This window comes from Tinamus guttatus, unplaced genomic scaffold, assembly GCF_059628265.1.
Source record: "Tinamus guttatus ecotype Peru unplaced genomic scaffold, ASM5962826v1 Tinamus_guttatus_pri_ptg000344l, whole genome shotgun sequence".
NCBI classification, from domain to species: domain Eukaryota; kingdom Metazoa; phylum Chordata; class Aves; order Tinamiformes; family Tinamidae; genus Tinamus; species Tinamus guttatus.
In genome coordinates, this window is record NW_028288878.1 from 39,499 (window position 1) to 171,672 (window position 132,174).

Below are 132,174 nucleotides of genomic sequence, written 5' to 3' on the forward strand. Positions count from 1 at the left end.
CCTTGGAAAATCCCTACAACTGAGGCATCTCCATGGGAAAACGCTCCCATTTGAAGCACCGAGCAGGTCCCAAGAGCCACATCGGAGCCACAAGTCCCCGAGCACGAGAGGCCGGAGAATCAATCGGCTCTTCCCAAGGGGACTGGATTTGACGGGGCTGTTCAATTAGGCTGCAATTCCCTGGTGGACAAGATGGGATTTTGAGGAAGGGAAGGGACCGGGCCCACCTGTTGCGAGGCCGCTCGGCCTCCTTTAACGTCCTTCATTAACTCATTTGGTCACGTACTGTCCCCTTGCTGCCTTACAGAAGCGTAATTGCCTTTATAAGAGGCTTATGAATTTTTTATTAGCAATGTCTCTGGGATACATTTAACCAGGCAGCCTGGATGACATTCAAAATCACTTGATGCACGGGCGGAGGTGTCCTTGTTTGTGCAACCGCTCAGCAGCCGGGGGCACGTTCCCGAAGCGCCCGGCAGCGCCTTCCCGCGGGATTATCCCTGTGCGAGGCCTCCTCCGGCCTCCCTGTCCCCTCCAGAGGGGCCGGCGCGGTGCAGAATCCGCAATCCCTGCTCCCCACTCGGAGCGCTGGAAAGAGACCATCTCCCAGGGATCACTATGGAGCCGAAAGGGAATTCCTCCCCCAAAAGCTGCATTAATTTGTCCTGTGTGAAGGGTCTGACTCCGGCCAGGGAATCTGCGGTGCTGCGGACACATGAGGCGCTTCCCATCCGGCCAATCGGATGCGGAAAACATCCCTCGGGCTTCACGTCACGAGCCCTTTAACGATGCCAACTGCTCACCAGGCTCCTGCTGAGGCTGCGGAGCGTATCCTTAGCAGGGCCCGGCATTTATGTGCAATTAGCAAACATAGTTATTTGGATCCTGTTGATCTAAAGGGGCCTAAATTGAATTAAGAGCCCAAATTCTCATTTCAAGCTCGACAGGGGCTGAGCAGCCAATTCCCTTTGGCTGCATTTGGTAAATGCTGCTCGTTATTTATCGCCTTTGGCGAAATGATGCTCAGGGTCCCAAAAGAGACGGGGCCGAGGCCGGGGAGGGCTGTATCCCACTTGCCGGGCTCATCCGCAAGGCTCAGGCAGATCCCAAGGGTCTCTGCTGGGTTTTAGCCCCGTTGTTGGATTAGAGGAGGACATTTGGAGCAGCCAGCGACTCATCTCTGCTTGAGACTGGGGGTTTTTCAACCCGGCCTCCGCTTCGGAGCACATGGACACCTCGGGATGCCGGCACGCTGCTTAATTAACTATTTATTCCAGCGCAACGGAGAGCAGAGCGAGGGACGAGCGAGCGGCTTAGACGGGCACCCGGCTCCATGAAAAGTTAATGAGCTCTCCGACAGCCGGAGCGCGGCAAGGAAGGGATATGGGCACCGCCGGCGTGGGGCGGATGGAGGGAAAAAGCAGGAACGCCAGGGTGCAAACGTCCTGATGGAGGAGTGAATGAGCTAAGGAAAATCTCTCCTGTGGGAAGAGGAACTTTCCCAGTTTCTCTAGGAGCTGCCGGGTCACTGGGATGTGTTTTTAGAGCCGGCAAAACCCCCAAGACGGCAGCTGCCCGCACGGGAGCGCAGGGCTGGGATGCTCCGAACTCACTCACTGGTTGCTCCGGCTTGGAAGAGGCTCCCGGCGGGCGACGGGGTCTCCTGCTGGTCGGATGCGCCGCTCCGGCTTCCCTCCGGGAGCTGGAAGGAAAGGAAGAGCAGAGCTGCGGTGGCGCCCGGAGCGGCTCCTTCCGCTTGGGAACGTCCCCGGGCGCCACGCGGAGCCCCAGGAGCCCAGGCACAACTCCCAGGTCAAGTCCCTGCAAGTCACTTTTCCCCTTTTTTCCTATATTCCCATTCCTTAGCCACCCGGCGCTTGCTGATCCCAGGAGCCCTGCAGAGAGCCCTCATTTTCATCCATGCGAATCCATTCCCAGCGAACAACTGCCGACCTCGCTCCAAAGCCCGTGCCGGCGCGACTGGATAAGCGCGAAGCCGCAGAGGGAAAAACACGAGCACCGACGGCCGCCTCCATCTCTCCAAGAGGCCAGGATGTGCCCAGATCCCACTGGGAAAGCCACAAATTCCAGAAGGAATTCGAGAAGGAGAGCGAGGAGGATTTTCCCCCCCGGTGCCGCGCAAAGAGCCCAATTAGCGCGAGACGATCCGAGAGACGTTCCCCACGCGGCACCTTTTCATTTCGCTTCTTTGCACGTTTCTTTCCTCTTTCCTTTTTTTTTTTTTTTGCAATTAATGGGACAAATAATTTGGCCAGATGGTGGTGTTAAGTGCAACGCGACAAGACGACAGCCATTTCGCAACAGATGGTGACAAGGAAACGAAATGCGCAAAATAATAATAATATGAAAGAAAAAAGAAGAAAAAGAAGGCAAGAAAAAAGGAGAGGATAATTTCAGATGCTCCGAGTCTTACCGCGAATATAATTGCTGTGTTAATTACGAGTGTTGATGAGTCAGAGACGCAGCCACTTGCATCCCCAGTGGGGGGAAATCCAAGTTTGAACAAACTTGCCACAGGTGCGAAGCCCTAAGAGGTTCCTGGGACCGGGTCTATATAGGGGTGGCTCTGGCCGCGGTTTCAGCTTGCTAATTACTCCCTCTCGTTATCCCGGATTAATTCTCTCGGAAGGATGGCAGGCGGGGAATTCGGAATGCACCACAGGCGCTAGCGAGGCAGAGGAGCCCTCAAAGCCGGCGCTAACACACTGATTTTTCCCCAAAAACAGCGCTGGGATCAACCAGGTTTACATGTGGGGCAGTGGGAAGTGGCAGGGAAATCCCAAGCGGCTCCTGCTCCGGGTGGAGGGAGCGGCACAGCCGCAGGGCCCCATGAACAGCTATTTTTCCCCTTTTCCAGGGTTGGGGAAGAAGGTTGGAAAACTTGTTAACGCACGCGCTTCCCTCCTGCAGAAAGGTGAGACCGGGAAACTCGGCCGGGAGCGATTCCAGCTCCGGGTGCCCGGTTGCCGGACGGGGCAGCGATAACGAAGTTTATCCAATGGATCGAGCGGCCGATCCGAGCCCCGGCGCGTGCCCACGGCTGGCTCCAGGCAGGGAAAACCCCACGGCGGAGCCGACGGAGCCTCCGCGGAGGCTCTTCCCGGCCGGCCGGCCGATCCCGGCGCTGTTTTGACATGCAAAGTCCGTACGCGAGGCGGAGCTGCCTGGACCCAGGCCGCTCTGCGGCGCTTCGGTCCCGAGTCTCCCCGGAGCCACCGGGAAGAAACGGGGCGCTCCGAGAGCCGGAGTCCGAGGAAAGACCCGGGGCGCCTTCCCGGGGCTCCCGTAAAGCGGCTGCTGCTGCATCCGGACCGGGGAGCGGGAATGTGCAGGGTCCTGCAGCCACGTGCGGAGCTGTGCGGACCAACTCCGGAAAAAAAAAAATCGCTTGGAAAAAAATGGGGGAAAGAGAGCCCATTGGAGCAGGGCATTGTGCCTCCGCTTCCCGCCTTCCAGGGGCTCCCGAGCGCGAGCCCGTCCTCATCCCAAATAAAACCGGCTCCGCAGCCCCTCGGAGCGCCCCCATCTCCGTGATGGCCCCGGCCAGCGACTTCCAAGGAATCCCCTCGTTTCCCTGCAGAAAGTGGCTTTTCCTGCCGCCGCGCGGGACGGAGCGGCGGGATTGAGCTCAGCTTCCCAAGGTCACGCTGGAGGGGGCAGCGGCTCCGGGAGCAGAATTCCGACTGCGCAAAAAGCCCCCGGCCGCCCCCCCCAAACAGCGGCCGCCGCATCGGCCGCTTCCCGACGTCCCAGGACGTCCCGGGCCTCGCGCGGAGCTGGGAGCCGCGCGGCTCCTGCTGGATTTGGGATAGGGAGCCCGGGGATGGGGGGATTTAGGGAGCTGTCCGTGCTCCGCGGGTCCCATCCCTGCTCCCTTGCGGGAGCAGGGGACAAATTCGGCTCCAGGGAGGCGGTTGGGGGGGGGCTTCCCCCCCACAGCTCTATGCGGCACCCCAAAATCCCCCCCCCAGCCCAAGGCGTGAGGGAGGGGGCTCATCCCGGGGGGGGGGGCACAACCCCCCCCCCCCCCAGCTCCCAAATCCCTGCGGAGCCTCCGCCGACCCCCCAAGTCCCCGCAGCCCCCAGCGGATCCCGGACCCCCCCTCTCCCCGCACCCACTTCTGTTGCCCCCCCCCCAGAAACCCCCCGGACCTTCCATCCGCCCCCCCTTTCCCGCGTCCCCCCCAAATCCTGCTCTCCCTTGGGATCCCCCAGCTCTAACTACCCCTCGATGCCCCCTCCGTTCCCCCCCATGTCCCCCTCTTTTTTCTGGAGGGGGGGGGTCCCGCCGCTGCCCCCCCGCGCTCCTTCACCCCCCCCCCGCGCCCCGCGCCGCTCCCGCGCTCCCTCTTTATCATAAATATATAAATTATGCTAATTACGGCATTGCATATTCACCGCGCCGGGCCCCGCCGCCCCCCGCCCGGCCCGGCCGCGGCCCCGCGCACTCACCGCGGCCCCGGGGCTGCGCGCGGCGCCTCCGCGGCTCCTCCGCGCCCGCTCCCCGGCTCCGCGCGCGGCGCCCGCGGACAAAGGGGCGGGAGGCGGCGGCGGGAGCGCCCGGCCCGGCCGCGCCGGCCCCCGCCGCCGTTTTGGGGCGGTTTGGGGCTTTTTTTGGCTGCTCTTTTGGGGTTCTTTTCCCCCCTTCGTTTGCTTTTTTTTCCCCCCTGCTCTCTCCCTCTCTCCTTTTTTTCCTCCTCCCCCGACGGGATTTTTTAGCTGCTGCGTCATGAACATAATTTATGCGCAGGCCTTTGCCGCATGCCGGGGCCCGGCGCTGCGCGGAGCCGCCGCCGGGGGCGCAGCGAGAACCGGCCCCGCCGAGACCCCCCGGAGACCCCAAAAACCCCCAGCGTGGAGACCCCCCCCAGCCCCAGACTCCCCCAAACTAAAGTGCCCCCCTCTCCCTTGCAGCTCCCACTTGGGAGCATCTCCAGCCAGGAGCCTCCCAAAGCGGAGCCTGAATCCCGGCTCCTTCCCAAAGCCAGGGCGGAAAACCCGGGAACTCCCCAGATTGCAGCATCAGAGCCCAAATCTGCCCCTCAAAAAAACCAAGCGAAGGCCAGGGCTGCTCAAATCCCAGGATCCCACAGCAGTTGGATCCTCCAAATCCAGAGCAGCTCCCCAGAACCCCCCCAAACGCCCACCCTAAATGCCAACATCCCCACAACCTCCTTTCCAGCCCCCAAATCCCCCAAACGCCCCCCAATCCCAATCCGGGATGCAGATCCACCAGCGCTCCCGCCTCCCTGACCCCTAAATGCTGCATTTCATCCTTAATTAATACGTTAATCACCACATTCCCGGGCACCACCCCGGGGGCAGCTCGGACAACTCCATTCGCAGCCCCGTTCCACTTTTCTTTGGGAACGGGATAAACCCTGGAGCCGGGATAAATGCTGGGGCCAACTCGCTTCCTGCCAGCGAGGGGTCAGGGCTTTCACTCAAACTCATCAAATCTCCCCCAAAACCTCAGGGAAGCCGAGCCGGCGCCGCGGGAGGCCGGGCCGGAGAAGCCACAGTAATAATTCAAGACGCTCCATGTTCCCGGCATAGCATTAGCCGCAGATCCAGCCTCCCGCATAGAATATGCAGGAGGCTGCTCCGCATGCCCGGCTCCGCCGCGGCACCGGGAGCGGAGGATCCGGTGTCCTCCGGCCGCACGAGCCCCGGGGGCTGTGGCAGGGCCACATTTACCTTTTTGGGGGTTCCTCAGAGCCACGTTCACCTTTCTGGGGGCTCCTCAGAGCCACATTCACCTTTCAGGATGCTCTGCAGAGCCACATTCACCTTTTGGGGGGCTCTGCAGGGCCACATTTACCTTTCTGGGGGCTCTGCACAGCCACATCCACCTTTTTGGGGGCTCTGCAGAGCCACATCCACCTTTTGGGGGGCTCCTCAGAGCCACATCCACCTTTTGGGGGGCTCCTCAGAGCCACATTTACCTTTCTGGGGGCCCTGCAGAGCCACATTTACCTTTCTGGATGCTCTGCAGAGCCACATCCACCTTTTGGGGGGCTCCACAGACCCACATTTACCTTTCTGGGGGCTCTGCAGAGCCACATTTACCTTTCAGGATGCTCTGCAGAGCCACATTTACCTTTCTGGGGGCTCTGCAGAGCCACATTTACCTTTCAGGATGCTCTGCAGAGCCACATCCACCTTTTTGGGGGCTCCACAGACCCACATTTACCTTTCTGGGGGCTCTGCAGAGCCACATTTACCTTTCTGGGGGCCCTGCAGAGCTACATTTACCTTTTTGGGGCTCCACAGACCCACATTTACCTTTCTGCATGCTCTGCAGAGCCACATTTACCTTTTTGGGGGCTCTGCAGAGCCACATTTACCTTTTTGGGGGCTCTGCAGAGCCACATTTACCTTTTCGGGGCTCCACGGACCCACATTTACCTTTTCGGGGGCTTTGCAGAGGCACATTCACCTTTTGGGGGGCTCTGCAGGGCCACATTTACCTTTTTGGGAGCTCTGCAGGGCCACATTTACCTTTTTTCGGGGCTCTGCAGAGCCACACTTACCTTTCGGGATGCTCTGCAGAGCCACATTTACCCTTTTGGGGCTCCACAGACCCACATTTACCTTTTGGGGGGCTTTGCAGAGCCACATTCACCTTTTTGGGGGCTCTGCAGGGCCACATTCACCTTTTTGGGGGCTTTGCAGGGCCACATTTGCCTTCTTGGGGGCTCTGCAGAGCCACATTTGCCTTCTTGGGGGCTCTGCAGAGCCCCCCCCAAAGATGCTCAGGGGTCTCGAGGCCACACGCAGCCTCCACAAGCTGTTTTGAGAGCTGCATTTTTATTAAAAACACGACCTGACGAGCCCCCAACGGGCATACAGGGGACAGGTCCCTGATGGGCACGGAGGGGACAGGTCCCCGATGGGCACGGAGGGGACTCGGGCACGTGGCTGGAAACCCAGGAGCGAGGGGGATGCATTAGGTGCTGGCACCCACCGGACTCGCGGTGACGCCGAGTCACCGTTTCGGGCCTCAGGACCAGGGCAACTCTCGGCCGTTGTTCAGCAGCAGCGACGTTCCTGGGGTAAAAAGAAGAAAAACCGTGATCGTTCCCAAGTGGCAACTCCATTTCCTCCTGCAGAAGTTCTTTGTGGGTATCGTGCAGACCTGCAGCGCTCGCCGCTCCACAAAGGAGTCACAGCAGCAACTGTCAGCTCAGAGGAAACTTGGACTTCTCTTATTTTTTGCAGGAGTTTTGTGGATCGGGTGCAGGAGCAAGGAAATCAGCTCCATGAAGGGAATTCAGGTGCAACTTTAACCTTGTCACTCCATAATTAAAAGGAGGAAGACAACTATTTCTGTAATTGCAAAGCTCATTAGAAGCACAGGTGCAACTCTGCATCTTTTCAAGACAACTTATCAACCAATTATAGCTTGTTTGGCACCACTAAAAAGAAAGGAAGCAAAGTATATTATTATTATCTTGCATTTTGTATATTATATATATTTTTTAAAATTGCCACTTCCTTCTTATCTCTAAGCAGGGGAAAAGGAGGGAAAAAAGACAAAAACCTCAGACAAAACACCTCGGCATTGGTAAGTCTTAAAAATGAGCACAGCTTGGTAAAGCTGAATTATTTTTACTTATTTTTCACATTCATATTAGCTGAAAGGAATTACACCTTCTGTCTTTGCAGAAAGAAAAGCTAACGGACTAATTTTAAACCCTTTCCTCCTAACTGGGTTCATCCTAACATATTCATAACTTGCTTCCAAAAATGCACTGGCTATATATGAGCAAATATATACACTAGAACTCAGGCAATGTGCACTTATGTTGCAAACACCACGTTCTCCTGAGGCTAAATTCTATCCTACATCTCTTGTGTGTATAGAAAGGTTTCTTGAATTAACATAATGCAGAGGAGACCATCCTCTTATTATCAAGATAATACGATAATATTTAGTGTCGATTAGCAACAAATTAGAGGAGCTTGATGAACGGCGAGGTGATACACGGGCACGGGGCTGAAGTTCATGCTTAGATCCCCCAGTTTCCCTAGGAATTAAGCATGTGCTTAACATGTGGCAGAGGTTACTGCCGCTGCACAAATATTAACAAACCCACAACGGGCACTGGCCACATTTTCATTAATAATCAAATTCCTGTGTTCAAGCATCTTCGCCCGAGTACAGCTGTTATTTGAGACTGCGGTGCAATTCTGCTGAGAGCCTGGTTTGCATATGCTGTACTGTGATTATGAATATTTAAATACTTCCATCTAGCTGAATTTCAGGCTCATTTACATACATTGGCATACTATTTAATACAATGCATATGGGGAAAGGGTGCATGTTGCATTTTTAATTTTTCTTCAAGAGGAATTGATTTTATGAGTGCCGAAAAGCTTTTTCTTTGGGAAAATAGTTTGTTGGGGAGGGGAGGAGGGGGTTTTAATTAACTATTTGACAGAAATAGCTGGTAAAACTAAAATGCTGACTGTAAGAACGTGTCCTTTGTCCCAGCACTTGCTCTGTCAATGAGAACTCTTGGTAAGTGACCAAATTAATATTGCAGCTTTCCCATCCACACTTCTTTTGCTGACTTGCCTGCTCCAATCAGACTCATTACTGGGTCAGGGAAGGGTTTGCACCTGCCCATGTGGTTTCTGGCACAGCTAATTTCCTACAGAAAGGTTTCCAGTGCTACAAGGTACAAATATTCCATGAACCAGCTTATTCCAGATGTTCCAAGAACAACTGAGGGCACAGGGAAGAGCTAGCCAGACTTTATTTTGGCCTCCCTGCAGCAAAGCAACTCCAGTTATTCACAAACTTCGCTGAATCTGATCTTAAGCACGAGCTTCCAGTGACCGTAGACTTGGGGCCCTTGGAGTTTTTTTTCTCCCTGAAAGTTGTAAATATGCTTTAAAATTTCCATTGGATTTTCAGGCCTTGTCACGTTGTTATGTTGGGTGAAATCTGGTCCCAGTAAAGCCAGGGACAGAAGCCCCTCAACTTCACCCACAGTGGAAGGAAGAGCAGAATTTGGCCTGGGTGGAAGATCTCATAAAGTAACTATTAACTGTTTATTCTTCATTTTTTATGTCATTAATTACAGGCCTACACCTGCAGGCTGCTCACTGCCTTAAACCACCTTTCACCTCTGATTACTCACCTGAGTAAAGCTGCACCAACACGTATCTGCTTGCGGGGCCAGCAGCAGCTGCATTTTTGCACTTTCCTATAAAGCAGCAAACCAGAGAGATTATCCAAGCCAGTTCAGCTCTCAATTGGGCTTAAATAACCTCCCAACAGGCAAAGACTTCCAGCATCTTGCCCCAAAACAGGCAGCCCATGTAGGGCTTTACCTGTTTTACAAGTCATTTGCACAGCCCTTCTGAGGCCAACGCCTCCTCCTTGCCCTTTGCTCCTCCCCAAACATTTTCACTTTTCTTTTGCAAGGAAGTTTTCTGCACAGTGACACAGCAGAGCAGCAAAAGGCGTGTGTTTATAAGAATAAGGAAGGCCTGAACAGCCTCATTTTGGAGCAATTTCAGCAAGCCCTGGGGTTTTGCAGAACTGAGTTTGCAGAAGGTGCATCCGAGCTCAGAAATTACCTTCCTGGATGTGGTTTCCTTCACTGCCTGGAGGTGCTGCCCCCTTCCCTTGCTTTTGCAGCACTTAATTTCAACCCACCTCGCTTAGCATTTCCCTGGGCAGCTTTCAGGCCATCTTCTCTGCCACTTTAAAGGGTAAATATGTATTTTTTTTTTCACAGTTCCTGTACAGTTGCAAGGTGAAGAACATTTTCTGGGCATGAATGATTTATGAAGCCCTCCCAGGCACACCAGCCAACGTGCATATTCATCAGGCAGCCGGTCCATTATTCATGAGGAGTTCACTTAAGCAGGAAGAGAACAATGATATTGTTGATTGAGGTGCTTGAAAAATGAACTTGATAGAGAAGGTTCTGCCCTCTAACCCTGATCTAAATGCAGAAAGTTTACCAAAATCAGGAAAGAAGGCTGTCTGTTTTCTTCATTTCCCCCCCCTTTTTTTTTTTTTTTTGCTATTCATACGGATTTTTGAAGTTTATTTCCAAGAAGGAGGACATTACACATAGAAACTGCTAGGAAATTGCATCATACCTTCCCCACACACAGCTCCAAACCTCCAACTGCACCTTCTGCTGGTGGATCTCGGGCAGGGGATTGAGACAACAGGTTTCTGCACAGCTGATTCAAACCTCACTGAAGATCTTTACTTTTATGTCTGAAGTTCCACAACAACATCAGGATCCAAACCCCTATTGAGAAACCTGCAATGGATTTTTATATCAATATTTAGACCCTAAACTCATACCAAAGTCATTAAAGACAGGTTAACACTGGAAAAGCCTCTCAAGGTTAGATCACAAAGGCCAAATCAGCTGATAATGTTCATGGCAAACACACAACAGTTTAAGAACTGCCAACTTCTGTAAATTTGGGTCTAATTGAAGACAAGAGGGGGCCTGAATCACAGAGGTGATGTTTCCGTTCATCTACTGCTGTGCTGTTGCTGGATGAAGGGGACCAGCAGGGCCAGAGCCTGGTGCCAATGGGTCCTGCTGCAGGACCCGTTGGGGACACTGCTGTCCCAAAGGAAACTTGGGGTCTTGCTGCCACAGGGAGGCAGAACAGAGGGCCTGAGGGAGCATTTGGGGCCTCCAGCATCAGCTCCAAAGATATTGTTTAGAAGAACCAACAGGACCTGGAGCTCCAGGGGCAGCAGAGCCCTCGCTGTGCTAACGAGCGGCTCTGCCTGCTGATGCTTTACGTTGTCCTTAAGGCTTAATTAAGCTTAACAATATTTGGAGGTTACCAACCATTTCCATTGATCTTTTATGCATGAACTCGGAGGTGCCTTCTGGAGTGGTGCCTGATCCGGGAGGAAGCAGGGAGACGCCAGGGGCTCTCCCTTCCTACCGGAGCCTGCCAAGACCCTCATGAAGGAGCTCAGCTGGGTCCTGCTGTGGGGGGGACCCCTTGGCACCCCTGAGCCCTGCAAAGGACCCCCCAGACCCTGCTGGGGGACTGTCATCACCCCAGGCTCTGCTTAGAGCCCCTCCTTGCACCCAGACTCTACCTTGGGTCCTCTCCTTCCTTGCTAGGACCTTCCGTGGGGTTAGGGTCCATTGGGGTCCCCAAAACTACTCCAGGCCCCAGGGGAATCCCTATTTGGGCTTTTTTAAGGCTCCTCCACCATGGGCCCTGCCCGGGGTCCTCACCTTCCTTGCTAGGACTTCTGTGGGGTTAGGGTCCATTGGGATCCCCAAAACTACTCCAAGCCCCAGGGGGATCCCTACTGGGGCTTTTTTAAGGCTCCTCCATTCTAGGGCCTGTCTGGGGTCCCCTCCTTCCTTGCTAGGACTTCTGTGGGGTTAGGGCCCATTGGGATCCCCAAAACTACTCCAGGCCCCAGGGGGATCCCTATTGGGGCCTTTTTAAGGCTCCTCCACCCTGGAGCCTGTCTGGGGTCCCCTCCTTCCTTGCTAGGACCTTCTGTGGGGTTAGGGCCCATTGGGGTCCCCAAAACTACTCCAGGCCCCAGGGGGATCCCTATTGGGGTTTTTTTAAGGCTCCTCCACCATGGGCCCTGCCCGGGGTCCTCACCTTCCTTGCTAGGATCTTCTGTGGGATTAGGGCCCATTGGGGTCCCCAAAACTACTCCAGGTCCCAGGGGGATCCCTACTGGGGCTTTTTTAAGGCTCCTCCATCCTAGGGCCTGTCTGGGGAGCCCCCCTCTATTCCAGGCCCTACCTGGGGATCCCTCCCTCCCTGCTAGGCCTGGGGAGGGGGGTCTCACCTCACCTAGGGGGCTGTCCAGCTCCCCCCCCAGCTCCCCGGCCCTGCCAGGAGGTCCCTCTCCCCCCCAGAGAGGCCCTGGGACCCCCCATCCCACCCCAGACCAGACCCGGGGCCTCCTCTCTCCCCCGGGCCCCACCTGGAGCTCCCCATTTCCTACCTTCCCCCACCCAAGGCCCCCTCACTGCTCTTAGGCCTCATTTAGAGGCCTCTCTTCCCCTCTGGACATCCCCAGGCCTCGCTTGTGGCCACCGGACCGGACCGGACCGGACCGGACCGGACCGGACCGGACCGGACCGGACCGGACCGGACCGGACCGGACCGGACCGGACCGGACCCCTGTCTCCCGTCCCCCCGCCTCAGCAAAGCTTCGCCCTCTCGCGCGCGCGGCCCCTTTAAGGCCGCCCCACCCCCCGTACGCGATGACGTAACCCCGCTCCCGCCCCCCCCGCGCCCCGCCCTCCCGCCCCCCCGCGGGCCCTGCCCCCTCCCTCGGCGCCGCAGTGACACCGAGCAGGAAGCGCGCGGCGCGGGCAGAGCGGGAGCCGCCGCCGCCGCCGCCGCAGCGACCGCCGCCATGAACGGCAAAGGCAAGGCCCCGCCCCCGCCGCCGCGACCCCCCCCCCAACAACAACGGGCAGCCCCCCGCCCCCCCCAATACCCCGCCCCGGGGCGCGGCGCCTTTAAGGGCCGTGACGTCACGGCCGGGCCGGGGGCGCGCGGGCGCCGCTCGGCCAATGGGAGCGGGGCGGGGGGCGCGCGCGTTGCCATGGCTGCCGCGGGCGGGGGAACCCGCTCCCGCCCCCTCCCCACGTGTGACGTAGGGGGGAACCCCTCCCCTCTTGTGACGTGTGGGGGAGACCCCCGATGGGTGTCGGGGGGTGACGTCAGGGGGAGAGTGGAGCGGGGAACCCCTCTGCCGTGGGGGACCCCCTGCGTGACGTGGGGTGACCCCTGGGGGACATAAGGGGGCCCATTATGGCTAGAGGGGTCCCCGAGTGACATAAGGGACCCTCTGGATGACGTAAGGGCCCCCCCTCGTGCGTGAGGGGGCCTGGAGCATAAGGGGACCCCCTAGGTGACAGGGGGGCACTTGGAGAGGGAGGGACCCCTGAGTGACATAGGGGACCCCCCCCTCAATGACGTAGGGGGTGCCGACGTAGGGGCATCCCCTGGGTGACATCAGTGACCCCATCTGGGGTAGGGGGACCTGCAGAGGGGGAGACACCCTTGGGTGACATAGGGGCCCCCCAGTAGTGTAGGTGGGGCTGGGACCGGGGAACCCCTGGGTGACACTGGAGATGTCACCCAGAGACACCCGATGTCTCTTCCCGTTTTTTTTCCCGCAAATATTATGCTGTCTCGGCGGGGGACGGGGACGTTTGAGTGCCCAAACGGGTGTCTCGGTGGGACCCGCGACCCGAGCGCCCTCCCGCACGCAGGGGTGTCCGTCCCGGAGCAGAACCGGCGGAACCGGGATGAGGGCGCACGGAGCGGCTGGGGCCGGCACCGTCCTGCCCGTCCCCACCGTGGATTTAACTCCCCGACCGAGCTTATCCCGAGTTTATAGCGGGAACTAAAGCCCGCTAACTAATAGCGCCCGGCCGCCGCTCACGTGATTCCCCGGAAGATCGGCTTCCCGCGGCCTTCCTGCGCGCCGCGGCCGAGCGTTTCCCCCTCGGCTCAGCCCTCTGCTTCCCGCAGGACAGTATCCCGTGCAGCCCCCCTACCCGGTGCAGTCCCCGGGCAATCCGGCCGTGTTCCCGCAGACGCTGCCGCTGCCGCAGCCGCCGCCGTACACGGACGCCCCCCCGGCTTATTCCGAGGTATGCGGGAATCTTCTCCCAGCTTTGTTGCATTCCGGGCACCCTCCGAAAGAAAAAAGCTTTGATTAGGTTTCTAGCTGCTGTTTTTTTTTTCTTTTTTCCTCTTTTTAACCCATATCACTTGCTTTGTGTCACCGCGCAGCAGTCGGTCACCAAATTCACTCACTTGAGACCTGCCTTGCGCGCTCGGAGTCTCAAACACCATCCAGCGCTTCCTGAGTCGAAATGATAAATTTAGCCAATCTCCTGGTTCAAAATACACCTTGTAGAGGGGGAAAACTCTCCAGGTGGGGGAAAAAACATCCTTTTTGACCACGCAAAATTAGACACTCGGGACAGGGGAGGACTTTGTGCACGCGGAAGGGTGAAAGTCCATCTCGGGCTAGCGCTTTGCGAGCGAGCACGGAGGGCGCGGGGAGCAATAAATCCCTGACCGTGCTCCTGTTGGCTTCTCTCCCAGCTTTACCGACCCAGCTTCGTGCCTCTGGGAGCTGCCACCGTTCCCACGATGTCCGCGGCGTATCCGGGCGCTTCGGTGTTCCTGCCCGTGGCGCAGTCGGTGGCCGTGGGTCCCCTCGGCTCGTCGGTGCCCATGGCCTATTACCCGGTGGGTCCCGTCTACCCGCCGGGCTCCACGGTGCTCGTCGAAGGCGGCTTTGACCCCGGAGCCAGATTTGGGGCCGGTGGCACGGCCAGTATCCCCGTAAGTACAACCACGTCCTCGGAGCACGGCGTGTTTCCCTTCTGGAGGGTCGCTGGTGGGAATGGGGGAGAAAACGTGCGGATTTGCAAGCGAAACGCGTTTTATACCTGATTGATCGCTGGGAAGCGCAGTTGGGAATCATAGAATCATAGAATGCTTAGGGTTGGAAGGGACCTCTAGAGATCATCCAGTCCAACCCCTGCACACGCAGGGTCACCTAGAGCACGTGGCACAGGGCTGCGTCCAAGCGGGTTTGAAGATCTCCAGAGAAGGAGACTCCACAACCTCTCTGGGCAGCCTGTTCCAGTGCTCTGGCACCCTCACTGTTAAGAAATTTTTCCTTAAGTTCCTATGGAATTTTTGGAAGCCGCCGGAGGTGGAAATGTGGAATTCCATGGCCGCGGAAATGCGCTTGCCTGTTTTGTGAGTGGAAAGCGCCCCGGCGGGCTCGGGAAGCAGGGGAAGAGGAAGCGAGCGGCTTCCCCGTCCTCCCGCCGTGTCCCCTCCGTGTCTTCCAGCCCCCGCCGCCCGGCTGTCCCCCCAACGGCGCCCAGCTGGCCGTGATGCAGGGAGCCAACGTGGTGGTGACGCAGCGCAAGGGCAGCTTCTTCCTGGGCGGCTCGGACGGCGGCTACACCATCTGGTGAAGACGGAAGGGGCTGGGGTTGGGGGGGAAAAAACACACAAAAAAAAATCAAGGGGGGGCTGCATTTGTGTCAGGACAGACATCACACGCTGTCAGCACTTCTCACACCGTAACCGCTTTAGTCCATATTAACCCGAAGGCGCAGGTGAGACCCGCGGGGCGCTGCCCGCTCCGGAACCCCGCACCGGGAAGGGAGGCGGATGCGGGAGGTGAACCCCGTCCCGCCGGAGCGACGCCGGCTCCGCGCTCTATTAACCGCTCCCAAACTACGGAGAGGGGCAGCGAATCCCCTGCCCGCGCACGGCTCCATCCACGGAGCTCCCATCCGGACCCGCGAGCCTCCGGAACGTTCCTGCGCCCGGGAAGCGCTCGCAGGGCTCGCGTCTGTCCGGTGGTTCCTCCTAGCTAGCGCCGGGCGTGGGATTATTCTTATTTTTTAATACACTTCCAAGTAACCTTGGATTTCTTTGCACATTAGCTCTAATCAAAGCCATGCTTTGGTGCCAGAAACACAACGCGACTCATGTTGGAGCGGTTCATTAAATGCTAACTCGGCTTTCAGAGCGGCGCTTAATAAACAAAATTTGGGGTTTTGGTTTTTTTTTTTCCTTTTTGAAACCAACCTGGTGTCTTGTCACCAAAAACCTCCTTAAGGCTCCTGTTCAACCAGAGAGGCTGGTTCCCATCTGCACGAGGGTGTGGAGCACACGGGCGAGCTTGGCTTAGGGCTTGGTTTATGAACGCGAACTTCAAAAGCGACCGGGCGAGCATGAAGTCTTAGTCGGATAATGAAGAATATTTCAGGGATCCTCAATGTTTTGGCTTTTATTTTTTGTTTTAATGACGAGAAATACGCGATTCAAATCTATTTTATCTTGAGGTTTCAGTTTAATGGAAATCTGTGTCTTGTATATGTTGCGTTTAACCGTACGACTGACTGTTAAGGAAGATCAGCATTACGTCTCTCTCTGTATACACTGTGGTGCACTTAACTTGTGGATTTTTTTATACTAAAAAAAAAGTAGAAATAAAGACTATTTTGAAAATTTGAATAAAGCAGCAAATTTGTATTAGGCCTCAGAGAAAACCCCTTGGCTCCTTGCCCGCCACGAGCTTGGGGTTTGCTTCATTTCTTTGCTCCTTCTTCCATTTCGGCGGGGCGGCCGCGTGAGGAACCCTCATCATCGCCCTGCAATTAACCGGGCTAATTACCCTCTTCTTGAGCGGCAACACCGGGAGGATCCAGAACAGGAGCGACTCGAGGCCTGGGTTGTCTTAGGAAGCACCGGAGCAAGGAGACGCGCTGGGTCGGAGGCGACGCTGGAAGCGGCGTCAGGCACCTCGTTTCCCTTTGGGAACAGCCTCAATAAATTAAACGGAGGGGACAAATAAAAGCTTCTAGACGCCGGATCCGGCGGCTAGATGAAATATTCCTCCTTCTCCCTGCCCGCGGCGTCCTCCATGGGCACGGCGACGTCGGCCGCGGGCTGCTCGTAGGTGAGGTAGCTGCCCTGGTTCTTGTAGAGGTAGACGGCGATGACGGCGAGCGCCGCGAGCAGCGTGAGGAACACGAGCGCGATGACGACTGCGAGGGCAGAGCGCGGGGCTGAGCGCGGCCCCGCTCGGCCCCTCGGCTCTGCCCTCGCGGCCGCCGCGTCCCCTACCCGCGATGACGGCCGTGTTGGCGTCCTCGTGCAGCGGCGGCAGCGGCGGCGCGTCGCCCTTGCGCAGCAGCGGCGTGGTGGGCTCTGCGGGGACGCGGCGCGCGTGAGGGGACGCGGACGCCACCGCCGCGCGTGCGGGGCCCCGCGCCAGCCCTACCTGCTCCCTCCATGGCATCGGCGGCCTCGCCGGACGGATCCTGACGGAGAAGCAAAGAGGGACCCGTCAAGGCGCCCGCGGTGGCCGCCACCGCGCCGGTGACTCAGCGGCTCTGCGGGGAGGCGCCGCTAGATGTCACAGGAGCAGCCGCATCCCGGGAAGCGCCGAGGACCGCGTGCGAGCCAGGCGGGGAGCCCGCCGGAGCCGCGCGCTCCGAGCGCTCCGGGCGATCCGAGCGCTCCGGGCGCTCCGGCATCCGCGCGAGCGGCTCCGGGGAGCGCCGCGGAGCGGGTGGCCACGCGGAGCCACCCGGACCCGCGCTCGCTTCCCCGGCTCGCTCTACCCCGGTGGAAAAAAACGATGGAAAAGGCAACGGGAAAATGGGAAAAGATAAAGATCTTCCTTGTTTTTCTCCCCTACACAACTCAGGAAGCTGCTCCAACGCTGTCCTGCGGCGAAGGCCTCCCCCCCGCAGCGCCCGGCCCGATCCCGGCTCCTCGGAGCCGAGCGGGCGCCCGGAGCGCCGTCGAGCGGGGCGGCCCTGTCCCGACCCGCTGCCCCTTCTTGCTCCTGCTCTTCGTGTCCTGCTGATGCCGGCTCCTTTTCTGGCTTCGCCCGCGGCCGTTTCGCTTCCTGCCGCGATGCCCGTGGAAACCGGGTGCTGCCGGCTTCGCTCCTGCATTTCCGCTGGCTCCATCCATGTATTTTTTCCAGCCGTTTCCCCGCAGCTCTGGCTTTTCCACCTCCCCGCGCTGCCTTTTCCCTGAAAGCGACCCCCGGACCCGAACCCGAACGTACCTGGCTCCGCCGGCGCCGGCTCCGAGCGCTCCGGCCGGGAAGGCGGTTCCCCTTCCTGCCTCACCTTTCCAGTTTGGCCTGACCGTAAAATCCAGGCGCTTCCTCCCCGTTAACCCCTTCCTGCCGGGGGGCCCGTGGCCGCTCCGATGCTCCGCGGCCATCCCGGTGCCGATGCCACGGATAGGAGCAGCCACAGGGCGCAGGGATCCCCTCATTCCGCCTCTTTTCTCTTTTGCTTTCTGCCTTGCAACCCCCCTCCCATTTTGGGTCCCAGCCCAGGAATTTGGCGTTTTTCCGTCTGTTTTTTTTTGAGCAATGTCTGCCTTTATTTTGATGCGAGGGGGGTTGCACAGTTACACTCAAACGGGCTTCTCCGCATGCGGCTCCGTAAGCTCCCGCTTCCCGGCGGCTCCCGCTGTTCCAGAACACAGAGCTCACATAGAGCCGAGGGGCTCGGCTGTATCCGGAGGGTCCGCAGGCTCCTGGTTCCCATCCGGATCCGGCACCTCGGCAAAGTCGCACTGCTGGGAAGGGAGTGCGGGTGAGGGCAGAGCCGGCACCAGCCTCAGCTTCGGCCTCGGGCCGGCTCTTCCTCACCGTGGCTCCCACTTGGACGTCCCCTCCATCCTGCTCCCAGCTCCATCTCACCTGCGTTTCTGCCGGGTTTGCGGACGGCTCCGGCTCCTCTCCGCTCTCCCCGGAGTCGCTGCTCTCCGTGGCCTCGTCCTCTCCGTCGGGAAGCTCCGCGGACGGAGCCGGAGCCGCTTCGGCGCTTCCCGCCACCGTGGCCAGCACCTTGGACACGATTTGCGCCGCCAGGGATGCGGCGACGTCCTCGGTGCTTCCCAGCTCCTCCGGCCCGGTTCCGGTGAGCTCCGAAGCCTCCGGCTCCGACGGGCCGTTGGAGACAGCTGGGATGGAGGAGGCTGCCGGCAGCGGCTCCGCTTCCGCAGGCGGCTCCGGCGGCTCCGATTCAGGCTCAGCGGAGACAGATGAGTCCAGCACCGACTCCGGGACCGGTTCTGGCTCCGACGCTGACTCCGGCTTCGGCACCGGCTCCGGGAAGGTGCCGGCAGCCGGGGGGGGACTCACGGGCGAGGAGATGATCAGCGAGCGCCGGTTGCTGCGCGGGGAGGACGGGGCCGGGTTGGTGGCACCGCGGGGACGATTCCGCATCTCCCCGTCCCGGCCACCGGGACATCCCCGCTCCGGCCGCTCTTTACCCGGGAACACCCTTGACGATGAAGACTTTGCTGGAATGCTGCTGCTCCAGCTTGCTCATCAGCTCGTAGAGGTCACGGTTCAGCTGCAAAGTGGGAATAAAAGGCATAAAATGATAAAAAAAATCTCCTGGAGCAGCCTCCAGCGGCAGAGCTGACCCAGGGGGTGAATTTCCACCCTGCCCACGCACGTTCCTTGCTCCCAGCACGTTTTCCTTTCCCATTCCCAACCTTTAGCACAAGAGCGAGTGATGGGGCTGGGTGGGATTTGGTTAAAAATAAGCGGCTCATCCACGCCCGGAAAGCTGCCGGGCGAGGAAATCCCATCTCCCGGCTTTCCTGCCGCCGGCTTTTCCTGCCAGCGCCGGGGATGGACCCCGCGTTCTCCCGGCGGGCGCGGAGCCGTCGGCGCGGGCACCTTGCTCATCTCCTTGTAGAAGACGTCACGGAGGTTGGAGATGTTCTGGAAGACGCTCACGTAGCAGGCGACGCGGCTGCGGGACGGGCACGCGGGGCTGGGTGCCGGGCCGGTGTTCCCGGCTCATCCCGGCGGCGCTCCCGGCTCATCCCGGCCCCTCCGGCTAGGGACGCGGTGGCCGCGGCCGGTACCTGCTGTAGAGCAGGGGCAGCTCCTCGCGCAGGTCCCTGTTGAGCTCCTCGAAGATGCTCTGGGCTCTCCCGAATTCCTCCTCCGCCTGCGGGCGGCAAGGGGGTGGCATGGGGACCCCGGGGGTGACACAGGGACATCGGGGTGGCGCATCCCCCGCGCTCACCTTGGCGATTTTGGCCTCGTCCTTCTTCTTGGCGCTCTGCAGAGCTTCCAGGTGGTGCCGGGCGCTGTCGTAGTCAACCAGCTTGCGGCCGCGCTTGGCCATGCGCTCCTGGGGGGCGAGCGGCTACCGAGGGGTGGCCACCAGGGCCACCGCGGCCACTGGCCCCTGGCCAGCACAGAACCCGGCCACCCCGTGCGAAATGGCCATTGGCTGCGCTGGGATTTGTCACCAGGGAACCCGGTCCCTGGCCACCGCAGGGCCTGGCCACCCTGGCTACCATGGGGCTACCAGCCAGCGCAGGGATCCAGCCACTGCAGGACCCTGGTCACTGTAAGACCTGGCTACCGTGGGGCTACCAGCCAGCACAGGGACTCAGGGACCCGGCCACTGTTGGACCTGCTCCCTGGCCACCATGGAAATCAGGCACTGTTGGTTGTGGCCAAGGCAGGAGGAGGCTATTGGCCATAATGGGAACTGGCCATGGTGAGACCCAGCCACCATCCAGTGTGGGACCAGCTATGGGCCACCGTGGCCACCAGCTCTGCAGGACCTGGTCCCTGCAGGACCTGACTCGGCCACCGTGGGAAGGGGCCACCGTGGGACCCGATTGGCAGCCACCACGGTGGCCCTAGCCCCGCTTGCCAATGGGGCTACCTTAATTTCTCCGAACTGAGCCAGGTAGTTCTCCATGAGCCGCAGCGCCTGGTCGTCCAGCTTGGCCTCGTAGTCGTCCCACAGCAGGTCATTGCTCTGGAAAGGGAGGGAAAAAGCGGGATGGGAGGGTCCCGGCCGGATCCGCGGGCTCCTTTCCCGCTGATCCCGGAGCGGGGACCGGGCTGTCACCTCGGCGATGGCCCTGAGCTCGTCGTGCCCGGCCCAGTCGGCGCTGTAGATCTCCTGCAGCGTCTCCGCCACCTTCCTGGAGCTCTCGTGCATCACTGCGGGGTGCGAAAACAGCAGGAAAACCTGCCCATTTGTTCTGCCGAGATGGGAAAAAAACGGGAAAAGCCGGGAAAGCCCCTCCTGGGATTTTGTACGGGGTCCCTGCACCTTTCACGGCACCCAGGAAAGCCTTGAGGTCCTTGTAGAGCTTGTGGCCTTCGCTCTGCAAAGCGACACAGGGGCTCAGGGTGGCACCGGGGGGACTTGGGTGTCCCCGTCCCCTCGGGTGTCCCCGGGTGTCCCCGTCCCACCTGCTGCTGCTGGAAGTTGTAGGCGCTCTGCTCGAACTGCTCGTCTCGCGTCTCCACCGTTTTGCCCAGTTTCTGCAAAACCTGGCGGAGGCGGCAGCTGCTGCGGGTGCACCGAGCGCGCCAGGCCTCTGCGGCCCGGGAAACACCCCCAGGGCTTCATTTTTAGAGTTTCCCCCCTCTTTTGGGGGATAGAAGGGGGCGGTTTGGGAGCCAACGCAGTGCGGCTCCGCTGGCTGCATCCCTGCGCTCGGCACCGTGGGGACCGCGGCGGGTACCGAGCGGCATCACGATGCATCCGGGCACCTTATCCCAGGGAAGCAGCTGGAATGGGGCTGATACGGCCACGGAAAAGCCCAATTTAGCGCAGAGCCGCTGCGGGGCCGCCCGGCTCCCTCCTTGCCCGCCCTTCCGGCACCGGGAGCGGCAGCAAAACCCCCAAACAGCCCCAAATTGCCCCGGTTCCGACCACTTCCGCCCTCTTCCCGCAGCCCGGGCAGGCGGTTCAGCCCCTCCGCTGGTGGCAGGTGTCAGCCCGAGCCCGTTTGGGGCCAAAAAACGGCTTTTAGAGACCACCGGGCTGTGTTGCAGGGTCCTGGGGGCTTGAGGAGAATCAGGCCCCTCTTGGGTCCCGGTGCAAGGGTGGAAGCGCCCGATGTGCCGCGTGGGGACGTGGAACGGGGGGCACCATGGGGACACCAAGGGGGCCGTCACCAGCCCCACGGCCCATTTGGCAACCCCCCTTTTGCAACCTCCCAGCCTCGCAGCCGCCTGCCCCGCTCTCCGTCGAGGAAATACGGGCAAAACCCGACAAAAACGCAGGGGATTCAGGGCCGGGGGTCCTACCTTCTCCTGCGCGCGGCTGAAGCGCTTCTGCACCTGCTTGGCGAAGAGCCCCGCGCCGCCGCTCCTGCCCTCGGCCATGGCCGCGTCGGGGCCGCGTCGGCACCGCGCGCGGGGCCTCGGCTCGCGGTTTTGCCTCCGCTGCCGCAGGAAGTCGCTGCGAGGCGCCGGGTGCCGCATCCGCCGCGCGCCCCGTGCCCAGGCCACCCCCCCACCCGGTTCCTGCCGTGCTCCGAGCAGGAATTTGGCAATTCCGGGGCGTTTGGCCCAACGCGGGTTTGGCGGCACCCAAGAAGCTGCAGCCTCCGGAATCTCCAGCCTCTTCCATGTTCTCTGGAGGTGACTGAGTGTTGGAAACCCAAGGGCCAGGGACACAGGGAGTTTCCCCCTTTGCATTTCGCAAATGCACTTTGCAACCCCTGCGCGCGGCGAGGCAGAGGAGGGAGGTGGATATGAAGGCAGGAGAGGCCGGCGCATGGTGGAGGGGGAAGGCTTTGCTCCCATAAAGTGCCTATAAAAGCACCCAAAAGGCCCAGTGAGAGATCACGCGGTGACACAGGGAAGAGGTTTATTGGCACCGGAGCTGAGGCCGAAGGCTCCAACGGGACAGATGGCAACGCGGTGCCTGGTTCCTGCTGCTTCTCCATCCATCTCAGTTTGCACCAATGACCTGGAGGAGGAGGAGGAGGACGAGGAAGGCAGGTGTGAGGCCGTGCCGGGGGCAGCTCGGATGGAGCGGGACCCATAGGGACATTCCGCAGCCCGGACAGCGCTCCGGCCCGTCCTTACGCTGTTTATCCAGGAGATGTAAGCGGAGACGCGGGTGAAGACGGTGGGTTTGTTGCGCACGTTGCAGCCCAGGCTGGACACGAAGCTGGTGATGCCGTGGACCTGGTAGACGCCGTTGACGGCGCAGTGCAGGGGGCCGCCCGAGTCGCCCTGCGGGGAGCGGTGCCGTCAGCGGCGAGGCCGGCGCCGCCGCCGCGAGCGCCCGCGGGACGCGCCGGATGCGCCGGCCCTACCTGGCAGCCGGAGCGCAAGCCGTCGCCGCCGGCGCACACCATGGAGCTCTTGACCGTGGAGCCCCAGTAGCTGGAGCTGGAGCAGGTCTGGTAGCTCACGACGGGCAGGTAGGCCTGTCGCAGGACGCTCGAGAGGGCCCCGTTGGCTGCGTCCCGGAGCGGCGTCAGCGCGGGGACACGCGCGGGTCCCCCCGGCGCCCGTCCCGGTGACACGAACACCCGCGAACGCCCCTTCCCTGCCAAACACCCCCGAAAATGCTCCCAACTCCCTGCCCATCCTCACCGCCGCCACCAGCCTTCCAGCCCCTTGCAGGGCTTTAGAAGCCATCCAAGAAACTCCCGGAGTTTTCCAGCAAGAGGAAAACCGGGACAAAAAGGCCCCCGGCACCTACTCTGGGTCAAGCCCCAGCCGGAGATGTAGCAGGGGTAGTTGTTGGTCAGGACGGTCCCCGCCGTGGGCAGCACCGCCAGCTGCACGTAGCTGTTGAGGGTGGCGCTGCCGGAGAGCCGGAGCAGCGCGATGTCGTAGCTGCCCGGAGAGAAAACCAGGGATTTTGCAAGGATCCCGCTGGAGCGGGAGGCTCGGGGGGGTGTTGGCCTCGTAGGGGTGACATTCCCTTCTCTCCCCCTCCAAATTGAGCCCCGTGGTTACCCTGCGGCCACATTGTTGCTGTTCCAGGAGGGATGGATGACGATCTGGCTGACGCTGAAGGTCTGCTCGGTGCCCTCGACCCGGTTGATGTTGTGGTCGCCGGCCACCACGCGGTAGTTCAGGTTACTGCAAAGGAGGCGGAAAAGCAGCGGGTGAAGAACTCCGGCACCATCATCACCGGGGAGGAAAGTTGGGAAGGGAAAAATCACTGCAAGGACAGTGATCCTCGGGATAGAAAATCCCAAGGAAGGATTGCAACCCTCCAGGGGAGTGTCGGGAAAAGCCTGGAGCGGGCGTTCCCAACAGGGATTGCCCTTTGGAAAAGGCTGTTGGCTTTTCCGCTCTCGGCCAGGGATAAGGGGGGCCCACTGGGCGCCACGGACCTGTCGACGCAGTGAGCGGCCGTGAGCACCCAGTTCTGGCGGAGGAGGGAGCCGCCGCACGTGTGGTGCCAGCTGCCGCCGGAGGAATATTGCAGCGAGATCTGCGGGAGACACCGGGATGCGCTCGGCCCCGCTCCGGGTTATCCCGGGGAACGGCGGCGGGAGCGGCGCCGCGGGCCCCACCTGCGCCGGCCACGCGTGGGCCTGCACTTCGGTGCCGCCGACCACCCGCTGCACCCCGTCCGGGAGCTGCTGCGAGCAGCGTCCTGCGGGAAAGAGGAGGGGAGAGCGCTCCGTGGGGCTGGGAAAAAGCCCGGAGCGACGGAGCTGCCTGGCTGGACTCGCTTGTCCATCCTCAGCAAGCAAGGACAGCAGGAAAAACAAGCAAATAAATTGCAACTGGCTTCAGCAATTAAGGAGCGCAACGGCTTGGAAGCAGGCTCCAAAAATCCTCAAATCCCTCCTCCGTGCTGCGGGAAGCGCCGGAGCAGCCCGGCTTCGCTCCGAGCTTCCCAGCGCTCACCGCAGAGGACGAAGGCGGCCAGGAGCAGGATCCGCAGCATCGTGCCGGGTCGGGTCACCTCTCCGCTGGCTGCAGGGACCCCGTGGTCGGAGGCGTCTGGGTTTTAAAGGGGATGGGGAAGGCGGGATGGGAAGAAAAGCAGCTGACGCGGCCGGAGCGAGCGGCCTTGGTGGCTCTTCCAAAGCACACAGCGCTCCGAAGGCCGGGGCAGAAGCACTGCGCCTGGAAAAGCCAAATAATTAGGAGAGCAAACAGGGGTTTGGCCCCATTTTAAAGCATTGTAGCTTCCACGGATGGTGCAGGTCCCCTCTGTGCGTCTGGGCAGCCTGGAGGGTTTTGGTGCAACGGGTCAAGGGAGAAAATGTTGAATCTCTTTGAAAATGCCCCCCAGCAAAGTCACTTTTGGGGACAGGAGCAGGCGCCTGGGCAAAACGTGGCATTTGGAACTCAAGGGAAACGCTTGTTTGGCCCTGATGTCAGCTTGAAGCAGAAATCCCCTCCTTGCCTTTCAGCAAGAACCTTTTTAATGGTTCTGCTCCTTCGGAAGGGCCGTCCGGGGCACTTGGAGCTGCTGCCCCCCGGGCTCCGGCCCCTCGTGGGACCCTGCGACACCGGAGCGGGTGGCTAGGACGGGTTATCGGCTCCCCTGGAAAAAAGGAGGAGGAAATATTAATAGAGGAAAGAAAAACAGTAGCCACGGGGGGGGAGAGGCAGCCTGCTGCATTTCTGCTCTTATCTCGCGGAGCGGCCGCCTGGCCGCGGGCCCGAACATCCGCGCCGAGAGCAGCTGCTTCGGCTGCAAAGGGACTTCCCGGCGCGACGGATTCGGATCAGGGCGCTCGGAGGAAGAGGCGCCGCGGCGCCAACTTCCCTGGGGAAGCAGAGAGCCCCAAATATCCCCCTTTTGGCCTCAGAACAGGCTGGATTTGAGGACTGCCTGCCCCAAACCTGGGTTTGGGGTGTTAAGAGCGTTTTGGGGCAAAACTGGCAACTTTTCACCCTCCTTCCTTACACTGTGATGCCCAAACCTGCCCCAGGGCAGCGGAGAAGCCGCCAAGGAAGCACAGGCGGAGCCGGGATGTTTGTAAAATAGAGCATCTCTTTATTCCATGTATCCAAAGACAAGGTCTTCCCACTTCCAGGAAGCGTTTTCCCTCCCTCCTATCCCCCCCAAAACCTAAACAAACAAACAAAATCCTTGCAAACAAAATAATGTAAACTACAGTAGTCAGGTTTAAACAAACAGAGAGAAAAGGGAGGAGGTTTCACAGTCGGGCTCCTGCGACGCCCTGGAAGACACTGTGGGGCCAGGCTGGCCAAGGGGGGAGCCGGAATGCGGGAGCCGGCTCCGTTGCTCCTGCGGACGACCCGGATTTGGGGCTCGGGGACTCGCACGTCCCCTCGTACCAGCCCAGGAGCAGCGCTCGTCGTCTTTTAAATTAGTAGAAGGACAAACAGAACCCCAGCAAAGGGAAAATTACTCAAGAAGTTATCGACCCCCTCCAAAACCAAGCCCGAAATCCAAGGCACCGGGCTCAGAGCAGCCCAAATCCCATCCCGGGAGCGAGGAGCTCGTGTGGCCGCGGGGGACAAGCTGCATCCCAGCTCGTCGCCATCCCGGGATTCATCTTGTGCCTCCCGACGTGGCGACTTCGGCCCTTTCCCGGCGCCGGCCGCGCTGCCGCCAGCTCCATGCGCTCCGACGTGGGTCCCTTCCCGTTTGCAGCACAAACCCTTTGCGCTCTCCGTCCTGCTGGCAGCAATTTCCAAGCCGGGTTTTTGCATGCGGGGCCGCGGTGACATCGCGGGGCAGCAGTGACATTGCGGGACCCGGTGACATCGCGGGACCGCGGTGACACCACGGGGCGGCACAGCTGGATCTCAAAAACTCCCCCAGCTGCTTTCTATGGAGTTGCCCAAGCAGGTCCCTGCAGGGAAGGCCGCGGCTGGTGCTTTCCAGCCGCTGCTGCCGTCTCCTTTTCAGGCTCCTCGTGTTATTGCTGGTCAAAATCTGTTCCCTGGGCTGCACTGGGGTCAAGCAACTAGGGCGAGTTGTCCTTGAGCCCCTCTGGCACAGCCAGGTCCAGGCACTTTGGCTTTGGATAAGCTCTAGATGTGACACTTGGCCGCAAATGGGAGATTTTTCCCTTTTTTTTTTTTCTTGCTTTGCTTCAGAAGAAGCGAGACCACAAAATAATCTCTGCATTTTCCAACATTGGATCCCTCCAAAGGCACAGGACTGAATTCAAGGCAAACGTGACCTGCAGCATATTTAAGGCTTTCGCTTCTTTTAAATTAAAGAGGAAAAAAATAAAAAATAAAAACCCAAGGGAGGAAGTTTTTGGATTCCGGTTTCCTGAGTGCAGTTTGGGGTGGCCAGGGCTGTCTCGGCGCCGCTCTGCTCTGCTCTAGGTGAAGAGCCACCGCTGGTGGGAGTCGAGCGCGTTGCAGGGCGCCAGCAGCGGGTGCTTCCCCCTCGCCGACAGGCACAGGTTGGAGGCGGCGTTTTTGATCAGACGGTCCTGGCGAAACACCAAGGGGGCACCTGGTTTGCGCCTCTGTGCGACGGGGGGGACCCAGGTTTGTGGGAAGAGGGGCAAGAGCCAGGGGTAGGGGGGGAGAAAAAGAGGGGCAAGAGCCCGAGGCAGGGGGGGGGGAAAGAGAGGGGCAAGAGCCAGGGTGGGGGGGGAGAAAAAGAGGGGGCAAGAAGTGGGGGGGGGGGGGGGAAGAGAAAAAGAGGGGGCAAGAAGCGGGGGGGGAGGAGAAAGAGGGGCAAGCAAGGGGGAGGGGGGGCAAAAGAGGGGCAGGCAAGGGGGAGGGGGGGCAAAAGAGGGGCAGGCAAGGGGGAGGGGGGGCAAAAGAGGGGCAGGCAAGGGGGAGGGGGGGCAAAAGAGGGGCAGGCAAGGGGGAGGGGGGGCAAAAGAGGGGCAGGCAAGAAGCGGGGGGGGCAAAAGAGGGGCAGGCAAGAAGCGGGGGGGGCAAAAGAGGGGCAGGCAAGAAGCGGGGGGTGCCAAAGAGGGGCAGGCAAGAAGCGGGGGGGCAAAAGAGGGGCAAGCAAGGGGGGGGCAAAAGAGGGGCAAGCAAGGGGGGGGGCAAAAGAGGGGCAGGCAAGAAGCGGGGGGGGCAAAAGAGGGGCAGGCAAGAAGCGGGGGGGGCAAAAGAGGGGCAGGCAAGAAGCGGGGGGGGCAAAAGAGGGGCAGGCAAGAAGCGGGGGGGCAAAAGAGGGGCAAGCAAGGGGGAGGGGGGGCAAAAGAGGGGCAAGCAAGGGGGAGGGGGGGCAAAAGAGGGGCAAGCAAGGGGGGGCAAAAGAGGGGCAAGCAAGGGGGGGGCAAAAGAGGGGCAAGCAAGGGGGGGGGCAAAAGAGGGGCAAGCAAGGGGGGGGGCAAAAGAGGGGCAAGCAAGGGGGGGGGCAAAAGAGGGGCAAGCAAGGGGGAGGGGGGTGCAAAAGAGGGGCAAGCAAGGGGGAGGGGGGGGCAAAAGAGGGGCAGGCAAGAAGCGGGGGGGCAAAAGAGGGGCAGGCAAGAAGCGGGGGGGCAAAAGAGGGGCAAGCAAGGGGGAGGGGGAGGCAGAGAGGGCTCCCCGGCTCCTCTCCCCACTTGGACACTCTCCCGCCCTGAAATTCCCCGCGAGGCGCCGCAGCGGGAGCGTTCCGGCCGCGGGCTCTGCCCTCCTCACCTGCGTCAGGTCCCACTCCTCGTTGGGGGGCACCCGCGAGCCCTTCCCTCTGTACTGGCAGTCGCCCAGCTCCACGGGCCCGAAGCCGGAGCGCAGGCAGAGCTGCTTGCCGATGTTGTGCCGCAGGTCCCTCTGCGTCGTGTACTCAAAGTACTGCCGAGGGAGAGCAGAGAGGGGTGTCACACCGATGTCACGCCAAGCATGGGGCCAGCCAGGCTCCCTTCTTGAATTTCCATGCCCCAATGAAAAAATTGGGAAAAAAAACCCACAAGGGAAAGTAGTAACTGATGGAAATTGCCACAGACAAAAGTGCTGTTCGAGTTCTGAGCAGCAACGTGAGGTGCCTACCTGGTTGCCTCCCATCCCATGGCACGGGTACATGATGAGGGGTTTCCCACCGTGGTTGTTTTCCCCGACATCCAGGCAGCTTTTTGTCCCCTCGTTTTTTATCTGTGGGAAAGAGTGGGGAGCAGAGAGCTCAGGTCCGGGTCCCTTTTGCTCAGGGCTTGTCACTTGCTTGGGCGGGGACCAGAGTTGTGTTCTGGGTTCACAAGGCGCCTAAATATCACTGTGCAAACACGTTCCTTGCACCCAGCCCTGGGTCCGGGTCTCTCGGCGTTTCCAGGATGTGAACGACGCCTCTGCCAGCACCTCCCCGTCACACCAGGTGCCTTCCTGCAGCTCGTGCCATTTATTTAAGCCTAAGGTTGAGCTGCTTGGCCAAAGTTTCGGGAAAAAAGAGCTGCATTAAGAGCTGGATGGGAGCCAGCATGTGGCTTTACCGAAGCGTCTAAATGCGTTTTGCATCTCTGCAAACTGGTTTCACAACATTGCCACGGCGGAGAAGGGCTGATCGGCTGTCGCGGGGGAGCTCGGATCCGAACCCGAGCTCCTCGGCCCGGCTCCGCACATGATCTTGGGCAAATCCCTGCCCTTCGGGGCTTAGAGCTACACAGGAGCTGAAGAAGTATCGATGCCAATGCCAAGTATCCCTGCAGCATCCAGCTCATCCCCCTCTGCCTGGTCCTCCTGCACAGCAAGATTCCAGCTGGTAGATTAAGTTTCACCTTGCACAGGCTAAAAGCCAGAGACGGTGGCATTAAGGCCACTCGAACTCTCCCGGAAATTTGCTTATTTTGCCAATTTTAGCCTAGCGTGACATCCCCTCAGGGCCCCTGCAACTCGCCCCAAACCAGCTCTGCCGGATTCCAGCGCTCGGCCTTGCCTTGTGCTGTCAGACAGAGCCCGAAGAGCCTCATCAGCTGGTGAAAGATGCCACTCACCAGCAGCCCAGGTGAACTGGAAAGGCAGGATCTCTCCCACCGCTCTCCTCTTTGCTGGTTTAAGGCCAGAAGCAAAGCCCAGTGTCCTGGAGACCTCACTGCCACGGCTTATTTCTAGAGCAGGACTAAGCCCAAGGGGCTGGCAGAGCAAGCTGTGGTCTCCCACATACTTACTGCTCCATAAAAAGTTGGAGTCAAGTCCGGGATGAACATCTCTGGATAGATGGTTTCTAGGTACCAGGTGAAGTTCTTGCAGTGTAGCTTCTCCCTCAGCCTGCGCCGTTCTGTAATGTCACCATACGTTTTCTATCAACAAAGTCACGTGAGAAAATTAAACTAATCTCCAAAGCGAGCAACAAAACCCAGAGCCAGGGCTCAGCAAACAGCCCCTCCCAGCTTCACCATCCACCCCCTGCTTAAGATCAAGCTCGTGCCTTAGTACAGCTAGGACCAAGGCAGATATTAAGAGTCTTGCAAGACAATGTCTGGCCCGTGCAGGCAACCTCAGACTCTGTTGCTTGCAAAGAGAGCTGGAATATTTTGTTGCCAAAGCAAAGCAAATTCATACCCCTTCACAATGCTTGGATGGTGTGGGAAATCTGTATTTTCCTACCAGGAAATGTTAAGGCAACATTAGGATGTACACATACACACGTGTATATTTGGCAATATCTTTCCACCTGCACTCGCCAGCCCCCTGCGAGTTAAACCTGCTGAGAGTTTTTGCTTTCTGCTCCGGATCTGGGGTCCCTGCAGGATTGCAGCCTTTGGGCCAGGATCCCAGGATGTTCCATGTTGTGGAGCACACCCTGGCGCTGCCATTCACCAAGGAAAAGCTGCCCACACCCTGGGGAAGGGCGAGGTACCTCTCTGGCCATCTGCGAGGCCTGCTGGTTCCTCCTGTAGAAGATCTCCTTGTAGTCGTCCATCCAGACCTCGGCCAAGCGCACCTGGTTCCTGGAAATCACCTGCGTCCCTTTGGGGAAGGTGTGGGGGCTCTTGGAGCGGAAGACGTGGCCGACGACGGAGCAGGGGATGATCTCGAGCTGGCCGCCGCACTGCCACACCTGCGGGGAGCGATTCCCGGGATTTTGGCTCCATTGATCCCACCTGGAGCTCGGGGACATCAGCGCCCCTTTAATCGCACCCAGAGCTCCCAAATAAGGGATTTTCCTGAAGTTTTTATTTTCAATGAAGCTTTGCTCTTACCCTGAAGGACATTTCCACATTCTCTCCTCCCCAGATCTCCATCTGATCGTCGTAAGAGCCGATATACTCAAAGTAGGACCTGGAAATTGCGAAGAGGCCCCCGGCAAAGGTTGGCGACCTAGGAAGAGACGGAAGCAGAGGCTAAAGAGAGGATGCCGGGAGCTCTGTGAACTTCATATGTCAGCAGCCACATCCTCTATTTCCACCACAGACAGCCCTGCTGCCCCAGGCTTTGTTGGAGAGGCTGCTGCAAGGACAGAGATGCTCAGAAGTCACCAAATGTGGCCACGAGGGGACAGAGAAGTCAAAGAAATCTACAGCAGGCACCAAGCTGCCAAGGGGCCTCCTGGCTGCTCCTCAATCAGGAGAGAGAAACTTGGATATTATTACTGAAAACCTAGAGCAGAAGAGAAAGGCAGAGATTAGCTCAGTGACTGGGCAGCCTATTCACTCCTCTTGCTTTTATAATCTGTTCCATCTGATCTTTGGAAGAGGAAGGCTGGAACAGAAACTTGCTTTTATTCAAGGAAAAGAAAAAAGGACTCACTGAGCTGCTGTGTTCCTGCCGAGAGAGATTAGATGCTGTTTGGAGCCAAACTAGCAGCCTTTGGGGGAAAAAAGGGACCTTTATGGGGACAGAAACATCTCCTGGCCGACCTTTCCACAAAGGGGAGCTGTGCTCTGGGCCAAAAGCCAGGATGTGGAAAGGGCCAAACACCGTGCTGGGTTTCTCCCTTTGGGAGCCCGAGGTTGCTGGGTTTATCAAGGGGCAATGGTCACCCACAACAGCCGGCTCTGACAGGGGCAGAGGGAAAACCCTGTTCCCTCGAGTACCAGGAGGAAGGTGCCAAGATGCCAAGAGGCAGGAGGCTACGCGGAGCTTCTCCAAAGCATCTCCTGGCACTTGCCAGCTGCTGCCAGCCTGCGCAGTGCATTCGATGCAATGTCTTCGTGGAAGCACCGAGGGCTCTTGGCTGATGCCATCGTCTTGGGCAAAGCTCTCCTGGAAAGGGAGCACTCTGCTCGTCCAGCTCCACACCAGCGACTCAAACCAGCTGGAAGGAGCAAGGCTACGAAGCTGCTGTTGGCAGGAAGAACCCAACGTAGCAGGGAAAACACAGCTTGCTTGAAAAGAAGCAAAAGTGACTTAAAATTGGCCCACGGAGCTCATCCAGCACCTGCTAACAGCGCTCCCAGCTGCCAAGGAGACACCAGGGCTCTTCGCTCTGGCGATGGCACAGACATTGTGCCAAAGGGGACATCGACGCTGCTTCAAACACTCACTTGATGGGGAAGGTCTCGTCCTTCCTCCGCTGCTTCTCCCGGGCCGGGATGGCCTCCCAGCCGAACGTGAGGCTCCAGTCGAAGTTGCCCCGGCTGTGCTGCTTGCCGTACTGCACGGGCCGGGAGAACTCGAAGGTGTTGAGGTCGATGGTGGTGATGTCGGGGCTCACCACCGCCGTGGGCTCCTCGGCGATGCGGGACAGCAGGGGCTCCAGCCACCCGTGGAAGCACTCGCCTGCGGGGACAGGGATGGGTTGCACACACGGGAGCCACATGAGGAATTGCAGCCTTTGCTCCTCGCCCTAGGGCGCCCGGCGGAGCGCTCAGCGAGCTCTCCCGTGCTGGGAAGGCCTGGGATGGCCTCCGTGGGTTGTCTCATGGAATGCTGAAGGTTGGAAGGGGGCTCTAGAGGTCACCTAGTCCAACCCCTGCACACGCAGGGTCACCTAGAGCACGTGGCACAGGGTGGCATCCAGGCGGGTTTGGAAGATCTCCGGAAAAGGAGACTCCAGAACCTCTCTGGGCAGCCTGTTCTCACTCCTGTGAGCGCTCGGCCACGTGCAGGGGGAGGCCTCCGGCTGCTGGCTCCGCATTCCCGAATCCCCAGGCCTGATCCCGCTGGCGCCGCGCGGGAGGGCAGTACTCACAGTGCGCGTCCAGGAAGGTGAGCACCTCCCCGCTGGCCACGCTGGCCCCGAGCAGCCGCGCCGTGATCAGCCCCTTCCTCTCCTTCTGCCGCACGACCCTCACGATCTGCAGCTGCTTCACGTAGCGATCCAGCTCGTCCTTCAGGTAGTCTGGGAACGACACGGGATGGGGGGTCAGGGAAGGGAGAGGAGCAACAGGAGCAGCACGAAGCCCTCGACCACCCGGCTCCTCCATCCTCCTCGTGCACCGGGGTCTGCGGCCACACATGGGAAAGGAAGGGCCAAGGAACGGACAAGCACCCCCAGCTCCGACCAGGAGAAACGCTCCCTCGCTGCTAGTTTATATATATTGCACATGGAATATTCCTACTTCTAGTAACTTTTAAACAAATCATAGGGGAACCCCATGCCAGGTCCTCCAGGCAGCCTCCCCTTGCAGGGAGGAAGCGGTGCCAGCAGATAGACGATAAACCCTCGGAAACACTGGATTTACCTGGATTAACCTGCTTGCTCTGTAAAGCTGAGAATCAAGGCGCTTCCCCAGGCCTGCCGGCTCCCCCCGGCTGCACATCTGGCCTGGGCAGAGCCTCCCGTTCCCCCACGCATGAAAGAGGTTTTAATTGTTAAAAGAGAGAGCTTGGGGCTTGGAAACGACCCCATGGAGCCTTTTGGTGGCTCTAATCCCTCCCGCCCGCTCCGCATCAAAGAGAGATTAGCCGGGATTAGAGGAACGACGGGGTGAAAAAGCCTCTTGACCTGTGGCTAAAACTTCACCAACCAAGCGGATGAGGGGTCACCAAGGGAGAGATGGGGCAAATTTCAGACCTGACAGCACAGAGAAGAGGGAATTAGAGCACCTTTCCTCTCTATCAGATGCTCCTAAACCGAAAGCCAGGAAGGGAAAGGCAAAAACGAAGAGGAACAGGCTGGAAAATCCAGAAACCAAGTGCTGGAGACGCACGTCTCAGTCAGAGGCCTGAAGTCCTGCCTGTTTCCAGCACTGCCCCAACCAAGCAGCTTTGGCTGTGGCCTTAGAGGACGGCTCGTGCTTTAATGAAAAGAGATACTCTATAGGAAAGAAAAGCCACCATGTGAGAAAGGACCAAACTGCCCTTCCTGGGGTACCCGGCTTCCAAAGGGACATCCCATCTTCCAGGCACGGCTGTGCCGAGCGGGCATAGAGCCGAGAGGGGCGACGGCTCCTTCCCTTTGAGGCCAAAAAGAGAGAGGCTGCCAGGGCTGCCCTCCTGCTCCATCCCTCGTTCCCGCTCCGTCTCTGCCTCCTTTCTGCTCCAGCTGCAGCTGGAAACCTCTCCGTAACCGTAACCGCTGCCACCCGCCGGCACGGGGAACTGGGACAGGCAGAGCCAGCACTTGACCATGGCTTGGTGACCCATTTAAAGGGAGAAAGGGAAAAAAAAGAAGTGAAGTGTATTCAGCATTGGAATAATGCAAGGCAAAACCCCCGGCTGCCGGGGGACCGAGGGTCCGTCCCTCCTCCCCTCCTCGGCTGCCACAAAGCGGTGGCACAATAAGGGTCGCTGAACCGCCGCCGAGCCGCCCAGTGTCACAGCAAAGCCACACACAGGGGACGTGTCTGCAGGGGCCGAGGCGGCCGCGCTCTTTCAGAAGGGCTCGTTGTTAGGGGGGGAAATAGGAGCCGCTTCTGCGAAAAGCAGGGGGGAGCCTTCGCCACGAGAGCTCAGCTCGGCGCCAGGTCTGCCCTGGGAAGCAGCCTGGGGACTTTGTGGCCACAACTGCGGGTTGCAGGTGGCCTGCCCCCAAAGGACACCCATCTGCCACCAGCTGGGGACAGACACTTCCCTCTTGCATGCACGAAAGTTTTTGGCATCCCCCAGACCTCTGGTGCTGCAGGGTTTAGGGACAGGGCGAGAGTAGAAAGGATCTTCCCCAACGCCCGGCTCCAGGCGGCCCTGACATTGAACCATGTCATTAGCTTAGCGTCGCTGGCGCTAATTTGGATGGCCAAATTGCAGTGTAGCAGACGAGCGGGTCACTTCCCAAGGTGGAGAGCGTAGGTGCTCTGTGCACAGCACGAGGGAGCTGCCGGTTAAAACAACACGCAACGGAAAACAAAACCGGAGCGTGCGCAGGGAACGGATTCCGGGATTCCGGAGCGTCGCCCGCGGCGCGGCCGCGCTCACCGTCGGTGCTGGCGTCGTCCACCAGGATGATCTCGCGCAGCAGCACGGCGGGCGACGCGTGCAGGACGCTGTACACCGTGCGCAGCAGCGTGGACCAGGCCTCGTTGTGGAACACGATGACGACGCTGGTGGTGGGCAGCGGCGGGCAGCGCTTGAACTTCTGGTCGATGCACCTGCCAGAGGGGAAGAAAGAGTGAGTTTGGGCAAAGCGCGGGCTCGGATGGGGCGGAAACCTCCGTCCAGAGCCCGTGCTGGATCCTGGATCCCCATGTCGGGCTGGTTTTCCCTATACAGGGCACTCTTATCACTCTTATTAACGGGGGGAGTCGCACGGGCCAGACCCGTGGGTGCCCGGGCCAAGCCGAGCTCCGCACATCAAAAGGGGCAGCGTTCCGCGCGGCGGCCGCGCCATCGCCGCCCTCGCTTTCATTTACGCCGGTTTATACCTCGGCCCCCCTCTCGGCCCGCTGAATGACATTCCTGCCCCTGCCTCGCTTCCCGGCCCCGGTGTCCCTCCTTTGTCCCAGCTACACCTGCTAGGCACGGATAATTGCCTGCCGGCGCGGGGGGGCCGGCCGCGACGCGGGGGCCGCGTTTCTAGCTCCTATTCAAGCCTTTTTTTCCTCGCCGGGAGCCCCCTCCAAAGCCTCCCGGCCCGGCAGGGGTTGGGGCCACGCTCTAATCTCACAGCCCATCACCGGAGGCCACGGGGAAGGTGATGAAATCTCTCAAGTTTGGGCCGCTTCCTTCCCCCCACGCCGCTCTACCCCAGTCTCAAGCTGTTCCACTCGGCTAAGAAAATAAAAAGTAAGATTACGGCCGAGGGGCTGGAATAAAACAGGGAGGGAAGCAGGGGGGCTGCCCGGATGCCGCGGGGCCTGCGGCAGGTAGGCGCAGACGTGCGGAGCCCTGCACGGTTCGGCGTGCGGGGACCGCAACCGAGCGCGAGGAGGTGGAAAACGGAATCTGAGAGGTGGAAAAGGGAGTCTGGGAGCCAGGGGGAAAGAAGGAGGAAAAGGGCTATTGCCCTGTGCACGCCAGGCTCCGGGGCAGGGGGTGTGCAGAGCCCCAGATCAGTGGTTCCTTCCTTAGAGTGTGGTCACCACCGAGGTGGCCCTCCTGCAGCCTGTCCCTGTTGTGCCCGGATGAAAAACAGCAGTTTTCTCTTCTCTGGGGGTTTTAATTAGGCCCTGGGTCCTCTTGGGCTGCCCTGCGAGCCCTCAGCTCCAGCCCTGCCTGCCCCACGGTCCGCCCGGTGATAACATGCAAAGCACAACGGGCGCCAAGGCGGAGAGCCGGCCAGGGCTGAGCTTCCCCCGCGCCGCTCGGAGCCGGGGGAAAATCCCGCGGGCGCCGCGAGGCCCCGTTTTCACCTACCCTTCGGCCCCAAGGGAGCGAAGCCCGCGCACGTGCGCGCCCCGGAGCTGCCCGCGACGCCCAGCCCGTGTCCCCTGCCCGCCAAGAGGCTCCTCTTACTCCGGCGGGCGGCTGTCGGGGCCCAGCGCTCGCTGCAGGGAGATGCGGTCGCTGGCGAAGGCGTTGAAGCAGTGCTTCTCGTAGCCGCGCTCCTTCTCCTTGCTCTCCTCCGGGCTCCACTGCTCCTTCTTGAAGGCTTTGCCGTCGGCACCGGGGCTGTTGGGGTCCTGGGGCGGCCGCTCCATGAGCGGCCTCAGCTCCGCCGCCGTGTAGTAGCCCGGGAGGCAGGACCTGGCACTTTGTGGAGCCTCTTGCCGAGCCGGAGGCCGGATCTGAAGCTTCGGCATCGAGTCCCGGAGGTTGTTCACTGCCCCCATCATCAGGTCGATGACTTGATCCTTCCCGTTGACGATGTTTTTGAGCCAGGGCTCCTCGCTCGAGTCTCTGTTCCCGACGTCCTTCTGCATGATGAAGAGGCAGATGACAAAAACGACCCCAACCAGGGCCACCTTCAGCGGGCTGTAGCGTCTCCGCAGGAGCTTCATGTTGGCCATGGCTCTCGGAGGCCCCGGAGATCAGGGCCACACGCAGCTCAGGGCCGTGGGATGTCGCAGCTCCTCGTGGTCATCTCCTCTGCCTCCCTAACCTGGGAGGAAGGGAAACACACTTAAGGTTAATTCAAGAATTGGCCATGCAGAGAATGGAATCACCACGATTTATTTGGGTACAAGACAGATCTCGCTCCATGCACAGGAATGAACAGGAATCTGTCAGTCTGGCAGCATTTTCCTCCCCAAAAGCTGCAATACCACGAGCTCCAGACCACAGGGACGTCCTGGGGTCCCCTCCCAAGCAGCGCTGCCCTCTCGCAGCCCCTCAAACCTGCGAGTCCGCACCGAAAAAGAGAAGAAAAACCCCCAAATCAGCAAGGTTTGACACCGCGAGACGTTCGGGGGCTGCAGAGCAGCAGAGCAAGTCGCCTTCAGCACTTCCACGTCCAGTCCTGCAACCGAGACACCCACCCCGGCCACCCCCTCCCCAAACCGCGTGCGCATAATGAAACTGGAGGAGAAAAAAAAAAAAAGCTGCGAGTTTTACTGAGCCGGTTTGAGACAAACCCCCTCGGTGCCGCCGGCCCCGTTTCGCCGCCGGCCTCATCCCTGCACCTGAGCGGGAGGACGACGTAGCAGGAAGCTCCGCGGGGAGGAGCGGCCTCGCCTGATCCTGCCTCCGGAGGCGGCTTCGCGGGGGGCTCCGGCAAATCCCTCCGCGCCGGGATGAGCCCCGCGGAGGCGCTCGATATTCCCACCTCCTCCCCATGCGCTCAGCCGTCTCCCCCTCCTTTATTCCTGGTTATTCTTTCCCTTGGGAATCGCGCCGGTGCCCTGCAGCGGAAAAGGGGCACCTGCCACCAACCAAGCCCTTTGGTCACCTAAAGGGCTCGTTTTTGCGGGTCAGCCAGCGAGAAAAGGACTCGTTGCAGGAAGGAAAATCCCCTTCGCCCTCCCCGAATCCCTCCCGTCGGCTCCTACCTGCCACGTCGCGCCCAGGGCGAGCACGGGAAAGGTAATGATGGGCTTGTTGCTTGCGTAGCGCTAATACGCCCCGCCGCAGCACGAGGGCGTGCGAGGAGGAGGAGGAGGAGGGGGTGAAGGGCGTCTCGGAGTAGCAAAGTGGCTTTGGGCTCAAAAATCCAAGTTATTTGAGAGGGAACGGCGGTGATGCAAGCGGCAAATGACCCCAGCGCACCCCTCGCGCTGGGAAAAGCGGTTTTAAAGCCGGAGCGCCGCTCGGCACGGCCGATTTATCAGGTTGCTGCCAAGAGCGGCGGAAAGAAACGAGTGTTGAAGGGATCCCCACGAGGGCCGGGGCGCAGCCCAGCAACGCGGGCGCTCGGGGCCACTGAAAGCAAAATAACCGAGTCCACGTGGCCACCGCTCCGGGCTGCGCGGAGCCCTCGCCTTCCCGAGGCACCGGAGGAAACGGGAGATCTCGGCACTTTCCACGCAAATCCACGCCGCTTCCCAACACTTACGGTGTTGCTTTAAGCCTTCAGATTGCTCCGTCTTCCCCAAGCAGCTTTTCCTCTCCCCAGTTAAACCCCAGTCATCTTTCCCTTAAGGCCCCCAGGGCAGGTTTTCCAACTGCGCTTAAAAACGTCACCTTTGAGAGATGAAGTTTCCCGGGAGCCAAACACATTCGAGCTGCTCAACGTCCCAAAACGGAGCAGAAGCCCTCCCGAAAGCGCTTATCCTGCATAACCCACAGGTTATGTTTTTAGGAGGGAGCTTTTCGGGCTTTAAAGGGATGAGGATCCTCCCATGTTCCCTACCCGAAGTTGTCTCACCAGCCCTGGCCAGAAAAGGCACCATGAGCAGGGAGAAAACCCACAGGGTTTGGTCACAAAAAAAGCAATCGCGCTCCACCCATTTCCAGAAGAAACTGGCCCGGACAGCGGGGCGGCTACCGAAGGTGAGTCGCAAACGGGGGCGCTCGGGCCAATTTTTAGGAACAAAAAGGACAAATTTGAGCACGTGGGGAGGCATTTCGGCCCCTCAAGAGCACAGTGGTCTCCCTGCATCCTGTCTGAAATAAAATTACACCTTAGAGGCTCCTGCGGGAGGTGAGTCACGGCTCCCGGCCGCGCCACGGTGGATTTTGTACCCGGAGCCTTGGCCACCGTCTCGGCGGCGCTTTCGGCTTTCGCCCCCGCGCCGCGAACCGCTCGGTGGAAGCGATGAATCAACGGCGAAAACAGGCGCCCGCTTCCTCCTGCGCCGGAAAATCCGCCCCAAATTCAGCACCTGGGTCCGGCGCCGCGTCTCGGCGTTACCTTCGGGAGCCCGATGCCATCGGAGCGGGTCGAGGGGGATTGGGAAAGTCCCAAAGAGGCGGCACGGTCCCCGGTGCGGCCGGGCCACCCGGCTGGCGGTGGCCCACGTGACGGCGGCTCGCGGGCATGTGTGACAGGCGACACTTCCTCCGTGACGCCGGAGGTACCCGCAGCGGCTCCGCTCCCGCGCGGAGCGGGAGGAGGAAGAGGGAAGAAGAAGGGAAAACGGGAGAAAGAGGAAGAAAGAAAAAGAGGGAAAAAAAGGAAGCAACCGAGCAAGAATATGCAAAAAGCAAAAAAGCAGCGTGGTTGTTTCTGCCGTCATGGAATCAAAGCAGGACCAACTGTTGCCCAGGGGCGTCTCGGCCCCCCAAATCCTGCTCCTCCAGGCAGGAGTACGAGGATGCACCGCAGCCAAAACCACACGGATTGACCCCATTTCACCGCTAGAAAAGGGGGAACAACGGGGTTTTCCCTGAGTCACAGCCGGTCACACTGGCGAGTTTGTCATTCCGTTCCGCACGGGTGTAAATCCCAGCAAAGCAGCGGGATCTCGGAGCAGACTCGCGCCGAGCCACTGCTGTCACGACAACGCGCGGCCTCAGCGGGACACGTGCACCCCCGTTCCAACGGGGGCGGCGGCGGCGCTTCCCGGCGCTTCCCGACTTTCCCAGCCCGCGCGCTCCCACCTGGCCGGGGCGGCCGCTCCCGTCGCGACGTGACCGGGAACGCGGCGGCGGCGGCGGCGACACCGTTTTGCTCCCTCAGGGGCGCCGTAGCGGCCCCGCTTTGTCGCCGCTCACCCGGCCGCGGCTCCCGGTGGTGGCGGCGGCGGGCGCGGCCCCCGGGGCGCCCTCCCGGCCGGGGCGGGGCCGCCGCCGCCGCCACCTGCCGCCGCCGCCCCGGGCCACAGGTGCCGGCGGGGCCGCCCGCGCCGCCCTCGCGCCGCCCCCGCGCCGGGGCCGCGCCGCCCGCGCGGCGACGGGGGCCCGCAGGGGCCAGAAGGGGCCGGAGAGCGGCCGCGTGGGCAGCGACGGGGGCTATAGGGGCCATAGGGGGCTGACAGCGGGGATGTAGGGAGTGATGGGGACCTATAACGGCCACAGAGGGCTGACAGCGGGGACGTAGGGAGTGATGGAGACCTATAGAGGCCATAGGGAGCTGACAGCAGGGATGTAGGGAGTGATGGGGACCTATAACGGCCATAGGGGGCTGACAGCGGGGATATAGGGAGTGATGGAGACCTATAGAGGCTATAGAGGGCTGACAGCGGGGATATAGGGAGTGATGGGGACCTATAACGGCCATAGGGAGCTGACAGCGGGGATGTAGGGAGTGATGGAGACCTATAGAGGCTATAGAGGGCTGACAGCAGGGATGTAGGGAGTGATGGGGACCTATAACGGCCATAAGGGGCTGGCAGCGGGGATGTAGGGAGCGATGGGGACCTATAGGGGCCATAGGAGACTGACAGCGGGGATGTACAGAGTGATGGGGACCTATAACGGCCATAGGGGGCTGACAGCGGGGATGTAGGGAACGATGGGGACCTATAGGGGCTATAGAGGGCTGACAATGGGGATGTAGGGAGCCATGGGGACCTATAACAGCCATAGAGGGCTGACAGCAGGGATGTAGGGAGCCACGGGGACCTATGGGGCCATAGGGGGCTGACAGTGGGGATATAGGGAGCGATAGGGACCTATAGGGGCCATAGCGGGCTGACAGCGGGGATGTGGGGGGCGATGGGGACCTATAGAGGCCATAGAGGGCTGACAGCGGAGATGTAGGGAGTGATGGGGACCTATAATGGCCATAGAGGGCTGACAGCGGGGATATAGGGAGCCACGGGGACCTATAGGGGCCATAGGGACTGTACACTGGTGGTGTGGGAGTGACAGGAGCCTCTGAGGGCCATAGGACCCTGACACCAAGGATGCTGCTGGCAGCTGGGCTGGCCTATAGGGGCTATAGGGGCCTGGTGGGGGGTTGCTGGCAATAAGAGATGCCCGTAGGGACCATAGTGGCCTGAGCAGAGGTGCTGGGAGTCTATAGGGGCCAAGGCCGGAGCGCTGCCTCCTCACGCCTGGTTTTGACGCTAGATGGTGGTATCTCCATGGAGCCGCCGCTCCGCGCGGGAAGCTCCGCATCCCGGCCGGCTCTTCGGAGCTGCCTCCTGCACCGCGCGGAGGATGTGGGCGGTTTGGGTTGGGTCCAGGGGCAAAATGACCCTCCTTTGGGGCTCGGGGGATGTTATTTTGAACATTGGCCACCCTAAAAGGGGGTAACTCGGGTTGTGGAAGCCCAAATACCACCCAAATGCCTCCGTGTTGGGGCACTGATGAATCCCCAGAGAAAAGCAGGGGGAAACCGAGTCACGAAAAGGCACCTGCCCTCCCCAGCACAGGGTTAAGGACAGAGCCAAACTGCCACCAGGCCGTCCTCAGCCTCCAAAATAACCCCTTGGCTTTTCAGGCCCTGCTCGACACCCTCGGCCGCCTCGGATCCGCTGCTGCTTTATTTCCTGTGTCGGCGCCGTGCGGAGGTTGCGCTATTAACATAAAAACCGAAGGGAAATTCCCTGCCCCAGAGTTTTCTTTCGCTGAACTCTCGCAGTTGCGACTCGCCAGCCCCGCTGTTGCAGAGCAGCCGATCGGCCCGGGGAAGCAGAATCCCCTGCCAGAGTAAGTTTTTTCCCTTTGGAAAACTGAGCCCTTAGGGATCTTTGGGTTGCTGTCTGGGACAAAGTGGGAATGTTTTTCCTTTATTTCTTTTTGCCACATTAAGCCGGTTCTGAGCCCTTGGAGCTGAGGGATTTGTGACAACATGGCTGAAAGCAGGTCCTGCCCCGTGTCACCAGCGCTGGCCTGAGACGGCTCGGAGAAACCCCAGCATCCCATTTTCCAAGGATTTTTAATTTGCTCTTTCCTCCTTTAATTATAACTTGTGAAATATTTTTTCAGGTTACGGAGGAGATTAAAATCTCCAAGCTTGTCTTTGGAGATTGCCACAAAAACAACTTGTGGGGAGGATTAAGAGGCAGGGAGCTATTGAAAAAACAGCTTTAAGCGCCCTGGATCAATACAAATTCCTTGCTTGGGAATAAAAGCCCCCAAACACACACTCCATACTAATTAATAGGCACAGCTATATGTAACTCTCAGACAAAATATATCTTCTTAAGCTTTGATTTCACATTTTAGCAGTGGAGCCTGTTGCTTTGGAGGGTGGATCCTTGGGTTAAACTAGCAGAAAATAAATTTAAACTACGGTCCTGGCTTTTTTGGTGCTGTGAGAAGCACAGAAAACATCCTGCACTGGAAAGGAGCCTTATCTTTTTGTCAGAGGTTTCCTTTGTGCCAGCTTTTCTCCAGGTTGGTTGTGATTTCTGCCCTTCACCCACTCCAGGGACTCCCTGTCACCTTGAGTGTCATCGGCTTCATCGAGCACATTAGTAAAAACCCTTCATTACCAAGCTAGAGCTTGAATTTTCAGCGTGGAGCAGTCAAAAACATGGAAAATACGGCAGGAAGCGAAGATGATTTGCATATTTATGCTAATAGAGATGTGCAAACCTTTCAAATTAAAATATACTTTGCAGATGGCTTGCAGATTTACACCACGCTTTGGTTTTAGTTGTTATTTGTTCAGATGGTAGTAACTGGTGCACTATGGTAAAACTGGAAGGTTTCATCCACAATCTAGCTGCTAAAGCAAGATGAAATGTGCTGTGTCCGACACAGCGATATTTATCTTAGCAGGAAAAATATTTGCTTCAAGTGCATCATGTGGGCATGAGCTCCACTTCTACTTGCAGAATATTTTCGAAAGCAGGAAGAGCAGTTGGAGACTGAGCATCGCAAAGAAAAAAAAAAAAGGGAATTGTGCCCCCACGTTTGAATATCCTCTTTTTTTCTTTCTCCTGGGCAGCCGTGATGGAGATGGAAGAGGGGTTTGTCCGGCTCTGCGAGGAGGTTGCCCGGCTGCAGGAGCTGTGTGCCAAGCAGCGCAAACTCCTGCAGAAGCTGACGGCGAGGAAGGGCCCCGTCCTTGGTAAGGAGCCGCGTTGGGAAGCGCCCAGTGAACTCGTTCTGTGCTAAAACAGCAGATCCAGGGCGGCAGGAGGGATTTGAGCCTTTTCCCTCCTGTTGGCAAAGCGTTCGCTGCAGAAAGTGGAGGTAACGTGAAATATAGTTTGAGAGAGAAACGTGCTCTTAGTTGTGGCTCCTCTCAGCCTGCTTAGTCAGGCTTCACCTGCTCCATCAAATGCATAATAACGTGCACGTGGCTGTTCCGAGTCACATTAAAACCCCCAGAGAGGTTTTGCTGCTGTTTACCCGTTTCTGCCCTGGGGACTGCATGGAAGGAGCTTGGGGCAGATGGCCCTGATGTTGCTTGGAGCATTTTTGGAAAGCAGCAAAATCTGAGGGTGGCAACGGAGCCTCCATGGGCTAGAAACCATCCGGGGAAATCTTGAGCTCCGCAAAAAATCTCCATCCCCTGGCTGATCCCCTGGTCCAGGGGGTGGACATGCGGATCCCCTGCTGCAGCAGTATGTCCATCCCACGGGGTTTTACAAGTTTTTCCTGTTGTTAAATGGTGTTTTCTGTGGTGAGAAGGGATTTGCCCGGACTAACAGCTGCTGTGTGCTGCGTAAGCATCTCCTGGGCACCTTTACCCACCTTCCACCCCAGAAATAACTGCTCCCGCTTGCTTTCTTTTGAAGATATCCCCATGTCGCTGCCGATCCAGTGCACGGAGGACATGGTGACGGGGGAAGCGGGAAGACCCTTGGAAAACCGCCGGGAATGCTGCGAGGCCTCGATCTCCATCGCGCCTGGCCCCAGCTCTGCCCATCGGCTGGCGCAGCCCCCCGCTGCCCACGCGCTGCCCTCCCGCAACGTCCCGGATCCCTCCAGCACTGAGAGCGGGAATGGGAAAGCGGCCGTTGCTTTGGGCAGCTGCAGCCAGGTGGAGAGCAGCGAGGAGGGGGATTTGGAAACGTGGCTGAAAAATTATGGGGTGCTTCCTGCTGTGAAGGGCAGCAGGGGAGAAGCGAGGCCTTGCTGTGAGTTTGCGGCACCCGACCCGGAGGCCGTCGACTCCTTCCTGGACCTCTACGAAGCCCCACAAGAAGATGCACCTGGGGACACGGCTCCAGCGGCTGCGATTCCTGTTCCTGTAGAAATCCGAGGGCCCATGAAGGTAAACGGGGACAGGGATTTTTGGCTCTGACATTTAGGGAATCCTTCCCAGTGGAAGCATCATCTGTCACCCTTCAGTGTCCTCCTGGTTTCCACATCAATGCAAAAAAAGTAAGGAACCAGCGCAGAGTAGAGGCTTAGGGTTAGGAACTTGTGTCTCAAAATACCTCCAGGTACCCAACTTCCCAATTCCTGCAGCATTTAGCTGCGGAATAGCAATGGTTCTCTAGCTGCTGGTGTGCTTTTGGATAAACATTTCTCCCTTGATCCTTGCTGATTCCAAACTTTCTGAAGCTGTTGATTCAGTCTCTGGGATAAAATAATGCATTGGCCTGCTTTGGGTCTGTAAATGAACTTGTATTTCCCTTATTCTCCCTGCTTGTGTGCCACCAAACGGATGGTTCCTAAATGCATTCCAAAAATATCCTGCCTCAATCCTCATGCTAAACCTTCCCAAACTGTGTTTTGGATGGGTCACCACAGCCAGATCTCTGGTGAAGGTTCCTATAACACCAAGCCTGTTTCCTTTCACTCCTTTTCATTCCCAAATGAGACCCTTGAATGTTATTTCATGACTGTGATGGTGACATGTTCGTGGCGAAAGCTGTTGACTTTCGGCCTGAGCTATACTTAGAATCTGGTTTCATTTTAAGAAGAAGGAGGGGAAGAGAAGAAGAAGTGGAAGCTGCAGCTTGGCTGGCTTGTCAAGTCCTAATGTACTTTATCAGCACTTAAATGATAACGGCACAAAAGGAAATTACCAGTGCTCTCCTGAAAAGCACTTTTCTCATGTCCGGGCCTGGGTAGTGATTGTAGCCTCCAGGGAAAAGCGATGGGTGACAGGAGATGCTCAGGTGCCATGAAGCAAAAAGGTGGGGATGGAGAGTGGGGACGGAGGCACCCGAAATCCAACCGGGATGACAGCCCTTGGCAGCGGCCGGTTCGGAGACAGAGGGAGGCTGCGCTCGGTCAGGAGCTTCCGAAGGGGCTGCCCTTCCTGCTCATCCTGCTTTTCCTTGCAGACCTCCTGGACGCCGGCGTGGACGCTGGAGGAGAGCCTAGGACAAGGCGCCGCCTTCATCCCGGAGCCCACCCGGACTTGTGACTTTTGCCAGGCTGTTTTCCCCTCGGACACAGCAGCCCAAGAGGACTATTTGAAGCACCTCTTAGCCCATATGAAATAGGATTCCAGGTTTGCACTTGGAAATTTGTATATTTGCACCTCAGCTAACACCATGCGCTCAGGCTCTTCCGTCTAAGTCGGTTTTGCCCCAAACCTGATCCCTGTTGGATGGGGTGTGTTAGGGCTCCTGATGTGTCTCCATTTGCTGAACTTTATGGACATGGGACAGCACCAGGGTTTGGACATTGCAGGCCGAGCGGAGCCTTAGCTCCATGGGAAACAGAAAATCCCCCAAATTCTCCTAAATCGGGAAGAGTTGAAACAAGTCTTCCATGGAGAAATAAGGATATTTGAAAATACACTTTGCCTTTTTCCAAAACTGCAGAGATCTGGTGAGAGGGTGAGAGACTCGTGACGGTTTTTCACATCACTAGATCTGAACTGGCCTCAGGAGCAGAGCCCTGGCGTGACGAGTGCGAAATGCCGCCCGTTGGAGGGCAGGACGCTTCTCCCTCTCCTCAAAACCTCATTTCCCTGCTCATTAAAACCTCATCAGCTCCAGCTCAGCGGCTTGGGCCGGTTTACTGGATCCCACTCCGCGTGGGAGCAGGTTTGTCGGCGTCGGCTCGGTGTTTGCACAGCGGAAAGGAGCCCTTGGAGGAGCCCCGAGGGGCCACTGGGTTGATAGAACCATTGGATTTGGGGGACACAGCTTCTTTTCCTGGGGCAGGATCCTTTCCTGAGGGTTGAACCCTGCCAAGCAGCCGGTTGTTGGGCATCCCGCTCACCTGCAGGGCTTCATCTTGCCCAGGCTCCTAGGAGCAATTCATGGTGTGTGGATTCATGGTAAGACTGAAGTAGGATCATAGTTGTCCATAAAGAACCTATATAACTTAGCTGTTTTATGGCACTCGCCATCAGTAGATGTCCATGGCAAAGGGAGATGTCCTCAGAGCTGGGGATGCTGAAGCACAGAGCAGTGACGAGCTCCAAGTGGGGCCTTTTTGGAAAAAAAACACATCTCAGGACTTCATGTTCAGCAAGTAGCCGCTGAAATGTTGTTGCTGTCATGTATTAGGGAGCCCTTCCATTGAAGCAGTGGTCAAACTCTCCTTTGTTTCTCTGGATCAGCATCTCCAGCTAAGAAATTGCATCTTGAGCAGCACAGATAACAATAACGACCCCGTTCTCTTCCCAGAAATGTGGCAGCGTTCATGAATTTGCCGTAACCGCAGCAGAGATGATGGCAAACATGTGTGTTTCCTATGAATTTTGTAATTTTAGAAGGTCAAAGCGTGTTTTCTCGTGTCACGGTGCAACTTTTTGAATTGCAATTTGAATTTGCCTTGAACTTTCGGAACTTGCCTCTTGCAGACACCCGGTGTCATTCGGTAGCGCCGAGGAGCCGCGTTCCCAGCTCACGTTCCCAGCCGGAGCCGTGGATTTGTTTGGTATAAAATTGCAACTGGCACCCAGCAATCGCCGGAAGGAGAAAAGCAGCTCAGTCCATTCTGCTTTGCAAACAAACCCAGCAAATTGAATTTAAAAATTGCACGCGCTCATGGCTTTTTTGGAGCCAGACCCAGCCTGGCGGCGCCGGATCCAGCACAGCGGCCGTGTCACCCCGCTGAATCTTCACTCCTGGGGACTCAGCAGCCCAATTCCAGGCAAACTAACTTTATGCTTGGCCTTTTAAAATTTTATCACCAACCTTTGGTGTATTTTTAAATGTCATGTTGTAGAGTGCAATTAGTCACCCCTCTTCTAGCCAGATGGTCGGCAGTGACAGCGAAGCTGCTTTTTTTAATCCTGCATTTTCCATTGGCATGAACATGCCTCTGCTTCCCAAATAACCTTAAGTGCAGGGTAGTTGTCTCAACTGCAGCGAGTGGGCGGCCTGTTACTGTTTTTCCTCGGCTTGGGCTCCCTGGAGCAGAAGTGGGTGTCGTTTCTGCAAAGGCCGGAGTCGGATCATGGTCATTTCCAGGAAGGAGCAATAGGAAAAACGCGGATGGATGAAATGCATGGGTGAAACCTCCTTCTGTGCTTGCTCCGGAGGTCTCTGTGTGCTCCCTCCACTTGCATTTTGAGGGGGAACGTGAGCTCTGTGTTCAAACTCCAGCAAGTCCAAACCACTGCCCTTCTCCTTTGATCTAAATTCAGCAAAAATTAACTTTTCCGGGAAAACCGAGGCTTGAAAAAACTGGAGAAGCAACAACACTCTGGTTTCTGGGGGAAAAACAAGCCCCCAAATCAACTGGGCAACAGGTTTTGGTGGAAAATGTTGATATTTGAGGTTTTCTGCAGGCATTGCCGGCAGGTGCCCACCCGCTCCCTTATCGGGCGCTTTCCAAGGAGCCGAATTCGCATCACCATTCCCATAGGACGGAGACTGATGAGATTTTATACCCCTGATGGGAGAATAATGAAATATTTCAATTTCTCACAGCAAGAGCAAACCAAAGCTTCTGCAAGGGAAAAATGCCCCCCCTCAGTTACAGCTGTCCCCAATCTCTTGATGAATTCCAGGAATTTTCATGGCCCATAAGTGGAGCGGCGACCGTCTCCTCCCCGGCTGCGGGATGGACCCCTCTGCACCAAGAGGAAATTGCTCCCGGTCCCGTTAATTAATATTTTGCACTCTCTTTTCATCCTCTATTAACGGAGGTAACTGTGTTCTTTATCCCATTTCATTAGGAAATGAACTCGTGGAGTCCGAGATTGGCGCGTGCAGAAGCAGCCCCATGTTTGAGACCAATTTAATAACTTATTAAATATAATAATAAAAATAAAATATTGCCATTCAAAGAGGTTTTGCTCAAATTGTCCCACCCTGGTCTAGTTGTTCTGGGTGGGTTTTGGTGCCGTAAGACCCATCCGGCTCCGGGCGTTCCCAGCGTTTGCGACCGCTTGTGCGGAACGCTCATTGGGGGAGAATCCTCCATTTCTCCTTGCTTTTCCTGGTCCTTTTCTCTCCTGGCTGTTTTGGAGTCCCATGGAGCCGCCCGCCCTGTTTTCTCCTGGGTTTCTGGCTTCTTTTCTGATGTTAAAACCAAGGGATTTGGGCAATGGCTTTCAGGAAAGGGCAGAGGGAGCGGGATGGGGCCTGGGTGCTGCAGGGGCGCAGGGCTGGCACCCACGTTGGGGATGGGGAGGAGGAGGATGGAGGGGATGAAGGCAGGAGGGGATGCCGGAGGGATATGGGGGGAGGTGGAGGGACCACGGGGGGATGTTGAGGGGACCAGGGAGGGGGATGGAGGAAGGACGTGGGGGGGGGATGTTGGAGGGATGGGGGGGTCGGATACTGGGGGGGCCAGGGGGGGTGCTGGGGGTGTTGCTAGGGGATTTGGGGGGATTCTAGGGGGATTGGGGGGTGCTGGGGGGGCAGGAGGGGAGGCTGGAGGGGGAATTGGGGGTTATTTGGGTTATTTGGGGGGTGCTGGGGGGTTGGGGGGTCCTCGGGGCCCAGGAGGGGGTGCTGGAGGGTTGGGGGGGGTGCCATGGGGATTCGGGGATGCTGGGGGAATTGGGGGGTGCTGGGGGGGTTGGGGGATACTGGGGGGATTGGGGGGGTCCTGGGGGCCCAGGAGGGGGTGCTGAAGGGTTGGGGGGGATGCCGTGGGGATTGGGGGATGCTGGGGGAATTGGGGGGTGCTGGGGGGATTGGGGGATGCTGGGGGGCTTGGGGCTGATGCTGTGGGGATTGGGGGGTCCTGGGGCCCAGGAGGAGGTGCTGGAGGGATTGGGGTGGATGCTGGGGGAATTGGAGGGTGATGCCGTGGGGATTGGGGGATGCCGTGGGGATTGGGGGGTGCTGGAGGGTTGGGGGATGCTGGGGGGATTGGGGGGTCCTGGGGGCCCAGGAGGAGGTGCTGGAGCAGCCCCCCCCCCCACCCCACTCCCGGTCCCTCCCGGTCCCTCCCGGTCCCCGGCGGTGCCGGCGCCGCCTCCCGCCGCCCCCGCGCGGGGCTGGGCGGGGTCTGGCCCCGGCGCCGGTGGCTGCCGGAGCGGCGGCCGCTGCCCCCCCCCGCCGCGGGCGGCCGCGATGCCGGCGGGGAGCGGGGAGCCCGGCGGCCTCCTCAGCTACCAGGTGCGGGGGAGCTGCGCAACGGGGGGGACCGGGGCGGGGGGACGGACCGGGGGGGGTCGCCTCCCGGTGGCGCTGCAGGGACCCGAGCGCCGCGGGGCTGCAGGGACCCTCCGCGCTGTCACCTGGGGTGGGGGGGACACGCACCGGCCCCGGTGCCACGGACCCCCCCGCGATCCGGCACGGATGCTCCCAGCACCGGGGCGCAACCGGCAGCCCCCCCCGCCCGCCCCATCCCTTTCCGCATCTCCTCCTCGCCGTGCCGGGAAGGACGCGGATGCGCAGGGCCAGCATCCCCCGGCAGCTCCGCGTTATCCGGCCCCGAATTCCGGATTGCCGGGGAAGGGCGCAGAAATGTCCCCTGCTCCAGCCCAGCGCGCGGATGGAGGCAGCAGGGAGGAGAAATCCGTGTTTTGCCGAAGCGCCTTAGGGAAACGCAAGGTGCCGGGTGTCCTCGGCGCTCCGGGGTCTTTGTGCACCGGAGCGCTGGGATGCCGGGAGGTGCCGCGGATGGAGCCGTCCCGACGGCAGCGCGATGCCCTTAGCGTCAGTGGAGGTCACGGTGGCCCCGCGCGCTTGGGGCGCTCGATGCCGGACATCGGTGTGGGAAGGGACGGACGCGCTCCCAGGCGGATGCGACCCACAGAGCGCGCGGATGCGACCTGTTCCTGCCAGCCTGGGGGCTCCGGGGGTGTCTCCTATGCGGGAGCCTCCATTTTAAGCCTGCTGGCAGCAGGGAAGCACTGGAGCTCGAAACCCTGCTCGGCACAGACCGGAAAACCTCGGCATGGGATCCATAGTGTCGTCCTTATGGATGTCGGAGATGGAGCTGGGCCAAGCCAGGGGGATTCAGGGCTCCTCAGAGCTGCCCTGTGCTGGGACCCATCCGCTCGCTTCCCATCGGAACATGGGAAAATTAATTCCAGCTAAATCTGGGTGCAGGCACCAGCAGGTCCTTCCTTTAGGCACCCGCCTGCGGAGCAGCTCACGGTGACTTAGGGATGCCCTGGGGCAGGCCGGGATGCTCCAAGTGGGAAGGTACCAGGCTGGGCCATGGCCGCGTTCCCTCCTGTGTCTGTAACATGAAATAATAAACAGGCAGCGGGGATCCGAGCGGAGCTGCCGCCGGGATTTTATCCCATTAGCCCTCGGTGTCGCCTTCCCTGTCCGGCTCCGCTTACAGCCGGTGTCGCCTTTCCGGCCAAGCCGCGGCCGCTCAGCTCTGTGCCCGAGGGGAGGACGTTCCTTGGATTTGCAGCCTCGGAGGGATAGATTAGCTGAGGGTGCAAATAAAGCTGTGGCTGGAGGTGCCGGGGGCAGGAGGAGGGATGCAGGAGGAAGGATGCAGATTGAAGGATGCATTTCATGACATGCAGAGTTTAACTTTTCCGCCCCGTTTTGCCGTTGCGCCTCCAGCTCACGGTCGCATCCTGCTCCGGCCGAGCCGACGGTGGGAAATGCTCCCGTGCCGGTGCCTTTGCAACCTCTCTGCTCCTTTTTCCAGTCTCCTGCTTTGGGTACAGGTGTCCGGACCCAGCCCCTAAAGCGGTCCCCAGGACACGATGTAGTTGCATCCCGGCCATGTGCGGAGGGAAATGCAGTGATTTTCCCAGCGGTGCCATCAAGGGCAGCGTTTCCCAAGCTGTCCGACTTGGTGGTGGCTTTAAATAACTGCCTGGAACCACCAGACGAATTCTCGGATTCCGATAAAACCAAGCGCCGTTGGAATTAGGGGCCTACCGGGGGTTTCCACGAGCCCTCTCCACCGGGACTCCTGGCACGGGCCTGTCCCATGCCGGCTGGAGCCTCCTGGCTCCGCTGAGCCCATCCCATGCGGGAGCCGGAGGCTCATCCAGCCCGGACGGATGGCGAGGAGCCGGAGAGGGGCAGCGACAGCTCGGAGCCACTGCGGAGCCGGCAGGTAGTGCGGCTGCCGCCGCTTAAAGGCAGCGTTTTCCTGCTGGGACGTCCCAATCCCGGGATCTCTCCGGCTTTCCGAGCCCCAAGGTTGCCCTGCAGCTGGATTGAGCTCATACATGTAGCTTGCAGGTTGCGCTGGGGTTGAGTGGTGCTTGAGAGGGTTTTGGGAGAAGAATTGGCAGAATTGGGAGTTTTGGGCAGTCTCCAAGCTAACTGCTGCTTGAATTTGGTAGAAAAAAGCCCTTTGATTTCGCTGCTTTTGTCAGCATTTTGTACTCCTGAAAACTTCAGTTTTGGGGATCGGGCACAGAGCTTTGCTCGGAGTGTCGGTCGTCGTGACGGCGGCAGCAAACTCGCTGTCAAACCTGAATCCCGCTGATTGCAAACTCCCACCTCCGAGGCCGCCTTCGCGCCTTTGGTAAGGGACTAATTCAGAAGCGAATGGGAAATAACGAGCTTTGCATTAGTGCTGCCGTGAGGATCCCTTTGCTTAGGGGAGCAGGGGTTGCTTTTTTTCCCTGTTGCTCACGGCGCTCGCTCGCTCCCGGATTCCTCTTTTGTGCAAACTCTCTTCCTGGCCTGGGAAATAAATCCCAGCTTCTTGCAGTGACACTATTCCCAGCAGGGAAAGGCTTTGGTTCTCTCGCATTTGCTTTCCCAAAGGGAAAAATGATGCTTCCTGCAGAAGCCGCGCTTTGCCCAAGCCGCAGGCTGGCGCACGCGGGATTTTTGGGAGCCTCCGTGGCCATGTCCGGTGGCCAAGTGCCATCTAGTGAGTCCTGCAGGGATCTGCCAGCAGCCTCAGACCGCTGCAGCCAGCAGCTTGCTGGGCCAAAAAGTGTGGGATTTTATTTGTTTCCCCCCTAGTTTGCAAATCCTTCGCAAGATGGGAGAGGGAGGTCATTCCCGCTTGGAAACGCTCTGCTCACTTCTAGTTTGCTGCGTTAAAAAACCTTCTATGGCCAAAAATGGCCATCCCAGGGGCTGCTCTGTTTTGGTATGGAAAGAAAAGCCTCTTATTGTGAGGCTCCCTCCTACAAACCGAGGGAAGACACATGGAGCCGCGTTTCTCTGGGATTTGAGGGGTGCAGGGGGGATCCAGGCTGCTCTGTGTGGGCTTGCAAAGCCCTTTTTGAGCCCTGCACATCCCTCGCTTTTCCCTTTTTCCTCTTCGCTGAACAGAGACCCGATGAAGAGGCTGTTGTCGACCAGGGAGGAACGAGCAATGTCGTCAATATTCACTATGAGAAGGAAGAGCTGGAAGGTGAGTTCCCTGCAGCGATTTTCTCTAGTGTTGATGGAAATCCTGGAAAAGCTCGTATTCCCGCAGCACCCTATCCCTAAACCATCCCCTGCTATGCCACACGGAGCTGATGCTGCTGTTTTTGCAGGCCACCGGACCCTGTACGTGGGCGTGCGGATGCCCCTGGTGAGGCAGAGCCACCGGCACCACCGACCGCACGGTCAGAAACATCGGAAGCGGGAGCGGGTGAAGGGCTCGGCCCAAGCGGGCCACAGCTACCGCGGTGAGTGCCACCTCCCTGCACCCTGCGGATAGTTGGATGCCCAAGAGACCCTCCAGCCGAGGGCTTTTTAGTGCATTTAAATGCGTTTTAGATTGCTCTTCTTCCTTGGAGTGACCCAGGCTTAAGGTGTCTCCCAGGAGAGGAGCCAGCCCAAGTATTTGCAGCGGAGCTAAAGCGAATCCGATGTCCGTTTTGCACGGGAGCGTGACGCATTGAAGCGCCGCACGGTAACGGGATGGGGCTTTGCCTTCCTCCGCCAGATACCCCGTCCCAGCGGGTGCAGTTCATCCTCGGCACCGAGGAGGACGAGCAGCACGTGCCCCATGAGTTATTCACCGAGCTGGACGAGATCTGCGTGAAAGAGGGCGAGGACGCGGAGTGGAAGGAGACGGCCAGGTAAATCCAGGCTCCTGCCATCCCTCCGCTCCCAATTCATCATCCTGAGCAGCCCGGAGCGGGGCCGACGGCAGCCGCTCTCTATCTGCTGAAACGCTGCAGGTGGCTGAAGTTCGAGGAGGACGTGGAGGACGGCGGGGAGCGCTGGAGCAAGCCCTACGTGGCCACGCTTTCCTTGCACAGCCTCTTCGAGCTGCGAAGCTGCATCATCAACGGCACCGTGCTGCTGGACCTGCGCGCCAACAGCATCGAAGAGATCGCAGGTACGGCCGCGAGCGGACGGTCCCGTTAGCAGCGGCCGCGTTCGGCCTGCCCCCGTGCCGTGCATTCCCGTAGCTCCCAAATCCAACCCAAACGGCGCTGCCGATGTCTATTTTGCTTCGAGTCATGAGTTTTCTGGATTTCTGACCACACTCGCTTGGTTTGACTAATACGGGATCCTTCTGAAAGCAATTTGTGGGTCTGGAGAAGTGACTGGAGCATTTTCTCCATGCAAAGAGGAGCGCGACATAGAGCTTGAGAAGCTGCTCTTAGAAACGTGCAACCTGCAGAAGAGCTGAACTTCATTGGGCAAACTATATATTACAAACAATTCCCTTTTCTTGCTTTTTTGTTTTTCCTTATAGTCTAGGATTTAAGCATTGCAAACACAGAGTTCATCTGGCAGATGACCAAGGAATGTATTTCTGTGTGGAAGATAATTGAAGTTAATTGAAAAAGCAGCTTGGTAGAAATTATCTTTGACTGGCAGGTCTCCATGCAAGCCTTGCATGAGCTGGTGAAGTCAGCTCCATTCTTAGCACATTTCTCCCTAGGCTCTGCAAATTAAAGTCAATTGACCAAGGAAACTCAGGGAAACTCTGTGCTTATAATCTGGTTAAATCTGCAGTGAGGCCGGATTGGGCAAGAAAATTGTGTTATTTAGAAGGGGAAATGATTATATTAGCTGTGTGCTGAATAAGCACTTTGAAGAGGTGTTTTAGCAAAAGAGAATTCTTGTTGTCTTTGCAAAGGCTGGATTCTGTTAATGCTTCTGTCTAGACGAGGTCTCATTGGTGTTGAGCTATACTGGGCACTGCAGCCTTTTCCCTTGGGCTTTAGGGATCTGGAATTGGGGTTTTTCCACCCCAATCGGATACGTTTCTCCTCGCCCTCCCCAGATATGATCCTCGATCAGCAAGAACAGTCCAGCGAGTTTGACGAGCGCATGCGGATGAGAGTGCGGGAAGCCCTTCTGAAGAAGCATCACCATCAGAACGAGAAGAAGAGAAACAACCTCCTCCCCATCGTCCGCTCCTTCGCCGACGTGAACAAGAGGCAGGCGGATCTGCACCTCCCCGACAAACCGGGTGCGGGTTTCTGCACAGTTTCGGGACCCATAGGCTTAGAAAAAGGCTCCCAATTGCTTGACTTTATCTTTCTTACTCTCTTTCCTTTCCCCATCAGCCCAAACACTGTCTCTCCATCAACCTCCTGCCACCGTGGAAGCTAAAAATGGGACAAACAGCGAGACCAGCCCAATGGATTTAAGCAAGGTGACATGCATGCAGCTTACTTGCTCCTTTAGGGCCAGATGGGAAAGTTGGCTGCAGACAACACTGCAGGCAACCAAGGGCTTTAATTTGGGGGTAATTCCCTGAAAATTGCATATTGTGGCCAGGCGGAGCTGCACTTCATGAAGAAAATTCCCACCGGGGCTGAAGCGTCAAACGTTCTTGTAGGAGAGCTGGATTTCCTTCGCCGGCCCATCGTGGCGTTTGCACGGCTGAATCCGGCTGTTCTGCTCTCCGGCATGACGGAAGTTCCCATCCCAACAAGGTCAGAATAAGAAACAAGCTTTGTTATTTAGGAAAGAAAAAAAGTCAAGTTGCAGATGTTCATTTGGCTTCCCAAGGAGATGAGGCCAATGTGAGTGAGTCCGTGTTTCTCCCACCCCTCTCTCCTCATCTTCATTTCTGTCTTCGCCACTGTCGTTTTTAAATCTATTAGCTGATTTCAACCAAAGTTGGCTCAACAATAAATTTCTCAAGGACTATCAGTTTTGATGAATTTCATGAAAAGCAAATGGCCAAGACAACCAAAAATCCCCACTAGTCATCCCATTTGCAAGAGGCAGTGGAGGGCAAATGCCACCCTTACTAGAGCTCAGAAGAACCTTATGTGACACCTCTCCTGAGACACGCTTTGGGCTGGGAGCTCCTGTGTGTTTTCTGGGTGCTTTTTAAGCAAGGGGATGTTCTTCTCTCTCGTTTTGTTTCTTTTTTCTTGCCCAGGTTCCTGTTTGTTTTGCTCGGACCAGAAGGAAAAGCTCATCAATACCATGAGATTGGCAGGTCCATGGCTACACTCATGACAGATGAGGTGTGATGAGATGCGTGAGATCCCTACGGGTCTTTTTGGCTTTCTCCATCTAAACCACCTCTTTCTGCCTCCATAGTAGTGAGGAAACACATTGGCTTTAGTTATTGCCACCCGCTTTCCAAATAATCCATCCCTCATTGACCCCCTGCAAAGCAACTGTTGGGATTCATGTCATTCCCAAATGCCAGAGGCTGAAATCCCATCCCAAGCCTTGGCAGCCTGGGTGCATCCTGCAGCTCATCCTTATCACTGGGGCTCCCCAATCTCCCGATGTCCTTGGGATGGCATTACCATGGCCAGCAAAACCCTTCATCCTTGAGCAAAAGGCTCTGGTGTGTCATGGGGGAAGAGCCTTATGGAGGAGATGACCACGGATGCCACAATGCACTGTTTTTTTTTCCTTGGAGGAAAATTTCCAGGAAGTTCAAGTGCTTTTTGCTTTTTTTTTTTTTAATATACTTTTATTCACCCAAATGCTCATTGCACTGTTAGGAAACTGAAACGCGTTGCTTTCTCATGGGTTCAGGTCTCCTCCTATCTGCAGGTTTTCCACGATGTTGCCTATAAAGCCAAGGACCGCAGTGACCTCGTGGCTGGCATCGATGAGTTCCTAGACCAGGTCACAGTCCTGCCGCCTGGAGAGTGGGATCCATCGATCAGAATCGAGCCCCCGAAGAACGTCCCTTCGCAGGTAGATTCCGTCTTTTTTCCCATTGGTACCTGAGCCACGTTGGCACCAGGAGTTTTAGTGCAAAGTAAACACCAAAATACAAACAGGTCAAATATCCAGATCAGAAGCAAAACAAACTAGAGTTAAAATATGTATCTTTACCTTATTTCCACATCACCAGAAAAAAAGGAAGACGCCAGGAGCCCTTGATGACACCGATGGTCATAGTGAACCTGAAAAACACAGTGGTCCTGAGCTACAGAGGACAGGAAGGTGCAAACTTCAAGGGTTACTTTTTCTGCCTCCTAAAACCTGAGCATGTAGCTTAGAGCAGGTGTCTTGAATTGGTTGGTTGGTTGGTTGGTTGGTTGGTTGAGTTGCACATTAACAAGTTGGCCCATCTGGACCAGGTGGCAGGGGAAGATGTAAGACCCAGGCGTTGCTGCACACAGGTTTTCTTGATTTGGGGTGCAAGAAGGTGTTTAAATTCCTCCCAGGGCAGCTGGGCTGCTTTTTTAAGCAAAGGACTTTCCAAGTAAGAGAGGGTTGGGTATTAAGTCACGTCTCTGTTTGCTGAGTCCTCCTGTTCCTCCCTTTTTCCCCATGCCTTGTTTTTTTCTTGGATGTAAAATAAGGAGGAGGATGCTTCATAGGCTTGAAAGTTGCTCTGTTTTGGGGATTCCTCTTTTTTGGGCTTGTAAAAAGAGCACCTTGCCGTTGTCCTCTTTCATTTTTATTTCTTCCCCTCTAGGCTTTTTGGAGGTTTGATCCTGGATGTGAAACGAAAAGCCCCCTGGTTCTGGAGTGACTTTCGGGACGGTCTGAGCCTGCAATGTCTGGCGTCCTTCCTCTTCCTCTACTGCGCCTGCATGTCCCCCGTCATCACCTTCGGCGGGCTGCTGGGGGAGGCGACCAAAGGGCACATAGTGAGAGCGACTCCTCTGCCCGGAGCTCCCAAATAAAAATACTAAAATAAAAACACTAATTTGGTTGTCCCGAATTAGCTCGGTGCTTCATCCGTGTCATTCCCATGGATGGAGCTGGTTGTTCCTGCTCGGTGTCTGCTCACTGCGGCCTCTGTTCCTCCGCAGAGCGCGATGGAGTCGCTGCTGGGAGCATCCATGACCGGAGTGATGTATTCGCTGTTTGCTGGCCAGCCTCTCACCATCCTCGGGAGCACCGGCCCCGTCCTGGTGTTTGAAAAGATCCTCTACAAGTTCTGCAAGTAAGGCTGGGGGGCTGGCTGAGCAGGGTGCTGTGCCTGGGCACTGCAAGAGCCTTGAAAATAAGGGAATATCACAGAAAAGAGGCTTTTCCCTTTTTTTCCCCTCTCCCCTTAGAGGCAATTGTAGGATTTAAGTTGTCCCTCTGTTATGCGTTTGAATGCTACTGCTTTAGTAAGTGATGGCGTGGAAGTAGTTGGTTCCCTAAGGATGGGAGGGCAGCACAGTTTCTTGACTATCTGTGTTATTGTAATGGCTCCAGTATGTGATACAGCCTGAATAACGATCCCGTTGTGATTAAAACTATTCCTGTGTTTAAGCCCTGCTGGGTTTGTAGCCAGGCACCGGGCTCATGTGCATGTGTGACATCTTGCACAACCCGACCTCAGCGAGCCTCGGAGGCGTTAACGCAGCATAATTATTAAATACTGCTAATTACGTAATTAGCCTCCCCTCTTCTCGGCCCACACCCTGCGCCGCAGCCCCGGGGCTGGCTGTGGCACATGGAAACCGGCTTCGTTGTCCTGAGCTTCGATGCGCTCCTAAATTCCTTCCAAGCCTTGGTGTCTCCTGCTGCGTTTGACACCCTCGGTGCTGTTCTCGCAGGGACTACGGGCTCTCCTATCTCTCCCTGAGGGCCTGCATTGGGCTGTGGACCGCCTTCCTCTGCGTGGTCCTCGTGGCCACCGACGCCAGCTGCTTGGTGTGCTACATCACCCGCTTCACCGAAGAGGCCTTCGCCGCCCTCATCTGCATCATCTTCATCTATGAGGCTCTAGAGAAGCTGTTTTGGCTGGGGGAGGCCTACCCCATCCACGTGGACAGCAAGCTTGACCTTCTGACCATCTACTAGTGAGTTCTTGGGTTTTCTCCCCTAAGATGCTGCTGCCTTTTGATTAGAGATCAGAGCTACCGTGTTGTTGCCTTTTCCTTATCCCTCTCCTGCCTTCTTTCCTCCCAGCTGTAAATGTGAAGCCCCAGCCCATCCTACCAATGAGACCCTGCTCTTCTGGGAGAGCAACAAGATCAACGCATCTTCGATTGCTTGGGAAAACCTCACAGTGTCTGTAAGTGCCACGAGCAAGCTGTTTTCCTTGCAATGCAGCCATGGGGTTAACATATTTCTGCAGCACTTTTGTACCAGATTAACAACTGTGGAAAAACTCGGAGCCCTTAAGGTGCTGGTATATCTCAAAGTGTGCTGATGCTGCTGTGATAAATCAAGATGAAGTGGTGGAAGTTGGAGGACCTGCGTTTATGCCTTCACTAATTGGTTTCCTTTATTAATTCCTAATAAACGTGCGTCCCTGGCTCTTATTCAGCAGCGTCTGTAAGAACATGCGTAACTCTGCACGTATGAGCAGCCACTGGGGTGGTTGTTGCTGGTTGCAGAGCCTGTGTGTAGGATGCAAGAATTTTATGGGCATCCTCATCCTGTCTTGCCCAGGTCCTGTGAGGCCTTCCCTGGGAAGGGACAAGTTGTCCCTTCTCTGTTCCTACCCCTGTTATCTTAGTTATCCTTCCTTGTTCCCTCTGCATTTTTTCCCTAAGAGTTTCCAGCATCCTCAGCTGGATGCTTCCTTCTCCCGTGGTGTCTTCTCTGGCCATGGTCACCTGCTTTTCGAATGGTTGAACATCCGTGGATGTGCCATGGGTCTATGGCATGATGTCCTGATGTGGCTGGCCTGTCCACGCCGCTCTGCCAAGTCTCATGTGCTGCATGTTCAACTTGTTCAGCTGCTACTGCTCAGCAAGTAGAAACCTCAGGCAGTAGCAATGGGTCCCTTGGATCTGGGACCATGATCCTTAGAAAACTCTTAGGAGTCCAAGCTTTCCTTGCCACTCATGCTTTGCTGTTGTGTCCTGACATTCTGTTTCTCCAGGAATGTCGGCATTTGCATGGAGAATTTCATGGACCTGCCTGCGGACACGATGGTCCCTACACACCCAATGTCCTCTTCTGGTCCTGCATCCTGTTCTTCTCCACCTTTGTCCTGTCGGGCTCGTTGAAGACCTTTAAAACCAGCCGCTATTTCCCAACCAGAGTAGGTAGACAACAGTGGCAAGGAACAGTCCTTTACTCGACTGCAACACGAACTAGTGCTTGCCACCACTTGCCTGGAGGTCCTTAATGGAGAAGCCTTTAAAAGGCCAAGTTCTCCATCAGCTTGGATGTCTCAAACTCATTTCCACAAGTGCAGAGTCATTATAACATTTCTCATCTGCCTTGCAACATGCCCCAGGGGGGATTTCTTGCTCAGGGTGCTGGGCAGTAGAAAATCGGGTCCTCTAGAGTTCTCTTCACTCCTCACTTGAGCACTTGACTTAGATGCTCAAGGGGAAAGTCGAAAGAAATGTGAGGTTTGTAGAAAAAGTCTGTATTTCTTATTTACAGGGAACAAACAATGCCATGGTGCCTTATTCCCTTTTTACATGTGAGTGTGGATGTTGTGGCAGTTTTCTTAAGATCTGAATTAGAGCCACAACTTGACCACCCCATTAAACTGTTTGTTTTTTCTGTCTGAAGGTCTTGCAGGGGGAAATACAGCAGCAGTATCTAATCGAGGGATTTGGCTGTCCTCAGAGCGGTGGGATTTTGTTGACCAGCCTTGACTTTGTGTCCCCTGCTTCTTCTGCCTAACTCTGTGACAGTGTTTGCAATTCCTTTCAGCTCAGGTTTCTCGCCTCAGGTACGATCCACCATAAGTGACTTTGCTGTTTTCTTCACCATCGTCATCATGGTGATTATCGACTTCCTGATCGGGGTCCCATCGCCCAAGCTTCAAGTTCCCCATATGTTCAAGGTAATTGAGTGCTTTGGGACAGAGCTGCAGGGGAAGGTGATGGTGGCCAGCAAGGTGGCCGAGCAGGAGGCAACACTGCTGTCCGTGCTTTGTCACAGCCCACCAGAGATGACCGTGGGTGGCTCATCAACCCCATAGGACCCAACCCTTGGTGGACGGTGTTGGCAGCGGTCATCCCTGCTCTGCTCTGCACCATCTTGGTCTTCATGGACCAACAGATCACTGCTGTCATTGTGAACAGGAAGGAGCACAAGCTTCAGGTAAGGGGGCTGCTCTGCAGTGACTCCTTCCCCAGCCTTCCCCTGGCTGCTGATTCCAGGAGAAACAGCTATTTCCAGGGCTTAGCCAAAGTATCCATTTGGGACGGTGTTGATCTGCTCTGTGGGATGCTCTCCAAGGTCATTTATGTTGCAACAAACTGCAGAGGACTCACATGAGCAGTCTTTGAGAGCAGCAAACTGATCTTAAAGCAATATAGAAGAGATTTTTTTGTTCTCAAATGTCAGCATCAGCTAGGGGAACGAATCATTTTGCCACGCTGCTGTGGAAAACAGTCTTTTCTTACTTGGAATTAGTGGAAACTTTATGAATTAAAAATAAAACAGGACTTTTTTTTTTTCTTTTTAAGTAGGACTTGCATAAAAAAGCCCCAAATCCACTTTGAGCTCTTGCCAGGCTTTCACAAGAGGTGCTTGCACAAAGCCTAGCTGTTCTTTTCCTTTTTTTCCTTTTATTTTGCCAAAAGTTGGCTTGAGTTGGGCTTGAGCTGTGTTGTGGGATGTTGCGCCTGTCTTTGCTCCCCGCAGAAAGGATGTGGGTACCACCTGGACCTTCTCATGGTGGCCGTGATGCTCGGCGTGTGCTCCGTGATGGGACTGCCGTGGTTCGTGGCTGCGACCGTCCTCTCCATCACCCACGTGAACAGCCTCAAGTTGGAGTCTGGCTCCTCAGCGCCAGGAGAACAACCCAGGTTTCTGGGCATACAAGAGCAGAGAGTCACCGGCTTGATGATATTTGTGCTCATGGGTTGTTCCGTCTTCTTGACTGGTGTATTAAAGGTAAGGGGATGCAAAACCTTCTAACTACTCCCTTTGCTTCAGGGCTGAATAACTGTGGGGCACAAGAGGATGCAACCCCAAACCTCAGGTCTGGATGCACGGTTAGATTCTGACCTCAATTATGTTTTCTAGCCCTCGATTTGGTGCGCTGGAGGGAAGCGAGCGACACAGATGCTCCATTCTTCGTGTGCCTTTCAAGCCCATCTGTGTTTATGGGCTACAATCAAGTGTATTCAGACCACCGCGTCTGTTCTTTTTCAAACAAGCAGCAGTTTATCGGTTATAATTTACTCCCAAAATGCCTCGGAACAACCATTTCTGGTAGTTAAATACATTGCAATAATTCCCAAGGGCTTTCTTGCACGTTTTTCCCACAGAAGTAATTTCATCTCCAGGCTAAAAAGAAACACTTTGTGTTGCTGCAGGAATGCATAGAAATGGCTTTTCTACTGCCACGGAATGTGGTGTACCTGGATTATGTTAGAACACTGATGAAACTAAGCCTTTTCCTCTCTATTTTCTGGAAAATAGAAGCATTCTGATGAAACTTAACCCAAAGGTAGAAGTATGCAATGAGACTTTTATTTTCTAAATGCTTTCATTTTCTTTGCAGTTCATACCGATGCCTGTGCTCTATGGGGTCTTTCTCTACATGGGTGTATCATCGCTCCGAGGAATTCAGGTCTGGGCTTTTATAGCACACGGCATGTCGGCTCCCTGCTGTTTAATCTCAGAAGCATGAAGTCTTCTGATCAGTGACTTGGGAAAAGCCTCTGAGGGCAAACAATGAAAAATAAGTGGTACAAGAATGAAATATGGGGCTTCTTGGGTGGTTGGGAGGGTAGGTTCAGCTCTCTCTGCTTCAGGCAGCGAGGGCTTGTCAAGACCTTCTGTGTCCTGCCCCAAGGGGGTAACATCTCCCTGTGATCTTGCAGTTCTTTGATCGCTTGAAGCTCTTTGGGATGCCGGAGAAACACCAGCCGGATTTCATCTACCTGCGACACGTCCCCTTGCGCAAAGTGCATCTCTTCACCCTGATCCAGCTCACCTGCCTCGTTCTGCTCTGGATCATCAAAGCGTCCCCCGCGGCCATCGTCTTCCCCATGATGGTGAGAGCTGGCACCTGACAGCAGCGCCTTTGCGGAGCCAGAGCCCTCGCATCCGAGCGAAACGCAACCCTTTTGCTGGCCTAACTGCATCTCTTTTGTTTGGGAAGGTTTTGGCTCTCGTCTTTGTGCGGAAGGTCATGGATTTCTGCTTCTCGAAGCGGGAGCTCAGTTGGCTGGACGACCTTATGCCAGAAAGCAAGAAGAAGAAACTGGACGATGCCAAAAACGAAGCCAAAGAAGAAGAGGTGACATTTGCAGAGAGCTCAAAGCTACACGTCTCCCTGGGCCTATGAGCCTGCCTGTTACAGAGTTTTGACTTTTGTCCCTTTTTGTTGCAGGAGTCTCAGAAGATGATGGAAGCTGCTGCAGCAAATTCAGTCCAGCTGAAGCTGGGCAAAACCAGCTACTCGGGTGTCTCAAAGCAAGATAATGACAGGTAAAACTGTGCTGAGTGCCAGGACACCCCCAGCTCGATGTGAAAGTGAAGTTTAACCCTTTCCCTTAATTTAATGACTCCCAGAACATGCATCATCCCAGCTACACAGCACGCAGGGGTCCAAACACTTAGAAATGGGGAGCTCAAGCATGTGTCTGCCAGTAGCAGCGGCTTGGGAACGTGGTTTGAGATGCTAGATGCCTGCAAGACCCTTTGCACAGCTGGTTCTCAGCAGCTTGGTCCCTAAAACTTGTGATCCAGTAAATCTATGTGTTGTGCTACATTCCATGAGCTGCACTGCTCTGTTCTCTGCGGCCGCTCCTCTGTGCACCGACTGGCATGTGCTAATGCCCTTGGCATCGGTTAGGCACTTCCTACCTGAAATATTTATTGCAGGGTTGATCCTTCTGAAATTAACATCTCGGATGAAATGCCTAAAACAACTGTATGGAAAGCTCTCACCATGAACTCAGAAAAGCTCTAAATCCAAGGAGGGAAAAGGTAAAAACGATAGCGTGACTGGCGTTGTTAATGTGGCTGTGCCCTCTCTGCCGTAGCCTCCTCTAATTCATGCTCTGTGTCTGTTTCTTTCTCAGTTTTCCTAATTAGAGGTTCTGTCTTTGAAGGAGAGGAATGAGAAATGACTCAGGGATGAGCCACCACGAAGGCACGGGCAGAAACGGCTCCTTCGAGCGGAGGAGAAGGACAGCGAGTGAGCAAAGCCCTCCCTGGTACTCGCTTCAGTCCAATAGCTGGATTCATATTAAAGCCATTCAGACATTTTCAATTATCTCTGTGCTTTGGGCATTCGGTGTCTTCAGGCCAGCGAAGTGAGGTGCACATCGCAGTTGAGAGTTCGGTGTTGTTAAGCCTCTGTGTGTGTGTGTTGCGGTTTTGTAGTGGTAGAGGAACTGCTACCGCTTAATCATCCAGTGCTCTTGGATTTTTTTTATATCTGATTCCCCCCCTCTGCCTCTTTCCCTTTTTCCAAATATAAACTCTGAATGTACGAAACCATTTTCTGTTATATTTGATGCATTCTCTGTTTTTCCTTTGTCCCTAGCAGGTTGTTGCCCCGGTTTGGGGTTGTTTGCATTCCCTCGTGGTGCGGGAGGGGTTGTGTCTGTACCGTTGGGTTGTGCTAGAGAAGACGCTTTGCTGCTGTGCTCTGGTTTTGGATCTTTTCTGTTTTCTCTGGCCCAACAAAGTGCTCAAGTGCTGTGTTCTTCCCCCTGGCTTTAAAGTGAATATAAAGGATCGCGTTGCAGATTCCCTGTGTGATCATACGAGGGACAAGGTGAGACCTGCTGCGGGGGGACACCAGGTCCCCACTGGATGTGGCTTTGTGGACACTGCATGTCCGATGCCACCTCCTCTGTGGGGACCCCTCTGTCACCAGGGGCTCTCAGGGTGGTTCTTTTCCCCCGGTCCTTCCAAAAAGCATCTTCTCTCCCAGCATAGGAAGAACCAGGAGAAAGGAGGGAAGCTGTTCCCTCTTTCCCCGTGGCACTTGCCTGGGGCCCTCCTGCAACTCCCTGGCAAAGGGAGGGTAAAAAAGGTTTCCCCATCCTATTCTGGAGCTCCAGCCTGCTTGGGGAGCAAAATAATGCTCAAAAGCTGCTTTTACCAGGGCAGTTTTGCAAAGCACCATCAGAGGGGAGGTGGCATAAGCTGTAAATAAGGGAGAAGGTGGTAAATGCTGGTTTATGTTGATGCTGTGATGCTGGAGCCCCTCCAAGCCCTCTCCCTCCTCCAGCTGATTAAGGCCTGGATAAGGAGCTTCCCGCACCTATGGGCTCGGAGCCTGGTTTACATCTGCACAAGGGGGCTGCAATGCTGCTTTTGGACCCATTTTGGGTCTCCGGATGCTGTTGGAGAGGGATATTCTCCTCCCGTGTGGAGCCCTAATCTGGGGGATGTTTTAATCCCATTGGAGATGTCAGTGTAAGATCGTGGCCTGCAGGAACCTGCAATGAGCTTAGGGGATGCAGCACCACTCCTAGGGTTCTGCTGCCTTTAAGAACGAATTATTGTGGTCTCTAACTCATTTTGCTTTATTTTTTAAGATATATTTTCCCCCCGGTCTATTTGTCATCCTAGCGTTCTCTGTGTAGAAATAGAAAAACTATTTTGGCTTTGGAGATACTGAAATACATTTATTTTGTGGTAAGAGACAATCTCGTTTGGAAGCTGCTCCGTGTTGTACGTAAATGTGGAGGGGGAGAATGGATGTTATTCACCAGCTAAAAATCCTCATGTGTCGTTGAGCTTTTAATGGGATTTACACAGGGCTCATGCCCCAAAACTCAGCCCTGCATCACTCGGGTGAGTCGTGTCCGTCTTCAAGTTGTCTCTGTCGCTCCTTGACCGTAACGGGAAAATAATGCAATAATAAAGAAGCAAAAAGAAAAGACTCGTTTGCTTCCACAAGCTGCACTGCAGAGGGGCTGCAATTTTGCTGTGCTTGGGGGTTTTCTTGTTTAATTATTATAATTTTTAATGGTTCCCTCATCTTCATTGCTATTGTGGGGCAAGGAGGGCTCGCGATGGCTCAGTGAGACTGAGGGTTGCCCTGTGCATTGGGAAAACTTCCTGAATTGCAGGGATTTGCAAAATATAAAGGGGGGACATGAAATGTAGGAGCCTGTTTTGCTGTGCCAGGAGAAAAAGGGGCCTTTGAGGTACTTTTGGCAGAGAGAGCAGAGAGGAGCTACAGTTTTTAGTTAGGTTTTATTACAATTTTGGGGGAAAAACGCACATAACAGGACCGTGGAGTGGGTTGGGGGAAAATTCCAGAGCTGCTTCTGCATGGAAGGTCACTGGAGAGCCAGGAGCTGCTTAAAGTGGTGGGATTTTGCAGGAAAATCTATGGGGATGAGCATTCCGGGGCTGCTGCGATGCTGACATCTTGATCCAGTGCTTAATTATACCTAGAGCCCAGAGAGCATCACGGAGTTGCTCCCCCCAGCCACCCTTTTAGGGCTGCTTTCCCGAGATATACTTAAATCAATTGAAAATGGCTCTAATGGCACCAAGCGCTGGCTGTATCCGACTCACCGGCCACTGGGAAAGGGGAGCCCACGGGCATCTTCCTGCAGGTCCCTCTTGGTGGAGCTGTGGAAAAGAGGTTGGGGAAAAAGAGGAAAATAAGGGGAAAAAAACACTTTGGGGTTGGGTTCCAAGCAGAACTGCCCCGTGGCAGGTTCTGGTGTGTTTTCCCCTTTGGAAAACATATCCATGCGGTCGGAGACCTGGCTCTTCCCGGCGGTACCTGTAGCGCTTGGTGTTGATGAGCCAGTGCACGAAGTCCTTGGCCTTCATCTTGTCCAGGTAGTGGGTGAAGTCACTGGTGAAGGTGCCCTCCGAGTGCCGCTTGTGGGTGTCCGTGATGCTCCGGGTTTCCAGCGCCTGCCGCCTGCCCCAAATGGGGAAAGGGGATTTTGGGCATGTAAAAACTGCTGCAATCTGGGTTTCCCCCTCCCCAAGCCACGTTGCAGCACCCGGGCAGGGGCTGTACTGGGTCTTGCTCCATGGTGCCTTCTCCAAATGTGCATTTTTATAAGGAATTGAGGCTCTGTTGGCTGTGCTGAGGACACCAGGATGGGGTTGGGAATCACCTTAGGGCAGTGTGCTGCCTGTGCCAAGTGCCCCTCCTGCCACCTTAGAGCTTTATTTTTTGCTTTATTGCAAATTTGCAATATTGCAAAATTTAAAGCAAATTTGCAATATTGCAACTGCTTTATTAGCAATTTTCCTGCTTTTAGGCCACCTGCTGGCTCCATTTGACCCCTCAAGCCAGCACCATCTCCCAGAGCAAAACCTCCCCAGCCCCAACTCAATTATTTCCTCCTTCTCCCCTTTAAAACAAGGGTTTTGCTAGCGAGGCTGCCCCGTACCTGGATGCATCGGCCGTGTCCTCGGGTCCTGCACAGCAGCCCCCCAGCAGCAGCAGGGCCAGCAGCAGCCCCCGGAGTCGCAGCCACCCCAGCACTCGCATTGGGACCCTGCAAAGCCAAGGGAAGGGGGAATCAGGGCTTGGAAGAGCCCCCGGCCGCTTCTCCTGGGGCTCGTGTCCCTGCTACTCCGTGCACGGCGCGCAGACCCCAAAGAGCGTTTGCACCGTGCAAAGAAATGATTTGCAGCACTGGGTTTCATCACCTCAGTGATATGTGCAAACTTCCCCAATTCATATTTTCCTTTAAAACCAGCATTTGGAAGAGTCGTTTAGTTATGAGTTTCTATTTCTTCTCCTTGCCGCCTGGCTTAGCATTTTGGGCTCGAATGCTCCCAAATCGGCAACATAACCTGTGCAAGCAGAATCCCCAAACACTAACTCAAACCCCACGATCTTTCCCAAAAACCAGCCTCCTGCTCCCTTCCCGCATCCTTTTCCTCTCTGGTTCGCATGGACCCGCTGGGATGGTGGGCAGGGACCGGCACTTACCTTCAGCCACGACAGCCGCGTTCCCAAACAGATCCCAATCCCTCCTCGGAGGCGCTTGTGGCGAAGCCCGGCTCCTTCCCGGCGCTTTTAAGCTCGTTAGCAGGATGCTTGTGCATGACAGGTAGGTCAGCGACGTCCCGTTTTTAGCCGGATGGGTCATTATGAATCATTACGGGGCTTTTTTTTTTCTTTTTTTTAAGTGGGGCTGCTGCAAAATATAGTTGTTGCCTTGTTTTGCAGCTCCTGCCTTCAGCGCTGAGGGTGGCGGTTGTCGCTGCTGCTGTTTCTCTTGTCTCTTTTCTTGGTTGCTGCCACCACAGACGTGACCTGCTGCTTCCTGCCTTGCAGGGGACCTGGGGCCTTCTTGCCACCGAGCATCTCCTGCTGCCAAGTGATCCGTGTGCCCACGGGGCCACTCTCCCTGACACCTTTGCTTTGACTGGGGGAAAAGAAGCAAGGAAAAGTTAAAATAAGAGAAGCAATTGGATGCTGAAGCAGCTGCTGCGGTCCTGGGGATCGGTGAAGATGAGGGATGTGTCTCCTACTGGGTGCATGAGCATCACTGGGCAGAGCGTGGGTTTGTCCCCAAATTGGGGACCGTGTGCGGAGCAGGGTGGGGGGGTGTTAGTGCTCCTGGGCTTTGGGAATGGATTTGGGATACACGGAGCAGCCTCGACCCCCGGGAGCAGCATCTGCAGGACTGGGGATGCTCTTGGCTCAAGAAATCTCTGTCGTTCCCTTTTCTGGGGGGGATAAACCTGCCCTTTGCAGGGGCAGGGAGACCCAAACGGCCACCTGGGGTCCGGCCACCCCCTGTCCAAGGACTCTGGGGACAGGCGGAGCCCCCCGGCCAATGGAGGGGACAGGAGCTCCCCGTATGCTGCCACTTGCTGGCTTCTCCTCTGGGACCTCCTGGGCAATTACTGCTGTTCCACCAAGGCCTCTTGGTAATTACTGTCCCTGCCACAGCGTGATTAGCGCTTGGGGGAAGAGCCTTAATGAGGGCCCAAAGTGGCCCTCAAACCGGCTGCTGTGGGGTTAATGAGCTGGGGAAGGAGAGGGCCAGGCAGGCTTGTTGCCTGCCTGTCACTTGGTTGATTAACGGCGTCTAATTAGCGAGGTTGAGGTCTCCACGAGCCGGGGAGAAGGGAATCTGCCAGGTTTTGTCTCATTTATTGGGTGGTTCCCGGCAGCAGGTGGCAGCCTTCATCCACTGCCCGCGCTCTGCCTCATCCTCGTCGCCCTCCTCCGGGATCTGGAAGCTGCCTCTGGGCTCCCGGTTTGGGAATGCGGATGAGGATGGATATGGGGAGCTGCTGGTGCTCTTGCCAGCCCAGCTGAGTTGGTTTGGGGATCAAAACTCTGTTTTTGCCCAATTCCTCGTGCTTCTCCAGAGGATGCTCAGCTTCCCCCTTGCTCCTTCCAAGACGTTCTCTGCAGGAGAGTCTGTGGGAAGAAATTTGGGTCCAAATCAGCACAAAAAAGAGCAACGAGGAGAGAAACCCATCCCCAGCCCTCTTGGCTCCAGAGAGGCACTCAGGCAACATCCCACTGGGGTCTCTACCGTAGTGTTTTAGCAGTTGCAGAGCCACGGAGTTCATTTTTCTGCCTCTTTATGGCTCCATGCCCGTTTTTTGGGGGCAGAAATTCATTTTTGGGGGTTGGCGCTGTGTTTGGGGAGATCTTCACCAGCCACCCCTGTGAGCTGCCCCCTCCTGTGCCACCTTCACTGGCATAGGCAGCAATTAACTCTGGGCGCGCGGGCGCAATTAGGTGACAAATTGCACCCGGGGACTCGCGTGCTGGCTTGGCCAGGCGAGCGGCGCACGCTCCGACGGGGCCGCTTCTCTTAAAAGGCAGTTTTTATCTGCTGCTTAACCGTTCCCATGGGATTTCTCTTTGAAACACCCTGCCAGGCTTTTCCTTATCGAATGGGAACGGAGGGAGCTGATAGCGGTTGTATTTATTTCCCCCGCGCCGGTGCCGATCGCAGCTGGCGCGAGCCGCGCGCGCTCTGATCTCGACGGCTATCGGGCTTTGCTGGCAGCCGCTTGTTCCAAGGGCTGGGCTGCAAATCTGACCTTGGAAAAAAGCAGAGGAAAGGACTCAAGTTCCCTTGCCCGCATGGAAAAGTGGGGAAAAATCCCCCCAGTTTTCCACAGCTGCAAGAATTGGTCCGATTTCTCAGTTTCTTTTATTTGTGGCTTGCTTTTTTTTGAATTAAAAAAAAGGCAAATGCTACAGGGTGTTTTGACAGTCTGGTCTTATCCAATTCCTGTTTTTTTCCCTGGTTGCACAAGGGGGTATTATCCGAACCTGCAGCTGCACCTTGCTCGTGGGCACCGGCGCCTGCTGCGGTGCCAGCGCGGGTTAATGTCGTGGTGGTGAAGGGGGCTCGGTGCCCGCGGGCCGCTTGCCAGCGCTTCGCTTTTATTTATTCACCCAGCTTTGCTTTGCAATGTGCCAGAAACCCCCTGCATCCTGGTAGGATTTTCCACCTGGAATTAGCAACTCGGGACAACTCGGAGGCTTTAGCAAGCGGGTTGGATTTGCTGCTCTCTGTTGCATTTGCAGTTGAAATTGCATTCCCGCTCTGGGGAAAGATCCCGGCTCCGGCAGCGACCTTTCCCAACAAAGTGTCTTTTGTCTGGCACTGCCGGGCTCCTCTTTGGTGTTTTCCCTTTCTCTCGTTTTATTGCGGCCACCGCCCCGACGGTGGCACAAGGCTGCATTGTCCCCGTTCCCGGTTGGACTTTGCTGAAGGAGGGAGATTAGGAGCAACCGGGCAGCGCTGGGGCCGCATCCGGGAGAGCCGACGGCAAAGCTTGGCACGAGGGAAGCGGGGTTGGCACCTGGAACTGCTTTGAGGCCCATTTAGGCCTTTTTTCCCTGTCGCTGGATTTGAGAGACGTGTTTTTAGGGATGCAGAAGGGTGTTGAGTTGCAACCAAGGATTTATCCTGACTTTTCCCATGCTAACAATCCCTGGAAGTCTCCTTCTCCTCTCTTTAATTCTACATTTTGCGGTAGACCCATCTCTTCCAGTGTTCCCAAGCTATGGGTCTCATTCCCAGCTCTGTGATGCTCAAAGCAAGGGCCAGATTCCCATGGCCGCTGCCTTCCCACCAGCTGCTTCATCCTGCACAAAACCCTGGGCACCTGCACAGAGGTAACATTGGCCATTTGCTTTTGCATTTTTGCATTTTCTTTTTCCCCTCCTTTTATTTCACCTCTATTTTTATGTTTTTTCTCCTTGCAGCTGCTCCTGGAGATGGCACCTCCTCAGCTAAGAGGTCATTTTGGGCTTTTCATGGGTATTTGGGGCTGTTCATGCCTATTTTGGGGTGCATTTTTATTTTTGGGTTCTTTTTTGGGTGATACTAGGACTGCGGTGGTCCAGCGAGCTTGTGCTAAGTGCTGTGCAACCAGAGCCTCTCTGAATGGGTGGAGGGGACTCTGCAGCTGAGGAAGATATTAAGTTTCGGGGCTGTTACAACACATGAAAACGGCTATTTTCTTTTCCTCCTTGCCAAAGAGGGGGGGAGTGTATGAAAAAAAAGGACTTTTGCAATCCTGCAGTAATTACCAGCTAAGGGGAAGGATGCTTAACTTGCTGAACAAGGAGGAATGGAGGCTATATGAATTTCTTGGTGCATGGGCCTATTTCTGAAGTCATTACCTCATTTTTTCCAGTATTTGCCTTCGTTTTGGAGATGAGCAGGATGCGAAGGTGTTTTGGAGTACTGGTTTTTGTCTACTGACACAACATTAAATAGGAGAAAGCTGGGAAAAGCTATGTGGTCTGCCTACAACCGTGTTATAATGTTTCCAAGGGTAGGAGATAATAGGAATTAAAGCAAAACCTGCTTTGGGTGCTTGTAGCAGCACTTGGAGGCTGCTGAAATAGTCATTTGACCAGAAATCCCTATTTCTGCTCAGGGTTTGGGAAGACGGCTGCTCCCACTGGGATGCTGATGGGCACCGGCATGCGGATGCCATTGCCAAGGCCAAGGCAGCCTGGCTCAAACTGGGATTTTTCCCGTGTTTTGGCCACGCCGGTGGCTCAGGGAGGGTCTCGGCGTTCTTCCCGCTGCGCGTTCCGCATTCGCAATCCGGGCTCTGGGTCACGTTGGCGCTGACGCCCAGCTCCTGTTGGAGCATCCGTGATTCATCCCTGAGGGCGGCTCACGCCCATGCCGGGTTTCTTCTCCCTGCTGTTGGCAGAGCCCGTGTGGGTGCCCCCTCTGCCATCCTCATGCAGGATCGGACTCCTGGGCCCCTTCCCAAGGGTATCCCGCGCTACCGTTTCCCCAGGGAGAAGGGGCTTATGAGTGTCTTCCCAAATGGGAAAACTGAGGCGGGGGGGACCACGAATCTCGTTGCAAGGAGGGGAGAGAGGGGCAGTGTCGGGATAAAACCAGGTGCAGGGTTGACCCTGAGGGCCGATTTACTATCTCCGAGCCCTGGGAATTGGGGGAAGCAGAAGGAAAACGGGGTTAGGAGGAGGGATTTCTGGGTGCCCTCGCCAGAACCCGTGTGGCAGAACTGGTAGGGCAGAGAGTTGCGCCCGAGTCATCCCGCCGGAGCGCGTGGCTCCCGGCTCCTCCTGGCAACCCGGCTCCAAGGAGCTCCGAGGCTGGGGACCCTCCGGAGCTGCTGCTCAGCCCCATCCCCATCCTTCTTCCTCGGTACCTTCTCCTTGCAAACCCGTGCCGGTGCTTTGCCTTTGGCCTCGGCTTATTCGGAGCACCTCGCGGTTGCAAATCTCCCTTTGGTTCCACGCGGCTTCGTGCCAGGCTGGTTTTCCTGCGGCGGGATCCGTCAGGGCTAATTAAAGGTGTCGTTTCTCCCTGTAGCCTCCACTTCAACCCCAATCCATGGGAGATGCCCTCAAGGGCAGGGAGCCACGTTGCCCCGTGATTATTGTGGTCACTGGCCCAAGCTGGCTTCAAGGTCCCTATTGGCAATCCGTTTAACCCCTTCTGCTCCCAAAACTGGCTACCTGAGGAGGGTTTCCTCCCCGACTTATTTCTTTTTAAATCTCCTTTATTCACAATAAATAATACACTATATTACAAGGATCTCAATGCAACCCCCCAAAAAAAAGAAACAAAAAAAAGAGGTTCTTCCGGCAGCCGTGAATAAATAGAACTCACAGCACCAGCTAATGCAGGAAAGAGCATCTACAGCAACGTGGGCCTGTGCTGAAGAGAAAGTGGGGGATTTAGGGGCATCCACCTGCCCAAAGTGGACTTTTGGTCTTCCATCCTTCCTTCTTTCCATCCATCCTTCCTTTGTTCCTGGTCCTCTCCCAGCTGTTTCCATGCCCTGGTCCACAAAAGGCGCAGGCGGACACCTGGACGTTCCCAAAAAAAGGTGCTCTGGGATCGCTCTGGAAGACATGGGGCTCTCCCATGGCCAGAGGCAGGGATGCCAAGGGCAGGGATGCGGATGGCAAGACCCAGTGGAGAGGCTGAGCCTCCTGTGTCGCATTTCTAGCGCTCTTGCTTGTGTTGGATAGAGAAAAATGCAGCCACTTTGGTTCTTCCCTGGTGCTTGCTTGTGGGAGGCCTTGGAGATACGACTTTTCTTTTTTTTTTCTGTTTTGTTTTGTTTTTTTCTTTGGGTTGAGAGTCTACTGTTGCTTTGAGACTGTGTTGGGAGAGCTTTCTGCCTTGACTTCTGCCCTGTCCTCTGCTGCTATGGGGTGGTCAGCTCCATGGACTTCTTCCTTTCCTCCCGCTGCTCTTCCCACTCCTCCTCCGACTCGTAGGTGCCCTTGACGATGGCCATCCTGTCCGACATGCTCATGCAGTAGGGCACCAGCACGTAGAAGTAGAGCAGCGCTGCCAGGCAAGCGCCGAGGATGGGCCCGACCCAGAAGACCTGGAAAGCAACGTGGGGAGAGGAATGGGATGTGAGAGCCCAGTTTGGATGCCGTTGCGCTGGGCTTTCAATCCTGACAGCATCTTTTGCTGCTCCACATCTAGATGTGAAAGGATGTGTCTTTCCCATGGACCTATGTCCCCTCTGCTTGCTGGAAAAATCAAGTGAAGGCAGGTGGAAGGATGTGATGTTGGGGAAAGCAGGACCTCCCTTGTCCTGCAGCTCCCTTTTATCCTTTCTGGAGGCTGGGAATGCCCCCAGGATTCACCACCCCCTTCCCACCGGCTCTGCGGGGCTGATGCTCACCCAGTGTGCAGGACTGAACCTCCTCATGATGACAGCTGGGCCGAAGGACCGCGCCGGGTTCATGGAGCAGCCGGTGAAGTAGATCTGTGGGGTGCAGAGAGGAGCTGGGGGTTAAGGGGCATCGTGTTGCCTATTGCATTCACATGGGGGTTTAGGAATTTTGAGGGAGTCGGGATGGAAGCTGCTTTGTCCCGTCTTGCAGTTCCCTCTTTGGGAACTGCTGGTTCCTTTTGGGAAGTCCTCTCCTAGCCGGTGCCTGGACACTCACCCCGATCAAGTGGCCAAGAGCAACGGAGAGGCCGATGGAGAGCGCTGGGGAGCCCACGCCGCCGCTCCGGCGGTTGTCCGTGGAGGCGAAGATGCAGATGGCCAGCTGGAAGGTGAGGATCATCTCCACCACAAGCGCCTGACCTGGACTCGTGTTGTTGTTGAGCTGCGAACGGCGGAGAGGGGTGAGAACTAAGCAGCCATGGGGCCACCAGGCTCAGTGTGACCCTGGTGTCCTGTAAGGGGTGGCCCATGTCCTCCCACCCTGCTGGACCAGGAGCCCTATGGCTCATGTTGGCCATTGCTTGGGCTCAATGGGATGGAGGTGCCTCTTCCTCCTTGGGTGTGGGGCATGGGAGAGAAGGTGGGAGATCTCCTATGGCTGTGAGGGGACCAGGGGTGTCTTGGGCTGTCCCAGTGCCCTGGGGACCATCAAGTAGACTCAATCCTGTTGGGCATGGAAGGGGAAAGGGACCTAAACCATCGCGACTTGTCCTCTGGCTGAAGCTGGCTGACTTGGGCCACTGTTTGGAACGAGGATGAAGGTGGTGCAGCTCCTCATCCTCTTCATGGAGCCCTCCGCAGTGAGCCCGTGCCGCTCCGAGGGGCCCCTCCAGCTGGAGCAGGGGCTCTGCGGTCCCCGTGCCGGGTGGTTTCCCAGTGCTCTCCCAAGGATCGGGCAAGCGCTGCCCAGCCCTGCGGCTCCTGGAGACCCCCGCGTCCTCCTGCCCTCCAAGAGCCCCGTCCCCTCTGTGCCCTCTCCTTGTGCCCTCCTGCATTTGTCTCCATGAAGGCTCTCAGCTACCACCTTCTCCCACCTTCATCTCTCCAGAGGGCTGGTACCGGTGGGCTCCTAAACCCTGCAGTTGTGTCACTGGGTTCCTCTCCCCACATCCCTCCCCCTCCGCATCCGGCTCGGGCTCCCGTCCCGGCTAATCCCTGGGTGCAGAGGCTGGAGTCAAGAACACCTCAATGGTGCCGGTGACTCACTTGGGCCCTTAGGATAAAGGAAGCACTTATTAAAGGTGAAAAAACCACCCCATTCATTACCCCGCACAATAAAGCTGTCATATTGCTCTTCTGCTGGCTACGCCGGAGTTGGCTTCTATCTCCTTCCCATCCCTTTCTTCCTGCAGGACGACGCACCGAGACCAACCGTGCTTAAAAGTTCAGCTCTGGTGGCATCAACTCCACACTCCCAAGGGAAGGAGACTCCCAAAAACGGAGGCGAGCGGCGCGATAAGTCATGTCCAGGCAAGAAGACTTACCGCGTTGATGGCCAGGTTGCCGCGGGTATTGGCCGGTGTGACGCCGTAGAGGATGCCCGCCCCGGCGATGGCCCCGACCAGCTGGGCTACCACGTAGAAGAGCGTCCGCAGGAAGGAGATCTGGTTGCCCACGAAGAAGGCGATGGTCACGGCCGGGTTGATGTGGGCGCCGCTGATGTGGCCAAACGCCTGCACCATGGTCCCGATGGCCAGCCCGAAAGCCAGCGAGATCTGCAGGATGCTGGGCAGGGCCGAGGGCCACTTGAGCGCCGAGCCGAGGCCGATGAAGACGAAGATGAGCGTGGCGATGAACTCCACGGAGACGGCTCGCGCAAAGGCCAGGGTTAATATTTCCCTCTTCATGGCAGCAGCGGGTGGAAGGCGTCGGGGAAGGAAGCGAGCTGAGGTTGCCGGCGTCCCCGGGCTCTGCCGTCTGCACCGCACGGTAGGGCCATACCTATCTATATATGCAAGAGCGGCAGGGAGCTGTGTTACAAGGCTGTGGGCGGAGCCGAGGAATTAGCCAGTCCTCCCAAATTATCATGTGAAACTGGAAAAGTTTCCATCTGAAAATAACTTTGGAGCCTCTTGGTGAACCAGTGACTCAGTTCTTGGTGGCATTTCTCCCTCTCTGCAAACAGAGAGCCCCTATAGGGGCGGCCCTGGGGTCGTTAGATAAAGCCCGTTGCATAACGCGCTGGGCTTGTTGCTCGGCCCTTCCCTTTTGCAGCCGCGTGTGGGGTGCTGAGAGTTTCACTGCAATGGCAAAGGACACATAGGGATGGTCCCTGGGTGTCCAAGCGAGCAGCTCCTGGAGGGATCCCAGCATTTTTGGGGATGCCCTGCCTGTAAAGGAGGGCTGAGCTGCATCCCTCTTTGCTACCCTTCTGCTCCGCTGCTCCTTGTCCAGCGCGGGAAGCCTCTTGACACGGGGACATCCTTCCCTGGGCGTTTCAGGTTCTTTTCTCTGCTTTTTGTTTTTCAGAACACAAAAGTCATAGTTTTGCTCTTGGCAAAGTCAGCAGAATACTGTGGGAACACGGACTGGGATTGCATGTCCCCTTTCCCATCCCTCCAGTGCTGTCCCCATCCAGAGTTCATCCATCTGCACATCCGTGGCTGGGGGGGAGCAGAGCTCCACACCTCTTTCTTTTTTAATTATCATTATTTTTATGATTACAATTTATGTTCCAGAAAGACGTAAAAATGATTGAAAACCCTCTTCAAGCCTAAATTCGTTGCTGCCTTCTGCTGGGTAGCCGCAGATCGGCACCTACCCGAGGCCAGAGCTGTTGAAAAATAGGAGAGAGCAAAATGGGGGCAATTTCTTGCTCTGGAGCCCCAAAACGTTGAGCCTTTTCCTTCCAGCTGCATCCCAAGTCCTGAGAGTTCAGGATTTGGAGAGTCTCCAGGGCTGAGGGTTTCTGCAGCTCCGATCCCCCCTGCTTCGGGGGAGAACGCGGAGTTAAAACGTGAGCTCTGTTATCCTAGAAACACCTGGTCCGTTGGCGTGTTTTGGTGAAAGTTTTGCAATCTGGTTTTTCAAGATACCCTGGCCAGATTCCAGCCAGGATAATTACCCGCCACTTCCCTTCAGCCCTGCCTGTGGTTTCAGCTGGAGAAAAGGCTCCTTATTCCCTTGCTCCAAATGCTTCCCTAGGCTCCCACTTTCCACCCGTTCCTGCCCCTTGGAGCCCCCGTGTCCTTTGGGAGCATCCGTGCGGGATGCTGGGGTGGATACTGCGCTCGTTGCGCACCAGCTCCTACAGGGAGAAAACCCTCCAGCCGGAGCTGGGGAAAATCCTCCAGCTGAAGCCAAAAGCGGTTGGGAAAACTGCCAGGGAGCAGCAAGTTGTTGCTCCGACGACAATCAAAGCCGTTTTCCCATGGCCGGTTCCTGGGTTTTCCTCTTTGAGGGCATGCCCGTTTGGCTTCTCTGATGTCTAATAGGATTGTGCTGGCCTCTGGGGAGGGCAATAGGAGGGTCCTTTGCCTCTCCTCAGCCACATGGCCACGGAAGGACTCCTGTGCGTGGCAAGTCCCACCGAATCGAACGGGACGAGACGTTCTGAGGGTCTTGCACGGACACAGTGGGGTCCCGCAAGCCTCATCCCACGCCTCGTTCCTGACCCGGAGCCCACGCAGGCTCGGCCTCTTCCCTCATAGGTGTGGGCGCTATTAAAGCACATACGTGTGTGGGGCCCAGGCGTCCTGGCTGCATTGGCTGTCCCCGTGCCGGGCTCGCTGTCCCCGTCCTGGCCACACTTTGATATCGGAGCGTGCCGGCGAATGCGGATCGCTTGCTCGCCCCGTGCCGGGGGCTGCAGCATCCCAGCTGCTCCCAATGCCGGGAGCAGTATTAATAGCCACAGGAGGCAACTCCTTCCCCTGGCATCTGGGATTAGCTGGGATTAAGTGGCTGGAGAAAGTTGGGGTTAGTTTGTTTTTTTAAGAGAAAGGGCGTTTTGTGCGGGCTCAGCGTTGGGAGCTTGCTGCAATGCATTAATGGAGGGAAAAAACACCGTATTGGGAATTAAGAGCAGAGCAGAACGTGGCAAATTTGACCAGCCAGTGGTTGCTCTGCATTTGTGCCCCGGCTTTAGCTGTTGTCGCAGCCTTTTGGGGACTTTTGTGGCAATTTCTCCCTCCATAGAAATAGCTTGAACTGGTAGGTGCAGCTGTGAGCTGAGCTGTTTGCAGCCTTGATGATAGGAGAAATTATGAGGATTAGTGCAAAATCGCACGGCTTCTTTCTAGTGAAACTCTATGTGTCCATGCAGATTCCAGAGCTTTTCAGAGAGACTTTCAAGGATTTCGTTCTCCTTAAAGACTTATCCTACTGGTGGTATCTGTATCTTCCCCAGCCCTGGAGCAGGAGGCTCTTGTTCCCCTTTCGTAACCCAACAGAGCCCTATGGGGCAAAAAGTCCAAGAAACGATGACCACCGGCCAGGGGAACCTTTGCTGCAGGAGATCTTGGCTCCTTCACTGCTGTTCCAGCTTGCAAAGAGTCTCTCCAAGCCTCAGTGCCACCAAGCTGGTCAAAGTGACCTCGTAACCCGTGAGCCTGTAAACAGCCGCGATGCTATTTAAATGCTGAGTAGCATTAATGTTTAATAACAGCGTTGCTCCGCTCTTGGCGTGAATGTCGTTTGATGGCCTCGAAGGCTTAAAAGGAAATGACCACGAACGCTTTGGGGCTGGCCTGCAATGGAAATGCCAGCCTTCTTAATAAGTCATTTGCATCACAATTGTCATTAAGTTGCCACACGGGGATAATAAGGCATATCAGGGAAAGCAAAGGCCCAGCGAGACAGATGTGTGCAAGGTCACGCAGCGAGAAAGCTGGGCTGGAAACACAGGTGGATTTGCAGGTGAATCGCACGACTTGCTTTGCAACATGCTGGTTGCATCTCCGCTCATAGAGCCAAATGGAACTTTTACAAGCCAGCAACCATTTAGCATGGGCCTCGGGATGCAGAGAGCAAAGGTGTTTGGCTAATGTGTGCTGCAACCAATATTGAGGATATTCACTGTGGAGGGTCTGATGTAGGTTATCAGCTCAGCTCTGGGGCAGCTCTGGTTGTTGCCGATGGTGCTCTCTAATTTGAGCTGCGTGGTGCAAACCTGGAACGACCGGCTTGGTTTCCTGACGGGGCAACTTTTGGAGTTGCCATTGGAGTGGATGACCTAGCTCCGTGGAGAGGGTGCATTCATGGAATTGTTTTTTTTGAATTCCCAATGCTTGTCTAGTGAGACTGCGGGGTGTCCATGCTGGTGTGCCAAGGTCAGAGTGTCACCAGGTCAGAAATAAGAGGATCGAGTTGTCCTAAAGGGGGAACGGGTCTTATTTTACGGTCATTGCAACCAGATGCAACCAAGCCAACGAGTGCTGGGGCAGCTGCACTTGAACCTGGGCTATGCTGCAGTGGTGGCTATGGGATGCTGGCAGTCCCCAAAGTATTTTGCAATACTTTTGCAGTTTTGCAAAGGGTTTGCAAACCTCTTATATGAATGCAACTGCATTATCATTTTTATTTGATTTGCAGGGACTGATTTGGTACATGGAAGTGATTTGAAGCACTTTATTTCAGAGCGTACAGTAAATTGACAGACATTGAAACTTGTTTTCTAGGACTTTGCTCAGTTCATATTAATCTTAAACATTGTCAAGGTAAATAATAAATTAACTACTTAGATTAGAAGGAGAAGACACAGGTAATTAACACAAACCTTAAAAAAGGGAAGAATAAAATTCAGTCATACAGTGTTTTCTACAGCAGCTCCTTGATAGGATAAGTTTCTTTGGGTTTTCCTGATATATATGGGTTAACCACTGATGAATATTGCTATTCTTTGACAGCAGCCTTCAGGAGGTATTTGCATTCATTGGCTAGAGGACCAACACCGATCTTGGGATCAGAGAGAATAAATCCAAGCAAAGCAGAATTCTGACAGAGTTTTCTCCCTTCTTCCACAGGGAGACATTAGGGATGGTGAACGAATGACAGCTGGAGGAGATCCCATACTCTTGACTTCACTTGTCACAGTGATGTGACAACCATGAAAACTTCTCATATGGGTCAGAATGAAGATTTGTTTGCTCCTGTTTCTGTCCTGTCTGAGGAGGAGCACAGCAAGAGGCAGAAGGAATTATTAATTCAATATAAGAGGATGGTACAAGCAGTGTGCCATGGATAAAGGAGAGGAAGAGAAGAAATGATGGTGATTCATGCTGAAACACTTCGAAGGAAGAAAATTATCAGCAATGTTCTTTATGATTTGGAATTGGGTCCAGTTTTAGTGAATATTTCCATTGATGACTTTGGCAGGAATCGACTCAACTTGGTGATGATACTTTGTGGTGACAATGCTGAGGAACATCACTGACACAAAGAAGAATTGGGATGTTGTGTAGGAAATGCAGGACTCTTCACGGGATGAAGTGAGAATGGATGAAATTAAATGCTCGAAAGTGCAAAATCAAGTCCCAGATGTGCAAATTCTTTGACTACTTTGGGAAATGCAACCAGGGCTTTCCAAAGGAGGTGTAAGTGGTACCAATTGGTGTGGTATGAAAATGGCCTGGGCCGTAGGAAGCAGGGGAAGGGAAAGTGTCTCCTATTGCTGTAGCAGCCCTTGAGAAGATCACATCTGAAGCACTTTGTGCAGAAGAGTAGAGGAAAGAAAGCAAAAAAGCAGGGGAGGAGAAGAGCCAGCAAAGCTGAGGAACAACAAGAAGGCAAGGACCAAGGAACCAGGAGTGATCATGGGCTGGAAAGTAGAAGGACGTGTCTCATCCTCAGAGCAGAGGGACTGGGGAGAGCTCCCCAGTGGGGTCAGTGGACTCAAGGACCCATGTCCAAAGCCATGTCCTCAGGGAAGCCTCCAGGCACGCAAAGGATGCCCATGTCCTCTGGGAAGGGCACTTTGGCCTCTCAGCAACGCCTGCAGTTAGCGAGATCCTTGTGGCACGGAGCAAGCTCTCCGTGTTTGCCAACATCCAGGCGGCGGGCAGGGATGGGAGCCAGCTAGGTGAAGCTCAAGAGCAATGAGGCATCGGGTGGCAACATCCACACCCACAAAAGGGCTGTAATAACAACTCTGCACAGGCCCTCGGAGCTCTTCGTGGAGGACAACCAACTCGGATGTAGGCAAGGGGGAGCTTGCCAGCCCTATGAAAGGGACTGGGGAAGCTGCCAGGAAGAGGACCCTCGTTGTCCTTGTTTCTGTTGCTACGCTGCTCGTTTTGGGCTTAAACAACCAGCTGAGTGGCAGGAGGTGAGCTGAGCTGGCAGCCCGTGTCCCCCAGGGGAGACGAGTCCGCTTGACGCCCCGGCAAAGCCAGGGGAGAGAAGGGAGAGGTGAAAGACTCGTGCGACCAGGGCCCGTTTGTCCAGTCCGTGTTGTCCCCGGCTCTGCTCTCGGCCTGGGGCAGCTAGACCTTCTCCGACATCCCCCTGGGAAGGGTCTGCGGGGAGTGGAGCTCCACGGATTGTCTCCGGCGGACCTCGCGCTCCTCCCAGTCCTCCTCCGGCTCGAAGCCTTTGAAGACGGCCAGCCTCTCCGAGAAGGTTTTGGCTTGTGGGAAGAGGATGTAATTGTAGATCACGGAGGCTGCTGCAGCTCCCACCAAGGGGCCCACCCAGAAGACCTGGAGAAAGAGAAGCATCGAGGGAGTAAGAACTGGCCTCTTTGGAGGATGGAAGGTCTCTGAACAACATTCATGTAAAAACCTTCCTACACTGGGTGCATTTGCAGCAAAATACAGATACTGGCCCTGCTTTCCTCAGCCATCGCTGTCAACTTGAACTCCTGTGCATAGCTGTCATGCCTGAATATGGCCAGCCAACATCTTTGGTCTCTTCCTCCTGTGTTTTGAGTCAGAGCTGTGAGATTTTCATTAAGAATAAGTGTGTCCTCCTCCCCATTTATGCATCGTAATAGTGGTGAGGAGCCTATCAGCTTGAGCTGGGCACCTCTGAGCACGTTCTTCCGAATGCCCACGGCTCTTACTCTGAACACGCTCCCTGCAAATGGAAACCTCCAGGAACGTCCCCAAAGAAGCTTGTGGAAAATACGAGCCCACATCCAACTGGAAGCAGGAAAGCTTCCCGGTGTGGCAAGAGGAGCTCAGATCTCCATTGGTTTTCCTTCTTTTGTTAGATAATGGTCAACAAATGACACACCCTTTCCATGTTGCAATTCCCCCTGCTTTGATAAGCCAATTAAGAAGCCAGTGGCTCCACGTCTAATTGTTAATCTATGCTCTCTTCCATCACTGAAATGCCAGGAATCCGGCATTCGAGGAATATGAGTAACCTGAGGGGGGCTCATCCCCGCCAAAGGGCACCCGGACCTGCAGTCCCAGGACGCACAACCCGAATTCTTACCCAGTGGTCGCTGAAATCTCCGACTATCACAGCAGGGGCGAAAGATCTGGCTGGGTTCATGGAGCAGCCGGTGTAACGGATCTACGGAGAAAGGACCCGCTTGCTGTTAGCACGAAGCCCTTTTACCTCATTTTTAAGTGTCCTGCTGTGTTATTAGTGTGATTCATTCCCTGATGTTTCTCCTGACGGTCTGTCCCATTCCAGGGAGAGGGATGCGGGCGGCTTCCAGCGCATGAGTCAACGCACCCGAGTTGATGCACCCTCTATTTGTGCATCTTCTCCGTGGGCACGTGAGTAATGGGCAAGGTGCAAAGGCTGCAGCAAAGCCCTGGCTCCCTCCCAGCACCTTGGGCTGGCTGAGGTGTCCTGGATGGTGACACTGACAGCTGGGACAATCTCCTCCAGTGCCACTTTCTGGAGCAAACTGCTGCTCCTCACCACTACGGTCAGCACCCATAGACACAGGACTTGCAGGTTGTTGGAGACAGATGTGATGTAAAAATACACTGTTTTAAGGCATGCACTGAGGATCTGGTGGGGTCAGAGGCCGCTTTGGTCCTCTTAATACATCTGTTCCCTGTGAAAATCCCCTGGGAAGGATTTTCCTGGCCATCCATCCCAAATATTGGTGCATAACGGCCACAGCTGTGAGTGCCTCCTTGCTTACATGTCCACCCCAGGATGGAAGATGGAGTTGATCCAAGAGTTCCTAGCTCAGGAGATCCCAAGAGGACTCAAGGAGGCTCCTAGCTCTGTTCTGGCTTTATATCCCCTCTACGCACCCCGAGGAGATGTCCCACAGCGACGGAGAGGCCGATGGAGAGGGCAGGAGACCCCACGTTGTCCTCCCGACGCTCGTCGGTGGATGCAAAGATGCACAGGACCAGCTGGAAGGTGAGGAAGAGCTCCACAGTCACAGCCTGCCCTGTTGTGGTCTCGTTGTGCAGCTGGATGGGAAAGAAAGTCAAACCACGGGAAGGGTGAGATGGGAGACCCACCTGGAGATGTTAGCACAACTCAGGAGGAACCCAAAGGGATATAGGAAATAAGGGAGATTTTGATCAGCAAACTGAGGAAAAGGAAATTTTTTTCCCAGGGAAAAGGGAAAGTAGAGCAACGGTTAACTTTTTATTGACATGCCAGGAAATGTTTTTGTGGTGTTTCTCTGGCTATTTCACATTTTTCTCCCAACCCTTTTTTTACCTCTCAGAGACTTTTTTTTTAAAGCCTTTCAGAGGGGGAAAAAAAATTATGTACTGCATTTTGGAAATGTCAAAAAAAAAAAGAAAAAACTTGTTTTGGCACTGCAAAGAAAAACCCTCTCTGCCCACTCTTTTCTGCAAGGATTTGTCAGGTTTGATGCGGATTTCTGCCTTGCTGCATCCCCCTCACTGCAGACTCTGCTTTTTGGCACTTTTAACATTCCTTGGCAGCTCCAAGCCCAGATTTGAGGGCTCTGGCAGTGCTGCTGATCACGGGCCTGGCTCCTCTGCATCCCTCCTCTCTGGGTTTTCTTGGCCCTTCCCCATCCTTTGGGGGATGCTCTTGCAGGAGGCCACAAGATGAAGAGCCCAAAGGGGAGAAATCAAAGTCTCTTTTTTCTTTTTTTTTTTTTTCCCTCCTCTTAGTTGGTTTAAGCTGTAAAACAACCAGACTGGGCGCTTTCAAAGTCTCTCCTCCAACTCCTTCTTGTTTTTTTGTTGGGTTTCACAAACTCCAGCTATTATCAAGTCTGAATAGCCTTGTTCTCCCAATTAATCCGCAATCCCTTGCTGATCTCCTTGGCAGCAATGCCAAGACCTGGCAGTGGTGCATGGAAGGGGATTGTGCCGGGGCACTTTCTGAAACGCTCCCTTGCTTGTTGTTGGGTCCATCCTAGCATGGACCTGGGCTTCCTCAAGAACTTGGGATGCTGCAGCCCCACGCTTGGGGCAAGGGGCATGGAGAGGTGATGCTCTTGGTTGTGTCCTTCCCTAGCCCTTGTTCTCAAAATACAGGTTCTCCTTGATACAATCCTAACCAAAATTGAGAGGAGGATGGTCTCACCTCCCAAGCTAGGTACCTATCTAACCAACATTTTGTCCCCAAAAGCAGAAGGCCCAGCCTGGATTCCTGGCTTCTTCCCTGCTCCTGGAAAGACTCTTGATGCAGCAGCCTCACAGTGTTGGCCTACACCAGACACCCAAACCTAATAAAAGGGATCCTTGATGGCCACAACACATTTCTTCACATCCCTCACCCTTCCCTAGGTGAGGGGACCCTTCCCTACCCCATCTTTCCTACTCTTCACTAGCCTGTCCTCAGGTTGAGCTCTTACCTTGTTAATGGCCAAGCCTTCCCGGGCATCCGGTGGGGTGATCTCGTGTAGGATGGCCGCCCCAGCGACAGCCCCCAAGAGCTGGGCCACCACGTAGAAGACGGCGCGGAGGAAGGAGACGTGCGAGCCTATGAGACAAGCCACCGTCACCGCTGGGTTGATGTGGGCGCCGCTGACGTGCCCCAGGGCTTGGACCAGCGTGCCGATGGCCAAGCCAAACGCCAGGGCAATCTGGAGGATGCTCGGGGAAGCCGAGGGCCAGTTCAGCGCAGAGCCCAGGCCAAAGAGGACGAAGATCAAGGTAGCCAGAAATTCTGCAAACACAGCCCGGGTGAAGGCTACTGAACGGAGTTCCCACATCATGGAGAAGCTCTTGGTGGTGGTTGCGAAGACTGGCTCTACTGGCCGTGTCTTCAGGCAATTGCTACTGCGGCTGGTGCATCCAGAGAGGATGACAGGGGACGGGGTGTATATATATGGATGCAGAATGCCAAAGGAGCTCCTGCCGATGGAGGTGGGATCATGGTCCCGGGAAACCTGATGCTTTCCTTCAGTTGTGTTCCAGCTGAGGGAACTTCAGACCCTGCCCCCTCCATTAAGCTGGGGAATGCAGCGTTCGCCACCCTTGGGGTCATAAATCAGCCTTGAGCAATGGCACGAAACCCTGTTCCTTTTCTCTGGGATTTTCTTAACAGGAGCCCTATTCCCAGAGTCACTTTTTGCTCCACTTTTCCCCAACTTCCTTCCTGCAAGGAGAGGAGAGAAAGCAAGTCCACAATACAACTGTGTCTGCTTTAGGCCAATGACTAATTTTTGATGCTTTTGACTCAGGCTTGAATATGAATAAACTCTGAAAGAAATAAAATTTTGCAATCTTTATTTCTTGACCTTCTGTTGGAACAAAAGTGCAACATGCTTTGTGGATCTCAGTGCATAGAACAACTACCTCGATCGACTTGGAAAGGCTGTTTTTGTGGATGGTACAAGGCCTGCAGAAAGTGTGAGCAAGGCTGGCACAAGCTTGGGTGGAGAAGGAAGATTTGGGCCACGATGACCAGGAAAAACTGGATGCAGAGGAGTCCCATGCGGGCACAAAGCTCCAAAGGACTTAATGCAGCTGGACTCCCCCGAGGTCCAGGCACAAATTTCCTACCCGGAGGAATGGGAAAGAGCCCCAAAAAATGACTGGCAGGAGAAAAATTCAAGTGTGAACACAGGACATCCACAGCTGGAGGACCAGCTGTGCCATAACCATGGCCAACTTGGCTCTCAGAAACGTCTTCTTCCTTCTTGGCATTCATCCCCAAAAGAAGGAGGAGTTTTCCTTCTCTGGAGCATGGTTCCTGCACATCAATCCATTTACCCATCACAAGTTCATTTTCTTTCTCTTCCGTAGCTTTACTGAGGGCATATTTCTTCCTCCCCTGGTGATGTCCGTTTCTTTCTTTTGTCCCTTCCTTTAGCAGAATCCTTTGCTATCCGCTATCCTAAGTGTGGAGGAACATTCCCCCAGGGAAGAGCTGGGGATGAAAAGCTCCTTTTCCTTTACAGGCTCACGGAGCATCAGAACTGGGAGTCTATTTTTTGGCTCTGACAAAGGCTTCCACTGTGGGATAAAGCAAATATTTTTGCCCTCCAAAGGGATCGTGCCAGCGCCACCGGGCTGATATTAAAGGTTGACCCACACTATTGTATGTGAGGTTCCTTCCTCTGCTGAAGGTGCATGGCAAGACTTGGCCCATCTCAAAAAGATGCTGATAGGGCCAAGCTCTTCACAAGAGAGAGATTATGGAGTGAGGAAGAAGAGCATGTGGCTGAAGGCTTGGAAGACTTGGAGCCGAATTTTCCTCTGTATTTCGCAGCCAACTTGGGCCTATCCTGGCATCATTCCCGGCTGTTTGCCAGCAAAAAACACCCTCAAATCTCACAAAACAGGTCAAATATATTGGAGGTCCTGATCAGCCACAGAAATATGGACACAGGGACTTGCTTCTGCCTGCCTGGTGCAGATTTGTGAGCTTAGCTTTAATCGAGAGTTATTTCAGCAGCTATTAGTGTGGGCTGTTATTAGTATTTGGCATGACAGATAACAAAGATAGGCAATTAACTGGAATTGATACCCTTTTTGATTAATACTCAGGACAAGCAAGTTGAGATGTCTCATTGCTTAATGCAGACTAATTAAAGGGAAAAAGGAGTAAGCAGGATTAGCTCTAAGCAATTCAGAAGTCTAACCCAGCCTCATGCTCCCAATGTCCACTCGGCAAGGCTATTCCCACAGCTTTCTCCTGGGAAAAAGTGTGTTCTTGGCCGTTCTTCCTCCTGATGGCGGAAAATGGCCTGATAATGCATTTTAGAAGAATATTTTGCAAGCAAGGGAGCTTTGCTTGCACAACAACTTACTTCTCTAGTGGTTTAGATGTCTCAGATATCTCTGCTTGCCTGGCTTTGAGGAAAGTATAAACATCTTTAAGGTATCTCCATTCCATCTAAAATACCTCCGAGCCACAGAGAATAAAAGATTTATTGCACAAATAACTGCGTGAGTTTTCCTGCTTGGATTCAGTCCTTCCAAAGCAGGAGCTGTGTGTGTTTCCCAGACCTCCAGCTCCGTTTTTTGCTCCTTTCTGCCGCCAGTGTGTGACTCCAAAGGAGGAACGGATGCGTGGGCTTCACCTGGCAGCAAGCACTGGCTCTATTAGACACTGGAGAATCCACAATACGATAACACTTAGCAGAAAACTTTATATAAATCAGATGCTGGTTCTGGTGGGCACCTAGAGCAGTGCTGGTAGAGCATTGCAGAGCAGATTAAGACCATTCCTACCTCCAGGCTGCTGCATTTGGTTCAGACTCTTTTCCTTCTCCAGCTTTCCCCGCAGATGACAGATTTATGGGGATTTTTCTGATGAACACTGAGAGACTTTCCAGTGATGCCAATGACAGACAGAGCAGAGGACACTGTCACTAGTCCCCAAGAAGTAGTAACCACCAGGAAAAGTTATAGCCTCCCGTTCATATTGAATCAAAAGGACATTCAGCCAGAGGAGAAAATGGAAAAAAAAAAAAATCAACACCTTTTCCGGCATTTCAGGCCAAATCCTAAATCCTTGTTCATGCAAAACTTCTGCTGGCTCTCGCAGTGTTTATTGTTCTTGTTTTAACTGAAGTAGGATTAATACAGCCCTGATTTCCTTCACTGACTTCAATGAATTGAGCTTGAGCACTGGCCAGGAACTGGGCCCGGTGTTAGGAGGAGGCTTCGTTTTATTTTTTTATCCCAGCTCAAGGACTTGCACGCTCAGTCCTGAATGTTTGCCCTGGGTCTTAGGGTGGGAGCTGAGACCTGGCTCGTGCTGGTATCAGTGCACATTTCTGATGGCTTTGCAAAACACTGACAACCATGAAGGCCAAATCGCTTTGCATCCCAGCATGGTCTGATCTTTAACTCTTTCCTCTTGTGATTTGCAGACTATTTTTTTTTCCTAACCTCTTCTTAAGAGCCAGAATGCCTAGAAATGGGGAGATAGAGAAACTAAGGTTTCAGTCTCTGCAAAAAGACAAAATAGGGCCAATCCCAACTGCCATCAAGGTCAGAGAAAGGCTGAATTAAGTCATGACCTCCCTTTAAACCTGTCTTAAGAGGTGAAGAAAGGAGAGCATTTTCCCTTGGTAAAGCTGTGAAGTTCAAGGCCAGGGCATTGCATATTTTGTATAGACATCTATAGGAAAATATTTAATGCTTTTCCACTTGAATCTGCGAAATGGTCAAAGCCAGAGACTGGGATATGTATAGAGGCAGTAGGTTTTCAGGTGAGACCATTTGGCCGTACCAGATCTTGTAAGCAGTTTGTGCTCTTTGCTACTTAGCCAGGCATGAATATTACATTAGTTAAAATCCATCAGGTTGCAACATCATCCCCAGGTGACAGAAGTGCCCGGGAGACCTCAGCTTTACCCCTTGCTGGATACCTGGTTTGTGTTTGCAAAATAAATCATGTCTCAGGAGGAACCTTCAGCAGGCCTAGGTGCGGGATGTCCTTTGACATCAGTAACTGAGTGGCAACATCAGGAATTAGGGCTTTTTTAACGATTTGTCTTAGTTACCTCACTGTGGATCAGAAGTAGCCAAGCTGAAGCCCATGAAGGAATGAATGAGCTCGATTCAGGTGTCTTTTCTTTCCCCAAAATTTCTCCTAGAGCTTGCAAAACAAACCCAGTGCTAGGTTAGCCATCCATCATGATCCGTTTGGATGGGGCAGTCCTGCCTGTGGCTCCAGTACTGGCCGGCATCCCTTTGTGCCCTCTTTTCTGCATCCTGGTGGATCTACGATGCCCAACGCCATGCGGGATTTCTCCAGGAGGGCTGTTCTGCGCGTGGGTTATCTCACGGCTGTGCATTGACTCCTTGCTTGCACAGCAGGATGTTTTTGCTGCTCTCTCCCGCTCGGTGCCGGGAGGAAAGCGGGAATGTGTCTGATAACGTTAGCGTCAAGACGTGGCTGTTATTGCAGCATCTTTCCCAGGGCTTGCCAGGGCGCACAGAGCTGATCCGTGGGAAAAGCCTTCCCTTTGGCCATCACTACATCACCTAGGATCTATGGAGACAGAAAAAGCTGCAAAAAAGATCCCTGCGGGTCCCTACTTCAGGACTAAGAGAAAGCACTGAGGGAAATTATGGACTATAAGGCCCTGCGTTGTCTTTGCAGGGGCATTTTCAGGGTGCCCAAGTGCACTGGGGATGAGCTCAGGTCCTTCAGCTGGTGCCTGTCCAAGTGATTCCTTCTGCATGGATGGGATGGTGCCACTCACTTCCCTTCCTGGCAGGACATGATGTGGAGAGGAGCATCGGCAGCTCCGTGGAGACCTTGCCAGGAAGGTCCGGCACGCGGAACGGAGCTGCCGGGAAAGTTCCGCATTTCTTCTCACTGGTCCGACTTGCTGCAGGGCGAATGCAGCAGGGCCTGGGGCTTTGGACCTGAGCAAAGAAGGAAAATCAAAAGCAAGGGGAGCTTGGGCAGAGCCTCAGCTGAGCATCAGGATGTGCCCGTCCTTCTGTGTCCCAGCTGGGGACACGCTGCAAGCTAATAACGGGATGTCACTGCGCCAAGTGGCAGATACCCTCCTTTCTAAGGTAGGGCTGAGCTTCTAGGACAAAACTGGAGACACTTGGCAAGAGGGGAGCTCCAAGCCTGGCTCTTGAGCCAGTTTCAGTGCCGGAAGTTTTGGGTCTGAAAATGCAGTGAGGTTGTCAAAACACCTCTGCATCTCCTCTCCCTGCTGATCACCTGGGTCACCGGTGCTGCTGCGTCACTGCAAGGCTCTGGGTTATTCCACGTGGCGACTCAGAAGCATCTCAAAAATTCATGTGCACATCCCTCTAGACTGCATTATATAAAATTCCTTTGTCTAGAAGACATTCCTTAGTCTAAAAAAGAAACCAAAGAGTGGAAGAAAGGTGTCACTCTAAGTGTCACCCAAACCTGTTCGGTTCCCCCACTCCCAGCGGGGCACGTTTGCGTGCTTGTGCAATTGCTTTCGTTTAAGAGCATCTAATGCCCATGGTGGTGGCAAGAACATGTTCTTCTGGCAGCGATGAGTGAAATGCACTCCTGAGAGGCTGAACAATTTAATCCCAGGGAGTGCCTCATCTTATATTTATCTATTTGCTCGGCCAGTGTGTGCGCGTGTTGTTGTTGCCCTCTCTGACGTGGTTTGTGGCCAACACGGATTTGGTTTCCGTTTATTTTTTCACCTCACCGCCGGGACCTGTTTCCTGCAATTCAATCAAATCACACATTGTGGCCCTGGAGGCAGTTAAAATAGGGCAAAGTTTCCCAAAGCACCCCAAATCCCTGGCCCTGACATGGGGACAGACACCTACAAGCAATCGAGTGGCTCCATCAGTCACTGCTTCCCCAGGTGACTTACAGCTACTGCCTACCCTAAGCCTGGAGCCCTCCCTAATTGAAAATGTTCCTCAGATAATTTAAATTAACACTTTTCAGGTAGCTGGCAAGGTATCTGTGGTCAGAGGTGATGGCTCAGCTGGGCATCGCTTGAGGGATTTCTTTCCAGCTGATAGAGAAGGATGATATAAAGGTGTGATGGAGGGGATAGCTCTCCTCAAGTGGTAGATGTTATGGCCTGGGCTGCAGAAATGCAGGGTAGAACACCCCATCCTGAGCAGCTCTGGTTGTTAAGCTTCCTAAACAGAGCGTTAGGGGCAATTTCTTTGCTCTTTCAGACGGGATTGGGAAGTGAAGGGGTTCTTGTGCCTGGAGCAAGGAGGTAAGAGGGGGCCACCACGATGGCTTGGTCCAAGCAGGAGCAGGTCTGGGGCTGCTGGATGGGGTGGTCCCATCACCGGTGGCTCTGTTCCACCTGGGGACAAGGTGGGGCCCTTAAGAATAAAGTGTCTGTTGTCTCTTATCCTTTCAACCCTCTTCTTCCCCTTGATGTTTGCAATTTGCCTTTTATTCTCCCATGCCGAGACCAAGCTTGGCAGGATTTAGCATTAATAGTGTGTGGATAATTCAGTAGCCTGAGAGCTTGGGGTGAATTCCTGGGGTTTTCTTGGTTTCTTTCTTGTGTTTTAAGTCCATGTCAGAATGCTCCTTGATGGTAAGGGTTCTGTCTCCTGGGGGATGCAGAGGGCTTCTGGGTGTGCCATCACCCATGTTGATGTGGCAGAGCCCTTAATTATCCCATGAGGATTCCTTTACCTTGTTTTTGATGTGATTGAGTGTTGGGCAAACTTGTTTTAATCTCCGTGAAATCCTTTGTGGATTTGGCAGGGTGTAACCTTAACAAATGTATTTTTAATGTATTACAGGTATGTGTGCAGGGAACCGTCTGCCTCGCGTGTCCTGGTGCTCCCTGCACCAACCGTTGGGATGTTTCCCAGTGTCACCCTCTTCCCTGCTCTCACCCCTACAAAAAACACTCCCCGTTGGCACTAGGTTTAGGTTGGGAATGGGGATAGATCCACCTAGCTTGTCTGGGGACCACAACTAGGGGCAATCAATGTGGGTATCCCGATGCAAACAGGCTTCCTCTCTTATTGGGATGTCATCTAGTTTGTCCCCAAGCCCTGGACCTGCTTGTCCCTCTCTGTGCTGAAAGGGGACCAAAGACAAGGTCATAGTTTTGCTGAGCACCCCAAGGTCTCCTGGTGCTGGGCTGGCAGAGCCCCAGCCTGTTGACTTGAGCTTCTCTTTGGACCGAGTCCTCTGTCTCTGCTCAGCCTCGAGGAGCTTGTGGTTAACAGGCACCTAATTGATTTGGAATAATCCTGACAAGTTTTTGCAGTCCTTGTGGTAATCTGCTCCTTCCAAGTGAATAGCTTGGCCGTGGGTGCCAGCTGCTTGGCTGCATTCTTTCATTTTCAGATCACACTTTTGTCTTAACCCTTCTGTGCCCAGAAATGCTGCAAGGGCTGGTGCTTTCTCAGCTCCCTCTCCTTGCAGGCGGCTCATTCCTCATTATCTTCCTCCTTGCATGATAAACAATAAATAACTGGAAGGGGTTGGGGAAGGAGGAGAAGGGAGACAGCAGACTAGACAGCATGGGTTGCTCTTAGGGCCATCAGCATCTTTGGGATGGATTTGGGGTCAGGCTTGTACCTGCACTGTTTGCAATAATTATGCTGTTTGCAATAATTAATCTGTGGCTGGACACTGTTTGGGTTTGCTTTGGCCTTCGGAGGAGCTATTTATACCTGGCAGCAGAGTGGAAAGCGGGACCTTGCTGCCTGTTTGCACCGAGGGCGCCTTGTGCAGGTGGCATCTCCCTTGTCCTCTGACTTTCCGCGTACGTTCTGCTGCCAACACAGAGTGCTGAAATGTGCCATGGGGCGATGCTGTCCCCTCCTGCTGTCCCTGATGCTGGGGGAAGCGTGACTGTGGGTTTTTTATTTCCCCCATACCCTGTTGCTGGGGGTAAAACCACATTCATTTGGAACATGCTCCAAGGGCTTGAAGCTGGTTCCTCTCCAGCTCTCCCTGGATGATTCCCTGGGGTGATTCCCAAGCTGATGTTTGTACCTTGCCTCTGTGTGAGCCCTCTCGGTGCCCTAGAGCTGGTGCCAAGCCCATCTGCTGGGATTAAGCCCCCTCCTCTCTATTCCCCTCCTGCAATGCCTGGAAGGGCTGAGAGCAGAACTGGGGATGCTCTTGGGTTAAGCTCGGGCTCTTGGTCCCCGGCACGGGCTCTCGGCCGTGCCGCAGCGCAGGGATGCTGCGGGAGAGCATCCTTTGCCTCCCTCCCTCCTGTGACTGCAGCTGAACTTGGCATCTTCCCGCTCGCAGCCCCCTTCCCGCATCCGTGACGTGTCCCCCGCTGCAGCGCGTGTCCCCCTGCCATTGCTGCTGGGGGGCTGTCGCCTCCTTTTCCGCTGCCGCTTTCCCGGCGTCCCCCTGTCCTGCCGCCTGGGAATGGTACGGTCCTGCCTCCAGCGCCCGGCGCTCCGTGGACGTTGCTAGAAGGGGAAGGCACCGGCGCAGGCGGCCGCATCCAGCCCCGGGAGGTGCCGGCTTGGGGACGGGAGGCTCCCGGTCCGCTCCATCCCCGCGGCGTCTGGGCGGCAGCGAGGCAGCATGACCCAGGGAAAGGTAGGAGGGAGCCAGGGATGGGCCCCTGCTCATGTTGGTTACGTAACTGCAAAACTGGGGGAAAAGCAGGGGGTTTAAGGGATGAACGGGGACATCCCTGCGGAGGAGGGAGCGGGTACCGGTGCCCAGCTGGGTGTCTGGTGGCCGCTGCGCTGGAGGGGTGGCAGGAGAAGAAGGGGACAGTGCTGGCGTTGCAGGGTTGGGGGGTGTCTTTATTTCGGCTCTTTCATCTTGGACCTGTGGGCATCTATTCCGTGCAACCTGGGGCTGGCAGCTGCCCTGGTCATCTCCTTCCCCATGCAAGGAGCTCCGGAATCTGGAGATGCTCCAATGTGGGGAGCCTGGAGCGGGGGCTGTGCATCCTCTGCCGGCACCGGGTGCCGTTGCCATAACGACGGTGCCCGGATGCAGTGGCCGTCCAGCATCCCCGCGGGTGACACCCCGTCCCCGCGGGTGACACCCCGTCCCCGCGGCTCATGGGGATGCATCCCTGATGCCGAACTTGTTCCCACCTTGGCCATGGGCAAAGGACACCAGTCCTTATCCGCAGAGGAAGGTGGTTTGGATCATGTTTCCAAGGAAAAGCAAGTTCTCTGGTCTGAGAATGGCTCTTTGCTGGGTTTTTATAACCGAAGGCTTCAGCAAGCTTATGCATTTGAATGTCCTGCTAGGAAAATACCCCTGGCTGCCTGGATAATTTGGGAAGTGAAGGATTTAGGTTTCCATGTCTCTTACCACATGTTCAAACTGCAGCCAGTAGCTCCAACGCGGAGGTGTCAGCAGGTGCCCTGCCAGGTTCCTGCTGCGGGGCAGTTTGAGCCCTTTTTTTCCAACCTCTTTCCATTTCCCTTCCCTGCAGCTCTCTGTGAATGCGAAGCCCCCCAACCCGGAGGGGCAGGGGGACAAGAAGGATGCAGCCGCCGCGCCGCCGGCCCCTCCGACCTATGAGGAGGCGACGGCGGGAGAGGGCACGAAGGCCGGCGCGTACCCGGCGCCGCCGTCCGTGCCGCTCCATCCCAGCTGGGCCTACGTGGACCCCAGTGAGTCCTTGCAGCGGGGACGGGGGTGGCTGCTCTGCGCGGGGCTGCAGTGTAGGCTGGCCCATGCTGGAGAGCATCCTAGGGCTATAAACCATACATATATAAAATATATATATAGTGTGTGTGTGCCAGCTCCCCAAACAGCTGGACCACGTTGCTTTCCAGATGCGGGACTGGATCCCCAGTGCTCTGCCCACTTCCTGTGACCACTTTGCAACATTGGGAAGAGAATCCCGTGTCACCGTCCGGGAGTGGGAGAGCCCTCATGCAAAGCATTTTTGGGGACAGTCACATCCCTCCTCTCTCCCACCGGTCCTGGGCTTGCAGAGAAGCTGCTGCAGCAGCAGAAATCAGTGCAGTGGCATCAGTGTCACACAAACAGCTTTTTCTCCCCTGGGCAGCACGTGCAGTCTCGACTCGGGGCCGTGGCGGGTGCACAAAGGCCCTGCTGTGCCCTGGCATGGGGAAAAGTGTCATGGAGCAGCCGGCCTGGCCCTGGGATGTGGCAGCTGATGGGGACAAGTGGGCAGAGGAGCCGCGGCTCTGCCACGGAGCTGGAGCTGCAGGTCCCTTGCTCTGCAGGCGGGATGGTGGCAGCTGCAGGGATGGAGAGGTTTAGGGAAGGGAAGGAAATGGAGCATGTTATCCCCTGGGATGTTCTGCATGCTCCGATGGCTTTGCAGGCTTCTCTCACTTGCCTTTAGGGGCCAGAATCAGAGGGGTTAAATAACCTCCCGGCTTGCTCTAATAACCACCTGGGTCCCTTCCTAATCTCCCCTGAATTAGCATGAGTAAAGCCCGGAGGGGTGCTGTGGTTTCTGGTGTCCCCGGGACCTGCGATGCATCATCTCCCGCCCGCTGCCCTAACGAGCCCGGCAGCATTTCCGCTGCTCGGCCGCGCTCCGTGCGTCACCGCATCCATCCCTGCCGCTGCCTCCCTCCGTGTGTCCCCGGCCCACGGCACGTGCGACGCCGGGCGTCGCTGGAGGGAAGGGACACGCGTTTCGGGTTGCTCGCTTGAAATGCAGCAGCAAAACGGCCCGTCCCCTGCCCTCGGAGCTCCCTGTGGGGACAGAAATACCTGGGCCGTAGGTGGGAGGTGACAGGGACGCTTGCCTGGGGGGAGGAAAACCTGCTCCGTTCCTCGGAGGCATTTAGAGACCTAATTTGGCATTTAGATACCTTGATTGCTTTGACGCAGGAGGCACCGGGCTGTCCCCGAGGCCACGGGCCGCAGGTGCACCCGGTCCTGCGGTGACGGCATTGCCCAGAAACGCGGGGACGAAGCGGTGCGGGGACAAACCCTGTGGAAGGAGACACAGGAGACTTACTAGGCACGAGAAGAGCACGAGGGATTTATTTCCCGACAGGCTCCTCAGGGAGATGAGGCTTCTGCAATAATAAAATGGCGAAGTGGAGGCGGTTTTGGAGCAGAGCCTCGAATTTGGCTCTGGTGCCTGAGGTCGCAGCCTGTCCTCTGGGTTTGAGGGTCTTGCTCCATCTGCCTGATGGATGCGAGTGTCACCACGGCCTGTCCCCGCATTGGAGCTGGTTAAAAAGCCTTGTGAGAGCGGGGACGGAAGCGAGCAGGGGTACAACCGCACGGCTGGTGCGATTGCACACGCGTCGTTTCTATAGGAAAGCCACTTGGGGAGGCTTGGGATGCAGGAAGCGATATCTGCAGGAGGAACAAGTCACATGGGAGACAAATGTGCAAAGATAACTGTGATTTCCTTGGGGTTCTTGAGCTGGGAGGTTCAGGGCTCGTGCTGGTCTCATTCCAGCAAGGGAAGCAGGGAGATGGCAGCTCGCTGTTGTCATTACGGGCTTGGGAGAGAGGAGCTGATCCCGGTATCCTGATCAAGCGGCTGTTTGCGGGAGTGTTTTTCCACCTCTGTCCATCCTCAGAGATGCTCCTAATAAAACGCAGCAGTGGGAGGGAAGCCAAGTGCATCCCTGCGCATGTGGAGGACACATCTCCCTAGGTTTTGCCGTGCAATAGGAAAAATCTTGAAGTCTGGATGTCCCGACTTGTAGTTTTTCACTAGAGGAGGGTTGTCCCGGGCTCGGGGGGCGCTGACCTGCCTGTCTCCTGCTTCAGGCAGCAGCCCCAGCTACGGCAGCGGCGGGTACCCGGGTGACACGGAGATGCTCACGACCTTCAGCTGGGACGACAGGAACGTGCGCAGGGTCTTCATCAGGAAGGTACAGCGCGAAGGGACCCGCGGGGGACCCTCAGCTCTGGGGCCCGGGCTGCAGAGGGGTGTTCAACCCCCTCCTGAAACACCTGGAGCTCGGCTGGGCCTCGGAGCCGCTCCGAGATCACCCCCACGGTCTCTGTTTTCAGGTTTATGCCATCCTGATGGTCCAGCTCTTGGTCACCGTGGTCATTGTGGCTTTCTTCACCTTCTGGTAGGTCTCCTGTCCAGCAGGAAGATTCTTCCTCGTGTCCCGTGCATGACCTGCTCCTACGTATCTCTTAGAGGCGTTGTCTGTTACTCAGACATCTAAAAATCTATCTCACGTGATTTAATAGAAAGGAAGACTGAAGGACCCTGAGGTCTTTCAGCCCATCAGGTGCTGCAGGTACCATTCCTGCACGTCCCAGCCGGTGCCTTGTCCCTTCTGGGAGCTTCCCCTGCCCTGTGTTCCCCTCCCTTGGGTCTGAACTGCTGCTTAGTAGCTGGGCACCTTCTCCAGGATGTAAAAAGTCCCTGATCTGTCGGCTCCGTCTCCCTTAGGCACCAGTACTTTTCCTTTGGGAGTTATCAAGGCCATCGGCCACGCGGCTCCCTTGCTTTTGGGATGGGGTTACCTCTGCTCGCAGCAGTGGATACCCTGGGCTCCAGCCGCCGCTCGGGTGACTGAGCACTTGGGACATGTGCAGCTCAAATTGCAGCTTGAATAAATAAATGAAACGCTGTCAGCTCGAGGAGTTGAGCTCCTTAATCACCTGGAGAAGGCAGTGGCTGTTCCCCTGAGCAAGGCTGACCGTGTAATCGATAACAGCAGGGCCATCCTTCCTAGCTGACAGGTTTAAATTCTTTCCAGCAGGTCGGTCTGCTGGGTAAATTCTGCCGTGGTGTTGGGCTGCATCCCACGCCGTGCCACCCCGAGACCTTCCTGGGCTTAATTTAGTGATTTGTGGTGTGATTGACGTGTTGTGTTCACTCAACACTGCCCTTCTCTGTCTTGCAGTGAGCCGGTCAAAGGGTACATCCAGATGAACCCTGCCTGGTACTGGGCTTCCTAGTGAGTATTGGTGTCCTTTCCTCCGGCCCCGCACATGCCAGATGCCTCTGGATGAGTCTGGAGCGATCTGGGGCTTTTTTCCAAACATGTCTTGCATGTGAGGAGTCACTCTTGTATGTACGGGTGGTGATGAAAAGGCATCTCCATCCAGAGATGGAAATGAATCCGAGGGACAGCAGCAGACACGTGAATGCTTCTCGCTGGGTGGTTGGCCACTCTGCCAAAATATATTTGCCCTGGTAAATATGTGAATATTGCTTACAGAATGCAGCAAAATCAGGGAAACGGTGCAGAAATGCAGAGGTGGGAGTGGAAAGGATGCTCGGGATACTTTTAAGGCTTAATTTGGGGGCTGTTTCCTTGCAATCAAGGAAGCTGCCTGGGTTTGCCCCTCATGCCTTGATAAACACCAGACACGCATAGAAGGGAGCAGGCAGGGTTAAGAGAAGGGGAGGAATTTGGAGGTATTAGGGTGTTTCTGGCCCTGTCTGGGCGCAGCTGTCTGAGCTGGCTTGTCATTGCAGAGCTGCTTTTGGTGCCCAGGACCTGGGATCCCCTTCATTAGACACGGTTGGACCAAAAGGTCAGCGAGGGGGTGGCTGAGGCTGGGCCTCTGCGTTCAGATATTTGCAGTTGTGCTGCTCCTCGGACGCCACCTGAGTTAGTGCTGCTAATTAAGCAGGCAGAGCGCACAATGCAATTGACTGTGAAGGAGGCTCTGTGAATCCGGCTTTAATTAGTTCACACCCAAAGCATGAAATGTGTCCAGGCCTGGGGATGAGGCACCAGCTTATATAACTTGAAATAAATAAATAAAAAGAACTAAGATAGCACTGCGAACCCAGCACTAACATGTTTTTGGTGACCTTAAAGGAAGGTATTATGGTCTCCTGCTTGGCCAGCTTGCAGATTGGAGACACAGCATTTCCTCGCAGGGCTTTTTGGAAGACAGGATCAAGCTCTGTTCAAGTCTTTGCTTTCACCTCTGGGCTCCTGTCTTGCAGTTTACCCGCCAGTTTACCATGTGTTTTCCTTTGAATAGGAGACAAGCAAACATATTTTGGGCCAGCTGGGGATACAGGCTCAAAAATTAAGCCCAGATCCTGTTCTCTCAGCTCCTGGCAATAGTGGCAGGCAGATGCAGGGGCTCTATTCCCTCCACGTTGCTTTTCCACCTATTCAGCCGTGTCCACTCCGGCTTTCCTGGTTTCCCTGTGGGAGGGCAATGCTCGGGTTTATCTCCGGGGTGTTTATCACGGCCCGTGGGGTTTGCCGTCACGTTCACTTGCTAGACCCGAGGGGACCAGCTATCGCGCTGCCATCGGCGCGCTCGGAGCTGCTTTCTCCCCCAGGCGCTGGGTGAAAGCGGGTAGGCAGGTTCGTGCGGTGCCGTAACCCACGGGTGCCGTAGAGAAACGTGATGTTCCGGGCAGAGGGAGACGATTCCTCAAGCTGCTGAGTTTTTGCTTTGCTGAAGGATAAAGTCATGCGAGAGAAATAACTTCCCCTTGACCTGAGTGGCTTGTGCAACAACATTAGGCTTGGGTCTATGAGTCTCTGTCTTTGGAGGATCCTTCTGCTCTTCCTTGGGTTCTTCCTTGGGGACTGGAGCAGGTAGCATGGGGACACGGTTTTCCTCCCTAATCTGCCCCTTTCCTCTCTCCCTTGCAGCGCTGTTTTCTTTGTGACCTACTTGATCCTGGCTTGCTGCTCTGGACCCAGGTAAAATGTTCCGTTTTAAACAACCTGAGGAAATGAAAGATGAATGCTGTAGGCACTGCCAGCGTGTTGCACAGATGGGAAGCCAAACTGCATTGCTATACAGCTCCAAATGCTCATTACTGGCTACTGTGGAAGGTCTGCTCTGGTTGCTTTGCTGGGGTATCGGGGCGATTCTTGGCACCTTGTCCCAGCCTGACGGCTCCCTCGTTCCCTGCAGAATGACCATCTGCTTGCAAAACCCCTGCCATGCGCTGCACAGACTATTAATTATACAATACCTGTTCTGCAGCGCTGCAAAGCAGTGCCAGCCCCTGTGTTGCAGGGCTGACCGGTCCCTGTTTCTTCACTTGCAGGAGATACTTCCCATGGAATCTCATCTTGCTGAGCATCTTCGTAAGTGGCGCATCTGGATAGTGTCTGCCCTGCCCCTGCAGCCAGCCTGGGTTTTGCAATAGCTCCAGGCAGGAGGAGTTCTTATCTGGCCCCATGTCCTGCAGAAAGCAGGAATTTCATCCTGTAATTGCCCTGCACTTGGGCCAAAGAGCTGTAATTGAACTAGAAAGTGATAAGCAGGAGAGAAGAGGGCCTCTGTCTAAAGCCAGTGCCCGTGGAGGCTGGTGAGGGGTTAGGAGCTGGGTATGGCACAGGAGGGATGGAGGGGATGGAGAGGCAGGGACTGGGTTGGGACAGCTCTTGGGTTGTGATCTGCCCTTGTTTTAACCTGCCTTGTGGACATTATTCAGTTGAGTACCAAAAAACTATGCAAAAATTGCATCTCATGCATTGGTTTAAGCCCTTATGGTTATCTGCGATTGAAATGCTTCTTGCTGTCTGTCCCTGGGACATGAATGCAGGACTAAAGTGGTTCTTTTTCCCTCCCAGACTCTCTCCATGGCATATCTCACCGGGATGCTCTCCAGGTAGGTTGGGCACAGGGTCCCTGGAGATCTTCCACTGAAAAATAATTTCTCACTTCTGAAATACTTGAGTTGATTGATCCCTTTGGAGCTGTTCCAGCAGCCCTACGAGGTCTGACCTTCGCTAGGTCTCCCTTTGCATGTTCTCTGCTCTCTAGGAGCTATGGTGCTACCCCCAGCAGCTTCTTTTTTTGTAGTCTACGGCTTTGCATCCTTTCGCCTGTGTTTCCACTGTTGCAATCTGCTCACAAGATCAGCCCTGACTCACGTGGGTCTCTGGTGATGGAGCAGATGAGCCAGTGGGTGTTGATGGACACATGCTGGGGACAAAGAAAGTGGCAGTTTCAGCAACTAAGGGAAAATACTAGCGATATCACTAATGAAAACCAAAGGGAAGAGTGGGGACCTGGGTTGTCTTCGGTCTAAATCTGCTACTGTAACCCATCAAAGTCAGCAGCTAGAGCCACTGAAAACTATAACCTACGTCTATAGCCTCTGCGTGTTTAAATCCCTCCATCCTCCTTTACAGCTTTCTGAGATCCAAGCCCCCATGTTATGAGCACATTGATAGTGTAACAGCTTTCTGATTCCTCATTGTGCTGCTATGGTATTTGTCATTTTATTTTTATTGCCTCCTGGCTTGAATCCTCCTCCTCTCCATCTGCCCATGCACACAGAGATTTTTATGGTTAAATTCCCATCTTAGCTGCTCGTGAGCTCCCGGGAGGCGTAGATGTGCCCTGCTGCTTACCCTCTGCTATTTAAAGCAGGAGGAAAGCCCCTCTACTCTTTCTGCATATTCAGCCTCCCCTTCCCTTTTGACATAAGCAGGAAGGTCAGGGCAGCTTCTGCCCCCGACTCCCACTTTTCTTATCTGTCTGCACTGAGTTTCTGCCTGTCTTTCATCTCTCCTGTCCCTGTGGGAGTTGTTGGAAATGTGGCTTTGCTGTTAATTTTGCAGCTATTACAATACCAAGTCAGTCCTCCTGTGCCTGGGGATCACGGCCCTGGTGTGTCTCTCTGTCACCATCTTCAGCTTCCAGACCAAGGTGAGTGTGTGCTGATTATTCCCTTAGGGAAAAGCATCTTCCATGGGCAGGCGACAGGGTCAGAGTGTGCTGGGATTGCTCCCATCCCAGAACCCTGCTCCGAAACACCTCAATGTGGGGGGCACTGGGATATTAAATGAGGATTATAGGGAGGTTATGAGAGGGGCTGGGTGAATAACGTGTTGGGATAAAGATGGGATTCAAAGGTGCTAATGTAGGGGGTAAGTTGGGTTTTGGAGTACCAGGTTGGGGTACAGAAGGATCCTGAAAGATGATAATACAAAATACAGTGTCACAAATAGGAATGACGGGCTCTGGGATATACGGAGTGCAGTGGGTTCTGGGCAATAACATGTGTTGGGTTCCTTTTGCTCTACGATGGCAGCTGGGCTACTGTCCCATCTGCATCTGGAGTCCAGTGGCCACCGGACAGCCACGCTGGTGCCCTTCTGGCCAGCTCCTGCCCCGGGACTCTGCCCTTGTAACCCGGTGCTCTTTGCCTCCACAGTTTGACTTCACCTCCTACCAGGGCGTCCTCTTCGTGATGCTCATGGTGCTCTTCTTTGGGGGCATCATTCTGGCTGTGATACTGCCCTACCAATATGTGAGTAACGCCCTGCATCCCTCCTTCCTGGCCAAGTGCCACCAGTGCTGGCACAAGGATGGGACCATCAACACCAAGCAGGCAAACTCCAGGGGTTGGCCCAAGATAGGGGTGTCCCTGTCCCTCTAGCCGCTGCCAGTCCCTTTTCCAAAGGAGCAGCCTCCTGGTGGAAGGTCTGGGGCGGTGTGGAAGGCCTGGTCTCCATCTAGGAGCCTCCCGTTAGCCAAGTCATCATTCAAGCAAGAATCTGATGGACCATGAAAGATCTTGATAAGAGGGGCAGGATGGGGCTGCACAAGCTCCATTAATCTCCCTGAATACCTTCTTGCACCTGGCTTTGCTCACAGCAGCCTCTAACTACCCTCCAAACTGCCCTGGATCTCATCTGTGTCTCTGGGGACCCGAATCGAGGGCCTCATGTGCAGGAGATGCTCCCCTGTTACTAGCCCTGGACTTGGACCGAGGGATGAACACAAAGGGCAGCATTTCCCAAAACGGGAGTTTGGTTTTTAGCTGCCTGCGCTGGAGTCCAACTCCTGTGTGCACCTTATATGAGGGTAAACCAGCCCGTGCTGCCAAACCGCTGCCATGAAGTGGTTGCGACAGCTTCTGATATCTTGATGCGTGGCAAGATAAGCATAGCTTGAGGCTGCTTCAGTTTGCCTTGTCTATCCGGGCAGCAGGCTGAGATTTGGGCTAGGTGATCTCCAAAGCTCCCTTCCACCCCTGGGGATTCTGTGATCTCTGGGCTGAGTCTGCAGCCCCCGTGGACACCTCTTCCTGCAGCTGCTCTGCTAGGGCAGTGTGAGGCTGTGTCCCAGCGAGCAGGGTTTGAGTTTGGTCTCAATTCCAGTGAATTTCCCACCGTGACTGCGGTAGATCCTGGAGTTTTGTTTCCCCTGGAAGCATCTTCTGCTTCTTCCAGAGGCATCAATCTTGTCTGGGTGAACTAATGCCTTCCAAGATTGCTGCAAAACGAGGCTGCAACAGGATAGAGCTAAACGGTCCCCAAAGAGACCCCAGCCTTGTTGGGGAAAGCTGTTTTGAAACCCAAGTTCCTGACCTGGAAGCTTATAAGCCAACCAAAGATTAAAGTGAGAGGGGAAAATGAGGCTTGGTGCCCTGATCTTTGCCATGAAAAGGATGATAATGAACTGGGATGGAGCTGGAAGCTGCGCAAGTCCAGGGCTGTGGCAGCACTTTCCCTGGTTGCCTCCTCCAGAGCAGAGCTGAGCCCTGTCAAGTCCTAAATAACCAGTTTTCTCCCAGCTGCTGACTGATGTATTTGCTTCTTTAGGTCCCCTGGCTCCACGTGATCTATGCCCTGCTGGGTGCCATCATCTTCACCATGGTAAGTGCAGCGCGGAGCTGGGAACGTGCGGGAGAAACAGGTGAATAAACGTGGAGTTAAAAGGGTTTTGCCCTGGAGGGTGCCCAGGGAAGGAAGGAGTCCATGGCAGGATTGCAGAGCTCCACATCTTCAACTGGCTCATGCATAGCAATTAGTGCCGTGATGTCAGCGCGGTCCAAAGGAGGTGCTGGTGTACGTGCCGGTGTCGGAGCAGAGCATGGAGCGATTGGCAAACCGGGGCCGTATGCGCAACACTAGGTGTGAGCGGGAGAAAGCAGAGCCGGAGCAAAAGGCCCCTTTGGAGTGGGGGAAAAAGCAGAGGTTAAAGCTTGGCACAGCAATGGGAGCAGAACTGCAGGGCTCGGGGCAGCCTGGGCACAAAGGGAGGCTGCAGATGAGAGCAAAGCTGGGTAGGGAGCGGGTATGAGTTTCATTAAGGGGTGGGTTATAGAAGACCCTCTACAGGCTGTGGCTTGGGACGAGGGTCACTAGGAAGCGGCAGGAAAAGCCCTGAAGTCCAGCAGCGCCTTTAGCCCAAGTGAAAAGCTCCCTTCCTTCGACTGCTCCCTGCTGCCAGCCTCTTCCCGGAGCGTGTCCCGGCAGCGCCGCGCTTGCCGTTTGCCCGTGGGAGTTGTCTGGGAAGAGGCTCGGCGTTACCTCGAAGTGGGGGTCAGGAGGAGGGCTGCCTTGGGGAGCAAGGCGGTGCCCATTGGGCATGCCGTGAATAAGAGCAGTTGAGCAATTTCATTTAATAGCTAATAAAGTCATTTCGAGAGAGCTCGGATATTTCTTCTCTGATTCATGATTAAAGACTGCTCTGTAAAACATAAGTAGGCTAAACATCTTATAATTACCCATAAACTTCCATCAGAGGCTCAGCTGGTGCAGTTAGCAGTGCCAGGCCTGTCAGCTCAGCTTGACGATCCGTCTGGAGAGATCAATGGTTATTTATGAGCGGAGATGGCAGGGCTGCCAGCTGATCCCAGGGAATGGCAGAGATACTCTGCCAGCTCCCGGGAGCTTCGTGCCCAGGTGGCACCTCGGGCTAGGTTCACGGAGGGGATGGAGCCCGTGTGTGACACGGAGGTGGCACCGAGGTGTGGGGTTTGTGCCACCACCCTGTCTTACTGCCCACATCTCCTGCCGTGGGCTGTGTCTCCCCACACACAGGCTGGGCAGGGGGTTCCTGCCCCAGCAGCAGAGCCTTGGTGGCTTCATGGGTGAAATGTGCCCCGTTCTCAGGTGTGATCACAGCTTGGGTAGCTGTGAGCTCTGCTTGGGCTCTGCTTACGTCTGCCAGCAGCCCTGCACACGCTTGTCCCGGGTCGGGGGGATGTTTCACAGCTGGTTCAGGTACAAAGTCTACGCTGGCGGCTGCTGGTCCTCGAGCTGCAAGGCTGGGCTGTCCAGATGATGAAACCGGAGTGCAGTAAGAGGAAGCAGTAACGTCTTGGCTCATTTGTTGCTCTGGTGATGCCGAAATGTCCCATTGGTCCAGGACACTCTGTAACCCGGCGGGGTCTTTCTGAACTGGAGGAAGTACAAGAGGAATAAGTCAGGAACAAGAACTGCTCCAGGGCTGAGCTGGAGGACGTGCCTGGGATAGATGAAGTGATGGGGAGCCTTGGGAACAGGCATGGAGGAACAGTTAGGCTCAGGGCCGGACTCTCAAGAGTGAAATGAAGGGGAAAGTCATAACTCAGGATCAAAGTGGTGTTCTAAGCTTTTTAAGCAGCGGTTATGGCCCATAAAAGTGGCTGTCTTTTCATTGTGGGTTCACTAAAGCAACTGGGACAACTCCTGTTAAGCGCTCTGTGCCAAAGCGGTGTGTGACTGTGTCACTACGTTTTCCTCCTCTTTTCCTGCAGTTCCTGGCATTTGATACCCAGATGCTGATGGGGAATCGCCGGTACTCGCTGAGCCCAGAGGAATACATCTTTGGAGCCCTCAATATCTATCTGGACATAATCTACATTTTCTCCTTCTTCCTCCAGTTCTTTGGCTCCAGCCAGGAGTGAATGCAGCAGGGCAATGTCTTCTCTTTGCTGGCAAGGCGCATGCTTAAAAAAACAAGAAAAAGGTTAAAAGGAAAAAGATGAAAAGAGGGAAAATTAACTACCCTTTCTGGCCCACTAGCAGGCTCCATTCCACCAGCTGAGCAAAGCCCCTGGGTTCCTTATGCAGCTTGTATATTTGCTGTTAAATGTCTGTGACCCAGAAAGCAAAGCAGGGCTTAAGTGTTGTGTCTCCTGCTTCTGCTCCTGCTGAGATCCAACCAGATCAGGGACTGGGAGGCATCAGGCCAAGGTCTTTTCCCCAAAGGCTGCCAGAGTTGCCTGTCTGCGTCCTGTACCTTGTGGGATGCTGAAATACTGTGATCAGCTCTGCAAAGGGAAAATAATAATGGAAAAAATGAAAGATAGGGAGTTTTGCTAGGATCCTGACAGGAAAATGAGTGGAAGAAAAGGAAAAGGCTACGGAAATTCTTGCATCCCCTCTGTTTTCCACCTGTGTTCTATTTCTTCATGGACATTATGGCTCGTGACATGCTCCCGACAGTGCCTGCTTTGGGAAAGGCAGAGCACAAGGATCCCATAGTCTGGATGTCCTTCTAGCAACCGCTCCTGCGGGCACAGAGGAACCTGTTGTTCAGGACGTGCAGCTTCTTTGAGGACATCCCTCATGCAGGAAGGGTTTGTCTCCGTCTGGCCGTGGGGCTGAGGTTGTGCTTCCCTCCTCCCGACCCGGTGCAGCAGGGTTGCTCCTGTGTCCCTGTCCTGGGGACACACTTGGCAGCGCTCTATGAAGGGCTGCGATCCCATGTGAGGACTAGTGACAGGCAGAGAACAGATGGAAAACTGATTTGCAGAGCCTGTGCAAAGCCAGGGACTAGGGGAAAAGGAGGATGAGATCCTGTGATCCATCATAAGAATCTTGATGCTTCCATGCCAGTGTCTTCATGGCTAGAGATTAATGGCCCTAAGTGGTTTCTGTGCAGAGCCTAAGGTCAAGGCGAACGCCCGTTGCTTGGAAAAGTGGGTGCTTCTGTGTCACCTTTGGCTCTGGCTGTTTTCCAGCTCTGCTCTCTTAAACAGGGATGTCACTGAGGGCACGGGATGCCTCAGAGTGTGCAGGTAACTTTCCATCTTCCCCTGCTCGCATTCCCCTGTTTGGGGATCATCTGGCTAATTTCTAACTGTAAAGCTCCAGGTGGAGATAAGGGGCCTTTTGCTCTTATTTAGAAAGTGATCCTTCCCGCTGATAGAACCCCGTATCTTCAATCTCCTTGGGAATGCCAGGGCAAGTGCGTCACCGCGTCGCCTCTAGCGATCCCCGCGTGTCAGCGAGCGGCTCTGCCAAAATGCTCCAGACTGCACATTCCTCCTCTGCTGCTGCCCTGGCTTTTACCCCTCACATGTTGTGTCCTCCCGGCGCACGTGTTCAGCGCCCCGAGCCGGGCAGAGGAAGAGGAAGGTTCCTGTGCAAGGAGTGCAAGGGCTTTTGCTAGCTAAGCTCCCTCCTGGGCATTTGTCTTTGGATCCTGAGTGGTGGCAGTGACAGCAGGGAAAGAACTGGTGCTTCCCAGCTCCTAAAAAAAAAAAAACCCACTTTCTGGGATAAAGGAGACTAATTAGGTAATGGCAATGTAAGTTCATGATCCCCTGCCTTGAACTGCTGAGCAGGCAGACCTGGGAGGGGGACAGCATGGGAGAAGCCTCAAAAGTTTATGGAATAGGAAGGCAGAAAGGGAATTTCCTGGCTCAAGTATTGCTCTTGTTGGAGCCGTGCAGGTGCTCCTGGAAGAGCTTACATGGGATGCACAGCCTCTGCTCTGGTAAGCGGCTGTGTTGCTCAGAGAAAAGTCCTGTAGGTATTTCTGCTTTCCAGCTTTGGAGGGAGGAATGTGGCTGGAGTTATTAAAATTCTCAGCCTCTGAAAGCCCAAGGAATTGTCCCCTGGAAGAGGCTTCAGTGCTGAGCTCCGCAGCTGCCCCTTCTTTCCGCACCGGGGCTCTTCCCAGCTGGCTCTGGAGCTGGGGAGGAGAAGCCTGGTCTGCAGCCCCCGCTGCTTCTCTTGTGCTTTTGCCTGATGTGGAGTGACTTTGCTGCTGCTCCCCTCCTGGCTTTCTGCTCCCACGTAGGAATTGTCTGCATGGCACCTGCAGCTCCTTCTCCAGGCCACCTAAGTGGACATGTCTTGCTGTCCTCCTGTGTCCCTTAACAGAACCACGGGGCTCCCTTCTTGCATGTCTCCTGGGTCCTGCTCTGCACTGACCCCCTTGCTCTTCACCATCACCCACCCGAGCCAGTGAATAACATGAAAACAGAGATGGAAATCCCTATTGGGCTGAAAACTGCAGATTTAGGCAAGTTCTTCCTGGGTTCTCTGACCCACTGGGTGGTGCAGGGCTGTTTCTCTTCCTCTGTGTAGATGCCCTTTACTTGAGGTTTGCATCACCCAGGCCCTGGCTCTGTATCCCCCTGCCTCTCGTCCGGCCGTTCTTATGATTTCATTGTAAATAGGATTTTGTATTTTCTCTGAACATTGCTAATAAATTGTTGCAAAACCGTTCTGCTTCGTTGCACGGTCTCCTTACCAAGGGGCGACCCCAGGCAGGTCTGGACCCTCAGCTAAGGTCCCATTCCTCCTAAAATGGGAAGACTGAACAAGGCTACAGGAGGAGGAGACACAGCCCAAAGTTTTAACTCAGACCGCCCTAGCCAGCTGCTTATGACTAAATAGTCCATCCTCCATAAAGCAAAAAATGTGGGATATTTGAGAATGGAGGGAGAAGGATTTCCCTGGGGTGAAACCTCTCTGTTTTCTTAGACTTGGCTGCAAGGAGCCCCGGGATTTAGAAGCAGGGGGGGATGCGTGTCCCTTCTCAGAGGGACATTCCCCGCTGCCTGCAGAGATGAACCTGAGGCTTGGAGCTTTCCTAAATAATCTGACCTAAATTGATGGCTCCTTTGGGAGGAGGTGACTTGCCTATCTATACCCATCAGCAATGGAGAGATGATTAGGCCAAGCTGGCAGCTCTCTTAGGAGAGAGAAATCCCAGCTGCAGCATCTTGTTCCTGCACCTTGGATGGGTGATCAAGAGGTGGGAAGGAGGGTTATTTCCAAAGCTTTGCTTCCTGCAAAGGGTTGCAGAAATAAGCTCTGTGGATGGGTGAGACTGGGGCTTTTGGTGTTCACAGCTGCTTGGCAGTGTCTGAGCTACCGTGATACTACTTGCTCTGGTGTTTTCTTGCTGTATGTCTTTATCTCTGCCATCGCGGTTGCCTTTGCTGCGGTGAGGAAACGTTCTGCTGTTGCTAATTCAGGTTGTGTTGCGGGATGGCGCTTGCGAAAGGACGACTGCAGCGGGGACTTGCCACACACCTGGGGAGGTAGCTCTTGGCATTGGCAATTAGTCGCTCCTGGCGGCTGATCCTGTAATTATCCTAAGGAGAATCAATAAAAAGCCAATCGTTTGGGCAAATGTCAACATTCGGCTCTTGAGGAACTGGGCAAAAATGCATTGGGCTTAAGGGGATCTGTAATGTCCTGGGACCCCAGCGAGGGGCGCAGGGAGAGGGGATGGGGTGATTTAGGAGGGATTAAGGGATGTTGGAAAGGGAAAGGCTGAGATGTTCCCCTGCCTGCTGCAAATAGGAATTTGGGGGCCCTAAATGCAGCCAGAGGGATCCAGGTGAGAGCTCAGGAGCCTTCCTGGTGGGACAGGGAGGCTCCAACATTTGCTCTGGTGAAACCATGACATCTTGGGCTTTTTTAGCCCAACGCAGGTGTTGGGCCCCAAGCCTTGGCCTGGTGTTTCTGCGATCCTGGCGCCCTCTGCTTTCAGCACCAGGGTAAGACAAAACAGGTGAAGAAAGTGTCACGGTGACAAACACGAGTCCCGGCTTCCCTCTAGCGACGTCGTCCCCGAATTTCGCCTTCTCCCTCAGCAGGGCCCCAAAAACTAAAGAAAAAAAAACCCAACGTGGCCTAGTCTGGGCCTGCACCCCCCGGAAGGCGGGAATGGCACCATGGCAACGCGGGGCAAAGGTCACACCAGGCCTGGCTGCTTGGCCCCTGCACAGCGCTGCCCAAAAAAGGGTTATTTTTAAGCGATATCTCGAATAATTCGTGTTTTTAACGCTTTCTCACAAGCAGACCCGGGGTGTCATGGTGAGGGGGCTCGGGCTGGGGCTGTCCCTTGTCCCCATCCCGCTCCCCGTCGTTGCCCCCACCACCATGTCCACGCATTAAAAGCCCCCCGCTACGCGCATGCGCCGTCCCCCTCCCCGGAACCTTTCTCACCCGGAACGCTGCTGCTCGCTCCCTTTTCCCGCCCGGCGCGCGGGGCGCAAGGAGGATAAAATGGCGGCGCCCAGGGATGAGGGGTTTCCCGCGCTCGCGCCCGGCGCTGCCCCCTACGGCAACTTCCCCCATTACTCCCGGTTCCACCCGCCCGAGGGCCGCGTCCGCCTCCTGCCGCCGGGGCTGCTGCGGCGCCTCTTCCCCGCCGCCGCCACCCGCCCGCTCCTGGGGCTCGACGTGGGCTGCAACTCGGGGGTAAGAAGGGGCCGCCGATGGTGGGGGCAGGTCTGGGGGTTTCGGGGCTGTGGGGGGGCTGGGGAAGATGGATTGGGGTGGTGGGGGTGACTGGGGATGTAGGAGCGGGAGTGTTGGGGCAGTGGGACAGCCTGGAGGGAGGGGAGAGGTAGGACTGGGGATGTTGGGGGCTGTAGGGCGGCCCGGGGTGGCTGGAGAGGCAGGGCCGGGGGTGTTGGGGGCTGTGGGGCAGCCCGGGGTAGCTGGAGAGGCAGGGCCAGGGGTGTTGGGGGCTGTGGGGCAGCCCGGGGTAGCTGGAGAGGCAGAGCCGGGGGTGTTGGGGGCTGTGGGGCAGCCTGGGGTAGCTGGAGAGGCAGAGCCGGGGGTGTTGGGGGCTGTGGGGCAGCCTGGGGTGGCTGGAGAGGCAGGGCCAGGGGTGTTGGGGGCTATAGGGCAGCCTGGGGTGGCTGGAGAGGCAGGGCCAGGGGTGTTGAGGGCTGTGGGGCAGCCTGGGGTGGCTGGAGAGGCAGGGCCGGGGGTGTTGGGGGCTGTGGATCAGCCTGGGGTAGCTGGAGAGGCAGGGCTGGGGGTGTTGGGGGCTGTGAGGCAGCCTGGGGTAGCTGGAGAGGCAGAGCCAGGGGTGTTGGGGGCTATAGGGCAGCCTGGGGTGGCTGGAGAGGCAGGGCCGGGGGTGTTGGGGGCTGTGGGGCAGCCTGGGGTGGCTGGAGAGGCAGGGCTGGGGGTGTTGGGGGCTATAGGGCAGCCTGGGGTAACTGGGGAGGCAGGGTCGGGGGTGTTGGGGGCTATAGGGCAGCCTGGGGTGGCTGGAGAGGCAGGGCTGGGGGTGTTGGGGGCTGTGGGGTGGAATGGGATGAGTAGGCAGGCAGGACCTGGGGTGTGGGGCAGCCTGGGGTAGCTGGAAGGGGTGAGGTGGGGGTATTGGGGCAGCCTGGGGTGACTGGGGAGGCAGAGCTGGGGGTGCTGGACACACTGGGAGCACTGGAGAGCGGTCACGGCTTGGGATATTGCTTGGGAATGGGCACACCGGGAAGGCCGGGCCAGGGCCCTTCCCGTGCACTGGAGGCAGGACAGGGAGCTGGGCGCAGTGTGAGGCTGTGGGGGCAGGAACCCCCTCTTTCCTGGGGGGCACCCTGTGCCCGTGTCCCCTGCGGGGGCCACAGGGCTGCTCCGCTCTGCGTGTGGCCGCCTGTCCCTGTCCCCTTCCCTGCTGTGTCCCAACCCTGGGCTGTCCTGGGCTAGGGGCACCGCTCATGGCAGAGACTCGAGTTGGGCAGCCCTGAACCTGGAGCCCTATCTTTTCTGTGTCATTTCATGCACCAGACAGGACTTAAATCTAAATTCCTGCTCATGTTCTTGAAGAGCTGCTATTCAGGCTGGTGAACAGAATTTCCGTTTTGAAAGACTTCATTCATTCTTTATTCTGTGTTTTCCTGTGCTTTTTCCCCCGATGTATGGCTTTGCGGTGTTATAATTCTGGAGCATGTTTGTCCGTGGTGCATATTGGTGCCATGTAAGCATGTTTAAACGTGTTTCACATAAAAACTTTACCTGTATATTAAGTCAGAAATGCAATGAGGATGAAACTGCTTTGTATTCTGGCTAGGGCAGGGAGTATTGTTGCTTTTGTGGCTTCTCTCCTTCCTCTCCCTTCAATCCCTATGCCAGGCGGCTTGAAACTCTGCCTGAGGTATTATTTCAAGGACAACTCTGGATCTTGTTTCACAGAAACTCGTAGAACTGGTCAGGTTAGAAAATATATATTTTCACTTCTTTGGAAGTGCAGAGATTTTGCCACTAGAGGACCCTGTTGGCCTGTGAAACCAAATGCTTTTAAAAATATCTGACCTAGACAGCTCATTTTCCTTGCTCATTTTCCTCAGATTTTCATCACATTCCATGTAACGAAAGGCCCATGACCTTTCCCCTTAGTGGAGCACTCCACAAAAGAAAATTTGAAGAAAGTTTTATCCAAAGATACCTAAAAGGAAGGTTTAAAATCCAAGGAAGGTGCAGGCCCCGTGAATCCCTGTTGTTTTCCCTCTCTGCAGGAGCTAAGTGTGGCTCTGTACAGGCACCTCCTCGGCCTTCCGGAGGGCGAAGGCAGCCGGGATGAGCCCGGAGCTGGGCAGGATCTGAACCTGCTGTGCTGTGACATCGATGCCGAGTTGATCGAGCGGGCTCGGAGCTCTAGCCCCTTTCCTGCCTCCATATCCTTTGCCCAGCTGGACATCATGGATTCTGGGGCCAGGGAGCCCTTGCTGAGCTCCCACCTGCGCCGCTTCGGCCGCGCCGCCTTTGACATTGGCTTCTGCATGTCTGTGACCATGTGGATCCACCTGAACCACGGGGACAGCGGCCTGGTGGCCTTCCTGGCCTTCCTGGCCTCTCTGTGCAGGTACCTGCTGGTGGAGCCCCAGCCCTGGAAGTGCTACCGGGCGGCCGCGCGGCGTCTCCGCAGGCTGGGCCGGAATGACTTCGATCACTTCCGCTCCCTCGCCATCCACGGGGACATGGCGGCCAGGATAACGGAGATCCTGACCAAGGATTGTGCCATGGACCTGGTGTGTTGCTTCGGGAGCACCAGCTGGGACAGAAGCCTCCTGCTCTTTAAAGCAAAGGGCTGGAATCCTGAGGACAGGGAGCCCTCGGAGCGGGGCTGTGATTGACAGGAATGACCTCTCACTCTCATGGCTCCTTGGGAAAGAAGGTGTGTGCTGGTAACGGACTCGGAGCTGGGAATTGCTAAATGCCTCCCAGGAGCCTATCTTGACCTCCTAAGGGAATTTGGGGCAAGTCAAATCCGTCTTTTTTGCTTGGTTTTCATCCATCAGACAGTCCCTGCCTTGTGGTTCCGAGATTTCCATTCCCAGAAAGTGCGCTTCAAGCAAACGCTGCCTGTGCATCTTGTCATGTTGTCTCCATAAAATACTCCAAGAAAACACGTAACCTGACGTGTCAGCTGTGAGTAAACAACCTGGCCTAGTGCAGAGGTTGCCTGTTTGCTCAGGCTGTGCCCAGAGCACCTTCCCTTTTCCCAGGAAGGCTCTCACGGGCTGTACTTCCAAGCCTGACAGTGGTGTGAGCCTGTTTGGTTTTGTGTGGAGTGCCTTTTCTATGCTTGGATGTATATTCATTTAAGTCTGTTTAAAATGAGCTCTTTGTAGTGATATCCTTGAAATAAAAGTAATTTATTTTTACCATAAATACTTTGCTGTTTGTAATCTTCTTATTCACATTACTTTCAAAACCTGAGCAGTCTCAGGAAACAGTTTATAGTTTCTGTTATATTCGTGGCTTTAATGAGACTTTGGTAAGCTTAACCATAGCCAATAAGCTTTATTTGGTGTCTTTTTTTAGTAAAATTTTTAAGGGGGTGAAAAAAGGAAAAATTGACATCAAGCAAAAGCTATAATTTCATTTTACTTCCTTTAATGCCTCTAATGGTTTTAAGTCATGTATAGCTCGTGTTAGCCTTGAGTCATACTTGTGTGATATTATCTAAACAGATGAAAAACCCTGAGCAAATGATGACACCCAGAGTGGGATAACGGGTGATTCCTGTGAATTTGTAGGTTCTGCTGCTTCCTTCTGGTGGAGTGGGAGGAATGGTGCCCTCGGAGGGAGAGGAGGCCGTGTCCTGCAGGAGGAGCCCTTGGCCAGCAGTTCTGCTGCTCAGGTGAGTCTGCAGAGGCACTGTCATTCCTGGCCCTCCTGGTTGCTCCGCAGGGATAGTTCCAATGGAAGCTCCTTGTTTTCCCTCCTAATGAACTCGGGAGTGCAAGTGCCTGGTGGCTGCTGCTGTCCTGGACGTGCACATGAGATGTGGACACACAGGAGCTTCCCCGGTGTCTGGCAGGACTGTGCAAGATCCCAGAAGGGCTTTGAGGCTCTCAAGCTAAATGCACCTTCCACAACGTTTGGCTCCTGCTGAAAAATGCTTGGAACCCATCCTTGAGAGTGGAAGGACTTTACCTGGGAGCTCCTCTGCCTCCCCAGCTGCAGATAAATGAGTTTTCCCCAATGCTGGTGGTGAATTTTGTTACTTTAATGTCTGTGCTCATCTTTACTATGTGGGAGGGAGAGGAAAGCAAATTTATCACGCTTTTCCAGTGGGCTCACCCAAGTGCCTGATCTTGTTATTTATCCCTTTGGTAATTAAGCATTTGGCATGCTCTGCAATCTATGGATAAACCCCCGTGACTCGCAGGGTGTTGGCTCGCCCCGTGCCATTGCTCAGCCTCCCTTTTCCTTCTCCTTAGCTGTTATTCCCTATGCCGTGCGGCTGGTGGCACTGGAGCATCGTGCAACCCGCCGCCCTGGTCCCCGGAGACTTTGTTGCGCTGTGTCAATATTTGTTGCGATTTAATTTGACCTTTAAAATATGCGAAGAATGAACCTGGGCTGTGTGAGCGCTCACTTTGAAGGGAGAACGGGATTTCCTACATTTCATTTCACCGTGGGGGTTTGCACAGTTACCTGTAAAGAATTTTACGTGGAGCTGTCAGAAAGGCCGACAGCCGAAGTCTTGCACGCAGACTCCACACCCCTCTGGAATGACTTTCCCCTTCTCCAGGGACACCCCTGTCTCGCAACTCTGGTGCTCTGGGTGCTTTTTCCCTTCTCCCTGTGTGTGCAGACCTGCAAACTGGGTACATTTGTAACAGCATCAAGTTTTCAAACTTCTGTCAAGTCTGGGCTATTAAGTTGCTAATATCAGTATGTCCCACTAGCCCTATTTGGCTCTGGCACAAGGGTCTCTTGCTGCTTTTTCTGTTTCTCTTCTCTTGCATATAGCCACAAATACAACTCAGAGTGATGTCAGTGCAAATCCCTGTGCTCATGTTGGGGCATCAGGTAGCTCAGAGTGGATTCAGTCCTTTAGGCAGGAGAAAAAGCTCCCTCTTTCTTTTTCTTTTCAGCTTGTTGCCTCTGCTCTCCAGGAGGTTGTCAGGACATGAGGTGGGAGGCCAGTTCCATGACGTAGCAGGAGAAGAAACCCCATGGATTTGAACTGCAGTGCTTATGTAAGGCTCTGGAATATTTATTTTTCTTCAATGCTCTTTCTCTGTTTTGCAATGTGCTTAAAACATGTCAAGGGCCTCCCGAAGGCAGGAGAGAAGGAGAGAGTTAGAACAAGCCCTTCTGCTCCCTGCTGCTCAGAGCTGTTTCCAGAGTTGGAGTTCTGGTTCCCCATTGGAATGGGGGGAAAGGAGATGTCGCTTGGTTGAGGTCTGTAAAGCTGCAGCCCCCGTTAAACTCAGCCCTTGCACAAACCCCATGCAGGGAAACGACCCAGGTAGACACAAACTGAGGTGTCCTGTGGTCTGTCCAGGTGCCTCCCCGCTCCCTACGCAGGAGCCGTGCGGAATTCCCAGGCTCTGTGGTCTGATTGTTGCTGGGCTCCATCAGACCTTGTCTCAGTCCTTCTGTCTGTGACATGAGCTCGATATCCACCCGTCACGGTGTGATTTGTGATGTGGAATATTGGCTGGGCCTCTGCACAGCACCTTAGAGGAAGAAAAATACAGACAAGCTGAGCTGTAGCATCAGCTGGGAGCTGCACCAATGTTCACAGTCATCATTTGCAGCCACTTCAGATGTTAATTAGGCCCCATACCTTCAAAGTGCTCTGACTAATTAAGTTTCATGCTGCTGCTGTGTAGCCAGTCACATTTAATTACCCCCTTTACTAAGATGGAAAAATCTGGGCAAAAATGTCTCATCCTGAGTAAGCAGCATCAAAGCTGGGGCCGGGATCTCTCAGGCTCCAGTTTTGGGTCGCGTTGTTGGTCTGCAGCTGCCTCCAGCTTTTGGAGGAAGCGGTGCTGGGTGGGATTAAAATTGTGGAATTGTGGGATTTTAAGCCTGGCTTGTGCTAAGGGGCAGGTTGTCTCTTAGGGTGTTGCAGTGGGTGGGCACGAGGGATGCACTGAGAAGGGAAAGGGGGATCAAAGCCAGGGCCCGTGGCTGTTGCAAGCCCCTATCTGTGCTGCCTGCTTCCCTTTACACACACAGGCACTGACCACCCTGCTGAGATGATTAATCCAGCCCTTCCAGCTGAGGACAGGGCTCAGCTCCCTGCTGCTTTCCCAGGAATGCGTGCTGGGCCCTGCGGTGGAGGAGACAAGCTCAGGAACAGGATTGGTAGCGAGGAATCTGCTCCCATGAGCTGCCTCCTTGAGCTGGCAGCCAGCAGCTTGTCGCTACAGGCTCATATGGCAGAAGCAGCAGATTTTGGGATTTTCTTTGCTCAGCTGAGGGCAGGTTCCTTCTTGTTCTTGCTGGCCCTTTGCTTGTGAGCTAAAGGAGAAGCGAGCGGTGCCAGCCCATGGCAGCAGAGGCATCATCTGCTCCTAGCAGGGAGAAACTCGAGAAAAGAGCAGCCACAAACCAAGCACAGTTTGGTTTGGATGTGTCCTGGTCCTCTACCAGGTGAAAACTGGTTCTGTTGCAAGATTTAGGTGTTGTTGGCTTGTGGGGCGAGCTGGTGGTGTGAGGAGATGGCTGCTTTTTGGTGGAGCTGAAGGAGGTTGGTGGGAAGAGCAGCTGCAAAGCCAAGGTGTGAACCTGGGCTTTGCTCTGGGCTTGTGCTGAAAGCTGGTCCTGTTTGACTTTGTAAATGGCAGAGGAGGGCAGAGGGGGTTCAAAATAGGTGCTTGGCTGTGGCTCGGGTGTCTTCACAGGGGTTTGATGCTCAGGCTGGAGGGGACTCTAGGAATCTCCAGGTGTGGCCTCTGGGCCTGGTCGGGAGGTTTTTAGGGAGCTTGTGGGAAGCTTCTCCTACCTCTGCACTTGCTCTTGGGCTCCAGGGTTTCGTTCCAGGCACTTTGGTTTCTCCTTAGGTTCCCTCATGCTCATGTGGGCAGGGGATTGGGTTTCCCACAGGCCTTCCCTTGCAGTATTAAGGGAAGGAACCCGGACACGAAGCCTGATATCGGCTCAGCCTTGACTTTCATGGACCTATTTCAGTGAGAAGGTCCTTGTGACCTCGGAGCTGGGTTACCCACTCAATTTAGAGTCCAAAGGGGTCTGGTGGTTGAAGAAGAAAACGTGGGATCAGGGCTATGTGTAAATATAACCCTCTAACAAGACCTGCAGGTGTTCTGGCCTTAAAGCTGGAGCAGAGAAGCTTGTCCTGGATGCTTTCGTTTGGCCTTTTGATCCAAGACCTTGGGAATGCGCATCCCTTTCCTACCCACCGGAGCAGCAGAACTTCTTGGGAGCCTTTCCCAGCGCAGGGCCCGCTCCCGGAATAAGTCATTCCGTTTTTCCCTGCTTGGCGCTTCCCTGGGAGCCGGAGCCGAGGGTGGCTCCGCGGACGAAGCTGCTGAGCTGCAGCTTTGCTGCCCCGGCGGCCGCGATTCGGGGCGGCCGTGCCGCAACAGGCCTGCCGAGAGGGAACAGGCCGCGGGGTGACACATCAAAAGAGCAGGGCAGTTCCCGGGAGATCAAACGGCAGCGCGGAGCAGGGCGGCTCCTCCCGCTGGCCTCGGCACCGCTCGCCTCCCTCTTGAGTCCCTTTAATCTCAGCTCCCTCCTAGAAGATGGTTTTACCCATGGGAGATGGTGGTGGGAAAGGTCCCTCTGCGACATTCCCTGGTTTGGGATGACTTCCCTGGAAGTGCCTAGGAGAGCAGAGGGTTTGACACGTCCTAACACAGGCAAAAATCTTCATGGCCCCCCTTGGAGCTGGGCACGAGCTGCTGTACCGGGACCTGGGGCAACGGTACCCGAGTGGGGACCTGCCACTGCACCAGGGTGTCACCAGGGCTGAGGGTCACCAGCAAATGAGCAGGGCAGGAGCTGAGAGCTGGGAGGGCTTTTCAGGAATGCTGTTCCCCAAAGCCTCCCAGCTTCCTGGGATTTGCCGGAGCCACCGCTCGCTCCCGGGTGTTTGGACACTCCTGGGCTGGCTCCGTGGGGCAGGTGCCGAGTTGTTCCTCGTCCTCGGGGCCTGCAGGGGATTCCTCCCCAGCTCAGGTCCTGTCCTACCCCTGCATCTCAGCTTACACAGCCGTTGCTTACGCTTTCCCTTGAAATATGAACAGCTGTTATTTGGGGCAAACACCTGAGAGCAGGAATACTTTCTGCTTGTCCTGGATCCTTTCCGAGCCCCTGGAGTTTAGCCCGAGCCCTCTCTTTGCAGGGCAGCTGCCGATGCTGGAAGCAGCAAGGCTGGCGGCTCCATCCCCTCTGACCTTACACAGCATCAGCACAGGATTCGTTTCGGGAGATCTCCCGAGGCCCCGCACACCATTTAGCTGTGCCTTGGAAAAGGGTAAGTGCTGGAGAGGCAGAGGAGGCTCCCGCCAGGCCTTCCTCCCCGCCGCAAGTTTCCCAGGTGCCGGGTTGGTGTCCCAAGCGCTGCGCCTTGCCCGGGGGCGAGAGCTGCTCCGTGTTCTCTCTTGATCTGCATTTCTCACTGGTGCTGTCACCAGCAACCCGCGCCGCCGCTTGCCAAGGAGGCAGGTCCCGGCCGGTCGGTGTTCTCAGCTCTGGATGTCAGGCTTGGAATTCTTTTTCCCTTCCCCAAAGACCAGCTCCAGCTGGTTTGTGTGAAGTGCTGACTTGGGGCGTTGTGCAGAGGGTGACTCAGAAGGGGAGAGGCTGGAGCATGGGGGAAAGAGGAGCAAAGTCTTTAAAAGAGCCGCAGGCTGCGGTGGGCAGCCTTGGTGGAGGTGGCCTGGTTCTCCTCCAGGCTCGAAAGGAAGTGTCTAAAGGAATCGGTGTGAACTGCAAGGCAGAAGAGGGCTTTATAGAAGTGTTAAATGCTAATAAAGGTGCTAGTAGATCTGTTAATGTTGTGTTTGTGCAGGTGTGCATGGAGAGACAGGGAGCAGGGAACACTTCTCCTGGGAACTATGTGTGCAGGCCAGTGAGGGGCCTTGTGTCCCCTCTAGGAGCAGGTTGGTGACAGTTACTTTTGTCATCACCAGAGCAACACACTGATGCTAAACTCAATTCCCTTGAACTCGCTCACTGGTTTCAGGGTGCAGGTGGGTCCTTTGGGTCTGTGAGCTGCTCATGCAGCACCTCAGTTCATGACATTTGAAGGCAGCCTGAAGCTCTTAAAGGGCAGAGATGCTCAGCTCTGGGCCACCAGATCTCTTGGAAGCCATGGAGAGCAACCTGCCCTGGTTGTATCCCTGCAAAGTGACTGTCACTTAACAGGAAAAAAACAGCTTGGTGATAAAACAGGAGAATGGCCCTGTCCTGCACTGCAGGAGCCCCTTTGTGTGTGTCCCAGCTGTGGGATGGGCACCTGCTCTGTGGTTCCACAGTGGCAAAGCAGGGACCTGGCAGAGCAGCTTGCCCTGGGAAGGGAAAGGGGCAGCTCTGGAGTGTGCAGGGATGGCCAAACGGTGCCGTGTGGAAGCAGCCCTGGCCACATGCACGGCCGAGGAGCCCGGGGTGGCCGTGTCCCCTGTGTCCCCCAGCCCAAGGGACCTGTCCAGATTGCCTACTTGCATCAGACACAAGGTGGGTGCAAGGGGGCTTCTCCCCTAGCAGCCGTTGGTGAGTCCGTTCGCGCTCTTCTAGGTGCTCTTGGCCTTTCTGTCCTTCCTTGTCATGTCTCATGGGGTGTAATTTGGCTCTGCCACTGACTAGTGCAGTCCTGTGAGGCTGGGAGAGCTCCCATGGGTGTCAGAGCTGAAGGAAGGACACGGCTGAGCTGGCTCTGAGACCCTCCCCGGGTGCTGGGTCCGTGCAGGGCGCAGGCTCCACTCGAGCTCCAGAGACTTTGGTGACTTTTGGGCTCCTTTGGAGAGGCTGGGCCAGTGCATTACAGGAATAAAAGCTCGTTTTGAAATGCGCATCCACATCTAAGGCTGCATTTGAATCTCATCTCAGACTAAATAAATGCAAGGCTTCTTAGATGATAAATACTGAGAATGGGGAAGTCTGGACCATGTGGATTAGCCCTGGCAATTTCATTTTTGCTGTAAAAAAAGGCAGAAAGATCTTCATTTCTTTACAGCATAGGGTTTAGCTCTGGAACCAAGCCGTGGAGCAAGCATTTGATGGTGATCTTGCTACCCCATGCAGACAAGTGCTGGGTTTCAGCAGTTCAAACACCTCTGTGTGTGTGTGTGAGTATTTGCACATCCCACCAGATGCAGGTACAGCCTCAGCTCCTACATTTGTGAGCACAGCCGTGCCTGTCGTGTGTGTGTATACATATATATGTAGTCAGTACATATACAAATTTGTTCTCTGCAGTCTGTTTTTTAAACTCGACAGTGCTGAGAAGACAAGACCCCTGTAGGGGCTGCATCTTCCCTGCCAGATTTCTTTACAGTCCCTGATTCTGTGGAGGGAACTGGTATTTCTGCAGCAGCTCTGCGTGTCTTTCACGGGCAGTTTTGGGCTGTCTGCGTTTCCCTCTGCTTGATGTTATTGAGAAATGAGCACATGCCGAGCGGAGCCTTAAAAGGTGAGCACAGAGGGAGCCGGGTGGGAACTGTAAATGATCCAAGACTCTCTGTCAAAACATCCCCACCCCATTCCTTGCGTGGCTGGGATGGTTTGCACAAAGCTCAGGCTTCTGCGTAAATTGCAGAGAAATGGGTACAAAAGTAGCTCTAAAAGTGGCCCCGTCCATCTCTGAAGCCCCCAGGGACTTTAGTCTCGCTGCAGTGCTGGAGTTGGGGCTCAGTGAAGCTTTCCTGGTTACCCCTGAGTTTGAGCTAGCAAGATCACCCCTGTTTTTAGCAAAGGGACAAATGCCACTACCTGTCACTGCAGGATAAATTAAGTGTGAGGTGACAGTGTTGTTTTGAGAACAGGCAGCCTGGAGCTGCTCTTAATTTGCTATCTCTGCTGCTTGTAGATAGCAGCAGGCTGTTCCCAGTGACCGTGCTGCTGTTTGCAGTGCTGTTGTCCTTTCAGGTACAAACCTGGAGCTGATCCGGATCAGAGCTGCTGGGAGAGCAGAGTTTTCTTTCCCACTGCATCTCCCTGCTTTGTGCAGCTGGAAGATGAGGATGGAAAAGGACAGCCAGGCTGCTCTGGGTCCCTTTCCTTGCACAAATGGGGACTGGGCTCTTCCCAGCTGGAGTGACAATGTGGTTGGAACAAATCTTCCTAGTTTTAGGAAGGGGAGGCTGAAGTGCTGCCCCTTTCCAGGTCCAGGGGCAGTGAGAAGGTTATTTCTAGTTGTGGGCCAGGCTTGTTCCCAGAGCAGAGGGCTGAGGCTTTGCAGAAATCAAGGACTGATTTATACAATCAACCACAGGGCCCCGAGTTGCCTCTTGCTCTGCTTGAGGCCACATCAAGGACTGAGAAGCTTGCAGGGTGTTGGCCATTCCTGGGCCTTCTCTATTGAGTTGCAGCCTGCAAGCCCCTGAATCCCGCTCTGGTCCAGCTGGGATCTCCCAGGACCTTGCAAAACCAAGGGTTTTTTTTCAGGATCCTCTTGGCATTGCTGCCCCGCGTTGTGTAATCCGTAAGGCACGTTCCAGAGGCGGACGTGGGCGAATCCTGCGGGCAGAGCTGGAGTCGCTGCTCAGGTTGGGACATGCCCTGTGGGTGTTTGTTGCTGTGTGAGCTGGCTGGCCGGAAAGCTGCCAACGCAGCACAGATGTGTGGGGTCTTTCCAGACAGAACTGAGGGAACAGAGAGGGACTGGGGTCCCTTCCAGCTTGGTGCTTTTCCAAGTAGATTGGAGAAAGCGCAGGCCTGCAAGAGCTGGAGAGGAATCCCTTTGTAAAAGCAAAGAGCTTGTGCGATGCTAACTGGGGTCTGGGTACATGTTGAGGCCCTGGCAGAGCTGGAAAAAAGCTGCAGATATTTTGTGTTTTCCTTTTTGTTTAAGCCCAAACCTTTTCCTACGGGTGTGCTGGCCAGGGTAGCTCCGAGGGGCACCGCGTGGCTGGGGGCAGAGCCCTTGCTGGCGAGGGAGGGTCTTGCCCTTGCGGCAGCATCGCCAGCGTGGGGAATATTTGTCACCAAGGGGGTTTGGGGCACCTTTGGGGGCAGTGGAGGGCACGTGGGCACCACAGAGCTGGGAAAGGCTTGGGCAGGGTTTGGTGGTGCTGGAGATCACCTGGCACCCCCAGGCCTCGGCCAGCATCCCGGGTCCTCCACTCGCTGCCTCCGTCAGCCCCGGATCAGGCTGGGATTCCGGCTCTTTCTTCCCCACCACCATTCCACCCCTCTCCCTTCCTCTGGCACCTGGCTATATATTTATATATATATATATTTTTTTTTTATTCCAAAGCCTCGAATTGAATGAAGGGTGTGTCCGAAATCTCGCAAACAGGCGCAGGCCCCGGCAGGAGCGGGTAAGCACCGTTCCCATTCCGTGATGAATACCTGGCCCGGTGCCGTGGGGCCGCTGCCAGCCCCAGCAGCCAATCCCCGGCCCCGGGAGCTGCTGAGCTCGGGGCTTTTGCTCCTCGCTCCGAGTCGCCGCCGTGCCGAGATGGACGGTTTTAATCCGCTCTCAGCAACTGCCGTGTTTCCGCGCTCGGCCGCCGCGCACGCCGTTCCCACGGTTTGTGCGTTCCCAGCGCGCCGTGCCGGCAGGGGTGGAGATGGCGCGGCGGCCGCGCTGCCCGGCCTCGGCCGTGACTCACCGCAGCCAAAGCGCAAGCCTCGATAGTTTTGGTTGCCCTGCCCTGCGGGCACTGCCCCAGCTCGCCCGAGCCCCTCTGCGTCTCGCCCCGCTCGGCTGCATCTGGAGGCTGCCGCCGTGTCCGTGCGGGGCAGAAGCTGCTCGTGCTGTCAAGGAGCGGGGCTCGGTGCTCCAACCATCCTCCTTTTCTGCAGGTTCTGGGCTCCTTCCACCTCCTTGGATGCCCCATGAGCTGTCAAGGAGCGGGGCTCGGTGCTCCAACCATCCTCCTTTTCTGCAGGTTCTGGGCTCCTTCCACCTCCTTGGATGCCCCATGAGCTGTCAAGGAGCGGGGCTCGGTGCTCCAACCATCCTCCTTTTCTGCAGGTCCTGGGCTCCTTCCACCTCCTTGGATGCCCCATGAGCTGTCAAGGAGCGGGGCTCGGTGCTCCAACCATCCTCCTTTTCTGCAGGTCCTGGGCTCCTTCCACCTCCTTGGATGCCCCATGAGCTGTCAAGGAGCGGGGCTCGGTGCTCCAACCATCCTCCTTTTCTGCAGGTCCTGGGCTCCTTCCACCTCCTTGGATGCCCCATGAGCACTGAGGGTCCTCGGGCAGGATGCTCTGTTAGTACTTTAGTAAAAGTACATGGAAAACTAGCAGAGCAGATGCTGTATCTGAGTCCTTGGCCTGGACTCTGCAGTAGAGAACAACCTCTTGCTGGCCCCGTGTAGGAGCTCTGCTCCTTGCCGCCTGCTGGCCTCGAGGGGACAGGTCTATGCGGCTCTGGGGACGAGGGACAGAGAGGGGACAAGCGGTGTGAGGCTGTCAACGCTCTCTGGGAAGCAGAGCTCGGCTTGCGGCAGCTCCTGGTGGAGACAGGCCCTGCTCTGGGCTGTGAACGTCTTGGTCTTGAGCACCAGTGAGTTGACGTGAGCCTCTTCCTCCTCCTCCTCCTCCTTTGAGGTGGGCACCAACCCGCACCCACGTTGCTGGCATCCTGGGCAGTGTGATCTTTCCAAGCTGGGAAGGGGAATGTTGCTGTCTCCATTGAGACCTGGCAGAGGGTAGGACGTGTGTGGACCGCAGACCACGCGCCGCCGGCCCTCTCCCGCCCTGGTTTTGGGAGCATCGGGAATCCTGGTGGGAATGGGGTGATGCAGGGACACCCCTCCCGGCTCCTTGAGCCAAAGCCGGCCTGGGGACACCTTGATTCCAAACTGCCGAGGAAGCTCCCGTAGCTTAATGGAGATGGAATTGGAGCAGCAGGAATGGCTGTGGGATGAGGACGAGGTTTACTGCGTGCCTGGGATGGGCAAAGACCGGGAAGAATGAGGCTGGTGAGAGGAAAACGGGTGTTTGCAGCCCGGGGCTGCCCAGCCCTGCAGCAGTTATCCCACGCTTTCCTCAGCCCCCGGGGGAATCCAGAGGGCCCTATGGAAAGGAAAGACCCCGTGGGGCTGTTGTCCCTTGTGCCGCCCTGGTGCAGGGCCCGGTTTCCCCTGGGCTCGTGCCAGGCGGCTTGTGCTGAGGCAGGTCCCCTCCCTGGCGCGGGCGCACCTGGCTGGGGAGGCCGGGCAGGGCTCCTGCGCTCGCATTCCTGCCCGGATTGGCCACGGAGAGAGAAACCTGCCCTTATACGGGCAAAAAAGCCGGTGCCGGCTCTTCCTCCTCCCCGGGGATGGATGTGTGCGGAGAGGTGTGGACGGGCTGGTGGGGTCGGGCGTATTTTCCTCCACCCTTCCCTGCTTCTCCCCTCCCTTCTGCAGGTGCCCCGGGGGCCTTTGCAGCGTTGGCTTTGGAGCCAGCGCGGCGGGGCCCTGGGGCTTGTTTCCCCCTTGGAAAACGGGGCTGGTTTTGTGGGTGCCGAGTGCCACGGAGGTGGGTGGCAAAGGGGGGCCCGTGGTCTTGGCTGGAAACCTGCCCAGCACCCGGGAAAATGGGGACAGCTGCTGCCATTGAGCCTCCCTCCTCCTGCTCTGTGTCCTGCAGTGTTTGGATAGGAAAACTGAGTTAAAACTCCCCGACCCAACTTGATTCTGCCCTAGGTGACCAGGAGAAACCTGGTGATTTTGTCTGAGATCTTGTAGCACAAAGACCTTCAACTCTCTTTTTGCTCCAGGCTGGGGGGGGGATTCTTCCCAGCCCCTCGTTTCTTGGGATGTGCTGCTGCGATTCCCATGAAGGGTTGAGCCAGGAGGATCCATCCTTTTGCCCTGGAATTACTGCGGACGTCAGTGGAGCTGGGTGAAGAGAGAAGCCCTCTTCCAGCTCGTTTTCCCTGCATTTTGCACCTTGGGATGTGCCGAGGGATTTGACCCACCCTGCTGGGGAGCAGGAATCCAGCTTGGCCCATGTTTCCCTGCTCCAAATGAACCCGTTTCTGGGAGCTGAGCTCTGCGGGTGCCCTGCACAGGATAAGGGTTTAGCCTGCCTCTCTTGGGACCAGTCCCTTGGCCAGGTTAAACGGGGGCTTTTTGCAAGGTGTCGCTCCTCAGGCCACCAAGGATTCCTGGGCTGGCGGATGCTGCCCAGATCTTTCAGTGTTCAGTTATTCACCAAAGCCCCTGCCGACACCGGGGAGGGAATGTCCTTGCTTCGTTGTGGTGGCATCTGCTTGAGGCAAATGGTTCTGGCTCTTGGTATCTCACTGGGAACTGATTTGCCTTCCCCATGCAGGTCCCTGGGCTGATTCGAAGCATCTTTGGGCTCTGAAGGAGAGATCTGTGGGCGCATGAAGAGCGTCGGGGCCCTCGGCAGGTAGGGATGGCCCTTGGGGTTCGGGCAAACCTCAGCAGCTCCGTTTTCCTTCCATGCCCTCGTGCAGCACCCTGGGGAGCCCTTGACCACGCGTTTGGGGGGTCACTTTTCCCCTGGCCGTGCCGCGAGGAAGAGGAGGGTTAGCAGGTCCCTCACGCCTGGAGGCCTCCCAGGCTCCTTTTTGGGAGCCTCTGCATGGAGTCGCGTGCCCAGGAGAGGGAGCCCGGAGCCCACGCTTGGGCGCTCGGCGGGTGCTGGGGCGCTTGGATGCGGCCTCTCCCTGCTTGGAAAACAGGAGCGGAGCCCGGCCGTGTCCCTCTGTGCTCCGGCATGTCTTCTGGATCGCGGCCCGGGCGCCGTTGTGCAGACGTGAATATTTTCCCTGATGATCTTCCCTGATTTTCGCCGTCTGCCCCGGCTACATCAGCTCTGCCCCTGCTTTCAGCTTATCTGTCCCTGGGTTTTGCCCTCGGGCCTTGTCTAGGAGCTCGCGGGCATCTGATGTCTCCTCTCCCCGCGCCGGGGCAGATGATGCTCTGATCTCTGGCTCCAGCTGGGATTTGAGATCATCTTTGGGAAGTCGCTGGCAATGATACAGCTTTACCTGGAGACAGCCGTGTGCCGGGTTGCACAGCTTGCCCCATAATGTGGACAAACTTGCCTTTCTCCCCACCGAAATCCCTTTGGTGGCAGCTTTCCTTGGTGGCTTCTTGGCTCAGCATCCCTGTCTTCCGAGGCCTGTCCCCTGTCACCCTGAAGATGATGAGATGACCTGGTATTTCTGCGATAAGGAGGAAAGATACAGAGCTTTCCCAGTGAATTTTTGCACTTGGGTTTAGAACTGGCTGTTTGGTGGGTGTAAAAATGCAGGATTTAAGGGAAGGGACTGGTAAATTTGGGGCTTATGGGGTAGGATTGTGCAGGGGAGATGCCTGGCACCCGGTCAGGGCTGGGTGCTCAAGCCAGGGACCTGTCTTGAGCCATTGGCAGGAATTTCTGCTGCATTAAGTCCCCGGCCAGGCCAGGAGCCCCATCCTCCTGTTTCCCCCTGAGCCTTCCCTTCCTATCCAGCATTCAGGCTGGCAGACACTAGCTCTGTCTCCTCTTCCTCTCCTTCCTCCCGCACCTCAGCCCTGCCTTGCACAAGCACCAAGAGCCCTGGGGCTTCCTCCACCTCCTCCTTTTGGGAGCCCCCTCTGCAGAGGTGCAGGTGCAGTTCAGCAGCGTGGAAGCTTTGCTCTGGATCAAGCAAAATGCCCAAGAGGAGATTTTGGCTTCATTTCCTGCTAGAGAATAGATGGAGTCCTCAGCTGAGGCCTGTTTGCAACTAGGGAAAGAGTATCCATGTCAGGCAGACAGCGGTAAGAAATCGGGAGAAAATCAAGCGTACTCGACTTTCTGTGCATCTTAATACTTTATTATAATGGCCATAACACTGGAGAGCTGGTTATGGAGACAGTACAGCTGAGTCTTTTACAGAAACATGGAAATACTGTGATGTGCTCAACGGAATATGCCAAGAGACCGGTGAGAGCCCCTTGTCCTCGGATCTGAGGCCAAGGGGGTTCGTGCGGCCGTGCTTGGAGCTGGTCCCCTCGAGCCTTTGGTGCTGGCGTGCGTTGGCCACGCTTCTCCAGGGGAGGTAAGAGCTGCTATGCGGGTTCAATAAATACACAGACAAGTCCTGCCCCTCGTAGTGAAATGGGAACCAGGGGATAGCCCAGTTCACCCTGGGCGTAGCACCACTGTTGGCAGAGTTTGGAGTGCCAATAAGGGCGGTGGATGCTCTCTGCTGGAGAGAGGCTTTATCAAGAGGTAAGTTTAAACAGCTTCTAGCTTGGGAGGGAATGAGGGACCACCCCAAGGGCAGTAAAATTAGCTGAAAATTGTGGAGTCCCAAAGGATTCCCCAGGTTATCCGGAGCGTTTGTCACCAGACATGAAAATGTCCCAGATCCGCCTGGCCCGGGTGGTTTAGCTGCATCTCTCCATCAGCTCCACTCGACGAGCTCAGCGCTGCCCTCCCCTGAAAGCCACAGCAGGAAACACCTCGCAGACCCCCCAGCGTTGAGACAGAACACCAAGAAAGGGTCAGTAACACTGCTAAAATGGGCTGATGGCTTCAGGCTGCCCTGTTAAAAGCTCGTGTAATCCTGCTTTCCCCTCTTGCCAAGTTTTCTATGGATAGATCTCAGAGGTTATGAATGCAGATTCTCTGTGGAAGCAGACCCAGAGCGGAAGCAGGAGTTAGTGTGAGCGCTGAGCGGGAGAGGCTCTAAAACCCTGGCTTGGCTTCTGCTCCTAACAGAGACGTTAGCCGGGATGCTGTAAAGACAGACTTAAAAAGACAGAGGTTCTTGTCCTTGGTCCCTCAAATGGCTTGAGTTGGGGAGAAAGTGCTTTGGCCTCGTTTGGCTGCGGATGCCACCGTGTCTTACGCTGCGGGGCTCTGTCCCCCTAGGAGCACTCCGTGGCGGACAGGGAATCGCGCTTGGGCCGGGCGCCGCTGCCGTGGGCACCGGGCACTGCGGAGCTGCCGCTGCGGCTTCTGGAGGGCTGCCCCTTGGCGCTGCCCTCGCTGGTGGCACTGCCTGTTTCTCTTGCAAACACCTTGGAGCTCCTTAAAGTGCTGGAGGAGGCTGTGGATGGAGGGAGGGAAGTGAGCGGACAAATACGACAAACGTTTCCATTGCATTCTGCTCCACCAAGCTGTGAGTGAAACCACTTACTGTGCTTGGGTCTGGAGTGGATGGTGCTGATGATGGTGGGTATCGGCGACTCCATGCTGTGAAAACAAGGACAAAACGTGAGGGTTTTGCCTGTTATTCTTTGAAGGTAGCAAAGTGGATGCAGTGCCAGAGAGAGGAGGAGCTGGAGCTTGGCCCTCCTGGGAAGAGTTTTACGGTCGGGGTGTGAAGGGAAACTCAACAGCGTGTGGGTCAAGTGCTGGTACCCTTCAGTTTGGGGAAGCAAGGGAAATGTCAGAGACTGGGCTGAGCTGCATGGGGACTGCTGGGCTTTGCTCCTTCTTTGGAGCCCTCCACGCCAGGCTCAAAGCTCGGGGTGTCTTTTTTTTTCCTGGTCTCTCTATTCACCTCCCTTCTTCCCTGGTCCAGGAGTGAGGAAGTCCAGCTCACCTGCTCTCCTCGCCTTCCATCAGCTTCCTGTAAGTGAGGATCTCCACATCCAGGGCCAGCTTGATGTTCATCAGCTCCTGATAGTCTTTCACCAGGTGAGCCATATTCTCCTTGCCCTTCTGTAGGGCTTCTTCTAGCCTCACCAGCTTGGCTTTGGCATCCTTGAGGGCCGTCTCACCATGCTCCCCTGCCTCCTTGATGTTTTCCTCCAAGTACAGGCACTGATGTTGCAATGGGAAAACAAAACAGTGGAGGTGTTAGGTGTGTTGTAGCACTCAGGACTAGTAAACTACGTATTTGTCGCCCACCCCAGGACACACCTGACTCTTCTGGGACACGATGCAGGACCTCAGCTTCTGGATCTGTATGTTCATGTCTGCAATTTCCCGCCGGCTGTCAAGGAGGTGACCCCCGTAGGTGGCTGCCTGGGTGTTTCCTTCATTCAGCTGCAGGAGAGAGGGAAGAGCGGATTATCTGCTCCTCCTCTGCGATGGCAAAGGAATCGGTGAGGATTTCCACTGCCCTTGGGGGGAAAAACACCTCACTGGGGAAACAAAATAGGTGTGTTGAAGGATGTAGGGCTCGCTGCCAAATCTTCTCCTGGCTGTGGCTGTGCCACGTGCAGAGCATGCGGTCACTTTTTGTCACATCCCTTCCTGCTCTGTTTGGAGGCTGTGCTAGTAGAAGGTCACTTATGTCTTCAGTCAGCTGGGTTGTCCCTGGGAGATGTCATTGTGCTTCTGCACTGACAATGCAGACAGCCTAGAGCAATGAAACTCCCAACTGAAACATCTCAAGCATCTTAATTTAAGCATCTCAACTCTTCAAGGAGTTGTTGACTTGGGCTAGCACCCCATCCCTCCCTGTATTCCCTGTCCCTCTGCATCCTGCTGATCCCTGTAGTTTCTAGGCTGATCCTTCCCTCTTCTTTCCCTGCTTCATCCCAGTATCAGTCAGATAAGGAGACAAATACCTTCCTCCTGGTGAGTGCTTCGGCCTCCTCCCAGCTCCGGAGCGCAAGCGCTTCGTACTGGGCCCTTACTTCTTCCACGATTTTGCTGAGGTCAAGTTTGCACGTGTTGTCAATTCCCAGGACAACAGAAACATCTTTAATTTCTGTCAGCAGCTCCTCGAGCTCCTGCAGAGCAAAGAGAAGAGCTTGAAGAGAGCAAATATTAAACAAAGCTACGGGCCAGGAGAGAGCAGAGCCCTGGCAGATCTGCTGAGCTTAGCCAAACCAAAGCCTCTTGCTGCAGTGTGGGGAGCTCATGAGACCTCCAGGACCAAGACTGAGGTTTGCTTCTGCTTCACCCCGACATCCTGTGAGCAAAACTGCCAGCGAGGTTTCCCTCACTTGCCCCTCCAGTGGATATATGTGTCTATAAGTTGACAGCTTTTAAATCAATGGGTACCAGCAGGCCTAGACTAGCATTAAAACAAGCTCCAGGTAGGAGAGACCAGAGAGATGGAGGGTGATTTCTTGGCAGGAAGGATGGATAAAAAGTGCATCCTGTTGCAAAGGGGACGTGGAGCAAATCAAACAGAAGATGGTCTGGTAGGGAGGGGACTTGACCTAAGTGAGGTGGCTTTAAAATGGATTTAAAATGGAGTGGATTTAGGGTAAGACCCTGCCTTAAACCATTAATCTAACTAGATGTCCAGTTGCATGGTCTGATCCATACACAAGGGGAGGATTCTGATCTCATTTGTGTCTAAATTGGGAATAAAGCCCCTTTTTTTAGTGGAACTTTCCTCAAAAAAGACCATCTCTTGCATGGTAGCTTGTGTGTGTGTTGGGACAACTCTCCCCATTGCATTTGTACCTGCTCGTAGATGGTTTTCTTCAAGTCCATCAGGTCTTGCAGCCCATGTAGTTTTACCTCCAGCTCAGTTCTGTGCAAGGAGCTCACATCTAAATCCTGCAGGAGATAAAATGTTTTAAGAAACAGTTTGGATTTGAGGCAGGGTTTTGGATTTTGAGGTCTTTTCCCCCTCACCAGCCTCTCCTCCTCCCTGTATATCGATGGGTGCTTGTGCAATTTCTCTCCTGTTCTGCAGGGAGGGAGGTTCCTTTGCAGACATTTCTCCTCCACAGTTTGTTTTGTTTTATAAGCCTGCTTTGGTGGAAGTCTCCAGCGAGCCGGGGTGGAGAAGGAAACAAGCAGGGCTGGTCTGTACCCACTCATCTTTTGTTCACCACTAAAAACAGGGCTTATTGAAAACTCCGTGCGGTCCACGCCAGTCACCAGAACTGCCCTTACTGGCTGATGAGTGTGTCGGGGGGAAAACATGCAATTAGCTATAATGATCATTTGTGGGGAACGTTTCCTCTGTCCAATAGTGCCTTGCATTCCTACACCTTGGATATTTTTTTAATGCAAAAGCAGTGCACAAAGCTGCCCATTTCGGCTGCTATTCAAATGCAGCTGCATCTGGGCCGGCTGCGGTTGCTGGTTAAACAGGGTGGAGTGGTGAGGCAGGAAGCAAAGGCAAACACGGTTATCAATTTCCAGCCTTTCCCAACCCGTGAAATCATCCTGCAGGTGCCAAAGGTGGTGTGGAGGAGAGGTGGGGCCTCGGAGGGGCCGGGGGGTGTTGGACCTTCTGGAATTGGGGCTGTTTGGTGCAGTTGCAGCGTGGTTGGACACAGGCACCATCCAAGCCCAGGCAGTTCTCCATAACAAACAGTAGCCTGGACTCCCCTGTGCTTTGCTGTTGGATCGGGAGCCCCATCTGGCCCTGTGGCAGCCTTCTCAAGGCCTCGTTACCCCACAAAACCTCTGCGGTGCAAGGGCTCTTATGGTCCTCGCTAGCCCTGGCCCGTTTTGGTTGACCTGGGCCATCCCGCTCCTCCAAGCCCTTTGTGGCCACAGAGCTGACGTGGGGCCCGGTTGTTCTACGGGTGTCCCCGGGAAGGCTCCCGTTGTCACTCACCTTTTTGAGCTCCGTGAAGGTGTACTCCATGCCACTGCAGAGGCGGATTTCATCCTCGTATCTAAGAGAGTGAGGGAAAAACAGCAATAGGAGGTCCCGGAGATGTTACCCATGGATGTGGATTGAGACTGCCTGCCCTGTCTCAGGGAACGCTGGCACATTGGCTTTTTGTGCAACGTGCCACCTCCTTGGTGGCTCTGACCATGGTTATTCTCCCCTAGGCAGCAGAAAAGTCTCTTGGCTACCGTCACCTGAGCAGGAGTGGGGATAAGTCACCGCACGCCAACCGCTCGGTACAAACACCATGCACACGCTTTCAAGAACCCTAGCATAAGCAGGAGGCAACTTTACTATTAATTTTAATTTAATTTGAGGGCTAAGCAACCTCAAGTTACCTTGCATTTGCAACCAAGAGACAGAGCAGGCACTGAGAAGTGGGGTGTGGTGGATGTCCTGTGAAACCCAGTTGCATGCCCTAAACTTTGCCAGACTTTCAACCCAATCCCTCCTCTTTCTTTCAGGTCTCACCAGCGTTTAATTTCCAGAGCCCGTGAGCAGTTTCGAGGGAGAAAGCTTTGACTGTGTAAACGGGGGGAAAAAGCTGGACTGGCATCGTAGCTTATTCCTGCCACGAAAGGGATTTGTGAAGGGATGCAAGACACAGCAAAGCGGAAACGGAGCCCCCAGAGCAGAAGGTAACAGAAAACAGTGGGATGAGGTGGGCTGCTCAGGGCTAAATATCCAGGAGAGGAACCACTCCTGCAGGTGTTTAAAAGCAGGTTTGAGAAGGTAGGACCAAGTTGGCAAAGGTTTTGCCCGGGGACAAACGATGAGTCCTGAAAGAGCAGACACGGGAAGGGAGCTTAGGGAACACAACAGCCCTTGCTGGCTCTTGGGACAAGCGTGTGGCTAGCCCTGATGTCCCTGAAAGCAGGAACGTGACCTGGAAGCCACCAGGTCTGGTGGCTTCTTCTGGGCCTGGTGTGTGACCAAAAACGATACGACAGCACTGGCTCTCACCAGGACCATGACTGCTCCTGCTCTCTATCGAGGAGGTCCTGACTTTCCTGCTCTTCCCCAATTCCTCAGGCTCCTCTTAACCTATTCATGGCGTTTCCTTGCTGTGCATTAAGCCTCTCAGTGCTGCTTATGAACATCAGCAGATGAGGTAAGACTGAGACCTTTGGGAAGGAGGTAGAAGCTAAATGACCATCCTGGGCACTGCAGGAAGGTACTCCCAGGGTATCCCATGGATTCCCAGTCTGTCAAAGTCTCTTCTCGCCTGCTTTCATAAGACCAGCTAGTGAGAGATTTTCCCTGGCTAGTTTTTTTTGCTCTGTAGTTGGGATGTTAGCCCTGCAGCCAGCCAGCAACTGTGCAGGGAGCTTAATTACAGCCTGCTGCTCCTTCCCTTCATCCCTCCTGCAGCCAGCCCCATCCCGGGCCGTCCCGGCCTGCCGAAGCAGCTCCGCGCATTGCAAGGCGCTGACATAATCCCGCGGAGGGAACAAACAACCCTCCCGCCTGGAAGGGAGCAGGCCGAGCCAGCCAAACACGCTCGCCGCACGGCTCCGGAGAGGCCTGGCAGCCAGGGATGACTCAACGGGATGGAGCATTCCACAGGCACATTAC

General features: G+C 55.6%; 13 protein-coding genes across 13 annotated transcripts in view; 5 read left to right on the top strand and 8 right to left on the bottom strand.

Annotated features, from left to right (window-relative positions):
* The first annotated feature begins 12,418 nt into the window (after positions 1–12,418).
* DAZAP2 (DAZ associated protein 2) lies at positions 12,419–15,036 on the top strand. Its single transcript, XM_088529755.1, has 4 exons — positions 12,419–12,431; positions 13,546–13,667; positions 14,128–14,370; positions 14,889–15,036. The coding sequence occupies exons 1-4, from the start codon at positions 12,419–12,421 to the stop codon at positions 15,015–15,017; spliced, it is 507 nt and encodes a 168-aa protein (XP_088385881.1). The 3' UTR covers positions 15,018–15,036.
* Positions 15,037–16,434: 1,398 nt separating this feature from the next.
* Positions 16,435–16,853, bottom strand: SMAGP (small cell adhesion glycoprotein). The gene is made up of 3 exons (XM_088529749.1): positions 16,838–16,853; positions 16,681–16,764; positions 16,435–16,601 (listed from the first exon to the last, which is right to left on the bottom strand). Exons 1-3 carry the CDS (start codon positions 16,848–16,850, stop codon positions 16,435–16,437), a joined length of 264 nt encoding a protein of 87 aa, XP_088385875.1. The 5' UTR covers positions 16,851–16,853.
* A 1,216-nt stretch (positions 16,854–18,069) lies between these two features.
* BIN2 (bridging integrator 2) lies at positions 18,070–21,747 on the bottom strand. The gene is made up of 11 exons (XM_088529756.1): positions 21,665–21,747; positions 20,822–20,902; positions 20,679–20,733; positions 20,472–20,566; positions 20,283–20,378; positions 19,629–19,736; positions 19,465–19,550; positions 19,274–19,349; positions 18,859–18,941; positions 18,284–18,758; positions 18,070–18,156 (listed from the first exon to the last, which is right to left on the bottom strand). Exons 1-11 carry the CDS (start codon positions 21,740–21,742, stop codon positions 18,070–18,072), a joined length of 1,320 nt encoding a protein of 439 aa, XP_088385882.1. The 5' UTR covers positions 21,743–21,747.
* Positions 21,748–22,292: 545 nt separating this feature from the next.
* CELA1 (chymotrypsin like elastase 1) lies at positions 22,293–24,281 on the bottom strand. Its single transcript, XM_088529757.1, has 8 exons — positions 24,242–24,281; positions 23,902–23,984; positions 23,719–23,819; positions 23,336–23,461; positions 23,076–23,212; positions 22,684–22,829; positions 22,451–22,600; positions 22,293–22,331 (listed from the first exon to the last, which is right to left on the bottom strand). The coding sequence occupies exons 1-8, from the start codon at positions 24,279–24,281 to the stop codon at positions 22,314–22,316; spliced, it is 801 nt and encodes a 266-aa protein (XP_088385883.1). The 3' UTR covers positions 22,293–22,313.
* Positions 24,282–26,649: 2,368 nt separating this feature from the next.
* GALNT6 (polypeptide N-acetylgalactosaminyltransferase 6) lies at positions 26,650–36,479 on the bottom strand. The gene is made up of 10 exons (XM_088529750.1): positions 35,981–36,479; positions 34,505–34,677; positions 32,340–32,489; positions 31,693–31,927; positions 30,409–30,526; positions 30,066–30,266; positions 29,374–29,505; positions 28,265–28,366; positions 27,917–28,069; positions 26,650–26,763 (listed from the first exon to the last, which is right to left on the bottom strand). The coding sequence occupies exons 1-10, from the start codon at positions 36,472–36,474 to the stop codon at positions 26,650–26,652; spliced, it is 1,872 nt and encodes a 623-aa protein (XP_088385876.1). The 5' UTR covers positions 36,475–36,479.
* Positions 36,480–42,686: 6,207 nt separating this feature from the next.
* LOC148593715 (uncharacterized) lies at positions 42,687–45,178 on the top strand. The gene is made up of 3 exons (XM_088529751.1): positions 42,687–42,806; positions 43,480–43,958; positions 44,980–45,178. The coding sequence occupies exons 1-3, from the start codon at positions 42,689–42,691 to the stop codon at positions 45,139–45,141; spliced, it is 759 nt and encodes a 252-aa protein (XP_088385877.1). The 5' UTR covers positions 42,687–42,688; the 3' UTR covers positions 45,142–45,178.
* Positions 45,179–49,078: 3,900 nt separating this feature from the next.
* SLC4A8 (solute carrier family 4 member 8) lies at positions 49,079–63,156 on the top strand. Its single transcript, XM_088529770.1, has 24 exons — positions 49,079–49,170; positions 52,270–52,351; positions 52,479–52,613; positions 52,874–53,009; positions 53,112–53,272; positions 54,170–54,358; positions 54,456–54,544; positions 54,670–54,827; positions 55,283–55,370; positions 55,915–56,061; positions 56,222–56,313; positions 56,792–56,966; positions 57,132–57,265; positions 57,870–58,115; positions 58,225–58,330; positions 59,147–59,308; positions 59,954–60,067; positions 60,166–60,327; positions 60,874–61,125; positions 61,739–61,807; positions 62,061–62,234; positions 62,342–62,479; positions 62,573–62,670; positions 63,067–63,156. The coding sequence occupies exons 1-24, from the start codon at positions 49,126–49,128 to the stop codon at positions 63,152–63,154; spliced, it is 3,240 nt and encodes a 1,079-aa protein (XP_088385896.1). The 5' UTR covers positions 49,079–49,125; the 3' UTR covers positions 63,155–63,156.
* A 2,567-nt stretch (positions 63,157–65,723) lies between these two features.
* LOC148593716 (pro-glucagon-like) lies at positions 65,724–66,667 on the bottom strand. The gene is made up of 3 exons (XM_088529758.1): positions 66,567–66,667; positions 65,942–66,085; positions 65,724–65,784 (listed from the first exon to the last, which is right to left on the bottom strand). Exons 1-3 carry the CDS (start codon positions 66,665–66,667, stop codon positions 65,724–65,726), a joined length of 306 nt encoding a protein of 101 aa, XP_088385884.1.
* A 6,146-nt stretch (positions 66,668–72,813) lies between these two features.
* AQP5 (aquaporin 5) lies at positions 72,814–75,266 on the bottom strand. Its single transcript, XM_010220846.2, has 4 exons — positions 74,841–75,266; positions 73,574–73,738; positions 73,306–73,389; positions 72,814–72,999 (listed from the first exon to the last, which is right to left on the bottom strand). The coding sequence occupies exons 1-4, from the start codon at positions 75,201–75,203 to the stop codon at positions 72,814–72,816; spliced, it is 798 nt and encodes a 265-aa protein (XP_010219148.2). The 5' UTR covers positions 75,204–75,266.
* Positions 75,267–80,749: 5,483 nt separating this feature from the next.
* AQP2 (aquaporin 2) lies at positions 80,750–84,412 on the bottom strand. The gene is made up of 4 exons (XM_010220835.2): positions 84,050–84,412; positions 82,515–82,679; positions 81,733–81,813; positions 80,750–80,993 (listed from the first exon to the last, which is right to left on the bottom strand). Exons 1-4 carry the CDS (start codon positions 84,410–84,412, stop codon positions 80,778–80,780), a joined length of 825 nt encoding a protein of 274 aa, XP_010219137.1. The 3' UTR covers positions 80,750–80,777.
* Positions 84,413–92,462: 8,050 nt separating this feature from the next.
* On the top strand, positions 92,463–105,070 carry FAIM2 (Fas apoptotic inhibitory molecule 2). The gene is made up of 12 exons (XM_088529771.1): positions 92,463–92,661; positions 93,521–93,701; positions 95,803–95,906; positions 96,049–96,113; positions 96,900–96,953; positions 98,625–98,675; positions 99,029–99,068; positions 99,558–99,595; positions 100,554–100,641; positions 101,150–101,245; positions 102,543–102,596; positions 104,465–105,070. Exons 1-12 carry the CDS (start codon positions 92,647–92,649, stop codon positions 104,612–104,614), a joined length of 936 nt encoding a protein of 311 aa, XP_088385897.1. The 5' UTR covers positions 92,463–92,646; the 3' UTR covers positions 104,615–105,070.
* A 3,877-nt stretch (positions 105,071–108,947) lies between these two features.
* On the top strand, positions 108,948–111,823 carry BCDIN3D (BCDIN3 domain containing RNA methyltransferase). The gene is made up of 2 exons (XM_088529753.1): positions 108,948–109,157; positions 111,206–111,823. The coding sequence occupies exons 1-2, from the start codon at positions 108,963–108,965 to the stop codon at positions 111,821–111,823; spliced, it is 813 nt and encodes a 270-aa protein (XP_088385879.1). The 5' UTR covers positions 108,948–108,962.
* A 15,105-nt stretch (positions 111,824–126,928) lies between these two features.
* Positions 126,929–132,174, bottom strand: part of KRT80 (keratin 80) — a 10,914-nt gene continuing 5,668 nt past the window's right edge. The window contains exons 3-9 of the mRNA XM_010224456.2: positions 130,543–130,603; positions 129,432–129,527; positions 128,582–128,746; positions 127,929–128,054; positions 127,609–127,829; positions 127,201–127,256; positions 126,929–127,110 (exon numbers count right to left, since the gene is read on the bottom strand). Of these exons, the coding sequence (XP_010222758.2) occupies positions 126,929–127,110; positions 127,201–127,256; positions 127,609–127,829; positions 127,929–128,054; positions 128,582–128,746; positions 129,432–129,527; positions 130,543–130,603 (907 nt within the window). The remainder of the gene's footprint in view (positions 127,111–127,200; positions 127,257–127,608; positions 127,830–127,928; positions 128,055–128,581; positions 128,747–129,431; positions 129,528–130,542; positions 130,604–132,174) is intronic.

What these genes read in the sequence shown, in the direction of transcription:
- DAZAP2 (XM_088529755.1), top strand. An exon ending in CCCCCCCGGCTTATTCCGAG is followed by an intron (nt 13,668 to 14,127) that starts GTATGCGGGAAT and finishes CTTCTCTCCCAG; the next exon opens with CTTTACCGACCCAGCTTCGT. An exon ending in GTGGCACGGCCAGTATCCCC is followed by an intron (nt 14,371 to 14,888) that starts GTAAGTACAACC and finishes CGTGTCTTCCAG; the next exon opens with CCCCCGCCGCCCGGCTGTCC.
- SMAGP (XM_088529749.1), bottom strand. An exon ending in CAACACGGCCGTCATCGCGG is followed by an intron (nt 16,602 to 16,680) that starts GTAGGGGACGCG and finishes CTGCCCTCGCAG; the next exon opens with TCGTCATCGCGCTCGTGTTC.
- BIN2 (XM_088529756.1), bottom strand. Translation starts at nt 21,742, where the DNA reads ATGGCCGAGGGCAGGAGCGGCGGCGCGGGGCTCTTCGCCAAGCAGGTG. An exon ending in CTCAGTTCGGAGAAATTAAG is followed by an intron (nt 19,737 to 20,282) that starts GTAGCCCCATTG and finishes CTCGCCCCCCAG; the next exon opens with GAGCGCATGGCCAAGCGCGG. An exon ending in ATCGTCAAGGGTGTTCCCGG is followed by an intron (nt 18,759 to 18,858) that starts GTAAAGAGCGGC and finishes CTCCCCGCGCAG; the next exon opens with CAACCGGCGCTCGCTGATCA.
- CELA1 (XM_088529757.1), bottom strand. Translation starts at nt 24,281, where the DNA reads ATGCTGCGGATCCTGCTCCTGGCCGCCTTCGTCCTCTGCG. An exon ending in GCCGCTCACTGCGTCGACAG is followed by an intron (nt 23,462 to 23,718) that starts GTCCGTGGCGCC and finishes CCTCCTTTGCAG; the next exon opens with TAACCTGAACTACCGCGTGG. An exon ending in GCTTGCGCTCCGGCTGCCAG is followed by an intron (nt 22,601 to 22,683) that starts GTAGGGCCGGCG and finishes CGCTCCCCGCAG; the next exon opens with GGCGACTCGGGCGGCCCCCT.
- GALNT6 (XM_088529750.1), bottom strand. Translation starts at nt 36,474, where the DNA reads ATGGCCAACATGAAGCTCCTGCGGAGACGCTACAGCCCGCTGAAGGTG. An exon ending in GACGAGACCTTCCCCATCAA is followed by an intron (nt 30,527 to 31,692) that starts GTGAGTGTTTGA and finishes GTCTCTTCCTAG; the next exon opens with GTCGCCAACCTTTGCCGGGG. An exon ending in ATGTGGAAATGTCCTTCAGG is followed by an intron (nt 30,267 to 30,408) that starts GTAAGAGCAAAG and finishes CGCTCCCCGCAG; the next exon opens with GTGTGGCAGTGCGGCGGCCA.
- LOC148593715 (XM_088529751.1), top strand. Translation starts at nt 42,689, where the DNA reads ATGGAGATGGAAGAGGGGTTTGTCCGGCTCTGCGAGGAGGTTGCCCGG. An exon ending in GAGGAAGGGCCCCGTCCTTG is followed by an intron (nt 42,807 to 43,479) that starts GTAAGGAGCCGC and finishes TTTCTTTTGAAG; the next exon opens with ATATCCCCATGTCGCTGCCG. An exon ending in AAATCCGAGGGCCCATGAAG is followed by an intron (nt 43,959 to 44,979) that starts GTAAACGGGGAC and finishes TTTTCCTTGCAG; the next exon opens with ACCTCCTGGACGCCGGCGTG.
- SLC4A8 (XM_088529770.1), top strand. Translation starts at nt 49,126, where the DNA reads ATGCCGGCGGGGAGCGGGGAGCCCGGCGGCCTCCTCAGCTACCAG. An exon ending in GAGTGGAAGGAGACGGCCAG is followed by an intron (nt 53,010 to 53,111) that starts GTAAATCCAGGC and finishes GAAACGCTGCAG; the next exon opens with GTGGCTGAAGTTCGAGGAGG. An exon ending in GAGCTACAGAGGACAGGAAG is followed by an intron (nt 56,314 to 56,791) that starts GTGCAAACTTCA and finishes CTTCCCCTCTAG; the next exon opens with GCTTTTTGGAGGTTTGATCC.
- LOC148593716 (XM_088529758.1), bottom strand. Translation starts at nt 66,667, where the DNA reads ATGCGAGTGCTGGGGTGGCTGCGACTCCGGGGGCTGCTGCTGGCCCTG. An exon ending in GACACGGCCGATGCATCCAG is followed by an intron (nt 66,086 to 66,566) that starts GTACGGGGCAGC and finishes CATTTGGGGCAG; the next exon opens with GCGGCAGGCGCTGGAAACCC. An exon ending in ATCAACACCAAGCGCTACAG is followed by an intron (nt 65,785 to 65,941) that starts GTACCGCCGGGA and finishes TCTTTTCCACAG; the next exon opens with CTCCACCAAGAGGGACCTGC.
- AQP5 (XM_010220846.2), bottom strand. Translation starts at nt 75,203, where the DNA reads ATGAAGAGGGAAATATTAACCCTGGCCTTTGCGCGAGCCGTCTCCGTG. An exon ending in GCAACCTGGCCATCAACGCG is followed by an intron (nt 73,739 to 74,840) that starts GTAAGTCTTCTT and finishes CGCCGTTCGCAG; the next exon opens with CTCAACAACAACACGAGTCC. An exon ending in GGTTCAGTCCTGCACACTGG is followed by an intron (nt 73,000 to 73,305) that starts GTGAGCATCAGC and finishes GTTGCTTTCCAG; the next exon opens with GTCTTCTGGGTCGGGCCCAT.
- AQP2 (XM_010220835.2), bottom strand. Translation starts at nt 84,412, where the DNA reads ATGATGTGGGAACTCCGTTCAGTAGCCTTCACCCGGGCTGTGTTTGCA. An exon ending in AAGGCTTGGCCATTAACAAG is followed by an intron (nt 82,680 to 84,049) that starts GTAAGAGCTCAA and finishes TTTCCCATCCAG; the next exon opens with CTGCACAACGAGACCACAAC. An exon ending in CTGTGGGACATCTCCTCGGG is followed by an intron (nt 81,814 to 82,514) that starts GTGCGTAGAGGG and finishes CTTTCTCCGTAG; the next exon opens with ATCCGTTACACCGGCTGCTC.
- FAIM2 (XM_088529771.1), top strand. An exon ending in GCAGGGTCTTCATCAGGAAG is followed by an intron (nt 95,907 to 96,048) that starts GTACAGCGCGAA and finishes CTCTGTTTTCAG; the next exon opens with GTTTATGCCATCCTGATGGT. An exon ending in TCTTCAGCTTCCAGACCAAG is followed by an intron (nt 100,642 to 101,149) that starts GTGAGTGTGTGC and finishes TTGCCTCCACAG; the next exon opens with TTTGACTTCACCTCCTACCA.
- BCDIN3D (XM_088529753.1), top strand. Translation starts at nt 108,963, where the DNA reads ATGGCGGCGCCCAGGGATGAGGGGTTTCCCGCGCTCGCGCCCGGCGCT. An exon ending in ACGTGGGCTGCAACTCGGGG is followed by an intron (nt 109,158 to 111,205) that starts GTAAGAAGGGGC and finishes CCCTCTCTGCAG; the next exon opens with GAGCTAAGTGTGGCTCTGTA.